Below are 144179 nucleotides of genomic sequence, written 5' to 3'. Positions count from 1 at the left end.
TTTTCCCCAAGAACACCAGAGGCAGGCGCATCATAAAAATATTCCTTAAACTAGGGAGATAAACTGTCACACGAAGAACCTGTATAAGAGAAAAATAAATTCTCTTTAGTCAGGATGTAAGAACATTGTTCCTGACATTATTAACATCAAAAGCCCATTCGTAACAAGACATACAAAAAAATTCTCCCCCTGAGTAGCAGATCCAGGGGCAAGAGCTACCCTAAAAGCTACCCCCACCCCCATACATGCCCCCCCTTAGTGGGAAATACTAATAATAAGATCAATAATCAGAACAATCAGAATAATCAATCATAACTATAATCACAACTATCTACTCCCCCTTTTTAGCCATAAAGTTGACAAGAAGAACCGAGCATCAGAGTTACCAGATCAGTCAAAAGAGAGTTTACAAACCAAACACAACCAAGAGTACTTTAAAGTGCAAAAAAATGCAGGGCATAACCCAAAAAAAACAGAAGAACAACCAACACATAGAAGAACCATAATGCTTCGGTCTTCATCACTGTTGGTAGTGTCTCCATCATCACTTGCATCAAAACCTTCTTCATTTTCCTCTTCTTCACTTGTTCCATCATCTTTCAACATTTCAATCTTGCTTTTCCTCTTAGTACAAATTCTGATAGTTTCATCCAAGGTCTTGCATGTATCTTTTTAGCTTAACAAGGATGCATGTTCTAGTAGTAGGCTTGGAAGATGTTTATCCAGATGTCATGAAAATGTCTAGAACATGTTTCCTAGTGAATAACCTATAATGTAATGAGAGAGGAGGGTCCCTTTAGCAGATGTTGTCAGAACTGACTAAGATACTTGGGTATTGACTCATAATAACACCACTGAACAATGAGGGAAAAGCTATTGGAATCTTCACAACATAAGAGGCAGCATGCTTCATAATTTGATCAAAGACATATGATCCAAAATCAAAACTTTACTTGGTCCCTATATATAAATAAACTTACCTAGTCCTATACCAATGTTGGAAGTGTGATTGGTTAGTATCCAATTAGCAACTCCAATTCTGTGAAGTACAACATACTTCACACTCAGGGCACTTGCAGACAACTTCCCTTTCCTTAGCCATTCCTTTACTTGTTTAGCTGTAATCACTTTGTAGATAACATTGTCAGACACTTCTACTTCAACTTGTTCTTCTTCATTTATGTCAAAAAACCTATTTATTGTTTCAGGAGAAAAATCCACACATCTTCCTCTGACATACACTTTTCTAAACTCCTTGCTTCTCTTGTTATCACATTCCCTAAAGATGTTCACAATAAATTCTTTAATAAGCATTTCATAAAACACTTGCCAAATCCAGTTATAGTTTTTATTAATCCAGCCTCTTGAATCAGACTCATCACCTCTTTGCATTCAAAACCATTTTTGCCCATTTCCCTTTCCAGTACTAATCTTCTTTGATAAACAAATTTCCATTTTTCAACATTCTCCACAGAGTGAAACAAAATGTTGTCTATTGGAACTTCAAGAATATTTGCTGGAATCTTCTTCCCAGATGATTGCTTTCTGGAAGTAGACACGATATGCTGAACATTGTGTTTGAGATCATGGTCAGAATCACTAGACTCAAAAGGAACTTCCTTCCTCTTAAGGGATTTTTTTCTTAGAAACATGAGTAACAACCTTGCTCCATATTTTTGTAGGGCCAACACTAGCTCTTTTTCTGAGAGATTTGGAGAGCATGCTAGAGGATTCAATAGCTTGACCTTTTCTAATTTTCAATCTTTTAGCCATTCCAAGAACAAGTATTTGACCTATGGGTACATCATCAGACTCCAAATCCTCTACATTTACTATGAAAGTGGATTGATCCTTTTTCTCAATAGAGTTTTCATCTTTTTCAGCTAGATCACCAGTCATCCCTTCAGATGCCTCTTTGTCTTTCAATTTTTCAGGAGACAGAGTAGATACATTCACATCAGATTTATTTAGGGGGGTTTTATCAGATTTATTTAGGGGGGTTTTAGTAGTGTTATCAGGTTGGGCCAAGGATGTGGAGACATCTGGCAAGACATTAGTCTTGGGTTCAATACATAACGCTTGAGAGATCAACACACATATATTCTTATCTACGTCGTCTTTGTCTGTAACAATCATATTGGATTTACTCAAAGTAGTAAAAAACCTAGGTCTATTACTGGTTTCAGAGGCTTCAACATCTTCCAAAACATTTGGCATAACAGGATCATCTTTAGAAACACAAACATTAGGTTCAACACTAATGGGATCAAGATACAAACTAGTCATAGAATGAGGTTTATTTATAGTAGTAGAGGGTTCAAGAGTTGTTACATTTTTAGCAGTCATGGATGAAGAGGAAAAGGTACTTACTTTAGAGGGCTTGCCTTTCCTCGAAGCAGATGTTCTGGCCTTCCTTATATGGGTTGCATGGGCAGGAACTATCGAAAGGGGAACAACATCAATAATGACATCAGAGAGATCTATCTAAGTACCTACGTTTCTAGGGTTCAATTGCTCCTTGGCGTGCTTGCTAGGAGTTGAGACAGAAGGTTGGGACATTTTGGAGATTTTAGGCATGGACTGCAAATAGAAGATAGAGAGATGAGAGTGACTGAGAGTAAGTTTGATAGAGAGAATAAAGAAGGTGGCATCAATGATGTTTATAGAATAGCTAGGATGACACGTTGGGAAAATAAGGAAAAGTTGTAATGATATTCCTTGAGTTTTATGCACCATTAAGTGGAGGGAAGAGAAAATTTTATTTCCATATCTTCATATAAGTAATTGCTATAATTCTTCAAGCATGCAAAAGCCCAATTCGCCCCTTAAATTTTCAAACTGATTTGCATCTAAGGCTTTAGTAAAAATATCTTCTAGTTACTTATCAGTTGTTACAGACCCAAGAGTAATAATTTTGTCTTCAACAAGATCCCTAAGAAAATGATGACGGATATCAATATGTTTAGTTCTGCTTTGTTGAATAGGATTCTGGGAAATGTTAATAACACTTAGGTTGTCACAATACAATGTCATGATATCTTGCTGGACATTGTATTCTTCTAACATTTTTTTCATCCAGATTAATTGAGGACAACTGCTTCCTGTTGCAATATATTTAGCCTTAGTCGTAGATAAATACACATTATTTTGCTTCTTGCTGAAGCAAGATATAAGATTATTTCACAAGAAGAAACATCCTCCAGAAGTGTTGTTTCTATCATCAGTATTGCCTGCCCAATCTACATCATAATACACTATAAGAAAGGGATTTGCATTATGAGAATACAACATTCCATAGTCAGGGTCCTTTTCACTTGAGTAATATGACTCATTTTAGGTTCAGACTGACACCTTGCACATACTCCTACAACAAATGTAATGTCAAATCTTCTAGTTGTAAGATACAACAAACTACCAATTATACTCATGTACATACTTTAATCCACATTTACACCTTTTTCATCTTTTGTCAATTTCAAATGGGTTGGTGCAGGTGTCCTTTTATGACTAGCATTTTCCATGCCAAACTTCTTTACTATACTCTTAACATACTTGCTTTGAGAGATAAAGATAATGTCATCCTTTTGTTTGACTTGGAGTCCAAGAAAGTAAGTAAATTCACCAACAAGACTCATTTCAAATTTAGATTGCATCTGTTTGACAAAATGTTGGACCATCTGATTCGACATCCCTCCAAATACAATGCCATCAACATATATTTAAGCTATCATGAGTTTACCATGCTCTTCTTTAACAAACAATGTTTTGTCTGTTCGTCCTTTCCTGTATCCATTATTGACAAGGAACTCAGTAAGACTTTCATACTATGCCCTAGGTGCCTGCTTTAATCCATAGAGAGCTTTCCTTAGTTTGTAAACATGGTCTAGAAAGTTAGATCTATGAACCCCTTAAGTTGTTCAACTAGACTTCTTCATTCAAGTACCCATTTAAGAAGGGACTTTTCACATCCATTTGGAATAGCTTAAATTTAAGAAAACAAGCCACCCCTAACATTAGTCTTATTGACTCAAGACGAGCAACATGGGAAAAAGTCTCATCAAAATCAACCGCTTCAATGTATCCTTGAGCAATAATTCTAGCTTTGTTTCTGTCACAATTCCTTTTTCGTCAGATTTGTTCTTGTAGATCCATTTTGTCCCAATAACATTCATTCCTTTAGGCCTAAGAACTAAGTCCCATACTTCATTTCTTATAATCTGTCCTAATTCTTCTTGCATATCATTGATCCAAAATTCATCAATCAAGGTTTCCTTCACACTTTTAGGTTCAAACTTAGAGACAAAACAAGCATCTCTAGATCTACTAGTGACTCCTTCATTGAGATTCCCAATAATGAGTTATGTTGGATGGTCTTTCTGAATTCTGATAGAGGGACCTTTATTAACTTGATGGTTGTTTGGTTCATTGCATCCTGGTTTACTATCTGTCTTAATAACTTCCTCATTTTCAGAAGTGTCAATCTGTTGAGATGATGTGCCAACATCTTCATCAACATCAATTTATTTTTCTACGATATTATCATCCACTACAACATTGATGGATTCCATCATGACTTTGGTTCTAGAATTAAAAACTCTGTAGTCTCTGTTGTTTGTAGAGTATCCCAAAAATATTCCTTCATCACTCTTGGGATCCATCTTTCTTCTTTATTCATGATCAGCCAAAATGCAGCATTTGCTTCCAACTACATGAAAGTATTTGACAGTAGGCTTCCTTCCTTTCCATAGTTCATAAAGAGTAGCTGAAGTACTAGTTCTTAGAGTGACTTGTACTTGGCATGAAGCAATCAATATTCTGAATAGGGTAATCAATATTCATTACTTCAGCCCAAAAATGGTAGTGTAGTTGCTTGGCATGAAGCATGACTCTAGCTGATTCTTGTAGAGTCTTGTTCTTGTGTTCAACAACACCATTTTGCTTATGGGTGATGGGAGAAGAGAACTCATGACCAATACCTTCAGAGGAGCATAATTTAGCAAATTTTCTATTTTCAAATTCCTTCATATGGTCACTTCGAATCCTAATAATTCCATATTCCTTCTCTCTTTGAAGCCTTTAACAAAAATCTTTGAACACCTCAAAGACATGTGATTTTTCTTTGATGAAGTTCACCCAAGTGAATCTTGAAAAATCATCAACAACTACATAAGCATATATTTTCCCACCAAGGCTCTCGACCTGCATAGGTCCCATCAAGTCCATATGCAGAAGTTCCATAACTTCTGAAGTGGTCTGATGTTGTAACTTAGGATGTGACATCTTGGGTTGCTTGCCAATTTGACACTTACCACCAAATTTACCTTCTTAAATTTTTAGCTTTAGAATACCTCTGATGGCTTCTTTTGATATTATCTTTTTCATGCCTTTCAGATGTAGATGTCCAAGTTTTTGGTGCCACGGGTTGACTTCGTCTTCTTTGGATATCAGGCATATGGGAGAAAAGGTAATTTTTTTAGATGTCCACAAGTAAAAATTGTCCTTATACCTGACTCCCTTCATCAGTACTTAATTTTTCTCATTGTTGACCAAACACTCGGATTTTGTGAAGTTAACTTTAAGACCATCATCACATAGCTGACTGATGCTAATCAAATTAGCAATTAGGCCTTTTATCAACAAGACATTATTTGGATTCGAGAGTCCTGTACAAGCTAGTCTTCCAACTCCTTTAATTTCACCTTTAGCCCTATCTCCAAACGTGATATAGAACATCCACTGCTAAAATACTAGTCTTCCCGAGCTGAAGCTCTAAGAGAGGTGTGGACTATGGGACTAGAGTTGACAGGCTTGGGTATCCACTCCTTCCTAGTGTTGGATACCATTTTATTGTCCCTGGGATATGTTGGATACCTGGGATAGCTATACAGTTTGAAGCATAAAGGTTTTATATGACCATATTTTTGATAATAATGATAGCTCCAGTGTAATAACTTGCCTTCACTTTGAGAGTTCTGATGTCTGACATGATGTTGAATTAGATATTTAAACATTACGGGCTTATGCTCCCGTTTAGGAAGAACAAAGTTGGTCATAGAGCTTTTTCCTTATTTGTATAGAGATTGATAATCAAAGCCAATGCCCCTCAGATCTCCGACCACTTTTCCAATTTGCAAAACTTCATCTAATAAATTAGACCCCTTGTTCAATATTCTTACATCCTTTGTCATGTTATCAAGTTTGGAAGTTAACAATATCATCTCATTTTGAAGATCGAAGATGGTAGATTGATATCTCTCATTTTCAGTTTGCAATTGAGATATAATTTTCTTATGTTTTTCTCCCAGCTGACACACTTCTTTACTTATGATGCACAGTTCTCTGTAGGAGGCATCCAGTTCCTCATAGGATAATTCTTCATCACATGAATCTTTATCAGATTCATACCTTCTAGTTAAAGCAATTACACGTTTAGCAGCTTCATCCTCAGGTTCACTTTCAGAGTTATCATCATCAAACCAAGAGACAGACAACCCTTTTTCTTTTCTCGAGATAGGTAAGACATTCTGCTCTAATGTTTCCAAATCCTTCACACCCATGACACTGAATGCCTTTATCTTGATTGGATCTCTCTTCAGTTCTTGTTCTTTTTTGAAAGTCATCATTATTCATGATGTCAGATGGAATAATCTTGACATGTGTTCTTGACTTCCTGTCAATTCTATTTAATACCTTTTTGAGTTGTCTTCCAAGTAGTACACTATCATTAGTCATTCCTTCATTAGTATCCAAGTCACATTGGTCTTCTTCATCTTCATTGTTGGATACAAAAGTTATGCTCTTGTTTTTCTTTTCAGTTCTGTCACTAATACCCAAATCAAAGGTTTGGAGAGACCCAATAAGTTCATCTACTCTCATAGTGCTGATGTTTTGAGCTTCTTCAATGGTTGTGACCTTCATGTCGAATTTCTTGGGTTGGGACCTGTGAATTTTTCTAATGAGTAGTTCTGAGAATCTACCAAGCATCTTTAGCTACAGTACATGTGTTTATCAACTTGATTATGTTTTTGTCAACACCATTAAATAGAGAATTCAAAGCTTTAGAGTTTCCAAGAGCCAATTCATCTTCTTCCTTAGACCAGTCCTCTACAGGCTTCATATCAATAGTAGCTTTTCCATCTTTGTCATTCATGACAGGATGTTCCCATCCTTTGATGACAACTTTCCATGTCTTGCTATCCATATATTTTAGGAATGCCACCATCCTTGCTTTCCTATAGTCATAGTTAGAGCCATCTAAGATGAGTGTCTGTTAATAAATCCTGCTTCCTTGTCCATGGTACCAGAAAGTATCTTCCTCGGATCTCACCCAGAAGCAGAGCAGGATGCCTTCTCTGATACCAATTAAAATTCTCGTATGCAGATCTTGGATGTCGTACACGATGTCACGACACCAGGGCCAGCACATTATTACACCACAAACAATGCTAAGATTTATATAACAACACAATAGGAAATAACACAAGTAGTTGTTAACCCAATTCGATGCAATGTCACCTACATTTGGGAGCTACCAAGCCAGGAAGGAAATCCACTATCACAAAATTAGTTTGAAGTTCTGAACAACCTCAGGTTTTACAAACTTCTCATGTAATCTCTACCCGTGGATGTTTCTATCTAAGACACTTATAGATATGAGACCTCTCTCAATTCCCTTCAACCATACAACAACTTATAACAAAAAAAATGCAATCAACCCTTGCTTAAAAGCTTCTGTGGGATTGACAGTTGCAACTCAATAAACCAGATCCAATTCAAGTATCGAGGAGATACTCCAATGGCTCATACAATACAAAGACATGAAACCCTATTTTAGACAATATTCTGCACTACTTCGATAAATTCTTATGTTTAGAAACGATCTATAAATAGCAGTGGTAAGACATGGGCTTCAGCTTGATTCACAGTAGATCTAAGGACTCTGAACAATCTTCTGTATATTTGATTTCAATCGGATCAGATGTTTCTTAAAATGTTTTGATATCTTTACTTCATAAACAAGTCATTACAAAATAGTCTTTGGCTTTTTAGAAAATTCTCTCCAAGATTCTTGAACTAAATCTTCAGAGTAATTTCATATAAATCATAAAAGGAAACAAATATCACAAGATACCAAAATAGGTTACACTTTAATGTTGAACCAACATGTCAAGACATCTTGTTCAACATCTGACAATAATACTTGTTTTTCCAAAATGTAGCCAATCATTACATATCGGATCTAACAAACCCTAATCAAGTTTTCTTGACCATTGTGAACAGTATGGCTTATATGTTGATCTTAAACCCTAGTTCATGGAATGAAGCATCTGATCATTATGTTTTATACATGTCATATACCATTATCATCAATCATCTTTGGACTATATTTTGGTACATGGTTATTGGTTTGATGAGTCTTTTCATTCATTGCCTTACCTTACTCATGTTCCTTTTGAGATTCATGGTATTTAGGTCTACATGACATTCAATAGAATAATTCAAGATTAGTTCAATTTTGGATGCAAAAGGCACAACTATTTGGAAATGGAACATTGTGCATAAAATCAAGAACCATTTTAATTAAAAGGTTTATTCATTCAAATTTTTACAATACCAAGATTACATGTTCATACGAACAATTACAAAATAGAGATTTTGGTAAGGTTGACTTTTTAGTCAACTATTGACTTTTTGGTCAACATTTGACCAAAGTTAACTCCAATCATTTCTAAAAAACCATTTCCATTTTTGGATCCCTCTTCATCCCATCTTTATCTTCATGGTTGTCATACCCTAATTTTTAACCCTAAGATCCCACATACAATTAACATCCTTGCATACAAACAAGATCACAACTTGGTCCTCTCCCTCTCATCTTTGGGGCTTGCCTTTTACAGGGATCACCAAGCACCTCTTTTTCAGTCAAGAGCATCAAGCATGACTCCTCAACTTGGTCCTCTCCCTCTCATCTTAGCAAAAATATGTTTTGTTTTCTTTAAGTTTATTGTGCAAGGTAGGACTTTTCAATCAAGAGCATCAAGCATGACTCCTCAGCTATGGTTTGTTTTAATTCCTCAATAAAGTGTGCTCAATAATTTGATTTCAAGGGGATTATCTCTCAAGCATGACCTCCAAGGTCCTCATGCACCTTTCAGTCTCATTTGGATCAAGAATATCTCAAAGTTTTATGGTTTATTTCTCCAGAAAAGTCAAAGGAGTGTTTATTTCCATGGCTTCTTCAATAAGTTACCTTAAACATTGAGCAATTTAATCAAGATTCATTCAAGTACATCTTGTTTTGATTTCATATGATCATCCATGTGCTTTGAAATATAAGAAAAGTCCAAGAGCACAAGTTTAATTCAAGAGGTTTGATCAAAAAGTTAACATTTTAAGTCAAAGTTCCAAGGATCACAACTCCTTCAATTCTCAACATTTTTGAATGATTATTTTTTCATATTACTCTCCTCATTATCCTCTACAACTTCTATTTGTATGACAAGGTCCAATTATGCTTGGAGGATCATCAAAAGTTTGTAGACATATTAGGTCATTTGTGGACTTAGTGAAATTTGACCCATTTTCATGTGACTTTTTCTCAACTTTCAAGGTTTATACCTTCTTCAATTTTCAACATTTTAAGCTTATTCTTTTTTCAAAATATAATTTTTGATTCACTCTACAAGTTTACTTCAAGGATTAAAGTCAAATTATGCTTGGAAGACCATGGAATTCTTTAGAACATTATAGGTAATTTTCAGCCATTTGGGAGTTAGAATTTTCTAAGTTACATGACCAGACTTCGTGCGAACTTTAACATGCCAAAACTTTGTGCTCAAGCATCAAAATAAAAGCTTTCTTGGAATATTGTAATATTTTTATGATGTCAACACATTGCAAGAAGAATGTGATAAAAATCCTCCTGAGCAAGATGCCCCATCAAGTTAAACATGGTGACTTGAAACTGAAGAAATCACCATGGTCCAAAATTTGAACTTCACTAATCTCAATTCCAAGCAAAATTAGCACGCGTTTTGGACCTAAACATGTTTAACTAAGTCTCCAGAAGTTAATTGACCCTTGAAACGCATGATTTGGTTGAGTTTTGAAGGATTGCAAGTCACACTTTTCTCACTTCATGATCAAATTCGTTTTGCACGAACTAAGCTTGATTCCACACATATTTGGATCGAAGCACATTCCCAATAAATAGAGGAAGCTACTACATTCATTTCCAAGCTTTTGAGATCCAATAAATCCCTACTTCACTCTGAATTTTTTCCAGAAAATTAAACTATCATGTTTTGAATTCCAGCTTGTTTCTATTAGCACCTTCGATCTTCTTTGAAGCTTTTGCTTTAATTGCCAAGCTCCAAGACCTTATGAAGTGCTCTAACTAGATCAAACTTCATCAACTTCTTATCACCATTTGGACAAGGTAGTTCTGAGCATCATTTGAACTCAAACAAGTTACCACAATGTAGTTCTTCACTCTCTGATGCTTTCCCCTAACTTATCTGGTGTTGATTGACCGTGTTTATCATTTAATTTATTTTTTCGTGGCTTGCTTATTTCTTAAACGTCTCTAAATTTCCCTTTGATCAGTTTATATAAATGAATTTGGAGCATGGGGTCGAATTCGGGATGAGAAGAGGATCACAATGGTGGTGGTCTCGTGTTCAGAATTTACCAAACAATGAAGCTCCGGTGAGATCTCATCGGAAAAAACGACCGGATTTTTCTTAGGTTGTATGAGTTTGGTAAAACACGTTGGGAGAACGATATGTTCTTATTGGTTGGATTTAAACTAATTGGAAGAACGAAATGTTTCTGAAACTTCTCTGAAATTCCCCATGCTTAGTTTTGATAAATGAATTTGGAGCATGCAGTTGAATTTGTGATGAGGAGGCGATCACATTGATGGTGGTCTCGTGTTCTGAATTTTCCAAATGATGAAACTCCGGTGAGAGACCATCGGGGAAGATAACTGAAGGTTATCTCAGGTCATCTGAGTTTGGAGACACATTGGACATTTGAAATGTTTTGATTGGTCCAATTTCAATTAGATCACGTGTTTTTTTTGGGTAATTTCCACTGTGTGTCCCAGCCTTGTGATTGTCGAATCTGCCACATCAATTTATGAAGTCAGATCCAACGCTCAATGTTTTTTCTGATTTTATTTCTTTTTCTTTTTTCATTTTTAATTGCTTTTTCTTTTAAAATTCATAGAAAATTCATTTTTCATTCTAAAATACCAAAATAATTTCTAAAATACTCTTTTATTTTTCTTTATCAGATTTTTATTTTTCAACATTTTATTTTCGTAATTTTCTATTTTTCTTGTATTTTCTCTTTTCTCCTTTGTTTTAATTGGTTTAAAAATACTTTTATGCATTTCAAAATTTTGAAAAATTTATTATCAGCTTGTTATTTTATTTCTAACCTTCCATAATTTTCTTGGCCATTTATTTGATGTTTGAAGGACTTTATGGATTTTCTCTTTTATTTTCCTTTTAAGATTCATTTTAAAAATGTTTTTGATGCATTTTTATTTTATTTTATTTTATTGCATTTTATATTTGTTTGATCTTTGTTGACTTCTATTGGCCTTAGATCATGGTTGTTTTGATCATAGGTCTCATCAAACTCAATGGATCTTGGGTGTTGATGGGGTGAAAACCCTAATCCACCAAAATGTATGATTGATTTTAATGATGACATGATCAAACCTTTGATCCAATTTGGATGGTTTCTGTCCGTCTTATTCATGATGCATGGATTGGTGCTTGATGAACTTTCATAATTTCAAATCTACCTCATAAGTGGTCATGGATCATTTAGGGTACTTTGGATTGATGCATAAGTTTGTCCTAAGTGTAAGACCCCAATTTTGACCTCTGAGATCCCTTACGCCATCTTATAAACATGGCATTAGCATTGAGATCACACCTTGGTATCCTACCCACCTATCATTCATTGGGTTTACATTGGGAAATATCACCAAGAATTTGTGATTGTATCATACTTTATTTTCTTGGTTTACTAACCAAAATCCAAAAATATGTCTAATGTAGTTTTGTTTGTTTTGTAGGTAGCGTGTGTATCCACCTGTGCTTCATCAAGCTCACAACTAGGGTTTGAGACCCTCAATGCAAGGGATCAAGCAAGCAAAGGTTCAAATTGGTTCTAAGCATCATATATGGCTCCCCATGTTATTTATTTGTCATTTTGATCAAGAATTCATCAAGAGTTTGAAGCTTGTTTTTCAAAGAAGCCCTAATTCATCTAGGTATCTTGTGTGCCTTCCTCAGCAAGTTTCTTCAATATTTGGTTAAAAATATCAAGGGATACTCCATTTTACTTCATCATAAGCATATACGATTCTCCATGAGCCCAAAAGAGCAAAGGAACTTCAAGTTTGCAAGTTGGTTCAAGGAGGTTGACTAGAAAAGTCAATTGGTCAAATCTAAGGTTCCCTAGACCCTATCTCCTACCATTTTTGTCATATGAAAATGATTTCAAGAGCCACGTTACTCTCTATGACATTATGAAAAACTTTCATGTTGTCATCAAGAGCTAGTTTTGCTTGGAAAGACATTTCTTTATTGTGAAAGATTATATGTCATTTTGTCTGTGCCCTAGATAGAAGGTCAACTTCCAAGAACCATAACTTCCTAAATTTTTATGATAGGAAGATCATACATGTTTCATGATTAAATTAAATATGTATTCTTCAAATTTTATTATTTGAGAAAGGTCAAATTCCACTTTCAAGGTCATGTTCCACGAGGAAACATTATAGGTCCATTTTGGTCTTCATCATTGAATAAGTAATTTTCCTCAACTTCTAAAATCCATAACTCCATCATGCTAGATCCAAATGATGTCAAATTTATAACAAAATTGAACATATTTTAAAGTTGTATAACTTTTAAGAAGGAACCAAAGTCATTTGAAGCTCATGGCAAAAGGTATTCAAGGTGGAAAAAGGGGTCATTTGACTTTTAACTTAGAAAATTCTCAAGTATCTTTGATTCCTCCAACTTCAAGGCCAAAATTCATCATGTTCCATGCTTCAAATGGAAAAATTCCCAACATTAATGTTGTTCCCCATGATGGTAGGTTTCGAAAGAGTCCAAGATCATTTCATTTGACAAGAATTGAGGGACTTGCACATAGCTTCTTTGCATGGCCCAATTTGGAAACATTGAACTCATTTGATACACAACTTTGCACGGATTCATAATATGATCTCAGTAGCATTTGTGCACTAATTGGATTAGATTGCAATGATTATTTGGGCCTAAACACATACCCATGCACCCATGCACATTGAATTACTATTTTTGGCTCAAAACTGAAATGGTGCCAAAATTCAATTCCATTGCCTATATAATGAAGCACATTACCTTAGAATTAAGGAGAACCCTTTCCCAAGCTCTGCCAATGGTCCTTTGACCTTTTTTGACCTACGATAAATCCCTTGGACATTTCTTTGGTGATTTGAAGGGATTTAAGGCTTTTGACCTTTTAAAATGTATTTTTCATCATTTAATATTTGATTTAAATTGTTTTAATCGCTTTTAATATTTTGTTGAGCCATTTTTTTGACTTTGTGTTGACTCAACTTCTGTTTGGTCTTAGTCTTAGTTGAATTGGACTTTAATTTAATCAATATCATTGGATTTAGAGGGTGGATAAAGTTTGAACTTCATCCCTCAAGATGAATGAATGTTATTGATCAAGTGAGGTTCATCCCTTTATCAATTTGGGATCTCTTTCAATTCATATCTTCATCTTCATCTCACTTCTTCCCTAATCCATTTCATGGCCAATTATTTCTCATAGGTCAAAATGCTAGTTGATTCATTAATGACCTTGTGTCAGATGAATCAACATGAGCTTGATTGAGATATGTTAATCCCTTCTTATTTTTGTGTGGGGTATGCTTTAGGAGCTTGGTCTTTATACCTTGTCTATAGCATGCATTAACACCAATATTATTATTGCTCAGCCTCAGATGATTGTGACTTCTATATAAGTCCAATTACGATTGCTTAACATAGTGCTAAATTTGTCCCGAAAGCAATAGCATTTTTGTAAGTGAGATTGTAAATCTCCCATTCCTCATGGTATTGTGTAAACATTATTCATTTTTTCCATTTGTGGGAGATAGTGGCATACTTGTTGATTTTATCCAAGTTAGAGCCCTTCTCATGAATGATGTCTAGGTTCATATCTTCATGCTTGTGAATGAATGGTTGAGTGTTCTCCAAAAAATAACTTAAACAAATTTTTCTTCCACTAACATTCACTAGCATCTCTTTGTATTGACTTTATTTTTAAGTGTCATTTACTTTAATGCAAAATTTAAATTCATGCACTTTATCATTCATTGTCATTTACATTCATGCAAATTGTTTATGTTTCAGTCATTTTCACTTTGCTCACTTGAGGCATTGTATTTGTGCTTGTGATAAATTTTCTGCTTGTGATTCTGTTTTGTTTGTGGTCTTAGGACCTTAAAATAATTAATAAAAAAATCCTAAAAGATATATTGGTGGACTGTTGGACCTCTGTCTGTGACTTGGGTTGGATCCTTGAACTTAGAGTAGGCAACATCCATGAGCTATGGAAATTTGGCCAATGCCATTAAAATGAAACCATTTCTTGCCCAATGCCATTCACATAATACAAGGATTGAGAGACTCCCTTTGGTTTATCTATTATACTCTCTCTCTCTCTCTCTCTCTCTCTCTCTCTCTCTCTTTGTCTGAATTTATTATTTTGACCTTATTGATATCATGTGATGCTTTCTCTTTGAGTATGTTTCAAGGGACTTTTCATCTGATACATTTAAAGGACATTGAAGACTGCTTGCTTTGGAGTGATTCCTTTGATGTTTGGTTATCTTTATTTGATAACATTTTTTATTTTTGTTAATTTCTTGGATGATTATGGCTTTGTTTCTTGTTCAATAGCCCAAAGGAAATGAGTTTCTATCTGAAACTTTTTTCTTGTGGATGCTTCCCATTGGTTAGATCTTTTCAACTCTAAACTTTTAAATCTTGTCTAGTATAGTCCCTTCATCTCCTCCTCCTTCTTTAATTTAAAAATATCTCCCTCATATTTCAAAACATCTTTGTTTGTCGTTTTCAACATAGACGTGTTATAATGAGTAGAAACCTTGGCCTTATGCCATTGATCATCAAACTATTTTCTTAACCAAATTTGTAAATAAACTTAATCATATTGACTTTATCTTCAAAAAGATAAAAAAGAACTAACACCATCATCTAATCATTTTGGCCACTTTGTGCCTTTTATTTTAAACTTTTCCAAAGAAAGCATTTAAATTCGAGTTATCTTTGGTTGAGATGTAATTCTCTCATTCCATGATATATTGATTGTAAGACTTTCCATTTATTAGGGGTTAGTGGTATACTTGTTGATTGAATCCAAGTCGGAGCCCTCCCTCTTAAATGTTCTAAAGCACTCACTATCGGTGGATGTTTGGTTGAGTATTCTCCCATTGATAACAAAAAATATTTAAGATTTTGTTAAAATCAATTCACCCATCTTTGAAATTCTTACCACGAACTACGAGGTTTTGATCCCACATTTTTATGTTGGTACATAGGCATAAGACCGAAGGTCTTGTCAAACACCAAAATATAATAAATGAATTCTTTTCTCATCCCTTCAATCTAATTTTTTAGAAAACATCTTTTTCAACTAAAACACTTGAACACAAAAAAGGGCTCCCTAGGTGTACCTAGGACACTTTGGATGCTTATACCTTACCTATGTTTGACCAACCCCCTAACCTGTAATCTCTGATATTTTATTAGTTTTGATTTGAAAACTTCTTATCTTTGAGTTTCGTTCGTACTTTTTCCCTCTTCCTTTGGAAACAATAAAAGCGCGGTGGTGACACTTGTTTTATTTTCGTTGAGCTAACCAATAGATCAGTTGTCATGAATTTACTGCTACAGAAAGAAAGTGGCGACTTTGCTGGGGAGCAGTCCTCAGTGGGTTTAGCCTACTTTATTGTGTGAATATATATTTGATGTTGTTTGATTGTATATATTGCATGTGTGATACTCTTTGTCTGTTATGGTTGGTGATCTCTCAGTGGTGAGATAAGTTCTAACCCAAATTTGAGTGTAATTAAGATATGAGGATGGTATATTCATGTTCGAATCGTGTAGAGTAGTCTTTAACGAGTTGGGTTGAGATTCATCCACTTAATGGCGACCCCTTTGGAGTTACTGGTGTCACATGAGTAAGTTGTGGATAGGAAGTACTTTCTCCAACATGGGAGTCCGAGAAGCTGAGGACCGTAGAACATTTAACCCAACTTGGCCTATTTAGGACGTAGTGAAGAGACTGTTCAAGTGTAGACATGATAATAGTTGTTACGCGATACTACACTCAGACGAGTTTCTCTTGAGAATACAATGGGTTGATGAGCCAGTCATCCTAACCTATAGTATTTGATAGATGGGATCAAGACTCTAGAAATTTTTAGAACATGATCTACAGGGTTTTTATCCTTAGTACACTCCTTTGGGATGGTTCTTAACCTGACTCCATGCTCGTGACTCACAACAAACCTTTTGATTCTCGGTTGATCCGATCAGTTATCCTCAATATCAATGGAACTTGGGTGTTGATAAGGTGAAAACCATAATCCACCAAAGTGGATGATTGATCTTAATGATTACTTGATCTATCCATTTACCTTTGTTTGTGTTTGCCTTGTGTGTGATCCTTTATGTGTGATTGTTGCATCCATGCATACATGCGCATCATAACATTCATCACAGAAAATAAATTTCAAGGAACTAAGGTCGTCTTTGTAAATATTTTTAGACCATGGATTATGGACGAAAGAACACTAAGAAGTACAATTTCAGATGTCCAGACTTGAAGGAGTTAAGGAAGCTAGCACCCTTTGTAGTTGATCCCTTGGACTTCAAGGAACGTCATGGGAAACTTATATTCGTGCTGTCAATTGAGGTTGTGGAAGGACTCTTGAGTGTCTTGGTCCAATTTTATGATCCTCTATATCGGTGCTTCACTTTTACCATTTATCAACTTTTGCCCACGTCAGAAGAGTTTGTCTATCTCTTGGGTATACCCATATCTAACAAGGTGCCTTTCAATGGATTAGAGGAGATTCCGAGATCTCAAGTTATAGCTGATTCACTTCATTTGAAGAAGTCTAAGAGTGATGCTAATATGACGAAGAAAAGAGGGATCTAAGAGCTAACTTCTGTGTTTCTCATTGGGAGAGCTACTGATTTTGCTCAAGTTGGTAGTATGGACGCTTTTGAAGCCATCTTTGTCTTGCTCATCTATGGTTTAGCATTGTTCCCTAACATTGACATCTTTGTTAATGTTAACGCCATTAGAATCTTCTTGATTGGGAATCTTATTCCGACATTGTTGGGTGACACGTATTTCTCTCTGCATTTAAGGAATTCTAATGGTGGGGAAACCATTGTATGTTGCATCCCTCTTCTATACAAGTGGTTTATTTCACAGTTTCCGCAGGCACCAGTCTTCTTGGAGAACAAGCAATGTCTATGGTGGTCTCAGAGACTTATGTCTCTCACTAATGATGATATTACTTGGTATGATTCTGCATTTGATGGCTTAGAGATTATTGACAATTGTGGTGAGTTCTCTAATGTGCCTCTTATTGGTACACAAGGAGGAATCAACTACAACCCTATTTTGGCTCATCGTTAGCTTGGGTTCCCCTTGAAGGATAAACCTAATATCATTCAGTTAGAAGGTCTATTATATCAAGAGGGTAAAAATCCCTAAAATTTGAAGAGTAGAATGGTGCATGCTTGGTATAATGTTCATAGAAAGGGAAGATCTGAGCTTGGTCTGTGCAATTGTGTAGCTTTGGAAGTTTACACTAGTTGGGTGAATAAGAGAGCTTTGGAGCTTAAGATGCCATACGCATGCAAAAGACCTATGTCTATGGTTGTGGATGAGCCATCAACTCTTCCTAACCAAGATGTAGAGGAGTTGGAAGATACACTAGCTAAGATGAAGCAAGAGAGGTACCTTTGGGAAGAACGGTTCCATGCTTTGAATCGAAAGCAGGTGGAGTTGCAGCTTGAGTTGAAAGATAAGGATGCACTCATCGAGATTCTTGAGGAGCGTGCAATAAAGAGACAGAGAAAGCTAGAAGATTTATTTTCCTCTAGTATTCCTCAACCTTCCGATGCTTAGAAGAAGATCGTCGATCAACTCGTCATTGAGAAAGCTCATATGAAGACTGCTTATGAGTCAGAGATCAGACGCATTCGAAGGAAGTACATGCCCTTGGGCAGCTCAGTTGATGCAGTTGCTAGGGATCCTTAGGATGATACTTTCCTTTCCTCTTATATTTGTATTTTTGGTTTCTGAAGTTGTACTCAGTGTAATCCTTCCAAAGTTATATGAATAAAAAGATAATTTATGGTTAATTCAAAATATTCTTATTGATTATTATTGAAATATTTCCAAGTAAGGCTTTATATGTTCCTTGAAAACAAAATAAAAACATTGCATTCATGCATCATTTGCATCACAGGTTTCTTGCATTCCATCCCTTCAGCCAGATGTCTCATTGTTTTTCATACTTGTATCAGACAAACTGACTCTTCAATATTATACTCGCGCTAATCATTAACGAAGAATGGATCATTTGGAACAAGAGAGTCGAGAGCTCAAGGAAGAAGTTTCTAGACTCACTGCTCTGATGAAGTCTCTTATTGCTGCTCAAAATCAAGTGGCTCCAACACCTGCAATTCCTCAGCAAAGGACTGTCATCTCTGAGATTGTCTCAACGCCAGTGCTTGTGATTCCTGCCAGCCAGTCTCCACCAGCTATGCCTGTCGGATTCCCGTGGGGAATGCCTCTGAATTTTGTGCTCCTACTGTTTCTCCTATGTCGACATCTTGCCCGATCATGTCAACACCTTCTCCTATTGTGCATGCTTTACCTCGTGTTTGAAGCGGTAAATTCATGACCATTAAGCTATGGATAAATTTAACGTCAATAAAATCAGAGTCGCCACCGTGCTTTTATTGTTTCTAAAGGAAAAGGGAAAAGTACGAACAAAACCCAAAGATAAGAAGTTTTCAAATCAAAACTAATAAAATGCCAGAGATTACAGGTAAGGGGGTTGGTTACACAGAGGGAAGGTGTTAGCACCCAAAGTGTCCTAGGTACTCCTAGGGAGCCCTTTTTTATTTGTGTATGTGTTTTGACATAAAAGATTTTTGCAATAAAATAGAGTGTGGGGATGAGAAAAGAATTCATTAATTATATTTTTGTGTTTGGCAAGACCTTTAGACTTGTGCTTACGTACCAACATAAAATCAGGGATCAAAACCTCGTAGTTTGTGGTATCAATTTCAAAGTGAGTGAATTGATTTTAACAAAAAAAATAATTTTAAAAGAGGCACAAAAGGCCTAAAAGAGTTTGAATGAGTGTTAGTTCTTTTTGTCTTTTGAAATTTTAAGTAAGTATGGTTAAGTTCATTTACAAGTTTGATTAAGAAAAAGAAGTTTAAAAAAATGCAATGGCATAAGGCCAAAGTTTCTAATTTGCAATAAAGACTAAATTTAAAAATCACAAGCAAAGAAGACTTTGAAAGAGGGGAGAGATTTGAAATTAAGAAGTGGGAGGAGATGAAGAGACTAATCCTAAGCAAAAATTTAAAGGTTAAGAGTTGAAAACATCTGACCAATGGGATGCAATCCAATAGACAAGAATGTCATATAGAAACCCATTTTCCTCTAGACTTTGAAATCAAGTAATATGAATACACAAGTAGCAAGATGAAGAGCAAAACATCAAATAAAGATAGCCACATCCAAGTTAGAAACTCCATAGTCTTCTTCATAATCTCCCATGCATCAGATCACATACTCCTTGAATGGCTCAGAAATAGGCATTAGACACAGGTTCAAAGTAACATTTGCATCAAGACTGTAGCACCTCAAATTTGCACCTACCTTTTGTACATACATTCTCATATTAGGTCATTAACATAACATGGTTCATTGCATAGCATTGCATTGTCCTTTGCCCAAGTGCAAGTCCTCTGACAAAATTAGGTCAAACTGGTCAGGAGATCAGTCAATCAAGCAAACAAGTGCGATTTCCATTGAGACAAGGCCCTAGGGTTGGTCCAACATGTTCACATGACCTAGGGGTCCTTTTGAAGTGGTTTGGTCAAGGATTGGGTGCTCAGAAGTCATCAGTCATTGCTCAGTCCACCAGAAACCCTAGAAAGTCAACTATGGTCAACTATGGTCAACTGTGCTTGATTTTATGGATTTCAAGGTGGGAGATGGTTTGAAAGGCTTCATTCATGTCCATACAAGTCTCATTTGACATTTCAAAGATCAAGATTGAAGAATTTGAGGTCAGACAAAAAGTTTCTAAAAATGGCAGATGACCTGTAATTTCAACTGCCCAAAATAGAAAGTTTTTCTCCTCAAATTTACATCATCATACAAGCTTCAAATGAAAATTTTGTCCAACATGAAAATTGAAGATCTTGCTCTCACCTTTCCAAAAATTCCAAGAACACACATTTCTCATTTGTGGTTGGCAGGTTATGATCAAATCACTTTCAGAAATTTTTGAACTTCAAAGTGGCATATCTTCCAAACCATTTGGCCAAATTGAGTGAGGTTTTTTGCTACAAGTCACATTTGATATGCTCTATCCAAATCCTTCATCAAAATTCATCAAAAGTCATCCAATCAAAATGGCATTTTTCAAGTGCATTGAATTAAAAAAGGGAGAGTTGAAAAATGGACTTTCAAATTAACCATTTCCTACACATTCTACCAATTGCAAGTGATCAAAAACTACATTTGGAGTGTGCCCAAGCCCATTTTCGTACAGTAGCATGCACCCCCATGCATATTGGTTGGATTTAGCAATTTGCACATAATGGTCATTTTCACTAATTGGCAAAGTTTGGCTTAAGTTGGATTAACACATTTCATTAACAGTGGACATATATGGTTAATCAAAACAGAAAATACACTTAACATACACAAAGACTCAGATCTAGAAAAAAGATCAAAATTCTCTCAACTTCCTTTTGCATTTTTTCTGCCAATTCTTCAAGAAACTTGCATTGTTTATCAAAGATTCTTCATCTCCAAGTGTGGTTAAAGCTTCTGCAAGCAAGGATTTGCCACTGTAAAGCCTATTCGTGGAACTGTTATGCTTAGCTTCTCCCATGGCAGCTTGTGATTAGAGGAAAATGGAGCACAACTGAACTGAGATACTTCATCCATTCATTAACCTAGACCTGGAGAAGCTTCTGTTTTCAGCTTTCATAGCTCAAGGATCGCGATTCCAGCTCTGCCATGAATTAGAGGTCAGATTTCCATAGTCTTGATTCGTGAAATTATTGTAGGATTCTTGTAGATCCTTGACTGTAGTTTGCAATGAACTTTGAACCATGGAATTTCATCGAGTATTGAAGGAGATATTAGGATTTGAAGTTTTATGTTCAAATGTGTTTTGGATCGATCCGAGTTAATTAGCACGAATTAAGTTTAATTGAGGTTGGATTAATGATGAGCACTATTAGATGAGTTGAATGGTATGCTCATTTCTAAAATCTGGGACAAAATGTTCATCATGATGATGAACACGTTGGAGATGTTCATAAACCCTAGCTGCTGTTTCCAGAATTCGTGTTTTGGCTTTCCTTTGCATGAAGATACTGTTACATTGGCCATGACCAATCGCCAGCTGACACGCCCTTAAGTGAAACGCGGCGTTTCACTTAAGTGGCCATGTATTTACCAAACTGCCACTGCCGGTTTTTATTTTAATTAATTCATTTTCTTTTTTCAATTATTATTTCACTTGGCATGGCAATCTTAGAAAATTCATAATTCACTCATTTTTAATCCAAATTTGATGGGATTTTTTGTGAAATGCTCCTCATGATCTCTAGTTTATTATGGTGATTTTCCCAGATTTTTTGCACGTGTGGATTCTTAAATGTGCTAGGGTTTGTTCATGTGTGTCCATTTTGTGTATGCTTTGCCAATTTGCTTGTGAAATGATGATACATAATCCAATGCCTCTCAAATTTTTTGTGCTTAAACTAGACATGTTCATGGTGATTTTGGTATAGAGTTTGTGATTTTATCATTGCTGGTTGTGGAGATATGATTTTTTAAATAGGGGTGTGACAATTTGTGTCACACCATGCATGTCCAAATTCATGATTTTAATTACCATGCTTATTGAACTCAAAATGGTCTGGGTTTTGGCATGAAGACACTTGTGCATGTTGCGAATGCTTGTGAATATTTCTGGAATTTTTGAATTCATTTCCTATTTGTTTGATAATTTCTCCCTTGTTTGACCAAATTGTTGACCTCTTGTGACGCATGATGTTATTTGATTTGTGAAATTCTAATGCTTAATTGGATGGACTTGAAATTTGACATCTGAATTGTAGACATCTTAAAGTTTGTCATGGTTTTAGTCCCATTCATTTATCATGTTTTATCATTGTTTTATGATTAATTGAAGTTGGTGCATGTTTTGATGCTTTGTATGAATTTGCTTAAGCTTGCCTTGACTTTCTGATTTTCATTGACCTACTTCCCTTGATCCAAATGAGCTGAAATTTGATATGCCTATCATGTTATGGATGATGATTGATCATGAATTATTTGAAGATTTTTTGAAATGTTTGTGATTGGATTTGAGTTGAATCATTCTGTTGACTTCTATGAGCTCTTATATGACATGCTTTGACCTATTTTGATCATGAAATGATATTGATGAATGATATGAATGTGGGACCAATTGGATTTGATTTCTAATTGTTTGATCTTGATTTTGGATAAGTTTCATGTTCTGTTTTGATGATTTGATCTCATTTTGACCCTAGCCTTGGACTAGTGGTTTGTGCTCTCAGTTTTGGGTTGTGTTTCAGGTTAATAGCACAAATGCTTATGCTTGATGGTGTGCCTCATTTGGAGTTGCTTTCTTGATTGTTTATGACTAATCATTACTTCTTTTTGTAGGTTTTAAAACTTGGTCTTGTGCCTTAAAGCTTGCACTTTTGTGCATTGACTTGTGTCTGACTGTGTATAATTAACTGTTAACCATTTGCTGTTTAATGTTGGTTTGTCTGAGTACTGATTGTATTTGATTGATTTCAGGTACATTAGTTGCTTTAGTTCTATTGAGAACTTTCTTTGCTTTGCTTAAGAGCATTTGCATTGAGGTATAACATCCTAACTCCATGTAGTCTGGAAGACCTGGCCTGTTACTTGGCCAGGCACCTGTCTGAAGTCCTCCTTAAGAGGCAATGTTTGTGTTTGTTTACATTTGTCCTTGTACATATTCAAAGACCTCCTAAGTGAAGAGGCATTGGCAGATACCAGGGATGTGCAATCCATCCCCTGCTATTCTGTGTGTCATCTGCTTTGCTCACACCACTGTGTTGATGCATTGCAGATACTAACCCAAGATCATTGTACATTGTGTCAGTCATATGTGTATTAGGGTTCCCACCTTCTGAACCCACACATTCTTGTCTTAAGCTCTCCCAGGCCAGGGATAAGAGCTGCGAAGTCTCATCTTCACTCACCTTTCATCAGCTTCACCCTAACTCTCAATGTTAGGGTTAAGAGCTAACACTACCCTGTTACAGTGGTTCGTCTGTTGAGGTTGATATGACCCCTCGACTAAAACCTAACCTTGATTGAGCCCATTGCTTGCATATAGTGTGTGCTACTTGTGCTTGTGTGTTTGCTTTAGCTTGCTTCCTGTGCAAGTCATGTTTAGGATAGGCTTGCTCCCTGTGCAAGTTAGCTAGAAACCTTAACTTAGGGATGAATTTGCATGATAACATCTAGGCTCGAGTCGTAGTCTCCCTAGTTGTGTCTCCCTCTGTTATCTGGTTAGGCTAGTCCTGTGTCCCTCCGTAGGGGAACTACGTCGCCCTGATCCTCATACCAGATGAGGTACGTAGGCAGGAGATGAGCTGATCTCTCCGGGCGCCCTTTTTGTTTTGTGTCTTTGCATGTGTTAGGAGATGGATGTAAGCCCAGCGATTGGCATTCCGTATCCTATTGTTTGTTGTGTGCTTGGAGTCTGGTATAAGTCCATCAAGTGGCATCTGGTTTCCAGTGTGGGTGCGTTTTGGTTCGGAATCTGATGTAAGTCCAACGATTGGCATTCGGATTCCACGTTTGCCTGTGTCTGTTTTGTTTGTGTGCGTGTTAGCCGAGCTACGAATGCTCTGATTCTCCTTCGTCCGAGGAGATACGTATGCATAGGATGCGATATCCTAGCGAGCATGTGTCGTTTTCCCAGTCCAAACTACTTTGACTCTGATGTCTTTGCCTGATAGACTAAGTAGGCCCAGGATGCGATGTCCTGCCGAGTCAGTCTTGTTTGTTTTCTTGTGTCTCTTTCAGCCTGTGTAGATGATTGTTTGAGCAGTGTTTTAGCAACCATTTTCCTTCCTTTTGTGCGTGGATCCCGTCGAGTACGACGGATGCGTAGGGGTGCTAATACCTTCCCTTCGCATAACCGACTCCCGATCCCATTCTCTTTGGTCGCGAGACCATGTTCTTTCCAGGTTTACTCTGAGCGTTTCCTTTCCCTCTTTTGGGATAAATAACGCACGGTGGCGGCTCTGTTGTTCTTGTTTTCCCGCCGGTTTTTCGCGTAATGCGACAACTGGCGACTCTGCTGGGGACACTGGAGAAGTTGACCTCTTGCTGGTCCATCTTCCCTGAGCGAGTCTCTCCTAGCGCTCTCTAGGTTAGGGCTTTGGTTGCTTTGTGCTGCTTTATTTATTGCATTCATTTGTATATATGTGCATTTATTGTTTGCATTTATTGTGTGCATTAATGTTTGCATTCATTCATATTCATCTGCTGGTTGTGCTGTGTCTCTCTGTTTGGGGTGGGAGTTACCCGAGGTAAAAGGCCCAATACCCAGGCTATGAGTGAAATCTAGGAACCCTAGGAATAGAGTGATTCATGGGAAGCGGGTGGTATGCGCCACTTAGCGGAACATTGATATCACGAGCAGTTCAGACCCTGGTGGGATATAATCGTTACATGCTTCGGGTGTGTATATGATGATATTCTACGAAAGGTTATTTATGCTGCGTTTCTCTCGACCTTACCCTGACCTAGATGACACCCGCGAGTGGGGAGGGAATGATCATTACAGGTACAGTTGCTGATTTGTTGGTGACTTGTTGGTGACTCTTGGTACTGATGGTGACTATGAATTGTGGACGTTTATTTCTGGGACGCCAGAGTTCTGTCCGTGGTTTATCAGCAGGTTCCGTTTATTTCGGAGCCCCGGGTTGAGTTGAGAGTACTTGTTCAGAGGATCCGTTTGTCATCCGTTCAGTGGATGTTCCTGTGAAGATAGTGATGTAATCTCCGGTTCCGTTTATTTAGGAACTCCCCAAGTTGGATTTATGGTGACATGGTCCCACAGATGTGACTGGTTCAGAGAAATATTGGGTCTTCAGATGACTTGGTGGCACAGTGGCCTGCATTCATGCATTTGCATCATATCATTTCGCATACATCTGCATTCGAATCATGTCTGTCCATACTCAGGGTCCAGTATTTTTTATTGAGACTCAGGTTGAGAGACATCCAGATGTCAGAATGTTATTGATGAAAAATTATCTGTCTCAGTGATGCTAGAATCAAAGGAAGGAATATTCCTGGTACGGATAGACATTGCATGTGTGAGTCATACTAACCCATTTGCTGTTTCGTAGGTGTCGACCGGTGCGCATAGCTCGTTTGCTCAGATATCCTGCTAGAAGCAACAAATCCAAGCTGATGGATCTTCCCAACGCCGACATCCTTGAACTGAAAGAGATGATGAGGGACTTGTTCAGTATTGTGCAAGGGCTTGCCTTGGGGCAGAAAGCCATGTCTGAGAGATTGGAAAAGATTGAGAAGTGGCTGATAGTGGAGAAAGTTCAGGGGAAGGCTCCGTCCTCCGAAGTGAACAAACCTTCTGGTACTGTAGCAAAGAAACCCTCCGACAGTGGTCCATTCAAGAAGGAGGTTAAGCCAGTTGGTGTGCCAGCAAAGAAAGAACGTAGTAAAGATCGTTATCACCCTTATGCTGCCACTGTAACCACTCCTGTCAGTAATCCACCTGCTCAACAGCAACAACTGCCACCTCAACAGAAGGCACCGAGAGCTAAGAGCCAAGTAAAGAAGAAGAAGGAGGATCGTCAGTTTGAGGAGCCACCCGTGACTTATACCCTTCTGTTCGAGAGGTTGAGGGATCTGGGATTAGTTCAGCCGAGGATTTTGATTCCTATAGAACAGCAGCGGAGGCCTGCAAACTATGATGAGAGTGCCAAGTGCGAGTTTCACTCTGGGGCACCCGGACACAACATTGAGGGTTGTAGAGCTTTCAAGCATATCGTCCAAGATATGGTGGACTCCAAGGCTATCAGCTTGGCCCAGATAATGAATGAGGATGTCAACCCCGTACCCAGGCAGGGTCCGGTAAAGGTAAAGATGGTGAAAAAGACCAAGAGAGGAATGGAAGTGGCTGAGGAGAATCAGTTAAAGGTTCCAATGTCTGTGGTCCCAAAATCTCTGATGCAGGATGGAGCTTTCCCTGTTGTTGATATTTGTTGTGCGACCGTCACCACAGAGGGGTGTGTATTGATGAAAGACACGACCCAGAAGATGAAGAAAGTAGAAATGGACGATGTAAGATGTAGAGCACCCAGTCTGGCAGTTGAAACCGTCCAGGTGGAGAATGCCCTTGTTGCTGATAAAGAGAAGAAGCTGTCCATTTCTTCTTATAAACAAGCTCTGGAAGTGGTGAAGAACAAAGAGGCCCAAGGCTGGGGAAGGATCATTGACATAGTGGTAAAAGCAGACATGTTTGGGGTCGGTTATCAGCCAGATCAAGAGTCGTCTAGACCAAACAGAGGATATCGCCCACCGTACGCCTTTGTCAATGCAGGAATGCTGGATCCTGGTCATGCTTGTTCAGTGGGTGAAGAGATCGACTGTGACCGCGAGCTCGGGTTATGGATAAAGTCGTGCGTACCAGGAAACTGGAAGGTCTCCAAAAGCATTACTGTCACTCATCCGGAAGTGTAGTATTTCTGGTTTTTAATTTTGTTTGCATGAAAGCCATACGTTTTGCCCAAAACGTAATGGTCCATTGTAAGGGCCACCTCATGTGTTTCATTTTGCAACATTTTGCATCAGTAATAAATGGATGTTTTTGTAGTAAAAAGCGGTGTTCCCTGTTTTTCATTTAATTTTGCAGTTTTAAAAACAAATAAATGGCAATGTTTTTCGTTCTATTTCCTTTTGAATTTGTCTCGGTCCAACCTCAAAAGTGATTACCCTCCTGATCTCATCGATAACAATTTGGTTACATCTCTGTATGACTTCGACAATCCGATCTATCATGCCAAAAAAGAAGGCGAAGAAGATTGTGATCTGCTGGAATTAGCCAGGTTGTTGAAACAAGAGGAGAAGGTGATTCAACCGCATGAGGCGTGTTCAGAATTGTTGCTCCAAGCACCGCCGAGGTCAGAAAGCGAATATTGAGGCCGCTTCATAGGCAAGTCAAGAACAGGATGGTAGCCCTGTTAAAAGAGCAGGTTGATATGTGTGCCTGGTTGTATCTAGATACACCAAGGTAGGATACCAATGTTGTGGGGGCACGAGCTACCATGGAGAGAAGACTGTCCTCCAGTGAAGCGGAAACCGGTGCTGAAGGATGAGAATGTGTACGGACCACCAAGATGCGAGCAGAGCTAATCTGAAAGATGAATTCCCGGTACGTCACAACGAGGTATCGGTTGATTATATAGCTCGGGTCTCAGTGTTTATCTTTATGGATGGCTTCTCGGCCAAGACCAGATTGAATTGCTGCCAGATGATATGAAGAAAACCATGTCCATCACACAAGGGGCACCTTCTGGTTATAAGGTGATGTCGTTCAGTATTGAGAAGGCCGGTGCCAAGTATCACAGGTCTAAGGCGACTTTGTTTCATGATATGATTCATCGTGAGAGCGAATGCCATGTTGATGACATGATAGCAAAGTCCCAAGCAAACCGGGGCATCTGGTAGACCGGGGCAAGTTGTTTGACCGGTTGAGATAACTCATACTGTTGAGTCTGAGTCAGTGCACTTATGGAGTGTTGTCCGGTAAGCTACCGAGGCTTGTTGTGAGCAAATCAAAGGAATCGAGGTTGGTCCCGCTAAAAAAAAAAAAAAAAAAAAGAACGAGAAATGCCTGAACCGGAAAAAAAAGAGGAAGAGATCAAACGGTCAGGTAGGATGATGATTGCCAAGGGGCATTGAAAAATAAAAAAGAGGATAAGTGGCAGGAACCTCTGATTCTGATATTTCAGTGGAAGAAACGACTGTTGACGTGGTACTTGACAGCCCTTGAGGAGTCTATGAGATGTGTATTGGGTCAGTATGACTAGTCTTGTCGAAAAGAGCATGCAATTTGCCTAAGCAAAAAGTTTATCGACTGTGAAACAATACACTCATTGTTCGAAAAAAAACTTGATGTACTTTGGCATAGGCTGCTCGCCGATTGAGACAGTGTATGCTGATTCATACCACTTTGTGGATGTCCAAAATGGATCTGGTCAAGTAGGTGTTTGAGAAGCTGGCAGTGACCGGATGGGTTGCGAGAGGGCAAATGCTGTTGATTGAACACGGTGTTCAAAGTACCTCCCGAGAAGCAGTAAGTGTAAGGCCTGATTATGTCGCCCAGCAACCCATGGAGGGTTATTGACTAAGAAAGTTTGAGATCCCTGATGAGGACATCTCGAGGTACTCAAATCGAAAGATTGAGAGTGACCGATCCCGGAGGAGGGGCCTGACCCTGAATCCGAACGGGTTCTGATGTCTGAGGGGGATAAGGTAAGGTGAATGAGGTAGTGCTTCCCGGATTTCATTGGTTGCACCAACAATGATGGCTGAACATAAAGTCTGTATCCTGGGTATTGAACTTCGGGATATGCATCTACTGAGGCAGTGTCTTCCTCACAGGTGTATGGGAAGGAATTAATGCCACCATCTATTGTCCTGATTAGAGAAGGCTGAGTGGATGAGGACTCGGTATGCCACGTTGAGCCTGATTGAGAAAAGAGGACTGGCATTTATTTGCCATGGGGCAGTTGTGCCCAGTGAATGGAGCGTGTTGTGGACAGAAAAGTGCGACCTCGTGTGTACCACCTGGGAGAGCTGGTGTTGAAAAGGATCCTTCCTCCTCAAGATGATCGTGGGGCAAAATGGAAAAGCGGTTATGAATGTCTATTCGTGGTCAAGAAGGTTTCCTCTGACAGAACCTTGTTGTTGACGATCACGGATGACGATGATTTTCCATCCCCTGTGAATGCGGACGTAGTTAGAAAATACTTCGTGAAAGGGACCCGCTGGACAAAAAGAATAAAGAGTCCAGGCAAAAAGGGGCATCCCGGCGAACCAAGAAAAGAGAGAAAGGTTCGGGCAAAAGTTAGGGATAAGAAAAGAACTGTACACCCGGCAAGTTGAAAACCCCACAAGGACGACTTGGGCAAAAAAGGGTATCCCGGTGGACTGAAACCCGAAAGGGCGGTCCAGGCAAAAGAGGGAATGAACGAACAACTGCGTCCGGCATGATCGTTTGAGCTTTGGATATAACTTGGATAATCTCCGACAGAGATCGATCGGAAGCGTCTTGTTCAGAAGACAGAGAGTGCGGAAAGTCTTGAGGACATATGAGGTGTAACCGAGTTGGAACCTGATGAGATCACGGTTTCACATTGCCATTAGGATAGATTTTTCCTTTTGTACGCAATCACCTCTTTCCAGGGTTCGCTTCCTGTGGGTTGCTCGGCTTCGAGCCCCTTTTTCTTTCAGTCAATAAAGTGTGTGTTCAGTCAAATAAATTTTGTTTTTGTGACATTACCGTTTTGATTACGAAAACATCCGTTTATTTTGATAAGAATATTTGCATTTTGAAACATAGAGGTCCCTTCCGAGGCATGCTTATGAGATTGAAATTTGGAAATCTTATTCGGAAGTTTGAGTGACCTAGGTGTTGAAATAGGGGGCACGCCTGGGACACGCTTTTATTTGACGATCTTTTGTGCAGGTACTGTTAGATATCTTCAATCACTTGCCAGTGGTAATGTGAACCCTTTTGACAAGAAATCCCTGTAGAACCTGATCAGGGGCAAGGGATAGATGAACGGTGAAAAGACGGTGAAGGATTACGACGACGATCCTGGAAAGTTAATCAAGAAAACTCTTCAAAGTCTGATGATTGGAAAGAATGTAGGAATTCCAGGAGTTCGATCTCCGTGAAGTACAGGCGAGTTGGGAATACAAGATGATGGAGCAGAAAAGTCCAGATGAGTCTGGGAGTTCTCAAAAGTGGAGAGTTGACACTGTGGCGAGATGATGAACGCCAGTGTTCGATGAGTTGATAGGTGTTCCAAGTCAAATAAGTTGTATCTCCTCAGTGGGTTTGAGGGTGTTGTCTCCTCGGCTTATGTCAAGATCAGGACTTCCTCAGCAGGGTTGAACGTGATTCCCCAGCAGATGTTTCCCCAAGCCGAGATGAGAGCTATCAGAGCTATGTTCCCCTACAGAGACGTCTATGGATAGTACTTTCTATTCCCGAGCAGACCAAGAAATGGGCTGAATCCCCAGCTAGTTGGAAAGCTGTCAATTCCCCAGCTGAGTGCCCAGTGGGTGTTTCCCCAGTTGAGTTCCCCACTGAGTTGGAAGGATGTTGTATCCCTAGCGGAGTAAGCCGGTTCCTCCAGTGGAGTGATTTTGTTCCCCAGCAGTCGGGTGTGAAGTACTGTTATCCCCAGCATGGCCGTGAGTGCCTTTCCCCAGCGAGGTTGCTTTATCATTCCCCAACAAGAGTCTCCCCGCAGAGCATTTCTTCAGGCAGAGTCTCCCCACAGAGTTGGAGTATCTGATCGTTTGGCTCCCCAGCCAATTTTGCATTATTGCATATAGTAACCATTGCATCCTCAAAATGCGTAGCATTTCCATTTTATATGGAGCATTACGCCATAGAAAAATTCAAACATATGCATTCATGTGTTCGAAACCCAATCAGACCGTATCCCCGGCAGGGGCGATTTTTTTTCTTCAACCTGTACGGCACGTTTGCTACAGTTGCTCCAGTCAACATTTGGTGGTGACAATCCCCACAGAGGTTTATTTCCTCATCCGTTGGTGACAGGAAAGCCTGTTTCCCCCCGGTGAGACCCCCTGCAAGTGTTCAGCCTTTCCCTGTCATCTTGCAGATGTCAGTATCCTGTCGACACCCGTGTGTGTTATTTTTCTTTGGTGTCGGTAAACACCATCTTTCGGTGATTTCCCAGTCATGCGTAAGTGTCTGGTTTTCTTTGGTGTCGGTAAACACCATCTTTCGGTGATTTCCCAGTCATGCGTAAGTGTCTGGTTTTCTTTGGTGTCGGTAAACACCATCTTTCGGTGCTTTCCCAGTCATGCGTAAGTGTCTGGTTTTCTTTGGTGTCGGCAAACACCATCTTTCGGTGCTTTCCCAGTCATGCGTAAGTGTCTGGTTTTCTTTGGTGTCGGTAAACACCATCTTTCGGTGCTTTCCCAGTCATGTGTAAGTGTCTGGTTTTCTTTGGTGTCGGTAAACACCATCTTTCGGTGCTTTCCCAGTCATGTGTAAGTGTCTAGTCTTCTTTTGATGTCTGTAAACATCATCTTTCGATGTTCGTAACGTCGTCCTCCTTCCCGAGTGACGTATCTTCCTCTCCGTTGGTGTCGATAAACGTCGAGTTTTTCCCAATCATTCGTTGATGATTTGGTTGTGTTCTCTCTCCCCAGAAGAGTCTCCTCTCCGTTGGTGTCGATAAACGTCGAGTTTTTGCCTATTCGTCCGTTGACGTATAGTTGTGCGTCTTCCCCAGCAGTTGTCCTCCTCTTCGTTGGTGTCGATAAACGTCGAGTTTTTCCTAGTTGTCCGTTGACATCTAGATGTTTTGCTTTCTTCCCAGTTCATCCGTCGTCCGTTGATGTCTGGTCTCCTTCTCCGTTGGTGTCGATAAACGTCGAGCTTCTCCCTTTCGTCCGTTGACGTCTGGTCGAGTCTTCCCATTCATCCGCTGATGTCTGGCTTACCTCTCTGTTGGTCTTGGTAAACGTCGAGTTTTTCCTGGTCGTCCCCAGTTGGTTACCGCTCCGTTGGTCTTGGTAAACATCGAGTTTTTCCTGGTCGTCCCCAGTTGATTTACCTCTCCATTGGTTTTGGTAAACGATGAGTTTTTCCCATGTCGTCCGTTGACGTATGGTTGTATCTCTTCCCGTCATTCATTAATGTCTGGTTACCTCTCCGTTGGTTCCGATAAACGTTGAGTTTTTCCTAGTTGTCCGTTGGCATCTAGTTGTGATTTCTATTCCCATTCATCGTCGTTGTGATGTCTGGATGTGGCCGTATCCTTGGAGAAGAAAAAACCAAAAATACCCAGTAATAAATATCAGATCCCAGTGGACGTTTCCATTGGTGAATCCCAGCAGTGTGCAAATTCTACGGTTCTTGGTATTCAATCCCTGTTTACCCTGAAAGTCTGACAGCCTTTGCTCTCATCCATTCGGGTTCCCAGTTGATTGAATAGGGGCAGCTGTAGCACCTCAAATTTGCACTTACCTTTTGTACATACATTCTCATATTAGGTCATTAACATAACATGGTTCATTGCATAGCATTGCATTGTCCTTTGCCCAAGTGCAAGTCCTCTGACAAAATTAGGTCAAACTGGTCAGGAGATCAGTCAATCAAGCAAACAAGTGCGATTTCCATTGAGACAAGGCCCTAGGGTTGGTCCAACATGTTCACATGACCTAGGGGTCCTTTTGAAGTGGTTTGGTCAAGGATTGGGTGCTCAGAAGTCATCAGTCATTGCTCAGTCCACCAGAAACCCTAGAAAGTCAACTATGGTCAACTATGGTCAACTGTGCTTGATTTTATGGATTTCAAGGTGGGAGATGGTTTGAAAGGCTTCATTCATGTCCATACAAGTCTCATTTGACATTTCAAAGATCAAGATTGAAGAATTTGAGGTCAGACAAAAAGTTTCTAAAAATGGCAGATGACCTGTAATTTCAACTGCCCAAAATAGAAAGTTTTTCTCCTCAAATTTACATCATCATACAAGCTTCAAATGAAATTTTGTCCAACATTAAAATTGAAGATCTTGCTCTCACCTTTCCAAAAAGTCCAAGAACACACATTTCTCATTTGTGGTTGGCAGGTTATGATCAAATCATTTTCAGAAATTTTTGAACTTCAAAGTGGCATATCTTCCAAACCATTTGGCCAAATTGAGTGAGGTTTTTTGCTACAAGTCACATTTGATATGCTCTATCCAAATCCTTCATCAAAATTCATCAAAAGTCATCCAATCAAAATGGCATTTTTCAAGTGCATTGAATTAAAAAAGGGAGAGTTGAAAAATGGACTTTCAAATTAACCATTTCCTACACATTCTACCAATTGCAAGTGATCAAAAACTACATTTGGAGTGTGCCCAAGCCCATTTTCGTACAGTAGCATGCACCCCCATGCATATTGGTTGGATTTAGCAATTTGCACATAATGGTCATTTTCACTAATTGGCAAAGTTTGGCTTAAGTTGGATTAACACGTTTCATTAACAGTGGACATATATGGTTAATCAAAACAGAAAATACACTTAACATACACAAAGACTCAGATCTAGAAAAAAGATCAAAATTCTCTCAACTTCCTTTTGCATTTTTTCTGCCAATTCTTCAAGAAACATGCATTGTTTATCAAAGATTCTTCATCTCCAAGTGTGGTTAAAGCTTCTGCAAGCAAGGATTTGCCACTGTAAAGCCTATTCGTGGAACTGTTATGCTTAGCTTCTCCCATGGAAGCTTGTGATTAGAGGAAAATGGAGCACAACTGAACTGAGATACTTCATCCATTCATTAACCTAGACCTGGAGAAGCTTCTGTTTTCAGCTTTCATAGCTCAAGGATCGCGATTCCAGCTCTGCCATGAATTAGAGGTCAGATTTCCATAGTCTTGATTCGTGAAATTATTGTAGGATTCTTGTAGATCCTTGACTGTAGTTTGCAATGAACTTTGAACCATGGAATTTCATCGAGTATTGAAGGAGATATTAGGATTTGAAGTTTTATGTTCAAATGTGTTTTGGATCGATCCGAGTTAATTAGCACGAATTAAGTTTAATTGAGGTTGGATTAATGATGAGCACTATTAGATGAGTTGAATGGTATGCTCATTTCTAAAATCTGGGACAAAATGTTCATCATGATGATGAACACGTTGGAGATGTTCATAAACCCTAGCTGCTGTTTCCAGAATTCGTGTTTTGGCTTTCCTTTGCATGAAGATACTGTTACATTAGCCATGACCAATCGCCAGCTGACACGCCCTTAAGTGAAACGCGGCGTTTCACTTAAGTGGCCATGTATTTACCAAACTGCCACTGCCGGTTTTTCTTTTAATTAATTCATTTTCTTTTTTCAATTATTATTTCACTTGGCATGGCAATCTTAGAAAATTCATAATTCACTCATTTTTAATCCAAATTTGATGGGATTTTTTGTGAAATGCTCCTCATGATCTCTAGTTTATTATGGTGATTTTCCCAGATTTTTTGCACGTGTGGATTCTTAAATGTGCTAGGGTTTGTTCATGTGTGTCCATTTTGTGTATGCTTTGCCAATTTGCTTGTGAAATGATGATACATAATCCAATGCCTCTCAAATTTTTTGTGCTTAAACTAGACATGTTCATGGTGATTTTGGTATAGAGTTTGTGATTTTATCATTGCTGGTTGTGGAGATATGATTTTTTAAATAGGGGTGTGACAATTTGTGTCACACCATGCATGTCCAAATTCATGATTTTAATTACCATGCTTATTGAACTCAAAATGGTCTGCATTTTTGAATGAAGACACTTGTGCATGTTGCGAATGCTTGTGAATATTTCTGGAATTTTTGAATTCATTTCCTATTTGTTTGATAATTGCTCCCTTGTTTGACCAAATTGTTGACCTCTTGTGACGCATGATGTTATTTGATTTGTGAAATTCTAATGCTTAATTGGATGGACTTGAAATTTGACATCTGAATTGTAGACATCTTAAAGTTTGTCATGGTTTTAGTCCCATTCATTTATCATGTTTTATCATTGTTTTATGATTAATTGAAGTTGGTGCATGTTTTGATGCTTTGTATGAATTTGCTTAAGCTTGCCTTGACTTTCTGATTTTCATTGACCTACTTCCCTTGATCCAAATGAGCTGAAATTTGATATGACTATCATGTTATGGATGATGATTGATCATGAATTATTTGAAGATTTTTTGAAATGTTTGTGATTGGATTTGAGTTGAATCATTCTGTTGACTTCTATGAGCTCTTATATGACATGCTTTGACCTATTTTGATCATGAAATGATATTGATGAATGATATGAATGTGGGACCAATTGGATTTGATTTCTAATTGTCTGATCTTGATTTTGGATAAGTTTCATGTTCTGTTTTGATGATTTGATCTCATTTTGACCCTAGCCTTGGACTAGTGGTTTGTGCTCTCAGTTTTGGGTTGTGTTTCAGGTTAATAGCACAAATGCTTATGCTTGATGGTGTGCCTCATTTGGAGTTGCTTTCTTGATTGTTTATGACTAATCATTACTTCGTTTTGTAGGTTTTAAAACTTGGTCTTGTGCCTTAAAGCTTGCACTTTTGTGCATTGACTTGTGTCTGACTGTGTATAATTAACTGTTAACCATTTGCTGTTTAATGTTGGTTTGTCTGAGTACTGATTGTATTTGATTGATTTCAGGTACATTAGTTGCTTTAGTTCTATTGAGAACTTTCTTTGCTTTGCTTAAGAGCATTTGCATTGAGGTATAACATCCTAACTCCATGTAGTCTGGAAGACCTGGCCTGTTACTTGGCCAGGCACCTGTCTGAAGTCCTCCTTAAGAGGCAATGTTTGTGTTTGTTTACATTTGTCCTTGTACATATTCAAAGACCTCCTAAGTGAAGAGGCATTGGCAGATACCAGGGATGTGCAATCCATCCCCTGCTATTCTGTGTGTCATCTGCTTTGCTCACACCACTGTGTTGATGCATTGCAGATACTAACCCAAGATCATTGTACATTGTGTCAGTCATATGTGTATTAGGGTTCCCACCTTCTGAACCCACACATTCTTGTCTTAAGCTCTCCCAGGCCAGGGATAAGAGCTGCGAAGTCTCATCTTCACTCACCTTTCATCAGCTTCACCCTAACTCTCAATGTTAGGGTTAAGAGCTAACACTACCCTGTTACAGTGGTTCGTCTGTTGAGGTTGATATGACCCCTCGACTAAAACCTAACCTTGATTGAGCCCATTGCTTGCATATAGTGTGTGCTACTTGTGCTTGTGTGTTTGCTTTAGCTTGCTTCCTGTGCAAGTCATGTTTAGGATAGGCTTGCTCCCTGTGCAAGTTAGCTAGAAACCTTAACTTAGGGATGAATTTGCATGATAACATCTAGGCTCGAGTCGTAGTCTCCCTAGTTGTGTCTCCCTCTGTTATCTGGTTAGGCTAGTCCTGTGTCCCTCCGTAGGGGAACTACGTCGCCCTGATCCTCATACCAGATGAGGTACGTAGGCAGGAGATGAGCTGATCTCTCCGGGCGCCCTTTTTGTTTTGTGTCTTTGCATGTGTTAGGAGATGGATGTAAGCCCAGCGATTGGCATTCCGTATTCTATTGTTTGTTGTGTGCTTGGAGTCTGGTATAAGTCCATCAAGTGGCATCTGGTTTCCAGTGTGGGTGCGTTTTGGTTCGGAATCTGATGTAAGTCCAGCGATTGGCATTCGGATTCCACGTTTGCCTGTGTCTGTTTTGTTTGTGTGCGTGTTAGCCGAGCTACGAATGCTCTGATTCTCCTTCGTCCGAGGAGATACGTATGCATAGGATGCGATATCCTAGCGAGCATGTGTCGTTTTCCCAGTCCAAACTACTTTGACTCTGATGTCTTTGCCTGATAGACTAAGTAGGCTCAGGATGCGATGTCCTGCCGAGTCAGTCTTGTTTGTTTTCTTGTGTCTCTTTCATCCTGTGTAGATGATTGTTTGAGCAGTGTTTTAGCAACCATTTTCCTTCCTTTTGTGCGTGGATCCCGTCGAGTACGACGGATGCGTAGGGGTGCTAATACCTTCCCTTCGCATAACCGACTCCCGATCCCATTCTCTTTGGTCGCGAGACCATGTTCTTTCCAGGTTTACTCTGAGCGTTTCCTTTCCCTCTTTTGGGATAAATAACGCACGGTGGCGGCTCTGTTGTTCTTGTTTTCCCGCCGGTTTTTCGCGTAATGCGACAACTGGCGACTCTGTTGGGGACACTGGAGAAGTTGACCTCTTGCTGGTCCATCTTCCCTGAGCGAGTCTCTCCTAGCGCTCTCTAGGTTAGGGCTTTGGGTGCTTTGTGCTGCTTTATTTATTGCATTCATTTGTATATATGTGCATTTATTGTTTGCATTTATTGTGTGCATTAATGTTTGCATTCATTCATATTCATCTGCTGGTTGTGCTGTGTCTCTCTGTTTGGGGTGGGAGTTACTCGAGGTAAAAGGCCCAATACCCAGGCTATGAGTGAAATCTAGGAACCCTAGGAATAGAGTGATTCATGGGAAGCGGGTGGTATGCGCCACTTAGCGGAACATTGATATCACGAGCAGTTCAGACCCTGGTGGGATATAATCGTTACATGCTTCGGGTGTGTATATGATGATATTCTACGAAAGGTTATTTATGCTGCGTTTCTCTCGACCTTACCCTGACCTAGATGACACCCACGAGTGGGGAGGGAATGATCATTACAGGTACAGTTGCTGATTTGTTGGTGACTTGTTGGTGACTCTTGGTACTGATGGTGACTATGAATTGTGGACGTTTATTTCTGGGATGCCAGAGTTCTGTCCGTGGTTTATCAGCAGGTTCCGTTTATTTCGGAGCCCCGGGTTGAGTTGAGAGTACTTGTTCAGAGGATCCGTTTGTCATCCGTTCAGTGGATGTTCCTGTGAAGATAGTGATGTAATCTCCGGTTCCGTTTATTTGGGAACTCCCCAAGTTGGATTTATGGTGACATGGTCCCACAGATGTGACTGGTTCAGAGAAATATTGGGTCTTCAGATGACTTGGTGGCACAGTGGCCTGCATTCATGCATTTGCATCATATCATTTTGCATACATCTGCATTCGAATCATGTCTGTCCATACTCAGGGTCCAGTATTTTTTATTGAGACTCAGGTTGAGAGACATCCAGATGTCAGAATATTATTGATGAAAAATTATCTGTCTCAGTGATGCTAGAATCAAAGGAAGGAATATTCCTGGTACGGATAGACATTGCATGTGTGAGTCATACTAACCCATTTGCTGTTTTGTAGGTGTCGACCGGTGCGCATAGCTCGTTTGCTCAGATATCCTGCTAGAAGCAACAAATCCAAGCTGATGGATCTTCCCAACGCCGACATCCTTGAACTGAAAGAGATGATGAGGGACTTGTTCAGTATTGTGCAAGGGCTTGCCTTGGGGCAGAAAGCCATGTCTGAGAGATTGGAAAAGATTGAGAAGTGGCTGATAGTGGAGAAAGTTCAGGGGAAGGCTCCGTCCTCCGAAGTGAACAAACCTTCTGGTACTGTAGCAAAGAAACCCTCCGACAGTGGTCCATTCAAGAAGGAGGTTAAGCCAGTTGGTGTGCCAGCAAAGAAAGAACGTAGTAAAGATCGTTATCACCCTTATGCTGCCACTGTAACCACTCCTGTCAGTAATCCACCTGCTCAACAGCAACAACTGCCACCTCAACAGAAGGCACCGAGAGCTAAGAGCCAAGTAAAGAAGAAGAAGGAGGATCGTCAGTTTGAGAGGCCACCCGTGACTTATACCCTTCTGTTCGAGAGGTTGAGGGATCTGGGATTAGTTCAGCCGAGGATTTTGATTCCTATAGAACAGCAGCGGAGGCCTGCAAACTATGATGAGAGTGCCAAGTGCGAGTTTCACTCTGGGGCACCCGGACACAACATTGAGGGTTGTAGAGCTTTCAAGCATATCGTCCAAGATATGGTGGACTCCAAGGCTATCAGCTTGGCCCAGATAATGAATGAGGATGTCAACCCCGTACCCAGGCAGGGTCCGGTAAAGGTAAAGATGGTGAAAAAGACCAAGAGAGGAATGGAAGTGGCTGAGGAGAATCAGTTAAAGGTTCCAATGTCTGTGGTCCCAAAATCTCTGATGCAGGATGGAGCTTTCCCTGTTGTTGATATTTGTTGTGCGACCGTCACCACAGAGGGGTGTGTATTGATGAAAGACACGACCCAGAAGATGAAGAAAGTAGAAATGGACGATGTAAGATGTAGAGCACCCAGTCTGGCAGTTGAAACCGTCCAGGTGGAGAATGCCCTTGTTGCTGATAAAGAGAAGAAGCTGTCCATTTCTTCTTATAAACAAGCTCTGGAAGTGGTGAAGAACAAAGAGGCCCAAGGCTGGGGAAGGATCATTGACATAGTGGTAAAAGCAGACATGTTTGGGGTCGGTTATCAGCCAGATCAAGAGTCGTCTAGACCAAACAGAGGATATCGCCCACCGTACGCCTTTGTCAATGCAGGAATGCTGGATCCTGGTCATGCTTGTTCAGTGGGTGAAGAGATCGACTGTGACCGCGAGCTCGGGTTATGGATAAAGTCGTGCGTACCAGGAAACTGGAAGGTCTCCAAAAGCATTACTGTCACTCATCCGGAAGTGTAGTATTTCTGGTTTTTAATTTTGTTTGCATGAAAGCCATACGTTTTGCCCAAAACGTAATGGTCCATTGTAAGGGCCACCTCATGTGTTTCATTTTGCAACATTTTGCATCAGTAATAAATGGATGTTTTTGTAGTAAAAAGCGGTGTTCCCTGTTTTTCATTTAATTTTGCAGTTTTAAAAACAAATAAATGGCAATGTTTTTCGTTCTATTTCCTTTTGAATTTGTCTCGGTCCAACCTCAAAAGTGATTACCCTCCTGATCTCATCGATAACAATTTGGTTACATCTCTGTATGACTTCGACAATCCGATCTATCATGCCAAAAAAGAAGGCGAAGAAGATTGTGATCTGCTGGAATTAGCCAGGTTGTTGAAACAAGAGGAGAAGGTGATTCAACCGCATGAGGCGTGTTCAGAATTGTTGCTCCAAGCACCGCCGAGGTCAGAAAGCGAATATTGAGGCCGCTTCATAGGCAAGTCAAGAACAGGATGGTAGCCCTGTTAAAAGAGCAGGTTGATATGTGTGCCTGGTTGTATCTAGATACACCAAGGTAGGATACCAATGTTGTGGGGGCACGAGCTACCATGGAGAGAAGACTGTCCTCCAGTGAAGCGGAAACCGGTGCTGAAGGATGAGAATGTGTACGGACCACCAAGATGCGAGCAGAGCTAATCTGAAAGATGAATTCCCGGTACGTCACAACGAGGTATCGGTTGATTATATAGCTCGGGTCTCGGTGTTTATCTTTATGGATGGCTTCTCGGCCAAGACCAGATTGAATTGCTGCCAGATGATATGAAGAAAACCATGTCCATCACACAAGGGGCACCTTCTGGTTATAAGGTGATGTCGTTCAGTATCGAGAAGGCCGGTGCCAAGTATCACAGGTCTAAGGCGACTTTGTTTCATGATATGATTCATCGTGAGAGCGAATGCCATGTTGATGACATGATAGCAAAGTCCCAAGCAAACCGGGGCATCTGGTAGACCGGGGCAAGTTGTTTGACCGGTTGAGATAACTCATACTGTTGAGTCTGAGTCAGTGCACTTATGGAGTGTTGTCCGGTAAGCTACCGAGGCTTGTTGTGAGCAAATCAAAGGAATCGAGGTTGGTCCCGCTAAAAAAAAAAAAAAAAAAAAAAGAACGAGAAATGCCTGAACCGGAAAAAAAAGAGGAAGAGATCAAACGGTCAGGTAGGATGATGATTGCCAAGGGGCATTGAAAAATAAAAAAGAGGATAAGTGGCAGGAACCTCTGATTCTGATATTTCAGTGGAAGAAACGACTGTTGACGTGGTACTTGACAGCCCTTGAGGAGTCTATGAGATGTGTATTGGGTCAGTATGACTAGTCTTGTCGAAAAGAGCATGCAATTTGCCTAAGCAAAAAGTTTATCGACTGTGAAACAATACACTCATTGTTCGAAAAAAAACTTGATGTACTTTGGCATAGGCTGCTCGCCGATTGAGACAGTGTATGCTGATTCATACCACTTTGTGGATGTCCAAAATGGATCTGGTCAAGTAGGTGTTTGAGAAGCTGGCAGTGACCGGATGGGTTGCGAGAGGGCAAATGCTGTTGATTGAACACGGTGTTCAAAGTACCTCCCGAGAAGCAGTAAGTGTAAGGCCTGATTATGTCGCCCAGCAACCCATGGAGGGTTATTGACTAAGAAAGTTTGAGATCCCTGATGAGGACATCTCGAGGTACTCAAATCGAAAGATTGAGAGTGACCGATCCCGGAGGAGGGGCCTGACCCTGAATCCGAACGGGTTCTGATGTCTGAGGGGGATAAGGTAAGGTGAATGAGGTAGTGCTTCCCGGATTTCATTGGTTGCACCAACAATGATGGCTGAACATAAAGTCTGTATCCTGGGTATTGAACTTCGGGATATGCATCTACTGAGGCAGTGTCTTCCTCACAGGTGTATGGGAAGGAATTAATGCCACCATCTGTTGTCCTGATTAGAGAAGGCTGAGTGGATGAGGACTCGGTATGACACGTTGAGCCTGATTGAGAAAAGAGGACTGGCATTTATTTGCCATGGGGCAGTTGTGCCCAGTGAATGGAGCGTGTTGTGGACAGAAAAGTGCGACCTCGTGTGTACCACCTGGGAGAGCTGGTGTTGAAAAGGATCCTTCCTCCTCAAGATGATCGTGGGGCAAAATGGAAAAGCGGTTATGAATGTCTATTCGTGGTCAAGAAGGTTTCCTCTGACAGAACCTTGTTGTTGACGATCACGGATGACGATGATTTTCCATCCCCTGTGAATGCGGACGTAGTTAGAAAATACTTCGTGAAAGGGACCCGCTGGACAAAAAGAATAAAGAGTCCAGGCAAAAAGGGGCATCCCGGCGAACCAAGAAAAGAGAGAAAGGTTCGGGCAAAAGTTAGGGATAAGAAAAGAACTGTACACCCGGCAAGTTGAAAACCCCACAAGGACGACTTGGGCAAAAAAGGGTATCCCGGTGGACTGAAACCCGAAAGGGCGGTCCAGGCAAAAGAGGGAATGAACGAACAACTGCGTCCGGCATGATCGTTTGAGCTTTGGATATGACTTGGATAATCTCCGACAGAGATCGATCAGAAGTGTCTTGTTCAGAAGACAGAGAGTGCGGAAAGTCTTGAGGACATATGAGGTGTAACCGAGTTGGAACCTGATGAGATCACGGTTTCACATTGCCATTAGGATAGATTTTTCCTTTTGTACGCAATCACCTCTTTCCAGGGTTCGCTTCCTGTGGGTTGCTCGGCTTCGAGCCCCTTTTTGTTTCAGTCAATAAAGTGTGTGTTCAGTCAAATAAATTTTGTTTTTGTGACATTACCGTTTTGATTACGAAAACATCCGTTTATTTTGATAAGAATATTTGCATTTTGAAACATAGAGGTCCCTTCCGAGGCATGCTTATGAGATTGAAATTTGGAAATCTTATTCAGAAGTTTGAGTGACCTAGGTGTTGAAATAGGGGGCACGCCTGGGACACGCTTTTATCTGACGATCTTTTGTGCAGGTACTGTTAGATATCTTCAATCACTTGCCAGTGGTAATGTGAACCCTTTTGACAAGAAATCCCTGTAGAACCTGATCAGGGGCAAGGGATAGATGAACGGTGAAAAGACGGTGAAGGATTACGACGACGATCCTGGAAAGTTAATCAAGAAAACTCTTCAAAGTCTGATGATTGGAAAGAATGTAGGAATTCCAGGAGTTCGATCTCCGTGAAGTACAGGCGAGTTGGGAATACAAGATGATGGAGCAGAAAAGTCCAGATGAGTCTGGGAGTTCTCAAGAGTGGAGAGTTGACACTGTGGCGAGATGATGAATGCCAGTGTTCGATGAGTTTATAGGTGTTCCAAGTCAAATAAGTTGTATCTCCTCAGTGGGTTTGAGGGTGTTGTCTCCTCGGCTTATGTCAAGATCAGGACTTCCTCAGCAGGGTTGAACGTGATTCCCCAGCAGATGTTTCCCCAAGCCGAGATGAGAGCTATCAGAGCTATGTTCCCCTACAGAGACGTCTATGGATAGTACTTTCTATTCCCGAGCAGACCAAGAAGTGGGCTGAATCCCCAGCTAGTTGGAAAGCTGTCAATTCCCCAGCTGAGTGCCCAGTGGGTGTTTCCCCAGTTGAGTTCCCCACTGAGTTGGAAGGATGTTGTATCCCTAACGGAGTAAGCCGGTTCCTCCAGTGGAGTGATTTTGTTCCCCAGCAGTCGGGCGTGAAGTACTGTTATCCCCAGCATGGCCGTGAGTGCCTTTCCCCAGTGAGGTCGCTTTATCATTCCCCAACAAGAGTCTCCCCGCAGAGCATTTCTTCAGGCAGAGTCTCCCCACAGAGTTGGAGTATCTGATCGTTTGGCTCCCCAGCCAATTTTGCATTATTGCATATAGTAACCATTGCATCCTCAAAATGCGTAGCATTTCCATTTTATATGGAGCATTACGCCATAGAAAAATTCAAACATATGCATTCATGTGTTCGAAACCCAATCAGACCGTATCCCCGGCAGGGGCGATTTTTTTTGTTCAACCTGTACGGCACGTTTGCTACAGTTGCTCCAGTCAACATTTGGTGGTGACAATCCCCACAGAGGTTTATTTCCTCATCCGTTGGTGAGAGGAAAGCCTGTTTCCCCCCGGTGAGACCCCCTGCAAGTGTTCAGCCTTTCCCTGTCATCTTGCAGATGTCAGTATCCTGTCGACACCCGTGTGTGTTATTTTTCTTTGGTGTCGGTAAACACCATCTTTCGGTGATTTCCCAGTCATGCGTAAGTGTCTGGTTTTCTTTGGTGTCGGTAAACACCATCTTTCGGTGATTTCCCAGTCATGCGTAAGTGTCTGGTTTTCTTTGGTGTCGGTAAACACTATCTTTCGGTGCTTTCCCAGTCATGCGTAAGTGTCTGGTTTTCTTTGGTGTCGGTAAACACCATCTTTCGGTGCTTTCCCAGTCATGCGTAAGTGTCTGGTTTTCTTTGGTGTCGGTAAACACCATCTTTCGGTGCTTTCCCAGTCATGTGTAAGTGTCTGGTTTTCTTTGGTGTCGGTAAACACTATCTTTCGGTGCTTTCCCAGTCATGCGTAAGTGTCTGGTTTTCTTTGGTGTCGGTAAACACCATCTTTCGGTGCTTTCCCAGTCATGCGTAAGTGTCTGGTTTTCTTTGGTGTCGGTAAACACCATCTTTCGGTGCTTTCCCAGTCATGTGTAAGTGTCTGGTTTTCTTTGGTGTCGGTAAACACCATCTTTCGGTGCTTTCCCAGTCATGCGTAAGTGTCTAGTCTTCTTTTGATGTCTGTAAACATCATCTTTCGATGTTCGTAACGTCGTCCTCCTTCCCGAGTGAAGTATCTTCCTCTCCGTTGGTGTCGATAAACGTCGAGTTTTTCCCAATCATTCGTTGATGATTTGGTTGTGTTCTCTCTCCCCAGAAGAGTCTCCTCTCCGTTGGTGTCGATAAACGTCGAGTTTTTGCCTATTCGTCCGTTGACGTATAGTTGTGCGTCTTCCCCAGCAGTAGTCCTCCTCTTCGTTGGTGTCGATAAACGTCGAGTTTTTCCTAGTTGTCCGTTGACATCTAGATGTTTTGCTTTCTTCCCAGTTCATCCGTCGTCCGTTGATGTCTGGTCTCCTTCTCCGTTGGTGTCGATAAACGTCGAGCTTCTCCCTTTCGTCCGTTGACGTCTGGTCGAGTCTTCCCATTCATCCGCTGATGTCTGGCTTACCTCTCCGTTGGTCTTGGTAAACGTCGAGTTTTTCCTGGTCGTCCCCAGTTGGTTACCTCTCCGTTGGTCTTGGTAAACATCGAGTTTTTCCTGGTCGTCCCCAGTTGATTTACCTCTCCGTTGGTTTTGGTAAACGATGAGTTTTTCCCATGTCGTCCGTTGACGTATGGTTGTATCTCTTCCCGTCATTCATTAATGTCTGGTTACCTCTCCGTTGGTTCCGATAAACGTTGAGTTTTTCCTAGTTGTCCGTTGGCATCTAGTTGTGATTTCTATTCCCATTCATCGTCGTTGTGATGTCTGGATGTGGCCGTATCCTTTGAGAAGAAAAAACCAAAAATACCCAGTAATAAATATCAGATCCCAGTGGACGTTTCCATTGGTGAATCCCAGCAGTGTGCAAATTCTACGGTTCTTGGTATTCAATCCCTGTTTACCCTGAAAGTCTGACAGCCTTTGCTCTCATCCATTCGGGTTCCCAGTTGATTGAATAGGGGCAGCTGTAGCATCTCAAATTTGCACTTACCTTTTGTACATACATTCTCATATTAGGTCATTAACATAACATGGTTCATTGCATAGCATTGCATTGTCCTTTGCCCAAGTGCAAGTCCTCTGACAAAATTAGGTCAAACTGGTCAGGAGATCAGTCAATCAAGCAAACAAGTGCGATTTCCATTGAGACAAGGCCCTAGGGTTGGTCCAACATGTTCACATGACCTAGGGGTCCTTTTGAAGTGGTTTGGTCAAGGATTGGGTGCTCAGAAGTCATCAGTCATTGCTCAGTCCACCAGAAACCCTAGAAAGTCAACTATGGTCAACTATGGTCAACTGTGCTTGATTTTATGGATTTCAAGGTGGGAGATGGTTTGAAAGGCTTCATTCATGTCCATACAAGTCTCATTTGACATTTCAAAGATCAAGATTGAAGAATTTGAGGTCAGACAAAAAGTTTCTAAAAATGGCAGATGACATGTAATTTCAACTGCCCAAAATAGAATGTTTTTCTCCTCAAATTTACATCATCATACAAGCTTCAAATGAAATTTTGTCCAACATGAAAATTGAAGATCTTGCTCTCACCTTTCCAAAAAGTCCAAGAACACACATTTCTCATTTGTGGTTGGCAGGTTATGATCAAATCATTTTCAGAAATTTTTGAACTTCAAAGTGGCATATCTTCCAAACCATTTGGCCAAATTGAGTGAGGTTTTTTGCTACAAGTCACATTTGATATGCTCTATCCAAATCCTTCATCAAAATTCATCAAAAGTCATCCAATCAAAATGGCATTTTTCAAGTGCATTGAATTAAAAAAGGGAGAGTTGAAAAATGGACTTTCAAATTAACCATTTCCTACACATTCTACCAATTGCAAGTGATCAAAAACTACATTTGGAGTGTGCCCAAGCCCATTTTCGTACAGTAGCATGCACCCCCATGCATATTGGTTGGATTTAGCAATTTGCACATAATGGTCATTTTCACTAATTGGCAAAGTTTGGCTTAAGTTGGATTAACACATTTCATTAACAGTGGACATATATGGTTAATCAAAACAGAAAATACACTTAACATACACAAAGACTCAGATCTAGAAAAAAGATCAAAATTCTCTCAACTTCCTTTTGCATTTTTTCTGCCAATTCTTCAAGAAACTTGCATTGTTTATCAAAGATTCTTCATCTCCAAGTGTGGTTAAAGCTTCTGCAAGCAAGGATTTGCCACTGTAAAGCCTATTCGTGGAACTGTTATGCTTAGCTTCTCCCATGGAAGCTTGTGATTAGAGGAAAATGGAGCACAACTGAACTGAGATACTTCATCCATTCATTAACCTAGACCTGGAGAAGCTTCTGTTTTCAGCTTTCATAGCTCAAGGATCGCGATTCCAGCTCTGCCATGAATTAGAGGTCAGATTTCCATAGTCTTGATTCGTGAAATTATTGTAGGATTCTTGTAGATCCTTGACTGTAGTTTGCAATGAACTTTGAACCATGGAATTTCATCGAGTATTGAAGGAGATATTAGGATTTGAAGTTTTATGTTCAAATGTGTTTTGGATCGATCCGAGTTAATTAGCACGAATTAAGTTTAATTGAGGTTGGATTAATGATGAGCACTATTAGATGAGTTGAATGGTATGCTCATTTCCAAAATCTGGGACAAAATGTTCATCATGATGATGAACACGTTGGAGATGTTCATAAACCCTAGCTGCTGTTTCCAGAACTCGTGTTTTGGCTTTCCTTTGCATGAAGATACTGTTACATTGGCCATGACCAATCGCCAGCTGACACGCCCTTAAGTGAAACGCGGCGTTTCACTTAAGTGGTCGTGTATTTACCAAACTGCCACTGCCGGTTTTTATTTTAATTAATTCATTTTCTTTTTTCAATTATTATTTCACTTGGCATGGCAATCTTAGAAAATTCATAATTCACTCATTTTTAATCCAAATTTGATGGGATTTTTTGTGAAATGTTCCTCATGATCTCTAGTTTATTATGGTGATTTTCCCAGATTTTTTGCACGTGTGGATTTTTAAATGTGCTAGGGTTTGTTCATGTGTGTCCATTTTGTGTATGCTTTGCCAATTTGCTTGTGAAATGATGATACATAATCCAATGCCTCTCAAATTTTTTGTGCTTAAACTAGACATGTTCATGGTGATTTTGGTATTGAGTTTGTGATTTTAACATTGCTGGTTGTGGAGATATGATTTTTTGAATAGGGGTGTGACAATTTGTGTCACACCATGCATGTCCAAATTCATGATTTTAATTACCATGCTTATTGAACTGAAAATGGTCTGGATTTTTGCATGAAGACACTTGTGCATGTTGAGAATGCTTGTGAATTTTTCTGGAACGTTTGAATTAATTTCCGATTTGTTTGATAATTTCTCCCCTGTTTGACCAAATTGTTGACCTCTTGTGACGCATGATGTTATTTGATTTGTGAAATTCTAATGCTTAATTGGATGGACTTGAAATTTGACATGTGAATTGTAGACATCTTAAAGTTTGTCATGGTTTTAGTCCCATTCATTTATCATGTTTTATCATTGTTTTATGATTAATTGAAGTTGGTGCATGTTTTGATGCTTTGTATGAATTTGCTTAAGCTTGCCTTGACTTTCTGATTTTCATTGACCTACTTCCCTTGATCCAAATGAGCTGAAATTTGATATGCCTATCATGTTATGGATGATGATTGATCATGAATTATTTGAAGATTTTTTGAAATGTTTGTGATTGGATTTGAGTTGAATCATTCTGTTGACTTCTATGAGCTCTTATATGACATGCTTTGACCTATTTTGATCATGAAATGATATTGATGAATGATATGAATGTGGGACCAATTGGATTTGATTTCTAATTGTTTGATCTTGATTTTGGATAAGTTTCATGTTCTGTTTTGATGATTTGATCTCATTTTGACCCTAGCCTTGGACTAGTGGTTTGTGCTCTCACTTTTGGGTTGTGTTTCAGGTTAATAGCACAAATGCTTATGCTTGATGGTGTGCCTCATTTGGAGTTGCTTTCTTGATTGTTTATGACTAATCATTACTTCGTTTTGTAGGTTTTAAAACTTGGTCTTGTGCCTTAAAGCTTGCACTTTTGTGCATTGACTTGTGTCTGACTGTGTATAATTAACTGTTAACCATTTGCTGTTTAATGTTGGTTTGTCTGAGTACTGATTGTATTTGATTGATTTCAGGTACATTAGTTGCTTTAGTTCTATTGAGAACTTGCTTTGCTTTGCTTAAGAGCATTTGCATTGAGGTATAACATCCTAACTCCATGTAGTCTGGAAGACCTGGCCTGTTACTTGGCCAGGCACCTGTCTGAAGTCCTCCTTAAGAGGCAATGTTTGTGTTTGTTTACATTTGTCCTTGTACATATTCAAAGACCTCCTAAGTGAAGAGGCATTGGCAGATACCAGGGATGTGCAATCCATCCCCTGCTATTCTGTGTGTCATCTGCTTTGCTCACACCACTATGTTGATGCATTGCAGATACTAACCCAAGATCATTGTACATTGTGTCAGTCATATGTGTAGAAGGGTTCCCACCTTCTGAACCCACACATTCTTGTCTTAAGCTCTCCCAGGCCAGGGATAAGAGCTGTGAAGTCTCATCTTCACTCACCTTTCATCAGCTTCACCCTAACTCTCAATGTTAGGGTTAAGAGCTAACACTACCCTGTTATAGTGGTTCGTCTGTTGAGGTTGATATGACCCCTCGACTAAAACCTAACCTTGATTGAGCCCATTGCTTGCATATAGTGTGTGCTACTTGTTCTTGTGTGTTTGCTTTAGCTTGCTTCCTGTGCAAGTCATGTTTAGGATAGGCTTGCTCCCTGTGCAAGTTAGCTAGAAACCTTAACTTAGGGATGACTTTGCATGATAACATCTAGGCTCGAGTCGTAGTCTCCCTAGTTGTGTCTCCCTCTGTTATCTGGTTAGGCTAGTCCTGTGTCCCTCCGTAGGGGAACTACGTCGCCCTGATCCTCATACCAGATGAGGTACGTAGGCAGGAGATGAGCTGATCTCTCCGGGCGCCCTTTTTGTTTTGTGTCTTTGCATGTGTTAGGAGATGGATGTAAGCCCAGCGATTGGCATTCCGTATCCTATTGTTTGTTGTGTGCTTGGAGTCCGGTATAAGTCCATCAAGTGGAATCTGGTTTCCAGTGTGGGTGCGTTTTGGTTCGGAATCTGATGTAAGTCCAGCGATTGGCATTCGGATTCCACGTTTGCCTGTGTCTGTTTTGTTTGTGTGCGTGTTAGCCGAGCTACGAATGCTCTGATTCTCCTTCGTCCGAGGAGATACGTATGCATAGGATGCGATATCCTAGCGAGCATGTGTCGTTTTCCCAGTCCAAACTACTTTGACTCTGATGTCTTTGCCTGATAGACTAAGTAGGCCCAGGATGCGATGTCCTGCCGAGTCAGTCTTGTTTGTTTTCTTGTGTCTCTTTCAGCCTGTGTAGATGATTGTTTGAGCAGTGTTTTAGCAACCATTTTCCTTCCTTTTGTGCGTGGATCCCGTCGAGTACGACGGATGCGTAGGGGTGCTAATACCTTCCCTTCGCATAACCGACTCCCGATCCCATTCTCTTTGGTCGCGAGACCATGTTCTTTCCAGGTTTACTCTGAGCGTTTCCTTTCCCTCTTTTGGGATAAATAACGCACGGTGGCGGCTCTGTTGTTCTTGTTTTCCCGCCGGTTTTTCGCGTAATGCGACAAAGACCATGGAGCAGTTGAACTCAAAAGGGATCTCAATACTTGCATCATATGAAAGTTCAATTCACAATGACTTGGCTTCAGAAAAGTTGGCATTGGCCAAGTCCTTTTGCATAGGGAGTGTTTCCTAATTCTAAGTCTAATTCTCAGATCAAATCCAACAGTCCACACAAATAGTTTTTTAAGAGTTTTTGTTGTTATTATGTACATTAAGGTCGTAAGACCACAAACACAAACACAATACACAAACAAGTATATACAATCACAATATATTCATAATACATGGCTCAAGTGAGCAAAGTAAAAATGGCATTAAAATAAACAAGTTAACTGACATGAATAATGGCAAATGATAAAAGGGCTTGAATTTAAAATGCATAAGGTAAATGACTTGAAATTAAAATTTAGTCAAATGTTAGTTGATTAGATGTTAGTATTGTTTTTTTTGCTATTCAATTGTTTAACTCATTCTTTGGAGAACACTCAACCCTCTATTCACAAGCATGCATCCCTGAACCAAGACATCTTCCAAAGGAAGGAAAAAAGCCAAGTTTCCACACAATACCATGAAAGGGGGGAGACTTACAATCTAACTTACTAGAATGCTATGCTTTTGGGTCAAAATTTAGCGTTATGTTTAGCAATCGTAATTGGACTTATGTAGAAGTCACAACTATCTGAGGTTGGACAATAGAAATTTTAGTGTTAATGCATGTTAGAGATATGGTATAATGAACTAAACTCCTAAAACATACCACACTAAAAAATTGGCAAAAGGATGTACCTAATTTCATCCATACTTGTGTTGGTTTATGAACCAACTAGCCTTAGGATATAGAGATATCATTGGTCAATGGAATGGATGGGATAGAATGAGATTGAAGATAAAGAGGGAGGGGAATGAGACAAACACAAATTGGTCATGGGAGAAATTTTATCAAATTAAAATCATTCATTCACTTTGGGAGATGAAATTTACATTTCATCAATCCCCTAAATCCAATGATTTTAATCCAACAAAGTCAAATCAACCTTGACCAAGGCCCAAACACAATAGTCAAACTTCACAAGTCAATAAAAATAGCTCAATACAATTTATTCACAATTAAACAATTAAAAATCAATTAAAAATGCATTAAATTAAATTATGTTTGATCAAAATCCTAAAACCTCTTCAAAACACCAAATAAATGGCCAAGAGATTTATCATAGGTCAAACAAGGTCAAAGGACCTTGGAGAAAAAATTTCATTATTTTTGGAAAGTCAAAAGTATTTTTAAACAATTAAAAATATACACAAAAACAATTAAATCATGAAAAATATTAATGTTGATCCAAAAAATAATTTTAATTCATAAAATGAAAGAGAAAGATGTTTGAATTTTTTTGGTGAAAGTCCCATATTTTTAAATCAATATTAAAATTAATATGAATTAATGAAAATAAAGAAATTAAAATGAATATTCAGAAAATAAAAAATAAGTGGACCATCTGATCTCCCTCATTAATTGAGGTGGCAGATCAAATGGTCCAAAGCGCGCGCTCCATGTGATCTCTAGTCAACTGCGCAACATACGTGGTAATCACAACCAACGCTCAAGATTAAAACATTTGGAATGGATCATGTGGTTCAAAGACTTGCCAACATATCGCCGGAGCCAAAGCTCCGGTCTTCTTCTCCGATGGACCTCACCGGACTGGTCCACCTTCTACCATCACCAAAATGAAAAATCAAGACATGGATTTAAAGAAAAAATGCTCAAAGGCTCGAATCTGGCTAGAATTTTGAAGATCATGATCTGAGTTGCTTCGATTTGACCTCTAAGTAACTCAATCTTGTTGCCTACATTGGTAGGACTTCAAACAACCAAAAATCAACAAGAATAGTGGAGAAATAAGAGAGAATCGAAGAGTGGAAAAATATGGAAAATCACCTTCAATGGAGCTTCAAATTGGCACGATCTTGCTCTCAATTATGCTTGGCCTTGCTTCAGATGCTTGATGGAATAGAAATGGATCAAGGAAAGGGATGGACTCTTGGAGTTTCAATCTCAAAAAAGTTGTAGATTTGAAACTTGATTTTCAAAGAAATTCTTTAAGCTTGTCCTTTAATGGTGAGGGTTTAGGGTTGTTGAATCAAAGCTTGCGGATGAGGTCCCTGTTTCTAAGCAAGAGAGCTTATATTTATAGGCCAATGGGACTGATATTTGCACACTTCCATTTTTGGAAACACTTTAAAATCTCTTTTGCATACTTGTATGGGCGTGTGATAGGCCCATCAAGTGATGCACTTAGGTCCAAAATTGAGTGTAAGTCGTGCTGAAATAATGTTGTCAAGCCATGCATTCGTGTATGAAAAGTGGAACTTGATATTATCCAAATGGTCCTTCAACTTTAACCCATGTACAAGTCATTCATCCTTTGTCCAAATGAGATAATTTTTTACTTTTCGGAAAGGTTAGATCAAGAGGAACAACTTTAATGTTGAACACTTTTTCATTTGAAGCTTGGATCATGATGAATTTTGAGGTGGAAGTTTGGAAAATCGAACATATAAAAAAAAATCTAAGTACCAAGCCATATGTTCACTTCGTCCACCTTGAATAACTTTTTCTATGGCCTTCAAATGATAAAATTCATCAAAGTTGTATCTCTTCCAGATTCCTTCAAATTGGTCACAAATTTGACCTCATTTGGATTTAGGATGAAGGGGTTATGCATTTTAGAAGTTGAGGAAAATCACTTGTTCAATGGTATTGGCCCAAAATGACCTATAATGTTTCCTCTTGGCACATGCATTTTCAAGTTGAGTTTTCACTTCCTCTAAACATCAAAGTTGAAGTAGACATCTTGAATTTTATCATACAATTTTAATGGCTTTCATCGCATACAAAATGAGCAAGTTATGATCTTGGGATGTTGGCCTACAAGTTAGGGTTTAGACAAAATGACCTATAATATTTCACCATAAAAAATGACTTTCCAAGAAAAAATAGCTCTTGACCTAAACATGAAAGTTGTTTGTAATGTAATTTAGATTAACGTTTCTCTTGGAATCATTTTCATATGATAAAAATTGTAGGAGATAGGGTCTAGGGAACCCTAGTTTTGACTAGTTAAGTTCCTCTTGTCAAACACCATGAACCAACTTGCTAGCTTGATATTCTCTTGACTTTTGGGACTCATGGAGGATCATATATGCATAAGATTATGAAATGTGAAGTATCCCTTGAAATATTTGACCAATTGGTGAAGAAACTTATTGAAGAAGTCACACAAGTTACCCAGATGAATTAAGGCTTATAAGGCAAACAAGCTTCAAACTCTTGATGATTTCTTGATCAAAATAACATGTGAAGATAATGGGGATCCATATATGATACTTAGATCAATAGTAAACCATTTTTTGATTGAGCTCCTTGCATTGGGGGTCTTGAACCCTAAATATGAGCTTGATAGATCAAAGGTGAGCATACACACTACCTACAAAAGCAGTTAAACTATACAATGACATATTTTTGGTATTTTGGTTAGTAAATAAAGAAAAATGAAGTATGATACAATCAAATGTGCTTGGTGATCTCTCCCAACAAAAAACCCAATGAATAAGGGGTAAGGAGGATGCCAAGGTGTGATTCCAATGTAGATGATGAGAATAGCATGCGAGATCTTAGGGTGAAAATTGGGGTCTTACAGCTGCCCCTATTTAAGGACGTTCTAGATGAGGAGATGAAGGTTAAAATCTTCACATCGACTCAGTAGAATGGACTTAAATAACAACATATAAAAACAAATTTTGGTCCCTAAGAGACCTCATGATGCATATGATATGAATGTTAAAATAATATTTGTGGGGAAAATGTTGCCACAAAGGAAAAGAATCCGGAGAGACCGAAAGTCCGCAGAAGTATAATGCATTCCATAAGGAAAACTCACTAGGGAGATAGAGACTCTGGGGGATAAAAAGGTCGTGTGTAGGTCAGGCTACGACTTTAAAACTGTTGGGGGACTCGAGGTATTCCATGAAAATAAATCAATGGACAGACTCAGCCGGGGAATAAAAGGAACATCTGCAGGGGAAATGGGTAGATTAGATCAAAGCTGAAATACTCGAACCAAACAGGAAATGGCGATCTCACTGAGGAAATACGAACTTAGACTCAACTGGAGAAGAAATGATTTTTAACACAGGAGTAACCGAAGTATATTATCCACTTCCAGTTATTGGGTAAAGGGATAACATAATTTGTCAGAGAGGACATCCGCTACCGGTTCGGGTAAACATATCAAGGATGACCTATTGAGGAAAGAACCAAATCAAATAGTATTTACAACTACCGGTACTGGACAGAGGACAACAAAGAAAGAGAATATTTGTCACCGACTAAGGTGAACATATACAGGTTAGACTCAAAGGGAAGAATATTCTTCATTAGTTAAGATGAACATATCAAGGATAGACTCACCTGGGGACATTAGGAAGAATATCCGTTACCAGTTAGGGTAAACATATCAAGGATAAACTGCCTAAAAAAGTAGGAATTATATCTATCGGCTACTGGATAGAATACCGGAAAGAGAATATCCGTCATCGGTTAAGATGAACATATCAAGGATAGAATCTGAGGGGAGAAATAGGAATTACATCTATTAGTTACTGGATAGAATACCGAAAAGAATATTCGTCATCGGTTAAGATGAACATATCAAGGATAAACTCCACAAAAGGGGAAGCAAGATTTACAACTACCGATTACTGGGCAGAAGACCGCAAAGAAAAGGAAATCCATCATCGGTTAGGATGAACATATCAAGGATTAACCTTATGGGGAATAAAATAGGGGTTACAACCACCCTTTTACTGGGTAGAATACCAAAGCGAGAATATTCGTCATCGGTTAAGATGAACATATCAAGGATAAACTCAGAAGGGAAAGAGTATCCGTCATCGGTTAAGATGAACATATCAAGGATAAACTTCCTGGGAGACGTGAAAACGAATCCGTTGGGGACAAAAAGGTTACTTTTTCCGGGTATTGGGGCATAAGTGAAATACTTGCAAATTGAGAAGAATATTACCAGTTACTGGGTAATAGACTCTTAGGGGACCAAAAGAATCTATCTAGGTAAGATCTAGAAAGAAGCGGTCAATCAAAGACTCAACCCAATGAGGATATAACTCAGGGGGAGTGATTCCATATAGATGATCAACTGGGGAGGAAATTGAAATAATGATCATCCACGAGGAAGTAACTCAGTGGGGAATGATAAACGTTAAATTCTTTCTGATTAAGGATATGACACTCTATAATTGAAAGAGGACAAACACACCAAATTTGTGTGAGGTGTGGGTGTGTGTGTGTGGGGGGGGGGGGGGGGGGGGGGGTAGGATACACCGTAATAGAGAATCAGAGAAATAGTGAATCACAAAGTGCATTATTAATGCCATGATGAAATCTATGAATGTATATGTATATGTTTATGTATATATGATGATTATCCTGACAAAACGATCACAAAGGATACAAATGTCACTGGTCTGCATCAACAATACAATACTCATCCAATCCTAAGGAGGGAAGCATCTGCTGGAAAGAAAGGGTTGCAAAGGATGAACGGGAATCATCTATCTCAAAGGCTCAACCCAGGCTGGGGAAAAGGAAAAGGTTTGTTGAAAATCTGCACCATCAACTCTGCGGGGAATTTTAGGTCAACACCATATCAAATGGGAGACAACCTTGTAGAGGATCGAAAATACTGCTCAAGAATCAGGGCTAACCAGAGTCAGGGACAACTCCGCTGGAGACTTGAGGGGAAACAAAATTGGTTGAATCTATGCAACCTGCTATGATACTGCACCTACAACTTGAGGGAGGCAATTACGAACTCAGTTGGGGAAACCATCAAAACTAAGCTGGAGATTGAAAAGCTGACTGGGAAGAAACAGAGATCATACTGAAATTCTAGTTATCAGACTTTGGATGTCACACTGGTTGTTATGACATCCAATTCTGCACAGACAGGGATTATGCAGAACTTAATAGTAAGTGCAGTAAATAACACAAGTAATTGTTCACCCAGTTCAGTCCAACATGACCTACATCTGGGGGCTACCAAGCCAGGGAGGAAATCCACTATTAGTAGTATCAATTCAAAGCTAAACTCACCCGTTTACAACTTATCACTTAATCCCTACCCAATGCAATTTCAATCTTAACCTAAGATCAGAGTTCCTACTCACTCCCCCTCAATCACCTCAGTGATATTAAAAACACTTTGAAGTCACACTTCAAAAACAACTCTTGATTATGCTTCACAGCTTAAATCAAGATACACAGCACTCACGCTTAAAAGCATTGAGTGACACAACACTTACAACTCAATGAACACCCTATGCCAAAGCAATCATCTACTTGATAATGGCTTGGCTTACAAGATACGTCTAATACAAGACTCACAAAATACAGCAGTGAAGTATGATGGACACACTAACTCTTCACGCTTCAAAATCCCCGAGACTGAATGAAGGAATGCCTTCCTTTTTATATTGCAGCACCTGGGCTTTTGCACTTGTATTTTCCTAAATTTTAGGTCACACAAGTTCCCTCAAATTCAACATTTAGGTTGCTAACAAATAGGCTATTTGTTAGGTTCATTGAATGTAGCTTGGTTGTTGATTTCCTGGATTTTCTCTCAGCTGTTGAATCCCTAAAGAATAGCCTGAGAAAAAGCTGAAACAGAAAACTGAACAACCTACAAATTAGCATATGCTGTCAGGCACGAATGTCACGACATTCAGCTTGACATCAAGGTCCATATGCTGAGTCTGTTTTTCCAGAAAACAGACTGTACAAATTTGTTGACCTGTACATGATCAAAATGACCATACTACAGTAACAGCTTACATTAATAAATGTCAAAGTGTCCAACTTAACATTTACACACTTGGCCTTAAGTTAGTTCTGTTATTCTCTTGAAGAACAAACTAAGTAATATGCTGAAGTATAGTAGAACACCACTCTGCCTAATCTTCAGTAGCTGCTGTCAATGATGAATGTCACAACATCCAGTTTGACATTCAGTCAGTAGGCCTTATGCCATGTCTGGTTCTTCCTTGATAACCAGACAGCAAATGAATACTAAGTTCTAACAGAACTTCTGTTCCTTAGTATCTGTTGACAGGTATGAATGTCACAGCATTCAATAATCCTGTGTTAGCTAGTCCTGCAGTAACTACAATGTAGTCACACATACATGTCAAGACATCAGTCAAGACATTAGTGTTTTACCATATAATGCAGCCAATTAAACACCTACAAACTCCCCCTTTGGCAAATTTTTGTCTAAAACACTTTGATCCCCATAACAGAGTTCATGGCAGCGGAATAATACTAGCTAATACAATCAGAGTGGCAGCACACTCACACACAAGGAAGTTAAATAAAAACTTCACATAACAGCACACACATATTAGAAGTTGCACCTAAACTTCAACATCAGCTGCAGGGGGGGAATCTTCAGATCTGTCATGAGAGTCTGTTGTAGAGACCCACTCTGTTTGTCAGGGGTATTGGTGGTTATTACTCCCCCTTTTGTCACAAATGTTGCCAAAGCCAACAACATAGTCAGAGCACAATGACAGAGTTCCAGACTTGGTTTTACTTCACAGTTTCAACCAAGTTAACATCCACTTGATCTTGCTTCACAGCTTCGATCAAGTGATCACCCACTTTTGCTTTACAGTAGGTACCACCATATCAGATGCCATGATTTTGTTTCTGACATCCAGAACCACTCCTGCATGAACAGCATCCTTGAACTCCTGCAGGTACAGTGGCCTTCTCTCTGTAGGGTGTCTCCTTACCCTCTTGTATCCACCCTTGTTGCAAGCAGCATAGCTATGATCTGTTGACCAATCATAGCCTAGTACAAATTGTTTAATAGGCAGAGATATTAAACAATTTATCCCAAACATCAGTGGTTGCTATAAGGTCTCAGAGAGACATATTCCCAGTTTGCTCCTTAAGTTTTCAAACTGAGTAGCATCCAGAGCCTTTGTAAATATGTCAGCCAGTTGAAGATCCGTGGCTACATGTTCTAAAGTGATCACCTTGTCTTCCACCAGATCTCTGATGAAGTGGTGCCTAATGTCAATATGTTTGGTCCTGCTGTGTTGGATGGGATTCTTGGAGATGTTGATGGCACTGAGATTATCACAGAACAATGTCATGACATTTTGAGTGACATTGTACTCAGTGAGCATTTGTTTCATCCAAACCAGTTGGGAGCAACTGCTTCCAGCAGCTATGTATTCAGCCTCTGCAGTGGACAAAGAGACACAGTTCTGCTTCTTGCTGAACCACGATATGAGGTTTTCTCCTAAGAAGAAACATCCACCTGATGTGCTTTTTCTGTCATCAGCACTTCCAGCCCAATCAGCATCACAGTACCCAGATAGGACAGGCTCAGACCCATGTGAGTACAGCATCCCATAGTCACACGTCCCATTGATGTACTTGAGAATCCTTTTGACTTGATTCAAGTGGCTCACCTTGGGCTCTGCTTGGTATCTGGCACACACTCCAACTGCATAAGAAATGTCAGGTCTACTTGCAGTTAGATACAACAGACTACCTATCATGCTCCTGTACAGGCATTGATCAACACTAGGCCCTCCATCATCTTTGGTTAACTTCAGATGAGTAGGAGCTGGAGTCCTCTTGTGCCTGGCATGATCCATACCAAACTTCTTAACTATGTTCTTGGCATACTTGCTTTGGGAGAGAAACATAGAGTCCTCCATTTGGTTTACTTGCATTCCAAGGAAATAGGTCAGTTCTCCCACTAGACTCATTTCAAACTCAGACTGCATCTGGTGAACAAATTTTTTAACCATTTGTTCTGACATTCCACCAAAGACTATATCATCAACATAGATTTGAGCTATCATGATTTTGCCTTCTTCATCCTTCACAAACAAGGTTTTATCTATGCCACCCTTTCTGTATCCATTTGAGGTCAGAAATTCAGTTAACCTTTCATACCAAGCTCTGGGTGCTTGCTTCAACCCATACAAGGCTTTCTTCAACTTGTATACATGCTCAGGTTGGTTAGGATCACAGAACCCTTTGGGTTGTTCCACATAGACTTCTTCATTCAGGTAGCCATTCAAGAATGCACTCTTCACATCCATTTGGAATAGCTTAAACTTCAGGATGCATGCTACCCCCAACAGCAATCTGATGGACTCAAGTCTAGCCACAGGAGCAAATGTCTCATCAAAGTCTACTCCTTCAACTTGAGTGTATCCTTGAGCTACTAGTCTTGCTTTATTTCTAGTAATTACTCCTTTCTCATCAGATTTGTTTTTGTAGATCCACTTGGTACCAATGATGTTGGACCCTTCAGGTCTTGGAACCAGCTCCCATACTTCATGCCTTGTGAACTGCTCGAGTTCCTCTTGCATGGCAATGATCCAGTATTCATCAGTCAGGGCTTCTTTCACATTCTTTGGTTCAACCTTGGAAACAAAGCAGGAATTTGAGTTTATTCCTCTTGACCTGGTAGTTACACCACTGGTGGGATCCCCTATGATAAGATCCTTAGGGTGGTCTTTCTGAATTCTGATAGATGGCACTTTGGTGGGTGCTTCTACTTCACATTCAGGAGGAGGTTCCTGTACTTCTTCAGGCTTGACTGGACTGTCAGTTGGACTATCAAGGAATGTTTCAACATCCTCCATGACATCGGTTCCTTCCTCTTTATCATCCACAATGACATTTATGGACTCCATCAGGACATTGGTCCTGTAGTTGAACACTCTATAGGTTCTGCTGTTAGTGGAGTATCCCAGAAATACGCCTTCATCACTTTTGGGATCTAGCTTCCTTCTCTGTTCACGATCTGTGAGAATGTAGCATTTACTTCCAAAAATATGAAAGTACTTCATAGTGGGTTTTCTACCCTTCCATATTTCATACAGAGTGGAGGAGGTTCCTTTTCTCAAGGTGACTCTGTTGTGAACATAGCACGCGGTATTCATTGCTTCAGCCCAAAAGTGCATAGGGAGCTTCTTTGCATGAATCATTGCTCTGGCAGATTCTTGAATAGTTCTATTTTTTCTTTCAACTATTCCATTCTGCTGAGGAGTTATAGGGGAGGAGAACTCATGGCTTATTCCTTCAGATGAGCAAAACTCATCAAACTTGGAATTCTTGAATTCAGTACCATGATCACTTCTAATCCGGACCACACAACTGTCCTTTTCCCTTTGAAGTCTTATGCACAGATCTTTGAAGACATCAAATGTATCTGACTTCTCTCTGATGAAGCTTATCCACGTGTATCTGGAATGGTCATCAACCACCACGTAGGCATACTTCTTCCCACCAAGACTTTCAACCTGCATAGGTCCCATTAGGTCCATGTGCAGCAGTTCCAGAACTCTGGAGGTTGTGGAATGTCCCAGCTTTGGGTGTGACATCTTGGTTTGCTTGCCCACTTGGCATTCTCCACAGACTCTTCCTTCATCAATCAGAAGCTTTGGCATTCCTCTGACTGCTTCCTTGGATATGATCTTCTTCATTCCCCGTAAGTGGAGATGTCCAAGTCTTCTATGCCACAGCTTCACCTCCTGTTCTTCCTTGGCTGAGGAGCATGTTGTGGAAAAGTTAGAGAGATCAGGTTCCCACAGGTAGCAGTTGTCTTTGGACCTGGTTCCTCTCATGACTTCCTGATTGTCACCATTTGTCACAATGCATAGCTCCTTAGTAAACTGAACATGAAAACCTTGATCACACAGCTGACTTATGCTGATGAGGTTTGCAGTTAGTCCTCTTACTAACAGCACATTGTTCAGTTTTGGCACTCCAGAACAGTCCAGTTTGCCCACACCTCTGATTTTTCCTTTGGCACCATCACCAAAAGTCACATAGCTGGTGGTGTGAGGTTGAATGTCTACCAGTAGATTTTCCATACCAGTCATATGTCTTGAGCATCCACTGTCAAAGTACCAGTCTTCTCTGGAAGAGGCCCTTAGGGCAGTGTGTGCTATCCTAGCATACCATTGTTGCTTCTTAATGGGAACACATCGCTTACGTGTTTTATGCTTAGGTCTGACATGTGAGGCTCTGTTAGGGAAGCCATGAATCCAGTAGCATAAGGCTTGTATATGTCCAAGCCTGCCACAGTGGTGACACCTCCAATTCTGGTATATTCTCTTCTGATGATCATTCATCCTAGCTCCTCGATGTTGAGACATTGGCTTTGACATCTGCTTGAACTTCTGAACTCTAGCCTTTGGGCGTTTGTGTTCAGCTCTTTTTCCAAATCCTAGCCCAGATTTGGTTCCAGACTGCTGTCCCACCTTTAGAATTTCTTCCAAGGTGTCAGTTCCCTTATTCATCATTCTGATGGATTTGGTCATCTGGTTCAGCTTGGAGGTCAGCAGGGCTATCTCATCATTTAGCCCCTCTATGGCAGACAGTTGCTTCTGTCTCTCATCTTCCAGTTCCTTGATGAGTTTGTTCTGCTTTTCTCCTTGTGCACGCACTTCTGCACTGGTGGTACACAACTTCTTATATGCTGCAGCAAGTTCATCAAATGTCAGCTCATCTGCACTTGTGTCATCTTTAGAGACACACACACTGGTTAGTGCAGTGACATGTTTGGCAGATGCTCCTTCAGATTCACTTTCAGAATCTCCTTCAGACCATGTGATAGCTAGCCCCTTATTTTGCAATTTGAGGTAAGTAGGGCATTCAGCTCTGACGTGTCCATACCCTTCACAGCCATGACACTGGATTCCCTTCCCATGGTTGAACTTCTCCTCAGAAGTTGATCTTTTCTTAATGTCAGTCGGGATGTTCTTGACATTAGGTCTACCTCTTTGATCAATCTTCTTCATGAACTTGTTGAATTGCCTCCCAAGCATGGCTAAGGCTTCTGATATACTTTCATCACCTCCTGTATATCCTTCTTCTGACTCCTCTTCAGCATTTGATATAAAGGCGATGCTTTTCTTCTTCTCAGCATACTCACCTAAGCCCATTTCAAAGGTTTGGAGAGAACCAATGAGCTCATCTACCTTCATATTGCTGATGTCCTGAGCCTCCTCTATGGCAGTGACCTTCATAGCAAACCTCTTAGGCAAGGACCTGAGAATCTTTCTTACAAGTTTCTCTTCAGTCATTTTCTCACCTAGTCCACCAGAGGTGTTTGCAATTTCAAGAATATTCATGTGAAAGTCATGAATAGTCTCCTCCTCTTTCATCCTCAGATTTTCAAACTTGGTTGTCAACATCTGAAGTTTGGACATCTTCACCTTGGAAGTACCTTCATGAGTTACCTTGAGGGTATCCCAAACTTCCTTAGCTAGTTCACAATGGTGCACTAGCCTGAAGATGTTCTTAGTGATTCCATTGAACAGTGCATTCAAGGCTTTGAAGTTTCCAAGAGCTAATGCCTCTTGTTCCTTGTCCCAATCTTCTTCGGGAATCTGCACACTGACTCCATCTTCATCAGTCCTCGTTGGATGTTCCCATCCCTTGTTGACAGCTCTCCAGACTTTGCTGTCTAGGGACCTTAAGAAGGCTATCATGCGAGGCTTCCAGTCATCATAATTAGATCCATCCAACATGGGTGGTCTGTTTGAATGTCCTAAATCCTTGTCCATGGTACTAGAAAGTAACTTCCCTAGATCTCACCCAGAACTTCACAGGCAGGGTGCCTGCTCTGATGCCAATTGAAATTCTAGTTATCAGACTTTGGATGTCACACTGGTTGTTATGACATCCAATTCTGCACAGACAGGGATTATGTAGAACTTAATAGTAAGTGCAGTAAATAACACAAGTAATTGTTCACCCAGTTCAGTCCAACATGACCTACATCTGGGGGCTACAAAGCTAGGGAGGAAATCCACTATTAGTAGTATCAATTCAAAGCTAAACTCACCCGTTTACAACTTATCACTTAATCCCTACCCAATGCAATTTCAATCTTAACCTAAGATCAGAGTTCCTACTCACTCCCCCTCAATCACCTCAGTGATATTAAAAACACTTTGAAGTCACACTTCAAAAACAACTCTTGATTATGCTTCACAGCTTAAATCAAGATACACAGCACTCACGCTTAAAAGCTTTGAGTGACACAACACTTACAACTCAATGAACACCCTATGCCAAAGCAATCATCTACTTGATAATGGCTTGGCTTACAAGATACGTCTAATACAAGACTCACAAAATACAGCAGTGAAGTATGATGGACACACTAACTCTTCACGCTTCAAAATCCCCGAGACTGAATGAAGGAATGCCTTCCTTTTTATATTGCAGCACCTCGGCTTTTGCACTTGTATTTTCCTGAATTTTAGGTCACACAAGTTCCCTCAAATTCAACATTTAGGTTGCTAACAAATAGGCTATTTGTTAGGTTCATTGAATGTAGCTTGGTTGTTGACTTCCTGGATTTTCTCTCAGCTGTTGAATCCCTAAAGAATAGCCTGAGAAAAAGCTGAAACAGAAAACTGAACAACCTACAAATTAGCATATGCTGTCAGGCACGAATGTCACGACATTCAGCTTGACATCAAGGTCCATATGCTGAGTCTGTTTTTCCAGAAAACAGACTGTACAAATTTGCTGACCTGTACATGATCAAAATGACCATACTACAGTAACAGCTTACATTAATAAATGTCAAAGTGTCCAACTTAACATTTACACACTTGGCCTTAAGTTAGTTCTGTTATTCTCTTGAAGAACAAACTAAGTAATATGCTGAAGTATAGCAGAACACCACTCTGCCTAATCTTCAGTAGCTGCTGTCAATGATGAATGTCACAACATCCAGTTTGACATTCAGTCAGTAGGCCTTATGCCAGGTCTGGTTCTTCCTTGATAACCAGACAGCAAATGAATACTAAGTTCTAACAGAACTTCTGTTCCTTAGTATCTGTTGACAGGTATGAATGTCACAGCATTCAATAATCCTGTGTTAGCTAGTCCTGCAGTAACTACAATGTAGTCACACATACATGTCAAGACATCAGTCAAGACATTAGTGTTTTACCATATAATGCAGCCAATTAAACACCTACACATACCAACTGCTTGGGGATAAAACCAACAATGCTTCGCTTTTTAGGGCTTACCTGTCCTCACACCGCTGTGGATATTCCTTAAATGAAATTGATTGCTCTTTAAAAAGTAATTGCTTTTATTATATAAGAAAACATGATTTTTTATTTTAAAACTTTAATTTCAAAATGATCACAATGAAATTTAATTCCATTTAGCTGAATAAATAAGAGTAGAAACAATTGGATAAAAAGCTCAACTTTATTTAATAGGATGGTAGTCTGTAAATGACAAGACTCCATAGATCTTTACAAAAGTTGAAAAATGGTAATTTACATGGAAAAGGGCTACATTGAATACAATGATCACTAATCCTTCTACCTCTTTCAATATCCATTGTGCTCTTAGCTTTGGCTAAAGATGAATCAGAACAAAACATTGTGCTCAAGAAAATCTTCAAGATTGGAGATCGGCAGCTTGCAGTTACTTGCCATAATCCCTAATTTTTGCATAAATTTCCCCAAGGTGGGGTACTCAATTTATCGGGATAATTTTTCTGTTTTATGTCTCTAACATTTTCCTGGATCGCCCTTTCGGGTTTTCAATCCACCGAGACACTCATTTTTTGCCTAAGCCGCCCTTTCGGGTTTTCAACTTAGCGAGCTATTCTTTTCTTTTTAGGCGAAGTATTTCTTGACTGCACCGACATTCACAAGACGCGTGACCTCTTCACCATCCATATTTGTAAGAATCAAAGCACTGCCTAAAAAGGATCTCTTAACAACATATGGGCCTTCATAATTAGGAGTCCATTTGCCCCTAGAATCTGGTTTGAAAGATAAAATCTTCTTGAGCACAGGGTCACCTTCTATGAATACACAAGGCCTGACCTTCTTATCGAAATCTTCTTTATTCTCTACTGATATAATTGACCATGACACATGGGAGTTAGCCTCTTCTCTTCAATTAAATTCAGCTAGTAATACCTGGTCTGACACCATTCAGCATCTGTCAACTTGGCTTCTATCAACACACGCAATGATGGGATCTCAACCTCTACCAGGAGCACAACTTCCATGCCATAAATAAGTGAGAAAGGGGTTGCCCCAGTTGAAGTACATATGGATGTACGATACCCATGCAAAGCAAATGTGAGCATCTCATGCCAATATCTGTACGTCACAACCATCTTCTGGATGATCTTCTTGATGTTCTTGTTTGCAGCTTCAACATCCCCATTCATCTTAGGTCTGTAGGGAGAAGAATTATGGTGTGCAATGTTTGAAGTCTTTGCAAAGAGCTTCCACCATATTATTATTCAAGTTAGATCCATTATCAGTAATGATCTTACTTGGCACACCATACCGGCATATAATCTATTTCTTGATAAACCTTACAATAACTTGCTTGGTTACATTCACAAATGATGCCGCTTCAACCCACTTTGTGAAGTAGTAAATAGCCAGCAAAATGAAACGATGTCCGTTCGAAACTTTGGGCTCAATCATGCCAATCATATCAATTCCCCACATGGAGTAGGGCCATGGAGAGGAAATGACGTTTAATAGTGTCGGAGGAACATGAATCTTATCCGCATAGATTTGACACTTGTGGAATTTCTTCACAAACTTGCAACAGTCAGATTCCATTGTCAGCCAATAGTAACCTGCTCTCAACATCTTCTTAGCCATAGCGTGTCCATTGGAATGAGTATCAAAGGAACCTTCATGGACATCTGTCATTAATAAGTCTGTTCCGTGTCTATCCATGCATCTAAGCAGAACCATATAGAAGTTTCTCTTATAAAGCACATCACCATTCAGGTAGAAGTTGTTAGCTAATCTCCTCAAAGTCTTCTTATCTTTCAAAGATGCCCCGGACAGGTAAATCTGACTTTAGAGAAAACACTTGATATCAAAATACCACAGCTTTTCATCCTTAATATTTTCAACAGCAAACACATGAGATGGCCTATCAAGACGCATCACAATCAAATTCGGAACTTCATTCCAATACTTCACCACATTCATTAAAGCCAACGTTGCCAGAGCATCTGCCATCCGGTTTTCATCTCGAGGGTGTAGCACCTCAAATTTGCACCTCCCATTTTGTACATACATTTTCATGATTAGGTCATTAACATTGCATTAGTGTTGCATAGCTCATTGCATTATCATTTGCATAGTCAACAGTCATCAGGCAAGATCAATCAATACTGGTCAGGAGATCCAGTTGTGCAAGCAAGCAAGTGCATTTCCTATGGAAGCAAAGCCCTGGGGTTGGTTCATTTAGTTAATGTGACCTAGGGATCATTTTGAAGTGGTTTGGCCAAAGATTGGATGCTCAGAGATCATCAGTCAAGATGCAATGCATCTGAAACCCTAGAAGGTCAACCAAAGTCAACTGTGCATGAAATCATGGATTTGAAGGTAGGAGTTGGTTAGAGAGGCCTCATTCATGTCCATACAAGTCTCATTTGACATTTCAAACATCAACAATGAAGAATTTAAGGTCAAATGAAAAGTTTCCAAAAATAGTAAGTGACCTGTAATTTCAAACTGCCAAAAATGGAAAGGTTTTCTCCTCAAGTTTACATCATCAAGAAAGCTTCAAATGAAATTTTGTCCAACATGAGAGTTCAAGATCTTGCTCTCATCTTTCCAAAAAGTCCAAGAACATGAATTTCTCATGTATGGTTGGCAAGTTATGGATCAATCATGGTCAAGATAATTTGAAGTTCAAAAGGGGATAACTTTCACACCAAAAGGCCAAATGAGATGGTTCTTTTTGGAACATTTCTCTCTTGATCTCTACTATCCAATTCATGCATTACATATCATGCATTTCCATTACAAAAATTTTAGATTTTCCATTTGAATTTTGGAGGGAAATTCCAAATTCAAAAATTAAGCATTGTCCATGCATTCAAACATTGGCATTTGGCTCCAAATTGATTTTGCAAGTGAATTAGCACAGGTCACGTGTACTGTAGCATCCATTTCATGCACATGAGGTGAATTGACCAAATTTGCATAAACACTCATTTTCACTAATCCTTGGCATTTTGGTTAATTATGATTAACAAACCTCATTAGCACATCATATAAAGGGCAAATCATAACAGAAATTGGATTAACTTGGCATAATTTTCAGATCTGAAACTTTTTCTTCATTGCGCTCTCAAACTTTTTCTCACTTTTTCATCAAAATCTTGGACGAACCTTGCCTTGTCTTTGATTGTTCCATCATCCACAAGCATATTTGGATATTTTTGGAAGCAAGAATCCATCATTTTCGAGCAGCTTTTGGAACTGTTGGAGCATGTGTTCATCAATGGCAATTGAAGATTCCAACTAGATCGTGCATGTTCAACACTCAAATCTTCATCCATTCACTCATCCAAGAGCAAAGAAGCATCTGTTTGGACCTTGCAAGGCTTGAAAGTCACGATTCCACTTCTGCACTTGCTTGAAGGTAAGATTTCGAGTTTCTCAATTCATGAAATTAGGATATGCATGTGGTAGATCTTTGAATGTAGAGTAATTTGAGCTTTGTAGCATTGAATTCCATTAAGAAATGAGTGAGTTATTGTGAATCTAAGTTTGATGATTAAATGTTCTTGCATGCGAATCTCTTGATATAATTTGAATTAGCAAAATCTAAGCCTGGCATGATGATGTACACTGAAAGATGAAGCTATTGATATAGGTTTTGTGCATTTCTGTGACAATTTGTTCTTGAGCTTGGGATTTGTGATGAACACGTATGAACGCGTTAGGTTTTCATCTCCAGATGCATGTTTGATCCTCCCGCGCCTGGCTTGCATGTTATTTTGTGTTTAAGCGCATGTATTGGCTGCATGGAGCCAGCGTGGCTATTTGATTGGCCAGGATTCACTTGCCGCGCCACATAAGCTTAAGTGAAACGCAGAGTTTCACTTAAGCGCGCTTCAGTTCAAAAAGCTGGCCAGTTCGATACTTGGCTGAGGCATCTTCAAATAGGCCTTTTGCATTATTCCATGTTCTACCATTCATTCACACATGCCTTGTTCACATGCTTTTTATTTTTTTTCATCCATTCAAAAATTCATAACTCAATGATGGATTGTCCAAATGAGATGAGGTTTTTTGCATGATGTTCCTCATGATCTCTACTATTTTTTGATGATTTTTCCAGAAATTGTGCACGCATGGATTTTAATGTTGCTTAGGGATTGTGTATACATGTGCTTTCTTGTACCTCCTTTGCCATACCCTTGATGAAATGATGAGATTTTATCCAATGACTTTGAAACTTTGCATGCTTAAAATATACATCCTAATGGTCATTTAGGTATAGAGTTTGCATTTTTCTCATTTCTGGTTGTTGAGATATGATCTGTTTAATGTAGGTGTGACAATGTGTGTCACACCATTGCTTGCTCAACTTGATGATTTTATTTGCCATGCCAATTAAATGCCAATTGATGAGATTTTTTGTGTGATGCTACTTCTGGATGTTAGGATTGCTCATGAAATTTGGTAGAATTTTTGAATGAATTTCCAATTTGTTTGAGATTTTCTTTGCTGATTGGTCATGTTTGGACTTTTGAAGAGTCATGAATTTAGATGATTTGTGAAATGGTGGATGTTTATCATATAAACCTGAAATTTTGCACATGTTTTCTAGACGCTTTGAAGTTTGTCTTGGCTTTAGTTTGATGTCCATCTCATGTTTGGGTTCTGTTTTAGGCTTGTGCTAAGATGATGCATCCAATTGTGCTTTGTTTGAGCTTGTTTGTGTATACCTTGCCTTGATGAATTTAATTGCCTTTCTTAAACTTGTCCAAATTCCTTGAAATTTGGTATGATGATCATGTTATGAGTGCTGTTTAGCCATGATTTTTATTGGGATTTATTGAGTCATTCTTGAGTTGATGTGGATTGGTTCATTCTGTTTGCTTCTATGAGCTTTCAAATTGCATGCCTTGCCATGTTTGCTTTATGAAATGAAATTGGTGTATGATATAAATGTGAGACTTTTTGGATGATGTTCCTAATTGATTGAGCTTGCTTCTTGTCAATTTTCATGTTCTGTTTTGGATTATTTCTCCCCCTTTGACCCTAGGCCTTGTCCTAGTGGTTAGTGCTTATGTTTGAGTTTTGTTTTCAGGACAAGAAGCATATGGCCTTGAAGAATTGGTTCATTGGCTTGAGCTACCTATTTGATTGATGTTGATTAACATTGAATTGTCTTGTAGGTGGATTAGCTCCTTTGAGTTGAGCTTGTGCTTTGCTTCCTGTGCATTGATGCTTGTTTGTTTAATTGTGTACTGTTGACTGTTGACCACTAGTCTGTCTGTTTGACTTTTGTTGACTTGTATACTGATTGTGGTATATTGTTTTCAGGTACCTTAGTTGCTATAGTTCCTTTGTGAACTTGCTTTTGCTTTGCTTGATAGCTTGAGCATTGAGGTATAATTTCTTTTCTTCATGTAGTCTGGAAGACCTGGCCTGTTATGTGGTCAGGCATCTGTCTGAAGTCCTCCTTAAGAGGCAATGTTTGTGATTGTTTATCTTTGTCCCCTGTACATATCAAAAGACCTCCTAAGTGAAGAGGCATTGGCAGATACAAGAGATGTGTAGTCCATCTCCTGCTACTCAGTGTGTCATCCACTTTGCTCACACACCTTGTGTTGATGCATTGTGGATAATAGCCCAAGATCTTTGTTGTGTCAGTCATGTGGATAGAAGAGTTCCAACTTTCTGAACTCCCACACCTTCATTTGTCTGAAGCTCTCCCAGGCCAGGGATAAGAGCTATGAGGCACACCCCTCACTTCCTATTTCATCTGCTTCACCCTAACTCTCAATGTTAGGGTTAAGAGCTAACATCACCCTGTTACAGTGGTTTGTTTGCCGAGGTTGATATGACCCCTCGACTAAAACCTAACCTTGATTGAGCCAACTGATTGCATATAGTGTGTGCTACTTGTGCTTGTATGTTTGTGTTTTTTAGTTTAGCTTGCTTCCTGTGCAAGTTAGGTTTAGTTTGGCTTGCTTCCTGTGCAAGTTAGGTTTAGTTTGGCTTGCTTCCTGTGCAAGTCATGTTTAGGATAGCTTGCTCCCTGTGCAAGTTAGGTAGAAACATCAACCTAGGACCATGGTGAATTCACATGATAACTATTAGGCTCGAGTTAGTCTCCCTTCTAGTTTGTCATTTCCCAGTCTCTGGTTAGGTTAGAAGTTCTTTCCCTGCGTAGGGGAACTACGTCGCCCTGATCCTCATACCAGATGAGGTACGTAGGCAGGAGATGAGCAGATCTCTCCGGGCGCCCTTTTGTTTTGTTGGTGTGAGTTGTTTCTCCTTTTCTGGTTGGAGTCCGATGTAAGTCCAGCGATTGGCATTCGGTTTCCAGTTTCTTTGTTGGAGTCTGACGTAAGTCCAGCGATTGGCAGTCGGTTTCCTGTGTGGGTGTGTTTGGTTCGGAGTCTGATGTAAGTCTAGCGATTGGCATTCGGTTTCCATGTTTTCCTGTTTGTGTGGAGTCTGACGTAAGTCCAGCGATTGGCAGTCGGTTTCCTGTGTGGTTTTGTTTGGCGTGCGTTAGCCGAGCTACGAGTGCTCTGATTCTTTCTCTGGTTAGAGAAGATACGTATGCATAGGATGCGACATCCTAGCGAGCACGTTTCCCCTGTCCCGAACTACGTCGACTCTGATGTCTGTGTCTGACAGACTACGTAGGCCCATGATGCGATATCCTGCCGAGTCCTTTTCTTCCGTCTTTCATTTGTGTTTCCTTCCAGCGTGTGTGCAGTGTTTGAGCAGTTTTTAGCAACCTTTCTTCTATTCTTCCGAGCGTGGATCCCGTCGAGTACGACGGATGTGTAGGGGTGCTAATACCTTCCCTTCGCATAACCGACTCCCGATCCCATCTTTCTCTGGTCGCGAGACCATGTCTTTTCCAGGTTTACTTCGAGCGTTTCCTTTCCCTCTTTTGGGATAAATGACGCACGGTGGCGGCTCTGTTGTTTCGTTTTCCCGCCGGTTTTTTTGCGTAATGCGACAGCTGGCGACTCTGCTGGGGATATAGAGAGGTTGACCTCTTGCTGGTCCATCTTCCCTAAGAGAGTCTCTCCTAGCGCTCTCTAGGATAGGGTTTGGTTGCTTTTGGCTGTTTCATTTATTGCATTCATGTATTTATTGTTTGCATTTATGTTTGCAGTTATGTTTGCATTTATGTTTGCATTCATTCATATTCATTTGTGCTGGCTGTGCTGTGTTTCTCTGTTTGGGGTGGGAGTTCCATGAGGGAAAAGGCCCAATACCCAGGCTATGAGTGAAATCTAGGAAACCTAGGAATAGAGTGATTCATGGGAAGCGGGTGGTATGCGCCACTTAGCGGAACATTGATATCACGAGCAGTTCAGACTCTGATGGGGTATTATCGGTGCATACATCGGGTGTGCACAAGATGATGTTCTTGAAAGGGTTGTTTATCCTGCGCTTCTCTTGCCCTTACCCTGGCCTAGATGACACCCGTGAGTGGGGAGGGAATGATCATTATTACAGGTATAGTTGGTGACTTGTCGGTGACTTGTTGGTGACTTGTGATCCTGTTGGTGACTTGGTTCCTCGGATTGGGTTCAGATGACAGTTTATCAGATGACTTTGGGTTTCAGATGAATTATGGTTCCGAGTTCAAGCCGAAGCTCTGATCCTGTGCCTTGAGACGCACAACCCGACCAGTCATAATTGCATCATCTGCATCATAGCATGTTTATTTTTCCAAAATAAATAATGCAAGAAAAAAAAACAGAAAAAAAATTAACTCGCATACGCATATCCTTTTCCAGGATCATTCATGATAAAATAGCATTCGCCTCATGCGCATATCATGCACATATCATCCTTGCATTACAGACATGTTTGGGAGAGACTTCTCACTATGGTTCCTGACTGGGACAGGATAGCTGATCAGAGACCGCATCGCTACTCAACCAGACTGAATCATCAGAGGGGTATGGACCAGGTTCAGGCAGAATTAGTTGAGATGAGGGCGAACATGGCCCAGTTTATGACAATGATGCAAGGGGTTGCGCAAGGTCAAGAGGAACTTCGAGCCCTGGTTCAGAGACAGGAGACCGTGATTCCGCAGTCCAACCGAGCGTCACCAGTGGGTGTGCCCGTTCATGAGAATGTTACTGCTGCTCCCGTCAATGACTACACTGTAGGGAATGAATTGAGGGGTATAAGAATCAATGGACAGCATCTTGCTGCAGAGACTGTCAATGCCAGAGCTACCCGGGCTCCAGTTCGTCATCCTGCTCCGATTGTTGATAGACAAGAGGACATGTTCACACTGCTGAGTGAAGATGATGAAGTTGTTGGGAGAGTTGAGGATAGGGATCGTAAGGTGGATGCCCTTGCTGAGAAAATAAGAGCTATGGAATGTCAGAATTCCCTGGGTTTTGATGTGACCAACATGGGTCTGGTGGATGGGCTGAGGATCCCCTACAAATTCAAGGCGCCGTCCTTTGACAAATATAATGGCACTTCCTGTCCTCGCACCCATGTGCAGGCTTATTACAGGAAGATCTCAGCATACACTGACAATGAGAAGATGTGGATGTACTTTTTCCAAGACAGTTTGTCTGGAGCGTCTTTGGACTGGTACATGGATCTGAAGAAAGAATCAGTCAGAAGCTGGAAAGATCTAGGTGAAGCCTTTATGAGGCAATACAAGCATAACATGGACATAGCGCCGAGCCAAACCCAAATGCAGAGCTTGTGTCAGAAATCTGGTGAGAGCTTCAAAGAGTACGCCCAGAGATGGCGTGAGCTAGCCGCAAGGGTGCAACCTCCGATGTTGGAAAGAGAGCTGACTGACATGTTCATTGGGACCCTACAGGGTGTGTTCATGGACCGCATGGGGAGTTGCCTGTTCAGTAGCTTTTCTGATGTTGTTGTTTGTGGGGAGAGGACTGAGAGTCTTATCAAAGCAGGAAAGATACAAGATCCTGGCTCTTCAAGTTCTTCGAGTTCTAAGAAGCCATTCTCTGGGGCACCCAAAAGGGGAGAAAGTGAAACAAATGTTGTGCATCGTCAGAGGAATGTGAACAAAGGACAATATCGTCAGGCTGCTGCTGTGACTATTCCAGCAACTCAACCCCAACAGCAGAGAAGGCCAGCTCAGCAATATCAACATCAACAATCTCGTCCTCAGCAGCAGGCTCACCAGCCTCACAATGGTAATCAAGCCAATACAAGTAATGAGAGGAAGAAGATCAATTTTTATTCGATCCCTATGTCGTATACAGAGTTGTATCCCTCATTGATAGAGCGGAACTTGATTACTCCCAGAGACCCGCTGGCTATACCCATCAACCCTCGGTGGTGGTATAGGCCTGATCAGCATTGTGTGTATCATTCGGGTGCTCCTGGTCATGATGTGGAAAGCTGCTTTCAGTTGAAGAATAAGGTGCAAGACCTTGTCAGATCAGGGATTCTAAGCTTCAAGGACTTAGGTCCCAGTGGTAATCAAGCTTGAAGATAACAAGCCCCGGGCTGGCGGTGGCTTTTCTTCTGAGGTCTTCAACGAAGAGGGTTGTCCAAAAGCAGAAGCTGCTGATGCAAAGGATACTGACATCTGTCATCCCTGGAGGGATCTATCGCAATTGGGTCACTGTGGGCGTTCCTACAGTTTTTCATAAGTCAGAGTAATAATCACTTTGTTTAAAAACCCTTCTCCCATGCCAAAAGGAGAAGTGATGACATTGTTGGCAACATTTTGTGCAATGATATTTTCATTCAAATAAAAGCATGTTAAAACATTTGTTTTTCCATTTGTTTTCCCTTTTTGCTTTTTTGCATGAAATTGGTGATCACAAAAACCCTAAAAACAAGAATAAAAGCAATCTTTTCATCTGCATAACGATTGTCTTGTTTGATTTCCAAAAAGCTTTTCATACTCAAATCATTATGCAGGTTGATTCTTAAACCCATTGAACATAGTGATCCGACGTCATCTCCCAATTTTGAATTCCCTGTATTTGAAGCGGAAGAAGATGATGTTGAAGGGATTCCTGACGAGATTTCCCGACTCCTTGAGCAAGAAAAGAAGATCACTCAGCTGCATCTCGAGAATCAGCAGAACAGCCAACTGGGGCATTTAAAAAAAAAGAAAAAAAAGAAAGAGGAGGGTGCAAAATCAAAAAATCAAAAGAAATCAAAAGAAATTAAAAGAAAGAAAAAAGAAAGAAAAAAGAAAGAAAAAAGAAAGAAAGAAACAAAAGAAATAGCACCCTCAAAGTCCCAAGTTGACTGATGCTAAATGGATTCAGAGTCGTTACAACCAAGTGAATCCGATCGAAAAGAAGAGATTAACTGCCATGTGTCATGGTCAGTTACATCAGCAGAGAGTGAAGAAAGCATTAAATAAGAAGGTCAAGCCTCGTGTGTTCCGAGAAGGTGACCTTGTGCTCAAGAAAGTCTTGTCTTTCGCGCCCGATTCCAGGGGCAAGTGAACCCCAAGCTATGAATGTCCATATGTTGTCAAGAGAGCCTGTTCAGGCGGTGCTTTGACACTTACAACAATGGATGGAGAAGTTCACTCGTCTTGTGAATTCCAGATGCAGTCAAGAAATACTTCGCCTAAAAAAAGCAGAATAGCTCGCTAAGTCGAACACCCCAAAGGGCGACTTAGGCAAAAAGGAGCGTCTCGGTGGATTGAAAACCCGAAAGGGCGATCCAAGCAAAAGTTAGAGACATTGAAAAAAAGAATTTGCATCCCGCTAGATTTATCACCTCACACTGGGGCAATCTAGGCAAAAATTAGGGATTTGGCAAGTAACTGCATCATGACAAGACTGTGCTCTACATCTGTCATCCGTCAGGAATTCTTGATTCGTCGTCGACTGAAGCTCCGGATACATCGAAATTCAGAATGGTAGAGAAAAGGTCATTATGTTCAATGTAGCCCTCTTCCAATATACATCACTAAATTTAAGCTATGGAGTCCTGCAATTTGCAGACTACCATTCCTTCACATCAATTTGAGCTTTTATCCAATTATTTGCACTCTTATTTGTTTCAACTCAATAAATGTTTTGCATGTTTTAATTGATAAAGTATCATTGTTTTCAAAATAAACAAATTTTTCACAAATTGTTCTTAAACAAAGTGAACATTCACAATGATGGAAGGATACTTAGGAGATTCGCAGTGCTCTCCCAAGGGTGGTATGATTACCAACAGGTAAGACATTTGTTCGTATCTCGAGCATGACTGAATCTTTTTCCTGTAGAACCTCTCATGGTTTCTCCTCAGCGAGGTTGCTCAGTGCAGTGTTGGATGAAGTTTTTCATCTTCATGTCCCCGCCAGTGTAGCATTCTTCCTCCAAGTTCCTGTTATCCCTATTGTGGTGCATCCCCAGTAGAGTGCTGTTTGAGCCCTATTGTGGGGCATCCCCAACAAGTTTGCTGTTGGAATACATTTCTGTGGGCCAGTTCCCAAGCAGAGTGTTTATTAAAGACTTCAACTTTCGTCTCGCCAACAGAGCAGTCTTCTCCTCTCCCCGGCATGGGTGCTTGTCTTTGGAAGATTCGGTATTTGGTAGATTCGGTACTTAGTGGATTGACATCCCGGTAATCCGGCATTCCCTCGGATAGATCCCTCAGCGGATCTGTTGGCATGATGAGCCGTATCAATGCCTATCTATCCTCATCAGAGATCTGGTTGCTTCTTGGTATCTCTGATCATCAGAGTTGTTGTTGTGGTGTGTCTGCCTGTACATTGAACTCTTTCATCCGGTTGTGATTGATGATTCCTCCGGAAGCCTTTTGTGGCCTTCCTCCCTGTAACACCTCAAAATTTGCCCTCCTCTCTTGGGACTAGCTAACATATTGCAATGCATTTTTTTTAGGTCATTAGGCATTGCATATTTCATATAATATGGTTACATTGTGCAAATCATCCTCCTAGGTCTTGGTCAGAAGATAAAAGGTTGATGTATGCAAGCTAGGGTTTCATTGAATGGACTGATCAGTAACTATCTAAGGATTGGGTTACAAATTAGGGTTTCATGTTCTTCAAGAAGATTGAGCTTGATCTTGGTTGCTATGGTACATCATCATCATCATGGTCTTGATATCATCCAAGAGATTCAAGAGATTCATCAGATACCTTGAGATTAGGGTTTTGACCACTGGTCAACCCTAATTAGTTGCATTGGGCCAATCAGGGCATGACAAGGAGATGGGGTCTACAATGGATATGGGGATCATTTCATGATTATTTTGAGCTTATGGAAGCTAGGGGTTCATCCTTGAGCCATTTCATCAGGAGTTTGAGGCTCAACTTGATCAGTGCATTGCCAAATTCATCTATCAGTTGAAAAAGTCAACCGTGGTCAACTGTGCCAGAATTGATGGATTTGGAGGTGGGAGAGGGTTGGATACACTTCATTCATGTTGAAACAAGTTTCATCTGGCATTTCAAACATCAAGAATGAAGAATATAAAGTCAGGAGAAAAGTTTCCAAAAATGGAAAGTGACTTGTAATGGAAGTTTCCAAAAATGGAAAGTTTTTCACCACAAAATTACATGTCCAAAAAAGCTTCAAATGAAATTTTGTTCAACATGAAAGTTGTAGATCTTGCTCTCACCTTTCCAAAAAGTCCAAGAACTTGAATTTCTCATATATGGTTGACAAGGTATGGTCCAATCATTTTCCAAAAATGCCTAAATTCAAAGTGGCATAACTTTCACATGGAATGGCCAATTTGGTTGATTTTTCTTTGAGCAAACCACATTTCATATGATCTTTCATGATGCATGGTCAAAATTCATCAAAAATAAGCATGGCAAAAAGTCATTTTTTCAAGTGAATTCATTTGTATTTTTGGTGTGGAATGGTGAAATTGAGAAATACAAGGCCTATGCACATGGAACCAATTCTAACACACTCCAAATGCCAAATAGAAGTTGTGTGAACTGTCATTTGCTGTCACATTGCCCAATTTGGAAAGGACCATTTTGCCATTTCACTTAAAAATGCAATTATGCTAATCACTCTCATTTTGCTAATGGTGATTAAGAGGTGGATTAAGGAGTGAGTATAAGTTGTTAATCATAACAGAATCATAACCACTTTTCACATTTCTCAAGATCATAACTGTTTTTCCCTCCAAAACCTCTCAAATTCTCAAAATTGCTACACACTTTTTTTCATCAATTTCATCACAATTCTTCATCAAACTTGTTGATTCTTCTTGGATCCATGCTCTACAAGTGTTGTTGATGAACTGTTTTGCAAAACTCGTGGCCAAAGCTTGATGAATGTGGACTATCATAGGCTTACACTTTCATGGAAAATTGATGGATCTTGCAATTGAAGCATCATAGAGCTGAGGAACCTGTTGTAATCATCTTCCTGAACATCAAGCTTCATCTGTTTTTGGCTTTTGCACGTGGAAACTCAAAGATTCGCATCTGCCATCTCCAAGAGGTAAATCCTCGAATTATTTAATTGCATGAACTATGATATGGATTTTGTAGATCTCTCCATGTAGAACATCATGCTGCTTGTAGTTTGTGATATGGTTAAGTGTAGAGAGAGTAATCGTGATTTGAACATTTGATGTGCAAACTTTTTTTGTTTGATTCGCTCAGCATAGGAAGAATTAGGTCAAACAAATTGCATATTCATGATCCTTGTTGAAGGACGGTTCTAATGGTGTATCATTTGTAAATTTTGGTTGAGTTTCGTTCTTGGCAAATTTTCTGGAATTCTGCTTTTGTTCTTGCTGAAGAACACATCCAAAAGCGTGTTAGATCTTCAATTCGCCTGGCCTTGTTTTGAAAGTTGTTTACCGCGCTGCCCTGGCCAATAGGAACGTGACAACGAATAAATGGAAGCGGTGTCGTTTTGGCCGCGTTCCTCAATATTACCATCCGTGCCATTATTCCATTTATTTAAATTCATTTCATTTTGTTTTTTTATTTCATTTCAATTTGATCACATGACTTAGAAAATTCATAAATAATTCATCCTTTGTCCAAAATTTGTGAGGTTTTTTTCACCATGCTCCTTATGATGTGTAGATTTTAATGATGATTTTTAATATTTTTGTGCACATGTGGAAATTAAAAATGCTTAAGGATTGTTTGGATGTATGCAATTTGTACATGTTTTGCCATATCACTCATGAAATGATGATGCCTCCAAATAAATTCATGAAATTTTTTGTGCTTATTCTGGATTCTTTGATGGTCATTTTTATGTGTAGCTTGTAGTTTTTGGATACCTGGTTGAGGAGATATGAATTTCTGAATAGAGGTGTGACAATTTGTGTCACACCAAGCTTGATGAACTTCATGATTTTATTTGCCTTGCTTAGGGATGTTGAATTGAGCCAAATTTTTGCATGATTGAGCATATGTATATTGAGATGACATGTGAATTTTTCTGGATTTATTGATGGCATTTCCTATTTGATTGGAATTTTTCCTTCTGTTTGGTCATTTTGCGATTTTCTGTGACACATGTTACCATTTGATTTGTGAAATTCGGATCATTGATTGTATGAGTGTGAAATTTGGTATGAGCATTGTAGACATATTATAGGTCATTGTAGTTTTGATCCCATTCATTTATCATATATTGTCACTGATTTATGATTTTTGGAAGTTAATGATTGTTTTGATGCCTTGTGTTGGCTTGCTTGAACTTGTCTGAACTTAGTGAATTTAATTTTCATACTTCCATTGATCAAAATGAGCTGAAAATTGATATGCTACTCATTGAATGTGTTCAGTTTAGGTGGGAATTTTTGTGGAATTTATTGGGCTGTTTTGATATTGATTTGATTGTGATCATTCTATTTGGTCTTTTGATGTTGCAAATAGCATGCTTTGTGATATTTTGTGCATAAAATGATAATGGTGATTGATATGAGCATGGGACAAATTGGTTTTGCTTTTCAATTGTTTGATTGTGATTTTGATTAATTTTCACTTGCTGTTTTGAATTTTTCACCTCCTTTGGACCCTAGGCTTGGCCTAGTGGTCTTGTTTCTCACTTTTGAATTGTGTTTCAGGTTGAGATGCAAATGCCTTAAGGAGAAAAATGCAAGTTGATTGAATTAGATTTGGCTAATTGTTGTAAACTAACTTGGTTTATTTTGTAGGATGCTTGGCTCACTTGAGTTGATTGTGCTTTGCACATTGCATTGTCTGATTGTACATTGTCTGTTGATTCTTAACTTGTCTGTTTTGACTTTGTGACTTGAATACTGACTGTGCTTGATTGATTCCAGGTACCGTAGTCGCTTTAGTTCTTTAAGAACATGCTGTGCTGCTGCTTGGTTGTATAAACCAGTTGAGGTAGACTCTCTTGTCTCCATGTAGTCTGGAAGACCTGGCTTGTTATTTAGCCAGGCAACTGTCTGAAGTCCTCCTTAAGAGGCGATGTTGTGATTGTTTACTTTTGTCCCAAGCAGGTAAAGACCTCTATGAGGCAATTGGCGGAACCCAAGGGATGTGCAATCCATCCCCCGCTATTCTGTTGAGTCGTCCCTCTGCTCAAACCACTGTGTTGATGCATTGGGACATTAACCCAAGATCTTGTACATTTGTACAATCGAGTCAGAGTCTTGAGCGTAGAAGGGTTCTTCCTTTCTGGACCCACGCTCCTTTGTCTGAAGCTCTCCCTGGCCAGGGATAAGAGCTGTGAAGTCTCATCTTCACTCACCTTTCATCTGCTTCACCCTGACTCTCAATGTCAGGGTTAAGAGCGAACACTACCTTGTACAGTTGACTTGCCTTGGCAGTCTCACCTTTGTTTGAGCCTCACTTGACTGGATATAGTGTGTGCTATGTGAATGTTTGCTTTATTTTGATTGAGCATGTGTGTTTGCTTTTCCTGGTTAGGATTAGCTTGCTGTTGAGCAAGTTAGGATAGAAACCATAACATAGGGCAATGATGCATGATAACACTAGGCTCGAGTACAGCTCCCTAGTAGTGTGTCTCCCCTTGGTTTCTGGCTAGAATTTCTTTCCCGTTCAGGGGAACTACGTCGCCCTGATCCTCATACCAGATGAGGTACGTAGGCAGGAGACCGTGAGAGGTCTCTCCGGGCACTTTTTTTTTCTTTTTGTGTGTGTTTGTTTGTTATGTTTCTGGTGTGTCAGGATATGGACGTAAGCCCAGCGATTGGCTGTCCGTATCCTGAGTGTGTTGTTTGGTTCGGAAGCCGATGTAAGCCCAGCGATTGGCATTCGGGTTCCAGGTTTGCCCGTGTTTGTGTGTGTCTTGTTTGGCGTGCGTGAGCCGAACTACGGCAGCTCTGATTCTCGTTCTAGACGAGATACGTAGGCATAGGATGCGATGTCCTAGCGAGCCCTCTTCCTCTTAACCCCACCTGTGTTGTTTTTCGGTGTGTGTGTGTGGTGTTTGTTTAGCAACCTTTTCTTTCTTTAGAGCGTGGATCCCGTCGAGTACGACGGACGTGAGGGGTGCTAATACCTTCCCCTTGCGTAACCGACTCCCGTACCCTTTCTCTTTGGTCGCGAGACCATGCTTTTTCCAGGATTACTCTGAGCGTTTCCTTTCCCTCTTTTGGGATAAATAACGCACGGTGGCGGCTCTGTGTTGTTTTTGTTTCAGCCTGCCGGTTGTTTTTCGCGGATGCGACAGCTGGCGACTCTGCTGGGGACATTAGATGTTGACCTGCGCTGGTCCATCTTCCCTAAGCGAGTCTCTCCTAGCGTTCTAGGATAGTTTAGGTTGCTTGTGTTGTTTATTTATTGCATTTATTATTCTGATTGTGTATATATTTGCATAAATACTTGCATGCATCATACTATCATTCTGCTATCCTCTGTGCAGGTGGTTCCTCTGTTTTGGGGTGGGTGTTCTGAGTGGGGCTAAAACCCAGGCCCGAGTATACACCTAGGATTAGTGTGGTCTCATGTTGCCTCCTTCGTGTTAGGTTAACATGTGCTTGGCAATGTGATGTACCACAAGCCGGACGAGGTTCATTTGATAGTGCTCTTCCTTTGTGGGGTACTCCACTCTGGTTGAGTCACTTCATCTGAACTATTGACTTTGGTGACCGATCATTTCCCGGATCTTTGGTTTAGACGATCTTAAGGGAGCTACAATGGCACACCCGAAAGGGCAAACCCATTGAGTATCTCTGCCCGATTGTCGAGACTATTATCCGCCTTAGGATGACCTGTTTAGAATTTACCTGTGAGGGGAGGGTGATTCTTACAGATGCATGTTCGGATGGTGACTTCTGGTTCCGTTGATCAGAGTCCTATTTATAAGTCGGATTTATGGCCATTTATTTCTGAGACGCCGAAGTGCTGTCCGTGTTATTTATCAGTGGGGATCCGTTTATTTCAGGGTTCCCCGGGCCGATTCAGAGGATTATGGTTATCTTCTCAGAGATTGTTTGGTGATGATGATGATGATGGTGATGTATCTTCCGTTTATTTCGGAACCTTTGAGTCGGATTTGCGGTTACATATTCCTTCAGATGGTTGTGATCGGTTCAGAGATCAGGGCTGTGATTCAGAGCAACAGTTGACCAGATGACTTGGAGGATGGCACTATGCATTGCATTCATTCATCAGCATCATTACATCTTGCATTTACCTGCATCTAACACATGTTTATCCATATGCAGGGACATTTCTATCGAGATCCTGGTGGAGAGACTTTCTGCTCAGATATGAGGACCGGTTTGAAGCATGATGTTGCCTACAGTTTCTTCGACCCAGAGATTGGTGTGCTGAGAGATATGATAGCATTGATTACACCCGACCATGTGGGGATGTTCCGTGAGGCATACGGTGGTATCCTGAAGATGGTTTTCAGACTCACTGACAGTGACAGAAGCGCCATTCATACACTTCTCCAGTTCTACGATCCGGGTTTGAGATGTTTTGTGTTCCCGGACTACTTGTTGGGGCCTCTGATGGAGGATTATGCTAGCATCTTGGGTATGCAGATCCGTGATCAGATTCCTTTCCATGCTCCTAGGGTGGAGCCTGACATCCTTGGGATTTCCCGTGCTCTTTATTTGAGTCCGGAGATGGTCAAGGAGGGTTTGAAGGAAAAGGGCAAATTACCAGGTTTTCATTTGAGTTTCTTGGAGGCTAAGGCCAAGGAGTATGCTGCAGTGGGTAACTGGAAGACGGTTTGTGCTTTGATTGCTGTGAGCGTTTATGGGATCATTCTGTTTCCTAATCAGAAGAGCTTTGTCGACCATAATGCTATCAGGTTGTTCATACAGAGGAACCCTATTCCTACTCTGATCGGAGACGTCTATTACTCGATTCATAACAGGAATGAGAAGCGACGTGGGGGTTTGATCCGGTGCTGTGCCCAGTTACTATTCAGGTGGTTTATGGGGTATTTGCCTTCCCGAGGTGCTTTTGCTCATCTTGATCCTACTGTCAAGTGGTCCTTCAGATTGATGGGGTTGCGGGCTGCTGACATTGCTTGGACTCATAATGGTATGGCTGGATGGGATTTCATATGCAGTTGTGGGAGTCTTCCCAATGTGCCTCTTGTAGGAGTTCAGGGTTGCGTCAATTACAACCCGGTGCTTCTCAGGAGACAGATGGGGTTTGCTGTGGAGGGTCCTCCTCTCGAGCGAGAGATTCAAGAGTCTTTTTACTTCCCGATTGAGGGCAATCAGGCCAAGCTGAGGCAAGTATTGGATGAGTGGCGTGACATTCAAAGAAAGGGCAAGGTTCCGTTTGGCAAGGTCAACAGCCGGTATTTTCCTCTATTCGATGATTGGCTTCGGAAGAGGATCCAGATCACACATCTACCATTTCCGGGAGGTGATCCTGTGTGTCCTATGATTGAGGGTCCGCGTTCTTCTGTCAGTATGGAAGAATTCCTTGAGATGAAGAGAGCCAGAGATCAGTTGCTTGCGGAGAAAGCTGAATTGGAGATGAGTGTTGCTCGGATTCAGACGGCTAATCAGGAGATTAAAGTGAAGATGGAAGATCAAGACAAGCGACATGCCCTGGAAGCAAAGCGCTTTGAGATGGATACCGCCTACTATGGGAATATCAGCCAAGCCTTAGCGTCATCTACCAGAGAGCACGATGTCACCAAGGAGAAGCTAGCCAGAGCTACAAAGGTTATTGAAGATCAGAGGAGGAGGCAAATTCTCGTAAGGGATCAGAGGGATGATAGAGCCAGAGTCCTCGCTGCAGAGTGGGAAGCGGAGAAAGCAAAGATCATCGCTGAGAGGGATCATTACATGACTGAGAGAGATCATTACTTAAGGCAGATGAAGATTCACCAGAAAGAGGTGGGGAGATTACAGCAGGAGAACACCGAGCTCAGGTTCGCCGCAGAGTTTGCGAAGATGATTGATGATGTAAGGCCTTCTGTGGGACCCTCATCAGGCTAGCCTTTCTTATTTGTGGATTACCGTCAGGCCTGTTGACGGAATTCATTTGCTTGTATTTCCTTATTGATTTTGGAGAATTGGTATCTGATTTGATGTATGACTATGGCACTTATTGTGCATTTTGTTATGTGATGGTGATTTTCATTCAGTGATTGATCTTCAAGCTTTATTTGCTTTACCGTATGCACTCACACAAGCATACACATGGTTGGGGGTATTTTGCTAAATCATATATCTCTGATCTGTATGAGGGAATCAAATGTTGAATGTCAGAATATTGTTGCCGGATTATTATCTGTCTCGATGAAGCCAGGATCAAGAGACAAGGTGTCCCTCATGTGGATGGACACTGCATTCATGCATGATCATAATAACTTGTCTTCTTGTTTTACAGGTGTCAGTTTCTAACCTGTTTGATTGACACAGGAATGATGAATCCGCCCAACGTCGACATCCTCGAGCTGAAAGAGATGGTGAGGGATTTGTTCAGTGTTGTGCAAGGGCTCGCCCTGGGGCAGAAGGCCATGGCCGAGAGATTGGAAAAGATCGAGAAGTGGCTAATGGTGGAGAAAGTTCTGAGAAGGACTCCGTCATCCGAAGTAACAAATCCCTTAGTCACTATAACAAAGAAACCCCCTAGCAGTGGTCAGCTTAAGAAGGAGGTTGAGTCAAATGGTGTGCCAGCAAAGAAAGAACGCGGTAAGGATCGCTATCACCCTTATGCTGTCACTGCAACCATTCCTGTTGGTAGTTCACCTGCACCACAGAGACATCCGTCAACTCAACAGGGAGCACAGAGAGCTGGGAACCAGGTAAGAGGAAAGGGGGTGGATCGTCAATTTGATAGGCCACCCATGCCGTATGCTCTTCTGTTGAAGAAGTTGAAAGATCTCGGAATGGTACAATTGAGGACATTAGCTCCATTGAGACCGGATCAGAGGCCACCTAATTATGATGAGAATGCCAAGTGTGAATTCCATTCTGGTGCGTCTGGGCATAACATTGAGGGTTGTAGAGCTTTTAAGCATACTGTGCAAGACCTGGTGGATTCCAAGGCCATTAATTTTGCACAATTTCCAAATGTTAAGGCTAATCACATGCCCGCGTATGGTCAGATGGGGATGAATGCAAGTTCTGAGGATAAGAAGACGATTGGGTTGACGAATGGGGATCAGTTAAAAGCTCCAGGGCCTGTGGTCTCAAAATCTCTGAGGAAGGAGGGAGCTTTCTCTAGTGTTGATACTTGTTGTGCGGCCGTTGCCACAGAGGGGTGTGTACTGATGGAGGATATGACCCAGAAGATGAAGGAGGTGGAAATGGATGGTGAACAATTTGAAACACCATGTCAGGCAGTTGAAGCTGTCATGATGGAGAAGGCCATTATTGCTGAGAAAGAGAAAAAACCGTTCATTACTTCTTACAAACAGGCCCTGGAGGTGGTGAGAAATGGAGGGATCCCAGGCTGGGGAAAAATCATAGGCATTGTGGTAAAGGCAGACATGTTTGGGATTGGCTATCAGCCAGATCAAAGGTCGTCTAGACAGAATAGAGGACGTCGTCCGTCGGTCACCTTTGTTAGTGCCGGAATGCTAGATTCGGATCACACCTATACAGTGGGTGAAGAGATTGATAGTGACCGCGAACTGGAATCGTGGATAAAATCGTGCGTACCAGGAGACTGGAAGGCCTAAAAAAGATCATCACTGTCGCTCGTCTGGAAGAGTAATATTTCTTGTTTTCAGTTTTATCTGCATGAAAGCCATGCGTGTTGCCCGACACGTAATGGTTCATTGTAAGGGCCACCTCATGTTTCATGTTGCAACATTTCTGCATCATTAATAAATGGATGTTTTTCAATTAAAAGCGGTGTTCCCTGTTTTTCATTTATTTTTGCAGTTTAAAAACAAATAAAAATGGCAATGTTTATTTTCATTTTTCCCCTTTTGATTTGTCTCGTTCCGGCATCGAAAAAAATAATTCTCCGGATCTCATTGATAACGATTTGGTTACACCTCTGTATGACTTCGACAATCCGATCTATCATGCCGAAGAAGAAGGCGAAGAAGATTGTGATTTGCTGGAATTAGCCAGGTTGTTAAAACAAAAGGAGAAGGTGATTCAGCCGCATGAGGAGCGGATTAAGATTGTTATTCCAAGCACCGCCGAGGTCAGAAGGGAAGTGAAATTGGGGCCGCTTCAGGGGCAAGTCGAAAGCAGAATGGTAGCCCTGTTGGAAGAGCATCTGGATACCTTCACCTGGTCGTGTCAGGATATGCCAGGTTCGGATACCAATGTCATTGTGCACAAGCTACCATGGAGAGAAGACCGTCCTCTAAAGAAGCAGAACGCCGGTGCCGCGTATCAGAGGGCCATGGTGACTTTGTTTCATGATATGATTCATCATGAAATCGAATGCTATGTTGATGACATGATAGTAGAGTCCCAAACCAGAAGAGGGGCATCTGGCAGACCGGGGCAAGCTGTTGGACCGGTTGAGATAATTCAGACTAAGGTTGAATTCAGATAAGTGCACTATCAGAGTGCGGTCCGGTAAGATGTTGGGGTTCATTGTAAGAGAGGAATCGAGGTTGGTCCTGTTTTATAAAAAAAAAAAAAAAAAAAAAAAAAAAAAAAAGAAGGAGAAAGAAAGAGAAAAAAGGAGAAATGCCTGAACCGAGAATAAAGAAAGAGGTTCGTGGTTTCTTAGGTAGATTGAACTACATGTCATGGTTCACATCTCCTCTAACAGCCACGTGTGAACCTATACTCAAGCTGTTGGAAAAAGATCAAACGGTCAGGTGAAATAATGATTGCCAAGGGACATTGAAAGAATAAAAGAAAAGGTTGCAGGAACCTCTGATTCTGATGTTTCCCATAGAAGGAACAATTGTTAATCTGGTACTTGACGGCCCTCGAGGGGTCTATGAGGTGTATTGGGTCAGCATGACGAGTCTGGTCGAAAAGAGCATGCAATTTACCTTAGCAAAAAGTTTACCGACTGTGAAACAATACATTCACTGTTCGAGAAAACTTGATGTACTTTGGCATAGGCTGCTCGCCGACTGAGACAGTATATGCTGGTTCATACCACTTTGTGGATTTCGAGATGGATCTGATCAAGTACATATCTGAGAAGCCAGCAATGACCGGACGGGTTGCGAAAGGGCCAATGATTTTGACTGATACGATTTGTGATACTCTCAGAAGGCAATCAAGGGGAGTGTATTGTCTGATTACCTCGCCCAACAACCCATTGAGAATTATCAACCGAGGAAGTTTGAGTTCCCTGATGAAGACATCTCGAGGTGCTCAAATCGAAAGGTTGAGAGTAACCGATCCCGGAGGAGGGGCTTGACCCTGAATCCGAACGGATTCTGATGTCTGATGGGGTTAATGTGAAGAAGTTAGTGTCGTTTTGGTTGCACCAAAAGGATCCCACGTTCCTTTTTGCTACCCGACTAGCATTTGAATGCACCGGCAGTGTGATTGGGTATGAAGCTGGTATCCTGAGTATCGATGCGTGCATCGCCTGGGGCAACGCTTTCTCTTTGGTATATGGAATGGAAGCGGTGCTACCGGTTGAGGTTCAGATTCCCTCTTTGAGAGTCCTGATGGACGTGAAGTTGCAAGAGGCTGAATGGGTAAGGACTCGGTATGAAGAGTTGAGCCTGATAGAGGAAAAGAGGATGGCAGCCATTTGTCCTGGGCAGTTATATCAGCAACGGATGAAGCGTGCTTTTGACAGAAAGGTGCGACCTCGGGTATATCACGTAGGTGATATGGTGCTGAAAAGGATCCTTCCTCCTCAAAACGATCGTAGGGGCAAATGGACACCCAATTATGAAGGTCCATTCGTGGTCAAGAAGGTTTTCTCTGGCGGAGCCTTGTTGCTAACGACCATAGATGGTGAGGATTTTCCATCCCCTGTGAATGCGCACGCAGTTAAAAAATACTTCGTATAAAGAGACCCGCTGGACGGAAAGAATAAAATAGTCCAGGCAAAAATGGGCATCCCGGCGAACCAAAAAACAGAAAGAAAAGGTTCGGGCAAAAATTAGGGATAAAATGAAAAATTGTACACCCGGCAAGTCGAAAACCTGAAAAGGCGACTTGGGCAAAAAAGGGTATCCCGGTGGACTGAAAACCCAAAAGGGCGGTCCAGGCAAAAGAGGGATTGAAACGAACAACTGCGTCTAGCATGATCGTTTGCGCTTTGGCTAAAGCATCATGGATAATACCCGGTAGGGATCAGTTGGAATCGTTTTGTTTAGAAGGCAGAAAGCACGGAGAGTCTGAGGACATATGGGGTGTAACCGAGTTGGAACTCGATGAGATCACGGGTTTCACATTGCCATTAGGATAGATTTTTCCTTTTGTGCGCAATTACCACTTTTCAGGAATTGCTTCCTTTGTATTGCTCAATTTGAGCCACACATTTTTCAATTAATAAAATGCAAATTCAGTCAAATAATTTTGTTTTTGTTTTTCATTACCGCTTTGATTGCGAAAACATCCAATTATTTTGATAAAGAATCTTGCATTTTAAGACATACAGGTCCCTTCCAATGCATGTTTATAAGATTGAAAGCTGGAAATCTTATTTGGAAGGTTGAGTGACCCAAGTGTTGAAATCTTGACACGCCTGGGGCACGGTTTTATCTAACGATCTCTTTTGCAGGTGCTGTTAGGTATTTTCACTCACCTGCAGGTTGTGATGTGGAAGCTTTGACAAAAGAAATCCCCATGGAGTCCAATCAGGGACGAATGAATGGAGAAATGGTGAAAAGGCGAGGGCGTACGATGATCCTTGGAATTAATCAAGAAGACTCTTCAAAGTCGGAAAATTAAAAAGTTTGTGTAAGTCCCAGGAGTTCGCTTTCTGTCGAGAATGAAGCGGTTTGGAATACAAGATGATGGAGCAGAAAAGTCCAGAGGAGTCTGGGAGTTCTCAAAATGGGAAAGATGACAATGGATTTGAATGATGGATGCCATGGTTCGACGAGTCGACGGGTGTTCAGTATCCATATTTCCTTATCTCTCCAAGTAGAGTCAGAATGACTAATCCCCCGGCAGATTCAAGGTCTCCCTAGCAGGGTCAGGATGGTTATCCCCAGCAGGTGCGAGATTGATGCTTCCCCAGTCGCCAGGCCTGAAGGTTGTAGTCTCCCCAGCGGAAGTATCTGTGTGTGGTGGTTTCCCAAGCGGAGTCGGGATTGATATCCCCAGCAAGTCAAAGACAGTTGAATCCCCACAGAGTGTTGGTGGTTCTTATCCCCAGCAATATCCCCAAGCGGATCGGGTGCAAAGGAGGTTTTTCCCTAGCAAGGGTTGCCTTTTCCCAGCAGCAGTGCTATTCCCCAACAGGGTAGAGATCGGAGTGTTGGCGAGTTCCTCAGCAGAGTGTCTCGAGGGGGATACTTTTTATGCATTCATCATGTAGAATAGAATAGCATATTGCATAATAAATCGCGTAGCATTTCCATAATTATGGAGCATTACGCAGAAAAATCAATCATGCATCATTATTGCAAGCATACGCTAGTCTCAAGCCGTGGTATTTGTTTGAGAGGTGGTTTTGCCAAAAGGGGAAGATGTTACTCTGAGGAGTGTGGCATCGTGATTTTGAATCAAAATTTCTGTCGAGCGAAGATGGGAATGGTAATCAAAGAGGTTTCGGGGTCCAAAAAAAGAAAAACAAGAAAGAATAATCCCCAGCTAGACGCAAAGTGTTCGTTGGCTAGGGTTGAGCAGAGAGTAGCCGGCACGGGGCTTGTTATCCCCGACATGTGTCACTATTCCTTTTTGCTGATGTTGACAGACATGGAAGTTTTCCGGTGTTCAGACCGAGGCGGTATCCAGACCGAAGTGGCGTTCAGGCCAGTTTCCGATTTTCAGATCGAAGAAGTTTCCGACGATCAGGTCGAAGTACTTATGGCATTCAGGCCAGTTTTCCGGTGTTCAGACCGAGGCGGTATCCAGACCGAGGTGGCGTTCAGGCCAGTTTCCGATTTTCAGATCGAAGAAGTTTCCGATGATCAGGTCGAAGAACTTGTGGCATCCAGGCCAATTTTCCGGTGTTCAGACCGAGGCGGTATCCAGACCGATGTGGCGTTCAGGCCAAGTTTCCGATTTTCAGATCGAAGAAGTTTCCGATGATCAGGTCGAAGAACTTGTGGCATCCAGGCCGATTTTCCGGTGTTCAGACCGAGGCGGTATCCAGACCGAAGTGGCGTTCAGGCCAGTTTCCGATTTTCAGATCGAAGAAGTTTCCGACGATCAGGTCGAAGTACTTATGGCATTCAGGCCAGTTTTCCGGTGTTCAGACCGAGGCGGTATCCAGACCGAAGTGGCGTTCAGGCCAGTTTCCGATTTTCAGATCGAAGAAGTTTCCGACAATTAGATCGATGCAGCTTGTGGCATTCAGGCCAATCTCCTGGTATTCAGACCAAAGTGGTGCTCAGACCAAAGTGGTGTTCAGACCAAAGTGGCGTTCAGGCTAATTTTCGGGTATTCAGACCGACATCAATATTCTCATGTTCCGGTGTTCAGTATTCAGACTGACAGGCGGCCCTCAGGCCGTGGCTATCTTGGTGTCACCAGTTACCCATATATTTTTGTTCGGTATTCAGGCCGACTTCCTCCGTTCCAGGCGGATTTCGGTTTCGAGATTGTGTTTCTTTGCCGATTCTGACAGGCATTGTTAATTATTTTCCCATCAGAGTGCAAATTGTGCGTCTGTTCTTGGTATTCAATCACTCTTCATCCTGATCATCTAAAAGCCGAGGCTATTCATATCGACAGGTTCACAGTGGATTGAATAGGGGCAGTTGTAACACCTCAAAATTTGCCCTCCTCTCTTGGGACTAGCTAACATATTGCATTGCATTTTTTTTAGGTCATTAGGCATTGCATATTGCATATCATGTGGTTACATTGTGCAAATCATCCTCCTAGGTCTTGGTCAGAAGATAAAAGGTTGATGTATGCAAGCTAGGGTTTCATTGAATGGACTGATCAGTAACTATCTGAGGATTGGGTTACAAATTAGGGTTTCATGTTCTTCAAGAAGATTGAGCTTGATCTTGGTTGCTATGATACATCATCATCATCATGGTCTTGATATCATCCAAGAGATTCAAGAGATTCATCAGATACCTTGAGATTAGGGTTTTGACCACTGGTCAACCCTAATCAGTTGCATTGGGCCAATCAGGGCATGACAAGGAGATGGGGTCTACAATGGATATGGGGATCATTTCATGATTATTTTTAGCTTATGGAAGCTAGGGGTTCATCCTTGAGCCATTTCATCAGGAGTTTGAGGCTTAACTTGATCAGTGCATTGCCAAATTCATCTATCAGTTGAAAAAGTCAACTGTGGTCAACTGTGCCAGAATTGATGGATTTGGAGGTGGGAGAGGGTTGGATACACTTCATTCATGTTGAAACAAGTTTCATCTGGCATGTCAAACATCAAGAATGAAGAAAATAAAGTCAGGAGAAAAGTTTCCAAAAATGGAAAGTGACTTGTAATGGAAGTTTCCAAAAATGGAAAGTTTTTCACCACAAAATTACATGTCCAAAAAAGCTTCAAATGAAATTTTGTTCAACATGAAAGTTGTAGATCTTGCTCTCACCTTTCCAAAAAGTCCAAGAACTTGAATTTCTCATATATGGTTGACAAGTTATGGTCCAATCATTTTCCAAAAATGCCTAAATTCAAAGTGGCATAACTTTCACATGGAATGGCCAATTTGGTTGATTTTTCTTGGAGCAAACCACATTTCATATGATCTTTCATGATGCATGGTCAAAATTCATCAAAAATAAGCATGGCAAAAAGTCATTTTTCAAGTGAATTCATTTGTATTTTTGGTGTGGAATGGTGAAATTGAGAAATACAAGGCCTATGCACATGGAACCAATTCTAACACACTCCAAATGCCAAATAGAAGTTGTGTGAACTGTCATTTGCTGTCACATTGCCCAATTTGGAAAGGACCATTTTGCCATTTCACTTAAAAATGCAATTATGCTAATCACTCTCATTTTGCTAATGGTGATTAAGAGGTGGATTAAGGAGTGAGTATAAGTTGTTAATCATAACATAATCATAACCACTTTTCACATTTCTCAAGATCATAACTGTTTTTCCCTCCAAAACCTCTCAAATTCTCAAAATTGCTACACACTTTTTTTCATCAATTTCATCACAATTCTTCATCAAACTTGTTGATTCTTCTTGGATCCATGCTCTACAAGTGTTGTTGATGAACTGTTTTGCAAAACTCGTGGCCAAAGCTTGATGAATATGGACTGTCATAGGCTTGCACTTTCATGGCAAATTGATGGATCTTGCAGTTGAAGCATCATTGAGCTGAGGAACCTGTTGTAATCATCTTCGTGAACATCAAGCTTCATCTGTTTTTGGCTTTTGCACGTGGAAACTCAAAGATTCGCATCTGCCATCTCCAAGAGGTAAATCCTCGAATTATTTAATTGCATGAACTATGATATGGCTTTTGTAGATCTCTCCATGTAGAACATCATGCTGCTTGTAGTTTGTGATTTGGTTAAGTGTAGAGAGAGTAATCGTGATTTGAACATTTGATGTGCAAACTTTTTTTGTTCGATTCGCTCAGCATAGGAAGAATTAGGTCAAACAAATTGCATATTCATGATCCTTGTTGAAGGACGGTTCTAATGGTGTATCATTTGTAAATTTTGGTTGAGTTTCGTTCTTGGCAAATTTTCTGGAATTCTGCTTTTGTTCTTGCTGAAGAACACATCCAAAAGCGTGTTAGATCTTCAATTCGCCTGGCCTTGTTTTGAAAGTTGTTTACCGCGCTGCCCTAGCCAATAGGAACGTGACAACGAATAAATGGAAGTGGTGTCGTTTTGGCCGCGTTCCTCAATATTACCATCCGTGCCATTATTCCATTTATTTAAATTCATTTCATTTTCTTTTTTTATTTCATTTCAATTTGATCACATGACTTAGAAAATTCATAAGTAATTCATCCTTTGTCCAAAATTTGTGAGGTTTTTTTCACCATGCTCCTTATGATGTGTAGATTTTAATGATGATTTTTAATATTTTAGTGCACATGTGGAAATTAAAAATGCTTAAGGATTGTTTGGATGTATGCAATTTGTATATGTTTTGCCATATCACTCATGAAATGATGATGCGTCCAAATAAATTCATGAAATTTTTTGTGCTTATTCTGGACTATTTGATGGTGATTTTGATGTATAGTTTGTAGTTTTTGGATACCTGGTTGAGGAGATATCAATTTTTGAATAGAGGTGTGACAATTTGTGTCACACCAAGCTTGATGAACTTCATGATTTTATTTGCCTTTCTTAGGGACGTTGAATTGAGCCAAATTTTTGCATGATTGAGCATATGTATGTTGAGATGCCATGTGAATTTTTCTGGATTTATTGATGGCATTTCCTATTTGATTGGAATTTTTCCTTCTGTTTGGTCATTTTGTGATTTTTTGTGACACATGTTACCATTTGATTTGTGAAATTCTGATCATTGATTGTATGAGTGTGAAATTTGGTATGAGCATTGTAGACGCATTATAGGTCATTGTGGTTTTGATCCCATTCATTTATCATGTATTGTCACTGAATTATGATTTTTGGAAGTTAATGATTGTTTTGATGCCTTGTGTTGGCTTGCTTGAACTTGTCTGAACTTAGTGAATTTAATTTCCATACTTCCATTGATCCAAATGAGCTGAAAATTGATATGCTACTCATTGAGTGTGTTCTGTTTAGGTGGGAATTTTTGTGGAATTTATTGGGATGTTTTGATATTGATTTGATTGTGATCATTCTGTTTGGTCTTTTGATGTTGCAAATAGCATGCTTTGTGATATTTTGTGCATAAAATGATAATGGTGATTGATATGAGCATGGGACCATTTGGTTTTGCTCTTCAATTGTTTGATTGTGATTTTGATTAATTTTCACTTGCTGTTTTGAATTTTTCACCTCCTTTGGACCCTAGGCTTGGCCTAGTGGTCTTGTTTCTCACTTTTGAATTGTGTTTCAGGTTGAGATGCAAATGCCTTAAGGAGAAAAATGCAAGTTGATTGAATTAGATTTGGCTAATTGTTGTAAACTAACTTGGTTTATTTTGTAGGATGCTTGGCTCACTTGAGTTGATTGTGCTTTGCACATTGCATTGTCTGATTGTACATTGTCTGTTGATTCTTAACTTGTCTGTTTTGACTTTGTGACTTGAATACTGACTGTGCTTGATTGATTCCAGGTACCGTAGTCGCTTTAGTTCTTTAAGAACTTGCTGTGCTGCTGCTTGGTTGTATAAACCAGTTGAGGTAGACTCTCTTGTCTCCATGTAGTCTGGAAGACCTGGCTTGTTATTTAGCCAGGCAACTGTCTGAAGTCCTCCTTAAGAGGCGATGTTTGTGATTGTTTACTTTTGTCCCAAGCAGGTAAAGACCTCTATGAGGCAATTGGCAGAACCCAAGGGATGTGAAATCCATCCCCCGCTATTCTGTTGAGTCGTCCCTCTGCTCACACCATTGTGTTGATGCATTGGGACATTAACCCAAGATCTTGTACATTTGTACAGTCGAGTCAGAGTCTTGAGCGTAGAAGGGTTCCTCCTTTCTGGACCCACGCTCCTTTGTCTGAAGCTCTCCCTGGCCAGGGATAAGAGCTGTGAAGTCTCATCTTCACTCACCTTTCATCTGCTTCACCCTGACTCTCAATGTCAGGGTTAAGAGCGAACACTACCTTGTACAGTTGACTTGCCTTGGCAGTCTCACCTTTGTTTGAGCCTCACTTGACTGGATATAGTGTGTGCTATGTGAATGTTTGCTTTATTTTGATTGAGCATGTGTGTTTGCTTTTCCTGGTTAGGATTAGCTTGCTGTTGAGCAAGTTAGGATAGAAACCATAACATAGGGCAATGATGCATGATAACACTAGGCTCGAGTACAGCTCCCTAGTAGTGTGTCTCCCCTTGGTTTCTGGCTAGAATTTCTTTCCCGTTCAGGGGAACTACGTCGCCCTGATCCTCATACCAGATGAGGTACGTAGGCAGGAGACCGTGAGAGGTCTCTCCGGGCACTTTTTTTTCTTTTTGTGTGTGTTTGTTTGTTATGTTTCTGGTGTGTCAGGATATGGACGTAAGCCCAGCGATTGGCTGTCCGTATCCTGAGTGTGTTGTTTGGTTCGGAAGCCGATGTAAGCCCAGCGATTGGCATTCGGGTTCCAGGATTTCCCGTGTTTGTGTGTGTCTTGTTTGGCGTGCGTGAGCCGAACTACGGCAGCTCTGATTCTCGTTCCAGACGAGATACGTAGGCATAGGATGCGATGTCCTAGCGAGCCCTCTTCCTCTTAACCCCACCTGTGTTGTTTTTCGGTGTGTGTGTGTGTGGTGTTTGTTTAGCGACCTTTTCTTTCTTTAGAGCGTGGATCCCGTCGAGTACGACGGACGTGAGGGGTGCTAATACCTTCCCCTTGCGTAACCGACTCCCGTACCCTTTCTCTTTGGTCGCGAGACCATGCTTTTTCCAGGTTTACTCTGAGCGTTTCCTTTCCCTCTTTTGGGATAAATAACGCACGGTGGCGGCTCTGTGTTGTTTTTGTTTTAGCCCGCCGGTTGTTTTTCGCGGATGCGACACTCCCCTGCAGGATGATGTTGTTCCCTGACGTCCCAGTCTCCAACAGACTTTCTTTTGCTCTCTGGTGATTTTAGCCTTCCCTCTGGAAGAGTAGCACCGGATGGTTGATTCCCAGACCTATGTGTGTTGAGCATGTCTGTTGGTCAGCATTCATCATACATTCCTCATGCATAATGCATACATGCATAATCATAACATTCAGGTACTCATGGGGCATCTTGGCCGTGTATCTGTTGATGGTTGTCTCCTGCAAATTGGTGATGCAGATCTCCCCAGTGGATTCTCTCCTAGCAGATGTGGGTGTGTCTGATCTCTCCATATAGAGTCGACCCCTTAAGCAGAAAGTGTATGTCAGTTCATTCTGCGTTCCCCACTGAGTTATATCCTCGTGGATGACGGTTGTTTTTGTTCCCTCCCTACACACATAACGGGATGGGTTTTCCCTATTGAGTTCTTTCCTCATTAGGATGAGTCTTGACTCAGTCAGCCTTTTTGGATCGATCCTAAACTGGCTTTCTTGTGGCTGTCTCTTGTGCTTCCCTGTGGTATAAATGAATAGTTGCTCACTAACCTGCACTCATTCATCTTATCCTCAGTGGAATTTGTTGGCTTCTACCTACGAACCAGCAGTTGTAAGTCCTACCTTTGCGGTCTTCTACCTACTACCCGGTAGTTGTAAATCCTTTTTCTCACTCTGTCTCTCAGCAGACTGTTTGTTGGCTTCTACCTACGAACCGGTAGTTGTAAGTCCTATCTTTATGGTCTTATACCTACTAACCGGTAGATGTAAACCCCATGTTTTCCCCTTTGTGGAGTCAACCTTTGTGCTCATCCTAGTCGATGACGGTTGCTTTTCTGTGGTTTTCTGCCTACGAACCGGTAGATGTAATCCCCTCTTTGTGGTTATCATTATCCAGTTTCGGTATTGATATTCCGTTCACCTTTCGGATATTTGCTTTGATTAAGCAACTTTATCCCCAGCGGGTCTTCCCCTTCCTTGTGGGTATTTGCTCCAAGTAAGCCATTTTATCTTCAGTGGGTCCTCTTTCATTCACCGTTTGCTGGTAATGTTTGTGGTTTCCCCTTTTGATTGGTCATCTTTACGTACCTAGTCTCGGTATCCCGATGCCTTTCTTTTCGGTCGATTTATCCATTTAACAACCTATCAACCGGTTATGGATAATCTTCCATGCGAGTGTATTATCTACGTTTTGACGGCTATAGATAATATATCTCATGCACTCTTTGGTTGAACCCTTTGTTTGTTCCCCAATCGAGTAAGATTCGTATTCCTTGTGGAATCGAATATCCATCCTTTAACAAGTTTGCTTTCGCTCTCTTCAGGATGATGTCGGTCGATTTATCCATTTAACAACCTACAACCCGGTTATGGATAATCTTCCATGCGAGTGTATTATCTACGTTTTGACGGCTATAGATAGTATATCTCATGCGCTCTTTGGTCGAAGTCTTGTCCTTCCCAGTCGAGTAAGATTCGTATTCCTTGTGGAATCCAATGTCCATCCTTTAACAAGTTTGCTTTCGCTCTCTTCAGGATGATGTCGGTCAATTTATCCATTTAACAACCTACAACCCGGTTATGGATAATCTTCCATGCGAGTGTATTATCTACGTTTTGACGGTGTAGCGGTGTATTCGTCGCTATATGATTTATTGATTAAACCATAAGCAAAGCATACAATGAATTTTCGAGTCGCCACCGCACTTTTATTTATCCAAAGGACTGGCTAAAAAGCGAACAAAAGCCTAAGAAGTTTTACACGTAGAAAACTAATAAAAAGATCAGAGAGTCTGGGTAAGGGGTAAATTATGTAATGGGAAGGTGTTAGGCACCCATCACGTCCTAGGTACTCCTAGGGAGCCCTTTTCACACTTGTTGTATAAAATTGTTATTTGTTATGACATAAGTATTGTGCAAACATGATTGGGATGATGAGAGAAGAATGTACAAGTTAGTTATTTTTGTGTTCGAACGGATGAACCCGTTGCCTACGTACCTTCCATCAAAGGTAAGGATCAAAACGCCGTAGTTCGGCTAAAAGATTTCCAAAAATTAGTGGATTCAATTTTAAACACAAGCCCTAAGGTCTTACGTTATCCACGGGAGAAAACTCAACCTTATACAAACAACAAGTCCACCATGTGAGAACAGCTTCAATTTGCTAGTGAGGGGTTAACCCTATAATAAGCAAGGAAGACTTACAATTCAAACAACTAAGGACAAATAGGTGAGGTTGACATTAACCAACTAGGATAAATCAAACCTGTAGCTCATGTATGAAAAGATTAAGAATGGACAAAGCCAAAACAATTGAATGGGTGAAGTTAATTGATTATGATTATGAAAGTAGAGTCAAAGTATGATTAAGATTGATTTGAAAGAAGTGTTATGAAATGGAGTTTGAAAAAGTCAAGGATTTGGGTCCAGGTTTTTAGTTTGAAAGCATGAAGATGTTTGCACAATATCTATGTCAAGTTTGAAAGTAATGTGTGAAAAGGTTTAGGACACAATGGGGATGAATGGATTAAGATGGATTGTAAAACTTCTTAGAAGGTTCACCTCTTGAAATCATATAGAAGATGATTCAAGTGTGTCCTTTGGAATAAGCAATGGATAATAACAAACAAACAAAGAAGAAAGTCAACAAAAGCGGATATCGGATGCCAATCACTGGGCTAATACCAATCTCCTAAAACAGAACGGGGTATCAGAGGCCACTCTATGGACTTACACTAATCTCCTCAAACAAAGAAAATGAAAGTGGATACCGGATGCCAATCACTGGGCTTATACCAATCTCCAACAACAAAAACAACATTTGGATGTCAGATGCCAATTTATCTGGGCTTATACCAACCTCCAACATATGATCATAGGAAAACAAATGCCAAATTACACGGACTTACAATTGTATCCTCACATACAAACAAACAAAGCAACATGTGATCATAGGAAAGCAAATGCCAACTTACAGGGACTTATAATTGCATCCTCACATACAAACAAATGCATCAAGCAAAGAGAAGATGAGTGGCCAATGAGATGGTCTTATACTCACTTCCATATCATAGGAACAATGGCCAATGAATGGTCTTACAATCGTCCTCAATGGGAAAACAACAAAGATATGTCACAGAGACAAATGAAATGATCATGCATTGATGAGCAATTAATGATGATAAATGCACAAAGCATGCAAGCAAACATGTGTATATGAAGTAAGTGATCAATCAATGAAGTCAATCAGCACACACTATAACCACACAATGGGGCTCATACAAAAGGGTTAGGCATTGAAGCCAACTGGAATAAGGTCAATGGTGCTCTTAACCTTGCCATTGAGGGGCTAAGGTGAAGCAAATGAAAAGATATGAGGGGTGTGCCTCATTGCTCTTATCCCTGGCCAGGGAGAGCATTTGAATATCAGAAGGTGTGGGAGTTCAGAAAGTAGGAACTCTCTCCACATATTAGACTCTATAGATCTTGGGTTTGGATCTCAATGCTACAACCATGTAATGGGAGCATGGAGAAGACTCACAGAATAGTAGGAGATAGGCTACATATCTCTTTGATCTACCAATTGCCTTATTTGAAGGACTTTTCCTGCTTGGGACAAATGTAAACACACACAAGCATTGCCTCTTAAGGAGGACTTCAGACAGTTGCCTGGCCAAGTAACAGGCCAGGTCTTCCAGACTACATGAAGAAAAGGAATTATACCTCAATGCAAATTGCTATAAAGCAAAGCAAAGCAAGTTCTTAAAGAACTAAGCAACTAAAGGTACCTGAAATAGTCAAACAGAATCAGTACACAATTCAAAAGTTAAAGCAAAAGAAGGTAAGGATTAACAGTCAAACACAAACAGATAAATGTGCAAAGCACAAGGCTCAAAGCTTGTGAGCCAAGCAACCTACAAAACAAACATGTTAGACATGATAAACAATCAAGCTCAAACAATTTGTATTAGCCTTTTTGAAGCATTTGTTGCTTAACCTGAAAACATGAACTCAAACATGAGCAACAGGACCACTAGGACAAGCCTAGGGTCAAAAGGGGATGAGAAAGTCAAAATAGCAAGTGATATCCAATCAAAATCAAGTTTAAACAATCAAGAAGCAAACTCAATTGGTCCCATGTTCATATCATTCATCATCATCATTTCATAAGAAAAAGAAGTCAAAGCATGGCAAATGAAAGCTCATAGAAGTCAACAACAAGACTCAATTCAAAACCAATCATAAACAATTCAAAAAATTATCAACTAATTCATGATCATTCAGAATCCATAACATGACATGCATATAAAATTTCAGCTCATTTGGATCAAGGGAAGTTGGTCAATGAAAATCAGAAAGTCAAGGCAAGTTTAAGCATGCTCAAAGAAGTCAACCAAACATGTATCAACTTCAAAAAATCATAAATCCGTGATAACATATGAGAAATGAATGGGATCAACACCATGACAAAGCTTAAGATGTCTACTAATCACATAACAAATTTCATGTTCATCCAATAAAGTATGAGAATTTCACAAATGAAATGGGAACATGTACCACAAAAATACAACATAAGACCAAACAGGGGACAAAAATCTCAAACAATTAGAAAATGCCACAAACAATTCCACAAAAAAACACATGTAAACTAGACATCCAAGAGTACATTCATGCAAAAATTCAAGCCAATTTGAGCTCAAGAAGCATGGTAGTGAAAATCATGAAATTGCACATCAATGGTGTGACACAAATTGTCACACCCTAATTCAAAAATTCATAACTCACAAACCAGGGATGATAAATTCATAAACTCTAAATCAAAATCACCATGAATGTGTCTAGTTTAAGCACAAAAAAATTGGAAGCCATTGGATAATGCATCATCATTTCACAAATGTTTTGGCAAAGTGTACAAAATATGAGCACATGAACAAAACCCTAGCATCATTTAAAATCCAATCATCCAAAAAATCAGGAAAAATCATGATTAAATACTAGAGATCCAGATAAACACAATGCAAAAATCCTCATGAATTTTGGATTAACAATGAAGGAGCTATGATTTTTGTAAGTTAATGATCAAAATGAAATAAATATTGAGACATAATATGAATTAAACCATTAAATAAAACGAGGCGTGGCATTGTGGTAATTTCGGTGAATTTCAAGTGAAACGCAGTGCTTTGGTAAGAGGAAGGAAATGTTTTGATTGGTGCATATGAATAAAACAGTGCCAGGCTCATGCAACGCACGTGAACAGGAAATTCTGGGAAATGGAAATTAGGGTTTATGCGCACAGTGTATCTTCATCATCCTCATCAAATCGTGCAAAATATTTTGGCCCAGAAAATTAAATTAAGCATACCAATCGAAACAGCAGGCATCACACAACACGAATCCAACAATATTTTCCATGGAATCGAGCTAACAACCAAGAATCATGCAAAAACAAAAGTGAACATCAAACTTAAAAACTAGATTTCTTTCAGCACAGGCAACCATTTTCACTAATTCAAAGTTCACTATAATCATGGCAAGGAGACCTATCATAAGCATATTATAGTTTTGAAAATGGTGAGAGTCGAAAAACTTACCAGATTGAAGTGCAGTTGTGTAACAGTGGTTATTTGGCTTGATTTGCTCGAAACAGGTGCTCAACAAACTTCCACAAGGTGAATGGTGAAGGAAGCTTGGCTCAGGAAAGCTTGAAATGGTCCAGAACTTGAACTGCCATTGATGAGTGCTTGGTGAAACAGAACTGGAGGATGATGCTACAGCTGGGAAACAAAGCTCGAAATAGCTTCCAAAAGGATGTTGAATGATGAAGCAACCAAACAAGAACCTTGCTCCTTTGAGTTTTTGGTCGAAAATTCAAAAGGAAGGAAATGGTGATTTTTGAGAGAGATGAATTTCTGTTTGTGTAGAATGGCTGCTAGGGTTCTGCTCAGAGAGAAAATGATCCTTTTATGTGCTGTTTATGATTGGTAAGCAAGATTAAGTTGGTGGTAATCCAAATTTTGGTTAAATGACAAGTTTACCAATTTTGCTAAAAATCCAAACATTTTGCATGGGGTGTAAGTGGCTGCTCGAAAATGGGCTTCAAACATGTTTCAAATATCATATCTGAACTATTCCAATTGGTAGAAATGGTTAGAAATGTTTAATTCAAAAGTTCATTTTTCAACCTCACTTGAAATTAAATCATGCCATTCCAAAAATGCCATTTTGATCTATGATGTTTTGGTGAATGATGATGACATATTTGGAAAGAGGGGATCAAATGTGACTTGTTTCAAAAAAACCCCACCCAATTTGGCCAAATGGTTTGAGAGATATGGCCTTTTGAAGTTCAAAAATTTTGGAGAATGAATTGATCATAACTTGCCAACCATACATGGGAATTGAGTGTTCTTGGACTTTTTGGAAATGGGAGATCAAGATATTCAACTTTCATGTTGGGCAAAAATTCATTTGAAGCTTGTATCATGATGTAAGTTTAAGATCAAGAAGTTTCCATTTTTGGCAAATTCCAATTACAGGTCAACTTTCTATTTTTGGAAATTTCTTGTCTGACTTTATTTTCTTCACTGTGGATGCTTGACATGATGTATGAGGCTTATATAGACATGAATGAGACCTCTCAGACCAAATCCCACCATCAAATCACTGATTAAATGGACAGTTGACTAAGTTTGACTTCAGTTGACTTTCTAGGGTTTTGGATGACTGGGCCATGTTCTGATGAATTCCAAACCCTAATCCCTTGAAATCTTGGTTCCAAATGATGTCACAACATATAAGAACTCTTTATGATTGATCATGGTGCCCAAATTCTGCAAGAATGGCCACCATCCACTGCAATGACTGACTTTGACTGATTTTGACTGTAGATTGCTTCAGCTGCAAGTAACATGGTTAGATGACAATATTTTTGTACTTTTTGGTTAGTAAACATATGAAAAGCAATGATATACAAATGCAAGACATGCTTGGTGATCAAGAACCAACTCACAAGGCAACCTACCCACTAGGAGGGAAGCTAGGGCATGCAATGATCCTTGAGGCCATGGTATGATATGATATGGGCCATGAGGGATCTTAGGGCCAAAATTGGGGTCTTACAGATGCCCCTATTTAAGGTCATTCTAGCCGGAGAAGTGAAGTTTAGAAATCTTCATCTCGACGCGGTAGAATGGGCTTAAATAACAGTAATGAGACGAATTTTGGTCCCTAAGAGACCTCATGATGCAAATGCATGCATGCAAAAGACACAAAATCTGTGGGGATTACAGTTCACACAGAAGAAAAGACGATCCATCGGAGTGATACACTCACCAGGAACAGAGACTCTAACAAAATTCTTGTCGGGGATAGTAAAAACTGACACAGCGTGAACAAAACACGACTCTGATTAGGGAATAACAGAAATCAGACTGGAGGCCTCACTGGGGAGTGAAGGACTCACACTGGGGAAAAGAATTCCAAAGGAAAATAAATCCATTGGAGAGACACAAGCTGACGCCTGGGGAGAAGCAAAAGAAAACTTCACTGAGGAAGCACCAAAGAAAATGAGATGTTACCGGTATAAGGGCAACAAACTCAGGAAGAATGAATATCTAAGACCGGTATAAGGGTGAGAGATATCAATCAACCAAACATCTGAGAAAGACCTGAAAAAGGTACATAAACTCAGGAAAATCTGACTCCACAAGGGGACCGAGGTCATAATAGGGAGCAGAAAGGGAGGGACACCAGGGATACCGAGGTATATAATAGGTGACCGACCAAAGCGTGAATTGGTATATATGCCAAAACACTCATCATCCTGAAGAGAGCGAAAGCAAACTTGTTTATAGGATGGATATTCAATTCCACAAGGAATATGAATCTTACTCTGCGGAGAAAACAATCAAAAGATTAATCCAAGAGTGCATGAGACATATTATTCATTACCGGCAGACCGTGAATAATATACTCGAAAGGAAAAGACACCAGAGATACCGAAGTATATAATAGGTGACTAACCAAAGACGTGAATTGGTATATATGCCAAAACACTCATCATCCGAAAGGAGGGCTTGAAAAAGCAAATCGACTTACAGGATGGACATTCGAATCCACAACGGGAAAACGAATCTTACTCAACTGGGGACACAAACCCAAAGAGTGCATGAGATACAATATCCATTACCGGCAGACCGTGGATAAGAATACTCGCATGAGATTTATTATCTATTACCGTCAGAACGTAGATAATAAACTCGCATGGTAAGAAACACCAGAGATACCGGTTACTGGGTATATAATAGGTGATCTACCGAAAACGTGAGTTGGTATATATGCCAAAACACACATCATCCAAAACACAAACTGGTTAAAGGATGGATATTCGATTCTACAGAGAATACGAATCTTGCTCAGCTGAGGAAAATCAACAAAGGATTCCAACTAAAGAGTGCATGAGATATACTATTCATTACCGGCAAACCGTGAATAATATCCTCGAAAGGAAAAGACACCAGAGATACCGAAGTATATAAAAGGTGACTAACCAAAAAAGAGAGAGACAATCGATACCAAGCATCTGGGTAAACGAAAGACAACTCAAAGGGATAAATTGCAAGCATCCGGCAATTATCCGACAACAAAGAAATATTCGATTCCGCAAAAGGGAAATAACGAATCTTACTCAACAAAGAAAACACAAAAGGCTTCGACTGAAGAGTGCATGAGATATATTATTCATTACCGGCAGACCGTGAATAATATACTCGCATGGAAGATTATCCACAATCGGTTACTGGGTTAATAAAGGATAAATCAACCGAAAAGAAAGGCATCGGGATACCAAACTAGGTATATAATGATAACCAATCAAAGGGAGCAACAGACATTACCAACAAGAGGGTAAATGAAAGTAGACTCGCTGGGATGCATTGATGAAAATCAATGATCCGGGGAACACAATCACTGACAAAAGGTGAAAGGACCCGCTGGGGATAAAATTGCTAGCATACGGCAATTATCCTTAAAAGACTTGCTGGGGATATAAGTGCTGATCTGAGCAACTTATCCAAGCAAAGGAAAATCAACATCAAGAACTAGATGAAGATAACCACAAGGGGAAAATCGTCATCGGTTGGGATGAACAACAAAGTTAACTCTGCAAGTGGAGAAAACAGGGTTTATAACTACCGGTTTGTAGGTAGAAAAACCGCAAAGATAGGACTTACGACTGCTGGTTTGTAGGCAGAGGGCCAAAAGGGTGGAGGTGACCACAAAATTAGGGTTTACATCTACCGAATACGGGGTAGAAGACCAACAACTCTGCGTGGGGATAGAACAAATCACAAATCCGCACGGGAAACCAAGATAGGGTTTAATAAACCACAAACTGCTGGAGAGCAGGAAAATAGGGTTTACAACTACCGGTATGAGGGTAGAAAACCAAAACTCTGGCTGAGGAATAAAAGGTGTATAACCACAAATTCTGTCAAGAAAGCCAGGGAAAATAGGACTTATAACTACCGGTATGAGGGTCGAGGCCCAAAACTACTCCGCTGGGGAACAACCCACTGGGAAGCACAAGACATTTGACAAATAGCCAATTCGGGAATAAAACGAAAAGACGGACTGAATCAAGACATGTCCTAATGAGGATGTAACTCAAATAGGAAAATCCATCCCAATATATGTGTTGGGAGGAAACGGAAGAAACCGTCATCCACGAGGATATATCTCAGTGGGGAACTGTAGAAGGAAAGACAACAGACATTTTCTGCTTATGGGGCTCACTCTATATGGAGAGATTTATAACACCCGACATCTGCTTGGGGAGATTTGTAAAGAGATCTACATCACCCCAAAAGCAGGGAACAACAAACGAAGGATACATGGCAAGAAATGCGACATGAATATCTGAATGTTTATGAATATGCATGAATATGCGTGATTTATGTTTGATGAATGCTGACAAAACAGACAATTCTAACACGATAGGTCTAGGAATCAAACGCCCGGTATTATACTTCCAGGGAAAAACCAGCTGGAGAGCCAATCTGCGGAGATCTACATGCTGTAAAGCAAAGATCTGCGGGTACTGCTGAAGAAGCAGAGGGTCAGAGATATCAGGAAACAACCCAATCAGGGGACAGAAAGTCACAACAGGCAAAACAGCCACCAAGACAAATCTGTTGGGGAACAAGAGAAAACCCAAGATATCTGCAGAGGGTCCCAGTGTTAACTGAGAAACAAAGAGTGCATTTGCACAAGCACGAACTGCTGTAGAGCAACTCCACACAACTCCGCTGGGGAACAACCCACTGAGGGAGAATGATATCATCCAAATAGAATCTGACTGCGTAAGCAACTCTACTGGGGAAAACTATCGGCTACCCTCTTGGGGAACAAACCACTGAGGGAGGACAGATCAAACAAGTAGATTCTGCAACAAACCACTCTACTTGGGGAGAATATACATAGCAAACTGATCACAACAAGTAGATTCTGCAATACCACTCTACTGGGGATCACAAACAGTCAGGAAATCAATCCGTTCTCTGGATGCTAGAGCCATCATCCGACCATACTGGGGATTGAAGGAGTATTCAACAGGCAAAACTGCCACAACAAACATTCTGCAGACTACACTGAGGAAAGGATGGATGCAATATACTGGGATATCAACCCAAACAACCACTGAATAGGAAAATAAATCCTGCTCTACTGTAGAGAAAAACTCTGATGGAGAGATAGCAACAATTCCGCAGACGACTTCGCCGGGGAAAGGTAAAGTACCGGGTATCAAACCGCTGACTTACCGAGTCTTTCAAAAAGAAAGCGATCGTGCTGAGGAAACAGACAAATCCGCTGGCTACTGCACTGGGAAGAGTGACAACAACTCTGCTCGCGACTCCGATGGGGATATCAATAACAGCTCTACCCATGACTGTGCTGAGGAGACAAATAAAGTCTGGGGCAGGAGACCCACTGGAGAAAGTGACGGGGCACCAGGATGACAAACCGATCAACCGCCGAAACTCACAAGGAAACACCCATGCTGGGGAAAACTGCTGCTGGAGAAGACGAAGTCTACAACAACACTCTGCTTGCGGCTATACTGGGGAACTACCCCAACAACAACTTTGTTTGAGGAACAACCCCAACAAAGATCTGAAGAAAGAAGATACAACCAAACCAGGAATATGAACAAATGTCTTACCTGTTGGAAATCATGCCACCCTCGGGAGAGCGCTGAGATATTCTTGAGTATCCTTTCAATCTTGTGAATGTTCACTTTGTTCAACACAATATTTTTTTGAAAAATTTGATTTGTTTAAAACAATGACATTTTATCAATTTAAAACATGCAAAACATTTGTTGAATTGAAACAAATAAGAGTGCAAATAATTGGATAAAAAGCTCAAATTGATTTGATGGAATGGTAGCCTGCAAATGGCAAGACTCCATAGATTTGTACAAGTTTGAAATCAGTGATATACATTGGAAGAGGGCTACATTGAACATAATGATCCTTTCTCTACCAATTCGAATCTCGATGTATCCGAAGCTTCGGTTGACGACGAATCGAGAATCTTTTGACGAAATGACGACTGTGAAACAGAAAGTCTTGTCAGGATGCAGTCACTTGCCAAATCCCTAATTTTTGCCTAGATTGCCTCAGGGTGAGGTACTCAATCTAGCGGGATGCAAATATTCTCTTTTTTTTCAAGTCTCTAATTTTTGCCTGGATTACCCTTGCGGGTTCTCCACCGAGACGCTCATTTTTGCCTAAGCCGCCCTTTCGGGTTTTCAACTTAGCGAGCTATTCTGTTTTTTCATTTGCATATACTTTTTTTTAGGCAAAGTATCTCTTGACTGCATCTGAATTCACAGGACGAGTGAAATCCTCCCCATCCATTGTTGTAAGCATCAAAGCACCGCCTGAAAAGGCTCTCTTAACAACATATGGACCCTCGTAGTTTGGAGTCCACTTGCCCCTGGAATCGGGCGCGAAAGACAAAACTTTCTTGAGCACGAGGTCACCTTCTCGGAACACACGAGGCTTGACCTTCTTATCGAATGCTTTCTTCATTCTCTGCTGATATAACTGACCATGACACATGGCAGTTAATCGCTTCTCTTCGATCAAATTCAGTTGGTCATAACGACTCTGAATCCATTCAGCATCAGTCAACTTGGCTTCCATCAAGACTCGCATTGATGGGATCTCCACCTCTACTGGGAGAACGGCTTCCATGCCATAAACAAGAGAGAAAGGGGTTGTCCCTGTTGAAGTGCGTACAGACGTACGATATCCATGCAAAGCAAATGGCAGCATCTCATGCCAGTCTTTGTACGTGACAGTCATCTTCTGGATAATCCTCTTGATATTTTTGTTAGCAGCTTCAACAGCCCCATTCATCTTAGGTCTGTAGGGAGAGGAATTATGGTGTGCAATCTTGAATTCAGCGCACAACTCATCCATCATCTTATTATTCAAATTGGATCCATTATCAGTAATGATCCTCTCTGGCACACCATAACGGCAAATCAGCTGGTTCTTGATAAACTTCACAACCACCTGTCTGGTTACATTTGCGTACGAAGCGGCTTCAACCCATTTGGTGAAGTAATCAATTGCTACGAGAATAAACCGATGTCCATTGGACGCTTTTGGCTCAATCATGCCTATCATGTCGATTCCCCACATAGAGAAAGGCCATGGTGATGAAATCACATTCAGAAGTGTCGGAGGAATATGAATCTTATCCGCATAGATTTGACACTTGTGACATTTTTTCACATACTTGCAACAGTCAGACTCCATTGTCAGCCAATAGTAGCCTGCTCTCAACATCTTCTTAGCCATGGCATGTCCATTGGAATGAGTACCAAATGAACCCTCATGGACCTCAGTCATCAACAGGTTTGCTTCGTGTCTATCCACGCATCTGAGCAAAACCATATCAAAATTTCTTTTATATAGCACTTCACCACTGAGGTAGAAGCTGCCTGACAACCTTCTTAAAGTTTTCCTATCTTTCACAGATGCCCCAGGCGGGTAGACCTGGTTCTGGAGGAAATTCTTGATATCAAAATACCAAGGCTTGTCATCTTTCACTTCTTCGATTGCAAATATGTGAGCGGGTCTGTCCAAACGCATCACAGTAATATTGGGGACATCATTCCACCATCTGATAACAATCATTGAAGCCAGCGTAGTAAGAGCATCTGCCATCCGATTATCCTCTCGAGGAATATGATAAAATTCAACTTCTGTGAAGAAAGTTGAAATTCTCCTTGCATAATCTCTGTATGGGATGAGACCAGGTTGATTCGTCTCCCATTCTCCCTTGATCTGATTAACAACCAGGGCCGAATCACCATAGACATCAAGGTACTTGATTCTCAAATCAATGCATTCTTCAAGTCCCATAATACAGGCTTCGTACTCCGCCATATTATTCGTGCATTTGAAAGTTAGCCTTGCTGTAAACGGAATGTGTGAACCTTGAGGAGTAATAATCATTGCCCCAATTCCATTCCCATATTGATTAACAGCGCCATCAAACACCATCGTCCATCTGGAACCAGGTTCTGGACCTTCATCAAGTGTAGGCTCATCGCAATCTTTCATCTTCAAATACAGAATTTCCTCGTCCGGGAAGTCATACTGAACAGACTGATGATCTTCAATTGGCTGGTGCGCTAGGTGGTCAGCCAAGATACTACCTTTGATAGCTTTTTGAGCACGATACTCGATATCATACTCAGACAACAACATCTGCCAACGGGCAATCCTCCCAGTTAAAGCAGGCTTCTCGAAGATATACTTAATTGGATCCATTCTGGATATCAACCAAGTTGTATGATTTATCATGTACTGGCGCAAACGCTTAACAGCCCAAGCCAAAGCACATCACGTCTTCTCAAGCGTAGAGTACCGAGACTCACAATCAGTAAACTTCTTACTGAGGTAGTATATAGCAAACTCCTTCTTCCCTGATTCATCTTGTTGACCGAGTACACAACCCATCGAGTCTTCAAGAACTGTTAAGTACATAATCAGAGGTCTTCCTTCCACAGGCAGAGACAATATCGGAGGTTCGGACAGATAATCTTTAATACTGTCGAAAGCTTTCTGGCAATCCTCGGTCCAATCATGAGACTGATCTTTCCGGAGGAGCTTGAATATCGGCGCACATGTGGCAGTCATGTGGGATATAAATCTGGAAATGTAGTTCAAGCGGCCAAGAAAACCTCGGACTTGCTTCTCAGTTTTGGGTGCAGGCATCTCTTGTATTGCTTTGACCTTTGCAGGATCAACCTCAATACCTCTTTCGCTTACCACAAAACCCAACAACTTGCCGGAACGGACTCCAAAAGTACATTTGTTCGGATTCAGGTGAAGTTTGAACTTCCTCAAACGCTGGAAAAGCTTCAACAAATGCTCAATATGCTCATCTTCCGTTCGGGACTTAGCAATCATATCATTAACATAGACTTCTATCTCCTTGTGCATCATATCATGAAACAAGGTAGTCATAGCTCGTTGATACGTGGCTCCAGCGTTCTTCAAACCGAAGGGCATCACTCGATAACAGAATGTTCCCCAAGGTGTGATGAATGTTGTCTTCTCCATATCCTCTGGTGCCATCTTGATTTGATTATAACTAGAAAATTCGTCCATAAAGGAAAAGACTTTGAATTTGGCTGTATTGTCTACCAACATGTCAATGTGTGGTAGAGGAAAATCATCTTTCGGGCTAGCCTTATTCAAATCTCTGTAATCAACGCACATACGGACTTTTCCATCCTTCTTAGGAACAGGCACAATGTTGGCCACCCATTGAGGATATGTAGAAGTCACCAGAAACCCCGCGTCAATTTGCTTCTAAACTTCCTCTTTGATCTTCACTGCCATATCTGGATGAGTTCTTTTGAGCTTCTGCTTCACTGGCACGCACTCAGGCTTCAAAGGCAGGAAATGTTGCACAATATCTGTATCTAAACCCGGCATGTCTTCATAGGACCAAGCAAAGATGTCTGAATACTCTCGTAGCAAGTTAATCAAATCTTCCTTGACAGACCCTTCAAGAAGTGCCCCAATCTTCACCAGGCGAACACACTCTTCAGTCCCCAAGTTGACTGTTTCCAAGTCTTCGAGATGCGGATGAATGATCTTCTCTTCGTGCTCAAGGAGACGGGTAATCTCATCAGGAATCCCTTCAATATCATCTTCTTCTGCCTCAAATACAGGGAATTCAAAATTGGGAGATGGCGTTGGATCATTATGTTCAATGGGTTTTAGGATCAACCTGCATAATGATTTTGGTTAAGAAAAAACTTCAGAATTTATACAAGCAAATCATTATGCAGATGAAAAATGTTTGCTTTTATTTTTGTTTTTGTTTTTATGGGTTTTTTGTGATCACTGATTTCATGCAAAAAAGCAAAAAGTGAAAACAAAGGAAAAACAAATGTTTAACAATGCAATTAATTGAATGAAAACATCATTGTATATATGCTTTGCCAACAATGTCATCACTTCTCCTTTTGGCATGGGAGAAGGGTTTTAAACAAAATGAACAATTACTCTGATCTATGGATGACTGTAGGAACATCTACAGCGACCCAATTGTGGCAGACACCACCAGGAATAACAAAATTGTTCACATCTTCTGTATCTTCTTCCAAGATAGCAGCAGCTTCCTCTTCTTCAGGTTGATCGGCATGGATGAATCCTCCACTCGTGAACAAACCTTGCTCATTACATGCCCCAGAACAGTAGCCAATGCCAGCCCGGGATCTGTTGTCTTCGAGTTCAAGCACTTTCCCTAATCCAGCAACTGCACCACATTCAATGGCCAGCTTCGCATCACGGTAGGAAGTGAATGAAGGAGACTTCTTCTCGATTGGTTCGTCAATAGATAAAGCTTGGAACTGAGTTCCAACTTCATCCTCAGCGTCAATGTACGAGAAAGAAGACAGATGGCTAACCAGGAGAGCCTTTTCTCCCCCTACTACAACCAATTTCTTGTTTTTGACAAACTTCAGCTTCTGGTGTAGGGTGGATGTCACGGCACCAGCCTCGTGAATCCATGGTCTGCCTAAGAGACAGCTATAAGATGGGTGGATATCCATTACTTGGAAGGTAACTTGGAAATCACTTGGTCCAATCTTGATTGGGAGATCAACTTCCCCAATCACGGTCTTGCGCGACCCATCAAATGCTTTCACAACAACACCACTCTGCCTCATAGGAGGACCTTGATATGACAATCTGGAGAGTGTGGATTTTGGCAATACATTAAGAGAAGATCCAGTGTCCACCAGCACATTGGACATTGCATCAGATTTGCAATTCATGGAGATGTGTAAAGCCATGTTGTGGTCTCTTCCCTCCTCAGGGAGATCAGCGTCACAAAAGCTCAAAGTGTTGCAAGCGGTAATGTTTGCAACGATGCTATCAAACTGCTCAAGGGTGACGTCGTGATCAACATACGCCAGATCCAAGACTTTTTGCAGAGACTCCCTATGGGGTTCTGAATTCAGCAACAAAGAAAGAATGGAAATCTTGGATGGTGTGTGTAGAAGCTGGTCTACAATATTGTACTCACTCTTTCTGATGAGCCTCAGCATCTCATAAGATTCTTCATCAACAATGCCACTTGGGCCAACCGAAGAAACATGAGTCTTTTGTACGGATGAGGAGGGTTTGGCAACATCAAGTGCCGGATTCTGAACATTCACAGCGGTCCCCACAGGGCGCTCAACAGTATCAGAAGCAACAGGGGCTTTAGCAGGTGCGGAGAAAACACGACCACTTCGGGTCAACCCACTGACATCAGCAATAGTGGTCACGGAAGTTGAAGGCAAAGGCACTTCGACCCCATCTTGCACAGCAACAGGATTATACCGGAATGGCACAGCTTTATCAGATGAGTAGGGCACAGGGCCAGCAGGTTTAATGATCAAAGAAGGGGAAGCCTTCGGCTTGTTGCTATTGTAGCGAATAACAACGGGCTCAGGCAGCTTGAACATTGGTGAAATGACATTCACTTCAGGTTCAACTTTATCAACATTGCGATTCTGCAGAATCTCAATGGTACCCTCATTCAACAACTTCCGAAGTTCTCGGCGGACCTGGTCGCAACCCAAGCGATTAACTGAGCAGACGCGGCACTTGTCGTGGTTATGCTCCAAGTAGCTGTACTGACACAGCATACGGTGTAAATCAACCAACGACTGCCTGATGTGGCTCACATATCTGACCTTGTACTTCCCAAGGCATTCTTGAATCATATTCACAGATTTCCCATGCGCAGGCAATGGGTTCTTGGTGACATTTGGGCTCGAGTCCTCAAAACTCAGAATTCCACTTCTCATAAGGTCTTGCACCTTAGTCTTCAGTGGGTAGCAATTTTCCACATTGTGGCCCGGAGCACCGGAATGGTAAACACAATGCTGGTCTGGTTTGTACCACCATTGTGGGTTTGCAGGAATGGCAGGAGGATCCCTGGGAGAAACCAATTTCCTTTCCAACAAGGAAGGATAAAGCTCTGCATATGTCATAGGAATTGGATCGAAGCTGATCTTCTTCCTATCATAATTCACGTTAGTTTGATTGGTTATACTTCCACGAGGCTGGTAAGCCTGTTGCTGTGGACGTTGCTGTTGTTGTTGGTACTGCGGTTGTTGATATTGCTGCTGATGCTGATACTGTTGATGTTGATATTGCTGAGCATTATCTTTGAATACAGGTGCTATATGAGCCACCTGGTGCTGATGACCGGCACGACGTGCAGGCTTCCTCTGAACAGAGGGTCTTCTATGTTTTGGCTGAGATTGCACGGCATGTGCTTCCCCTTCTTTCCTCTTAAACGCCCCATACCGTTTAGAGGAAGAACCATCATCTTTTGCCAACCGTCCTTCTCGGACACCTTCTTCGAGACACATCCCCATGTTCACCATCTCGGTGAAATCAGAGGGAGCGCTTGCTACCATCCGCTCATAATAAAATGAGCCAAGAGTCTTCAGAAAGATCTTGGTCATTTCCTTCTCTTCCAGCGGTGGAGTGATCTGAGCTGCCAGCTCTCGCCATCTCTGGGCGTACTCCTTGAACGATTCCTTGTCTTTCTGGGACATGGACCTGAGTTGATCTCGGTCAGGCGCCATATCGACGTTGTACTTATATTGCTTGACGAAAGCTTCGCCAAGGTCGTTGAAAGATCGGATGTTGGCACTGTCCAGGCTCATGTACCATCTAAGCGCAGCACCGGATAGACTGTCTTGAAAATAATGAATCAGGAGTTGATCATTATCTGTCTGAGTCGACATCTTCCTGGCGTACATGACCAGGTGAGCAAGTGGACAGGTGTTCCCCTTGTATTTTTCAAAGTCCGGGACCTTGAATTTGATCGGTATCTTGACATCGGGAACTAAGCAGAGTTCGGCTGCAGACTTGCCGAATAAATCTTTGCCTCGAAGAGTCCTCAATTCCTTTCTCAGCTCAAGGAATTGATCGTTCATGGCATCCATCTTTTCATGAACGTCTGAGCCCTCAGATGGCTCAGAATGATAGATGGTGTCGTCTACCCTGGGCATGGTATGCACGACAGGAGGAGCGGGAACAGGGACCGGGCTAGATGCCGGCATATGAGCAAAGGTTGGAGCTGGCAGATCAGGCATAAAACCTGGAGGCATCCCCCAAGGAAAACCGGGAGGCATAGCATTGGGCACATGGGCGCTGACTGGCACCGTTGAAGTAGCTACTTCGGAGATGACCGTCCTTTGAACAGGAGTTGCTGGCTGTTGAGCAGGCTGATTCTGAGCAGCGAGGAGTTGCTCCATCAAAGCGCCAAGTCTGGCGACCTCTTCCTTTAATTCTCTGTTCTTTTGTTCCAATTGCTCCATGACTCTTGCAGAGTTGACTCGCGTATAATACCGGTGAGTCAGCTTGTCTTCAAAATAAATGAAGAACACAAGGTTAGGACAAGAAGACCAGAAAAGGAGTACCTGCTTATGCAAAAATGATGCATGAAATGCTTGTGCAGATGCTTTGTTTTCAAGGAACCCTTAGGGTATTATTTGCAATATTTTGAATATTTAAACATTTTAATTGCTCATGGAAGATATTTCATTCAATATATTAAGACAAAGAAGTACATCATTCTTTTTTAATTATTACAAAGAGAAAAGGTAAATGACATCCTATGGATCCCTAGAAGCTCGGGATGCTGGAAGATGAGAAGTACATAACTTCTTGATCTCTCTCTCATAGGCCGCTTCCATGTCAGCTTTCTCTTTTGCAAGTCGATCATACCTCCTCTTCCAGAATTTGGATGACTGAGGAAGCAGAGAAGTCCAAGTGTCGTTTGGATCGTCGATCACTTGGTGCTCGAGAAACTCAATCATAGCGTCTTTCTCCTTGAGCTGCTACAGCAATTCCTCTCTTTCACGGATCCAAGCACGCGAAAGGTCTTCTTCTCTCAACTCCTCTACACGTTGGGTAGGGAGGGTTGAAGGCCCAGCCACATCCAACGGTGTAGGTCTCGGATGATCATACGGCATCAAGTAGGTGGCAGCTCTCTGTCTGACCCAAGAGGTATAGGGCTCCAAAGCAATGCAGCTCTTTGGACCCAACTCGTTCCTACTCTTCTTGTGAATACTGCGCCATGCATGGACAAATCTGGCTTTCAGGCCTTGGGGATCTTTACCCTCCTGGAAGAACACACCTTCTAACAGAATGTTATTAGGTTTATCCTTCAGGGGGAACCCAAGCTGACGACGTGCGAGAATAGGATTGTAGGTAATCCCACCACATGTGCCAAGAAGAGGCACATTAGGGAATTCACCACAATAATCGATGATCTGGACGGTATCATACACGCGATCATACCAGGTGATATCATCATTGGTGAGAGACACGAGTCTCTGAGACCACCGTAGACATCCCTTGTCCTCCTTGAAAGCAACTGTCTGCGGCAAGTGCGAAATAAACCACTTGTACAGCAGGGGTAAACAGCAGACAATGACTCCTCCATTCTTCATATTCCTCAGGTGCAAGGAGACATAAGCATCGCCCAACAAAGTCGGAACTGGATTAAGAACTGAGAAGATCCTAATGGCGTTCATGTCCACGAACTTGTCGAAGTTGGGAAATAGCACTAATCCATAGATGAGCAGCACAAATAGAGCCTCAAAGGCATCCTCACTCATGGCCTTCCCATAAAAGGTAGCTTGGGCAATGAGGAACTCGGAAGGAAAACCCTGAATTCCGCCTTTGGTAGTCAGATTAGCTCTAATCAGATCTTCATCTATATGCAACAAACTAGCAATCTCTCGAGCAGATGGAATACTCTCTAGGCCACTGAACGGCACTTGATCCAGAATCGGAATCCCAATGAGATGAGAATACTCCTCCAAAGTCGGCAACAGTTGGAAATCCGGAAATAAGAAGCAGTGATGCAACAGATCGTAGAACTGAGCTAAGGTACTCATCAACCCTTCGTCAACCTGAGTGGTGAGCAGAGGTAGGAGCTTCCCATAGCGAGCTTTGAAACCCAAGGGATCTAATACATACGATGTCAGATTCCTTAACTCTTTTACATCGGGCTGTTTAAAGCTGTACTTCTTTGTATGCCTTTTTGGTCTTTCCATGTCTGAAAATTTTGCAAATAAACCCTTTTAAGTTCCTTGAAAACTTTCTTGTTTCTGATGACATGAATGCGGATGAATGCGTGAATGCATGAATGCAACAATCACACTCAAGGATCAAGCAAGGCACACCAAACAAAGGTCGTGGGAAAGCTCATTGTATCCCTAATATCAATCATCCATTTTGGTGGATTTAGGTCTTCACCTTATCGACACCCAAGTTCCGTTGATATTAACGGTATATGAACCGGTTCTAACATCCTTAATATCAACCAGCCGCTTTGGTGGATTTTAGGTTTTACACCTGATCCGGGATCCATTGATATTAACAATGTTTGAACGACTCAACCACGAATCACGGGTTTGTTGAGAGTCACGAGCATGGAGTCTCGGTTAAGGACCACCCAAAGGGAGTGTACTAGGGTTTAAACCTGCCAGACATGTTCTATCAGAGGTTCCCATAATCATCGTTCCATCTTTCGAATATTATCGGAGGAACGAATACTCGTATTCCAAGAATATTCTCAAGAGAAACTCTTATGAGTGTAGTATCGCGTAACAATCGCATCAGAACTGACATCTGAACGACCTCCGCACTACGGTCCTAAAAAATAGGCCAAGATGGGTTTGGTAAGCTAAGGTCCTTGGCTTCTGCGGCACATGATTGAAAGAATAATGCCTAACCACAAATAACTTGTGTGACATTATTAATCCAACATGACCTCCACCAAGTGAATGGACTCGCAAGTCAACTGGCTAAGGAATACTCCACACCAGTCAACAAGACTATGCCATTCTCCTATCCTAGAGTGCACTCGAGTTCGGGTATAGAACTCATCTCACAGATCACCAAAGCAAACAGCAATTGTATATCAAGCAATTCACACATTACAATCAATACAGTGATCCCAAATTGTACAAAAATATGTCATATAACAGATAACAATATATCACAACACGGGTGAAAAGTAGGCAATACCACCAAGGACCGATCTATCCCCAGCAGAGTCGCCACTTTTCTGTAGCGGTGTATTCGTCGCTATATGATTTATTGATTAAACCATAAGCAAAGCATACAATGAATTTTCGAGTCGCCACCGCACTTTTATTTATCCAAAGGACTGGCTAAAAAGCGAACAAAAGCCTAAGAAGTTTTACACGTAGAAAACTAATAAAAAGATCAGAGAGTCTGGGTAAGGGGTAAATTACGCAATGGGAAGGTGTTAGGCACCCATCACGTCCTAGGTACTCCTAGGGAGCCCTTTTCACACTTGTTGTATAAAATTGTTATTTGTTATGACATAAGTATTGTGCAAACATGATTGGGATGATGAGAGAAGAATGTACAAGTTAGTTATTTTTGTGTTTGAACGGATGAACCCGTTGCCTACGTACCTTCCATCAAAGGTAAGGATCAAAACACCGTAGTTCGGCTAAAAGATTTCCAAAAATTAGTGGATTCAATTTTAAACACAAGCCCTAAGGTCTTACGTTATCCACGGGAGAAAACTCAACCTTATACAAACAACAAGTCCACCATGTGAGAACAGCTTCAACTTGCTAGTGAGGGGTTAACCCTATAATAAGCAAGGAAGACTTACAATTCAATCAACTAAGGACAAATAGGTGAGATTGACATCAACCAACTAGGATAAATCAAACCTGTAGCTCATGTATGAAAAGATTAAGAATGGACAAAGCCAAAACAATTGAATGGGTGAAGTTAATTGATTATGATTATGAAAGTAGAGTCAAAGTATGATTAAGATTGATTTGAAAGAAGTGTTATGAAATGGAGTTTGAAAAAGTCAAGGACTTGGGTCCAGGTTTTTAGTTTGAAAGCATGAAGATGTTTGCACAATATTTATGTCAAGTTTGAAAGTAATGTGTGAAAAGGTTTAGGACACAATGGGGATGAATGGATGAAGATGGATTGTAAAACTTCTTAGAAGGTTCACCTCTTGAAATCATATAGAAGATGATTCAAGTGTGTCCTTTGGAATAAGCAATGGATAATAACAAACAAACAAAGAAGAAAGTCAACAAAAGCGAATACCGGATGCCAATCACTGGGCTAATACCAATCTCCTAAAATAAAACGGGATATCAGAGGCCACTCTATGGACTTACACTAATCTCCTCAAACAAAGAAAATGAAAGTGGATACTGGATGCCAATCACTGGGCTTATACCAATCTCCAACAACAAAAACAACATTTGGATGTCAGATGCCAATTTATCTGGGCTTATACCAACCTCCAACATATGATCATAGGAAAACAAATGCCAAATTACACGGACTTACAATTGTATCCTCACATACAAACAAACAAAGCAACATGTGATCATAGGAAAGCAAATGCCAACTTACAGGGACTTATAATTGCATCCTCACATACAAACAAATGCATCAAGCAAAGAGAAGATGAGTGGCCAATGAGATGGTCTTATACTCACTTCCATATCATAGGAACAATGGCCAATGAATGGTCTTACAATCGTCCTCAATGGGAAAACAACAAAGATATGTCACAGAGACAAATGAAATGATCATGCATTGATGAGAAATTAATGATGATAAATGCACAAAGCATGCAAGCAAACATGTGTATATGAAGTAAGTGATCAATCAATGAAGTCAATCAGCACACACTATAACCACACAATGGGGCTCATACAAAAGGGTTAGGCATTGAAGCCAACTGGAATAAGGTCAATGGTGCTCTTAACCTTGCCATTGAGGGGCTAAGGTGAAGCAGATGAAAAGATATGAGGGGTGTGCCTCATTGCTCTTATCCCTGGCCAGGGAGAGCATTTGAATATCAGAAGGTGTGGGAGTTCAGAAAGTAGGAACTCTCTCCACATATTAGACTCTATAGATCTTGGGTTTGGATCTCAATGCTACAACCATGTAATGGGAGCATGGAGAAGACTCACAGAATAGTAGGAGATAGGCTACATATCTCTTTGATCTACCAATTGCCTTATTTGAAGGACTTTTCCTGCTTGGGACAAATGTAAACACACACAAGCATTGCCTCTTAAGGAGGACTTCAGACAGTTGCCTGGCCAAGTAACAGGCCAGGTCTTCCAGACTACATGAAGAAAAGGAATTATACCTCAATGCAAATTGCTATAAAGCAAAGCAAAGCAAGTTCTTAAAGAACTAAGCAACTAAAGGTACCTGAAATAGTCAAACAGAATCAGTACACAATTCAAAAGTTAAAGCAAAAAAAGGTAAGGATTAACAGTCAAACACAAATAGATAAATGTGCAAAGCACAAGGCTCAAAGCTTGTGAGCCAAGCAACCTACAAAACAAACATGTTAGTCATGATAAACAATCAAGCTCAAACAATTTGTATTAGCCTTTTTGAAGCATTTGTTGCTTAACCTGAAAACATGAACTCAAACATGAGCAACAGGACCACTAGGACAAGCCTAGGGTCAAAAGGGGATGAGAAAGTCAAAACAGCAAGTGATATCCAATCAAAATCAAGTTTAAACAATCAAGAAGCAAAATCAATTGGTCCCATGTTCATATCATTCATCATCATCATTTCATAAGCAAAAGAATTCAAAGCATGGCAAATGAAAGCTCATAGAAGTCAACAGCAAGACTCAATTCAAAACCAATCATAAACAATTCAAAAAATTATCAAATAATTCATGATCAATCAGAATCCATAACATGACATGCATATAAAATTTCAGCTCATTTGGATCAAGGGAAGTTGGTCAATGAAAATCATAAAGTCAAGGCAAGTTTAAGCATGCTCAAAGAAGTCAACCAAACATGTATCAACTTCGAAAAATCATAAATCAGTGATAACATATTAGAAATGAATGGGATCAACACCATGACAAAGCTTAAGATGTCTACTAATCACATATCAAATTTCATGTTCATCCAATAAAGTATGAGAATTTCACAAATGAAATGGGAACATGTACCACAAAAAGTCAACATAAGACCAAACAGGGGACAAAAATCTCAAACAATTAGAAAATGCCACAAACAATTCCACAAAAAATCACATGTAAACTAGACATCCAAGAGAAGACTCATGCAAAAATTCAAGCCAATTTGAGTTCAAGAAGCATGGTAGTGAAAATCATGAAGTTGCACATCAATGGTGTGACACAAATTGTCACACCCTAATTCAAAAATTCATAACTCACAAACCAGGGATGATAAATTCATAAACTCTAAATCAAAATCACCATGAATGTGTCTAGTTTAAGCACAAAAAAATTGGAAGCCATTGGATAATGCATCATCATTTCACAAATGTTTTGGCAAAGTGTACAAAATATGAGCACATGAACAAAACCCTAGCATCATTTAAAATCCAATCATCCAAAAAATCAGGAAAAATCATGATTAAATACTAGAGATCCAGATAAACACAATGCAAAAATCCTCATGAATTTTGGATTAACAATGAAGGAGCTATGATTTTTGTAAGTTAATGATCAAAATGAAATAAATATTGAGACATAATATGAATTAAACCATTAAATAAAACGAGGCGTGGCATTGTGGTAATTTCGGTGAAATTCAAGTGAAACGCAACGCTTTGGTAAGAGGAAGGAAATGTTTTGATTGGTGCATGTGAATAAAACAGTGCCAGGCTCATGCAACGCACGTGAACAGAAAATTCTGGGAAATGGAAATTAGGGTTTATGCGCACAGTGTATCTTCATCATTCTCATCAAATCGTGTAAAATATTTTGGCCCAGGAAATGAAATTAAGCATACCAATCGAAACAGCAGGCATCACACAACACGAATCCAACAATATTTTCCATGGAATCGAGCTAACAACCAAGAATCATGCAAAAACAAAAGTGAACATCAAACTTAAAAACTAGATTTCTTTCAGCACAGGCAACCATTTTCACTAATTCAAAGTTCACTATAATCATGGCAAGGAGACCTATCATAAGCATATTATAGTTTTGAAAATGGTGAGAGTCGAAAAACTTACCAGATTGAAGTGCAGTTGTGTAACAGTGGTTATTTGGCTTGATTTGCTCGAAACAGGTGCTCAACAAACTTCCACAAGGTGAATGGTGAAGGAAGCTTGGCTCAGGAAAGCTTGAAATGGTCCAGAACTTGAACTGCCATTGATGAGTGCTTGGTGAAACAGAACTGGAGGATGATGCTACAGCTGGGAAACAAAGCTCGAAATAGCTTCCAAAAGGATGTTGAATGATGAAGCAACCAAACAAGAACCTTGCTCCTTTGAGTTTTTGGTCGAAAATTCAAAAGGAAGGAAATGGTGATTTTTGAGAGAGATGAATTTCTGTTTGTGTAGAATGGCTGCTAGGGTTCTGCTCAGAGAGAAAATGATCCTTTTATGTGCTGTTTATGATTGGTAAGCAAGATTAAGTTGGTGGTAATCCAAATTTTGGTTAAATGACAAGTTTACCAATTTTGCTAAAAATCCAAACATTTTGCATGGGGTGTAAGTGGCTGCTCGAAAATGGGCTTCAAACATGTTTCAAATATCATATCTGAACTATTCCAATTGGTAGAAATGGTTAGAAATGTTTAATTCAAAAGTTCATTTTTCAACCTCACTTGAAATTAAATCATGCCATTCCAAAAATGCCATTTTGATCTATGATGTTTTGGTGAATGATGATGACATATTTGGAAAGAGGGGATCAAATGTGACTTGTTGCAAAAAACCCCACCCAATTTGGCCAAATGGTTTGAGAGATATGGCCTTTTGAAGTTCAAAAATTTTGGAGAATGAATTGATCATAACTTGCCAACCATACATGGGAATTGAGTGTTCTTGGACTTTTTGGAAATGGGAGAACAAGATCTTCAACTTTCATGTTGGGAAAAAATTCATTTGAAGCTTGTATCATGATGTAAGTTTAAGATCAAGAAGTTTCCATTTTTGGCAAATTCCAATTACAGGTCAACTTTCTATTTTTGGAAATTTCTTGTCTGACTTTATTTTCTTCACTGTGGATGCTTGACATGATGTATGAGGCTTATATAGACATGAATGAGACCTCTCAGACCAAATCCCACCATCAAATCACTGATTAAATGGACAGTTGACCAAGTTTGACTTCAGTTGACTTTCTAGGGTTTTGGATGACTGGGCCATGTTCTGATGAATTCCAAACCCTAATCCCTTGAAATCTTGGTTCCAAATGATTGATCATGGTGCCCAAATTCTGCAAGAATGGCCACCATCCACTGCAATGACTGACTTTGACTGATTTTGACTGTAGATTGCTTCAGCTGCAAGTAACATGGTTAGATGACAATATTTTTGTACTTTTTGGTTAGTAAACATATGAAAAGCAATGATATACAAATGCAAGACATGCTTGGTGATCAAGAACCAACTCACAAGGCAACCTACCCACTAGGAGGAAAGCTAGGGCATGCAAAGATCCTTGAGGCCATGGTATGATATGATATGGGCCATGAGGGATCTTAGGGCCAAAATTGGGGTCTTACAGACGGCTATAGATAATATATCTCATGCGCTCCTTGGTCGAAGTCTCGTCCTTCCCCAGCTGAGTAAGATTCGTATTCCTTGTGGAATCGAATGTCCATCCTCTAACAAGTTTGCTTTCGCTCTCTTCAGGATGCTGAGTGTTTTGGAACACCCACCAATTCACGTTTTCGGTCGATCTATCCTTTAACAACCTACAACCCGGTTAGGATAATCTTCCATGCGAGTGTATTATCTATGTTTTGACGGCCATAGATAATATATCTCATGCGCTCTTTGGCTGAACCCTTTGTTTGTTCCTTTATGAACTTGCTTTTGCTTTGCTTGATAGCTTGAGCATTGAGGTATAATTTCTTTTCTTCATGTATTCTGGAAGACCTGGCCTGTTATATGGTCAAGCACCTGTCTGAAGTCCTCCTTAAGAGGCAATGTTTGTGATTGTTTATCTTTGTCCCTTGTACATATCAAAAGACCTCCTAAGTGAAGAGGCATTGGCAGATACAAGAGATGTGTAGTCCATCTCCTGCAACTCAGTGTGTCATCCACTTTGCTCACACACCTTGTGTTGATGCATTGTGGATAATAGCTCAAGATCTTTGTTGTGTCAGTCATGTGGATAGAAGAGTTCCAACTTTCTGAACTCCCACACCTTCATTTGTCTGAAGCTCTCCCAGGCCAGGGATAAGAGCTGTGAGGCACACCCCTCACTTCCTATTTCATCTGCTTCACCCTAACTCTCAATGTTAGGGTTAAGAGCTAACATCACCCTGTTACAGTGGTTTGTTTGTCGAGGTTGATATGACCCCTCGACTAAAACCTAACCTTGATTGAGCCAACTGATTGCATATAGTGTGTGCTACTTGTGCTTGTATGTTTGTGTTTTTTAGTTTAGCTTGCTTCCTGTGTAAGTTAGGTTTAGTTTGGCTTGCTTCCTGTGCAAGTCATGTTTAGGATAGCTAGCTCCCTGTGCAAGTTAGGTAGAAACTTCAACCTAGGACCATGGTGAATTCACATGATAACTATTAGGCTCGAGTTAGTCTCCCTTCTAGTTTGTCATTTCCCAGTCTCTGGTTAGGTTAGAAGTTCTTTCCCTGCGTAGGGGAACTACGTCGCCCTGATCCTCATACCAGATGAGGTACGTAGGCAGGAGATGAGCATATCTCTCCGGGCGCCCTTTTGTTTTGTTTGTGTGAGTTGTTTCTCCTTTTCTGGTTGGAGTCCGATGTAAGTCTAGCGATTGGCATTCGGTTTCCAGTTTCTTTGTTGGAGTCTGACGTAAGTCCAGCGATTGGCAGTCGGTTTCCTGTGTGGGTGTGTTTGGTTCGGAGTCTGATGTAAGTCCAGCGATTGGCATTCAGTTTCCATGTTTGCCTGTTTGTGTGGAGTCTGACGTAAGTCCAGCGATTGGCAGTCGGTTTCCTGTGTGGTTTTGTTTGGCGTGCGTTAGCCGAGCTACGAGTGCTCTGATTCTTTCTCTGGTTAGAGAAGATACGTATGCATAGGATGCGACATCCTAGCGAGCACGTTTCCCCTGTCCCGAACTACGTCGACTCTAATGTCTGTGTCTGACAGACTACGTAGGCCCAGGATGCGATATCCTGCCGAGTCCTTTTCTTCCGTCTTTCATCTGTGTTTCCTTCCAGCGTGTGTGCAGTGTTTGAGCAGTTTTTAGCAACCTTTCTTCTATTCTTCCGAGCGTGGATCCCGTCGAGTACGACGGATGCGTAGGGGTGCTAATACCTTCCCTTCGCATAACCGACTCCCGATCCCATCTTTCTCTGGTCGCGAGACCATGTCTTTTCCAGTTTTACTTCGAGCGTTTCCTTTCCCTCTTTTGGGATAAATAACACACGGTGGCGGCTCTGTTGTTTCGTTTTCCCGCCGGTCTTTTCGCGTAATGCGACAGAGGGATATGATGAAATTCAACCTTTGTAAGGAAAGTTGAAATCCTCCTCGCATAGTCTCTATATGGTATCAAACCGGGTTGATTCATCTCCCATTCACCTTTGATCTGACTCACAACCAAAGGTGAACCTTTATAGATGTCTAAATACTTGATTATGAGATCAAACGCCTCTTCAAGCCCCATAATGCAAGCTTCATACTCAACCATATTGTTTGTACACTTGAAAGTAAATCTAGCTGTAAACGGAAAATGAGTGCCTTGAGGAGTAATAATCACTTCCCTAATTCCATTACCATACTGATTAACAGCTCCATTAAATACCATGCCCCAATGGGAACCAGGCTCTGGCCCTTCTTCAAGCAATGGTTCATCACAATCCTTCATTTTCAAGTATAAGATCTCTTCATCAGGAAAATCATACTGCACTGACTGGTAATCTTCAATTGGTTGGTGAGCCAAATGGCCAACCAAGACACTACCTTTGATCGCTTTCTTAGATCGGTATTCAATATCATACTCTGATAACAACATCTGCCAACAGGCAATCCTCCTAGTTAAAGCAGGTTTCTCAAAAATATACTTGATTGGATCCATTTATGATATCAACCAAGTGGTATGATTCAACATATATTGACGCAGATGCTTAGCAGCCCAAGCCAACGTGCAACAAGTCTTTTCAAGCATAGAATACCGAGTCTCACAGTCGGAGAAATTCTTACTCAGGTAGTAAATAACATATTCTTTCTTTCCAGTTTCGTCTTGCTGACCAAGAACACAACCCATACTTTCCTCAAGCACAGTAAGATACATGATCAACGGTCTTCCTTCCACAAGTGGATACAAAATCGGAGGCTCAAGCAGATACTCTTTGATACTGTCAAAATATTTATGGCAGTCTTCGGTCCAATCACAAGACCGATCTTTCCGAAAAAACTTGAATATAGGCGCACATGTGGTAGTCATGTGCGAAATGAATCTTGAGATATAATTCAAAAGGTCGAGACAACCTCTGACTTGCTTCTCAGTTTTGGGCGCAGGCATCTCTTGTTTTTCTTTGACCTTGGCAGGAGCAACTTTAATACCCTTCTTGCTGACAATAAAGCCCAACAACTTACCAGAACGAACACCAAAAGTACACTTATTGGGATTCAAGCGGAGTTTATACTTCCTCAAACGCTGGAATAACTTCAACAAATGCTCGACATGCTCTTCCTCATCACTGGATTTAACAATCATATCATCAACATAGACTTTGATCTCTTTATGCATCATATCATGAAAAAGAGTGGTCATTGCTCTCTGGTAAGTTGCACCATCATTCTTTAGACCGAAAGGCATCACTCTATAACAAAATGTTCCCCAGGGTTTAATGAATATGGTATTCTCCATATCCTCGGGTGCCATTTTAATCTGATTATAATCGGAAAATCCGTCCATAAATGAAAAGACTTTGAATTTAGCTGTATTGTCTACCAACATATCAATGTGTGGCAGCGGAAAATCATCTTTTGAACTAGCTTTATTCAAACCTCTATAATTAACACACATATAGACTTTTCCATCTTTTTTCGGAATGGGCACAATGTTGGGCACCCATTGAGGATACTCAGTAGTAACAAGGAAACCAACATCAATCTGCTTCTGCACTTTTTCTTTGATCTTCACTGTCATATCAGGATGAGTTCTCCTCAATTTCTACTTGACTGGCGGGCATTATGGCTTTAACAGCAATCTATGCTGCACAATCTCAGAATCTAAACCGGGCATGTCTTGGTAGGACCAAGCAAACACATTTGAATACTCTCGAAGAAGATCAGTCAACCCCTTCTTAACCTCTAGACACAGTTGCGACCCAATCTTGACATCCTTCACATCATCTTCGGAACCCAAGTTGACTAACTCAATCTGCTCTTTGAACGACTGAATGGCTTTTTCCTCGTGCTCAAGTAGACGAGACAATTCATCAGACATTTCTTCTTCACTTTCTTCCTCAGCCTCAAACACAGGGAATTCAAAGTTTGCAGAAGGAGTAGGATCATTGTATTCAATGGGTTTAGAAACGAACCTGCATAATGATTTAATATTTTCATTTTAGAGAAGTGAATTGTGACCAAATATTATGCAGATGGATAATTATTATTTATTTATTTATGTTTTTTTGTGATTACCATTTTCAGAAAAGAAAAAACTAAAAATAAAACATCATAGATATGGATGAATAGAATTGTATTTTATTAATGATCAAATTGAAAGATGCCTAGCAATGTTCACTTCTCCCTTAGGCATAGGAGAAGGATTTTCAAAAATAATAAAACAATTACTTAGAGTGATGAACAATAACAGGAACATCGACAACGATCTAATTGTTGCAACCTTTTCATTGCGTCACAAAATTAGTGCAGTCTTCATCTTCATCATCTTCAATCACTGCAGCTGAGTGTTGTTCATTACCATGGATGAACCCTCCGCTACGGAAACTAGGTTGCTGTTAGATGCCCAAAAGTGCTTATTTGAGCTATCATATGTGGGCATCTTTCACTCTTTTGCCTTGCTAAAATTGTCAAAATAACATTTGTTTTACATGGAATGCGTTACATTGATAAACAAGCTTGGTGCCTTTGATGTGTGTGTTATTGTGCAGGAAAGGCATGAATTAATTGATAATAAAGACACAAGATAATTGGCAAAGGAACCAAAGAAAAGGAGCATTTCATCTGCCTGCTCGCTAGGCGAGGATGTGGCGAAGAATGGGTTCGCTAGGCGAGCTCCTGGCGAACAACTCCAGTAAATTAGCAAATTAATTCGCTAGGCGAGCTCTAGGCGAAGTTTGCAGCGAATTCATTCTGTTTTGGTGAAAAGTGCAGCCAACACTCACTCGCTAGGCGAGGCTCTAGCGAGTCCCCAACGAGCATTCCAGTAGCAAATCCTCTCAACCTCGGTGGGGCGAGCTTGAAGCGTTTCCTTCGCTAGGCGAAGGTATGTTCGCTAGGCGAAGGTATGTTCGCTAGGCGAACATGACAGTTCACCAACGCCCTGTTTTCTCTGGGCGCAGGGGCCTTTTGTGCTCATATTTGACCTTCGCTAGGCGAGCCATTCTGCTCGCCTAGCGAACATGACAGTTCTGCACTTGTCTATAAGTAGCAGGTGCCACTTTTGGGCACCATACCTCATTTTTACCAACTTTTCCATTTTTTGTACTTTCTTCTAGATATTTTACAGCATTGTTTTGTGGGAGCTTTTATGCCCTAATTTCATTTCTCTTCATCTAGCAACCATCTTCCACAAAAAGAAGGTGGATTCCCATCCAACTTCGATTATCCGACTTGGATGTTGATCAACCTTCTTTCCTTACTTGCCGACCAAGCTACCATGAAAATGAGTAGCTAAGTCTTCCAATTGGCAAGGTTAGATGTAGATGATTACTAGCTTTGTGTGTAAATGTAAGGATCCTCATATGTAAACTCTTTAACGGTAAATATATGATGAAAACTTTGTTTCTATTTAAAACTCTTTGTGTTGGTATTTGATCGAGAGATGTTTACCGATTCTTGACCTAGGTTTTCATCCAAACTTATTTGTTAGCTAGAGATAGTAACGAATGATTTTGTTCACCATAAGGTTGAACTAAAAAGTTGTCATTTTGATAGATTGTGTTCGAGAGAAACAATGGATCAAAATGGCAAAACTCACAATGGGTGTTCGAGAGAAACGCATTGAGAGGACCTTGTGAAATGATTTATCATCTAAAGGAGTTTATAAGATTGTTGACCGAGCAAATACATGCAAAGCAAATGTAATCATTGAAACCTAACTTTGACAATATTTCTCCTATTAATCAAAACATAACTTTTTCCGCAATTAATTACTTTGTATGCAAGATAATTTGATTAAAACCAAAACCCTAGTGTTACATTAAGTTAAGATTAATTCAACCATTGAACGGCAGTGATATCTTACAATCTCTGTGGATACGATAACAAAAACCTGACACGAAATATACTTTTCAACAAAATGGCGCCGTTGCCGGGGATTGTAAATTGATATTGCGAGCATCGCAATGGTTGTTTAAGTTTTAGCTTGTGAATTTTTAACTTGTGCTTGTAATTTGTTTGGTTTAGTGTGCAGCTTACGTTTTATGCGAGGGCAAATCCCTGTGGACGAACTTCTTTTTGATCCTGAGATCGAGAGAACCGCAAGGAGGCTCAATAGCAAAACGAGACGTAGGAGGCAACAGGCTAGGCAACGCCAAGAGCAAGGAGAAAGTTCTTCGACCACAAATCCACACCATTTCATACCAAACATGGAGCCACAACCACCACCACCTATTTCTACTCCATGTATCAACAGTCCAAGGAACACCGCTCAGTTTGCCAACCACACAGGAAGGCAAGCTGAGATGAAGACGGGAACTCTGAATTTATTATATGGGAGTCCATTCACCGGAATGGACCATGAAGACCCATTTGCTTTTCTCACACAATTTTATGAGATAGCATTGGCTGCCGGAGTGGATCAGGCTCAGGAGCTTCCGTTGTTCAGACGTTTATTTCCCCACGCTTTGCTCGGTAAAGCCAAGGATTGGTATCTCGATCAAACACCAGCCGTAATGACCGACTGGAACGTGTTAGAAGAGAAATTCATTGAAAGATTTTTCTCTCATAACCGATTCATGGAATCAAAGACGGCCATCTCGGTGTTTTCTCAAGGAACCAGTGAATCTTTGAATGAAGCGTGGGAGAGATTCAAGTCCATGCTTAGGAAATGCAAAGGGCATGGATTTGATGAATTGACTCAAATCCATATCTTCAGAAATGGACTTCAACCAAACTGTAAGACGTTGTTGGATGCCACCTCAGGTGGCTCGTTGATGTCAAAGAGTGCCGAAGAAGCCACAAACATTATCAATCGCATGGCTTTGAATGATCTTCAAAGTCAAAGTCGTGGAAATTCTTTGAAGAAGGCGGGAGTGCTTGAGTTAGGGACGAATGATGCCATCCTTGCCCAAAACAAGCTCATCTCACAACAAGTGGAACTCTTAACGCAACAAATCAAAGAGTTACGAGAACCGTCAAAAGCTAAACAAATAGCTTGTTGTGAACTTTGTAAAGGTGAACATGACACCGGATTTTGTCCACCTCCCGGTTTTGACGAAGTAAACTACATGGCCAATCAACGGGACTATCAACCAAGACAACAACAACCTTATCAACCGCACCCTCAACAACAACAACAACAACAACAATTTCAAGGGAACCAAGGGTTCCAACCTAGAAGCAACTATTATCATAACCAAGGTTATGGAGGTGGTTCTTCTAGCCGTCAAAATCCTCCCCAAAATCCGTATCAATCTCAACAACCGCCGGTAGTCAATTCTAAATTGGAAGAGACATTGACGCAATTCATGCAAATGTTAATGGCCAATCAAAAGAGTAATGACGCGGCCATAAAAAATCTTGAAACTCAAGTTGGGCAACTTGCCAAGCAACTCGCTGAACAACAAACCGGTCCTTCTTTTTCGGCTAATACGCAAACAAATCCTAAGGAGCATTGTAAGGCGATTATGACGAGAAGTGGGAGGGAGTTGGGTAGTGAGAATGAAAAAAGAGTTGAGAGTGAACGAAGAGAGAAAGAGAAAGAAATTGAGGAGGAAATAGTGGAGGAAAATGTTGATGGTGAAGTAGGAGTGTGGAGTGATGAGGAAGTAGTTGAAAAGAATAAAAATAATGGTGAAGTTGAAAAAGAAAAAGGTGTGGAGATTGAGGAAAATAAAAGTGATGAGGTGATAAGGGAGGTAGTGAAGAAGCCTAGATGGAAAAGTGCTAGAGTTGCAAAGGGAAAGGAAGTAGTGAGCGCTACTCCGGTCCAAAATCTTCCTTACCCTCATGCCCCTTCCAAAAGGGAAAATGAACGGCATTACGCCCGGTTCATGGATATTTTTAAACAATTACAAATTAACATTCCGTTTGCTGAAGCTTTGGAACAAATGCCAAAGTATGCCAAATTCATGAAGGACATACTAACCAAAAAGCGGAGGTATACGGAACCGGAGACCATCGTCCTTGATGCGAGCTGTAGTGCCATTATTCAAAGGACGCTTCCTAAGAAAGAGGTTGATCCGGGAAGAGTTACATTGCCGGTTAAAATTGGTGATGTGTATGTCGGAAAGGGACTTATTGACTTGGGGTCGAGCATAAATCTTATACCTTTGTCAATTATCAAGAGGCTTGGCAACATCGAGATTAAGTCCATCCGAATGACATTACAATTGGCGGATAAGTCGACGACCCATCCTCATGGCGTAGCCCAATATGTGTTGGTGAAGGTCGACAAATTCTTTTTCCCGGTGGATTTTATTGTGATTGATATGGAGGAAGATGATGATGCTCCGCTCATATTGGAACGACCATTCATGAAGACCGCAAGAATGATGATTGATGTTGATGACGGTTTAATGAAGGTGCGTGTTCAAAATGAGGAGGTCACCTTTGATCTATTTGAGGCGATGAAGCATTCCAAGGACAGAAATGATAGCTTTCGCATCGATGTGATTGAAGACGCTATTATGGAAGTTTCAAAGCATATTCATGAGATATCTCCTATGGAGTTAGCTCTTGACGACTCATTGGAGGTTTTCACTGTTGAAGAGGAGCTAGCTCTTGAGGAATGCTTAAAGGAACTTGATAGCTTGGAAGACCTACAACCGTGGGAAGTAGAGGAAGAAAATTTGAAGAAGGAGGTAATTGACGAGAAAGCGCCAATTGAATTAAAAGAGTTACCTTCGACTTTGAAATATGTGTTTCTAGATGAGACCGAGACAAAGCCGGTCATCATAAGCAACCTTTTGACAAAAGAAGAAGAAGCCCGTCTAATCATTGTGCTAAAAACCAATCAAGAAGCTATGGGTTGGACTCTTTCCGATCTAAAAGGAATAAGTCCATCCTATTGTATGCACAAGATTTTGATGGAGGAGGATTTCAAGCCGGTAGCTCAACCACAACGCCGCTTAAATCCTACGATGAAAGAGGTTGTAAGAAAGGAAGTGGTGAAGCTTTTGGATGCGGGAATGATTTACCCAATCTCGGATAGTCCGTGGGTTAGTCCCGTGCACGTGGTTCCGAAGAAGGGTGGAATGACCGTAATCCGTAATGACAAAGACGAATTGATCCCGACTAAAGTTGCCACGGGGTGGAGAATGTGTATAGATTATAGACGGTTGAATACCGCAACACGAAAGGACCATTTTCCACTCCCATTTATGGATCAAATGCTTGAAAGACTATCGGGCCAACAATACTACTATTTTTTGGACGGCTACTCCGGGTACAACCAAATTGCGGTTGACCCGGTTGATCATGAGAAGACGGCTTTCACGTGTCCGTTTGGAGTGTTCGCATACAGAAAAATGCCCTTTGGGCTTTGCAATGCGCCGGCGATCTTCCAACGATGTGTCCAAGCTATTTTTGCCGATCTAATAGAGAAAACGATGGAAGTCTTCATGGATGACTTCTCGGTATTTGGTGGGACGTTTAGTGTATGCTTGGCAAATTTGAAGACGGTGTTGGAAAGGTGTGTGAAGACTAATTTGGTGCTAAATTGGGAAAAGTGTCACTTCATGGTGACCGAGGGGATCGTGCTAGGCCACAAAGTCTCTAAAAGGGGGCTTGAAGTGGATAGAGCTAAGGTTGATGTAATTGAAAAATTACCCCCTCCGGTCAATGTGAAGGGCATCCGTAGTTTTTTGGGGCACGCGGGGTTCTACCGACGCTTCATCAAGGACTTCTCAAAGGTGGCTAAGCCTTTGAGCAATTTGCTCGCCAAAGATCAGGTATTTCTCTTCACCGAAGATTGTTTGCAAGCTTTCGAGGTTTTAAAAGAAAAATTGGTTACCGCTCCAATAATAGTCGCTCCCGATTGGAATGAAAATTTTGAACTAATGTGTGACGCGAGTGACTATGCCGTTGGAGCGGTACTTGGCCAAAGAAAGGACAAAACTTTTCATGCTATACACTATGCGAGTAAGGTTCTTAACGAGGCTCAAATAAATTATGCCACAACGGAAAAAGAACTACTCGCAATAGTGTATGCGCTAGAAAAGTTTAGGTCCTATCTTATAGGGTCTAAAGTCGTTGTGTACACCGACCACGCGGCGATTAAATATCTGCTAACCAAGCCGGATTCGAAGCAAAGGCTCATCCGTTGGATCCTCTTGTTACAAGAATTCGATGTCGAAATTAAAGACAAGAAGGGGTCGGAAAACTTGGTAGCGGATCATTTATCCCGCTTGGTGAATGTCGAGGTTACCGCATCTGAAAAGGAAATCCGGGAAGAATTTCCTGATGAAAAATTGTTTAAGGTTCAAGTTAGGCCGTGGTTTGCAGACTTTGCAAACCACAAGGCTAGTGGTTTTGTGCCGGCCGACCTAACTTCGAACCAAAAGAGGAAGTTCCTTTCGGATGCGAAGTATTATGTTTGGGATGACCCATACTTGTTTAAGTTGGGTAGCGATAACCTGTTAAGGAGATGCGTAACTGGTGATGAAGCCCAGAGCATCCTTTGGCGTTGTCACAACTCGCCTTATGGCGGACATTATAATGGGGTTAGAACGACCACAAAAATTCTTCAATCGGGATTTTATTGGCCAACTATTTTCAAAGACGCACATACCCATGCGCAAAGTTGTGACAGTTGCCAAAGAAGTGGTGGGATAGGTAAGAGAGATGAGATGCCTCTCCAAAATATCCAAGAAGTGGAAGTGTTTGATTGTTGGGGCATGGATTTTGTTGGACCTTTCCCACCCTCTTACGGGAATGAGTACATGCTTGTAGCTGTTGATTATGTCTCTAAGTGGGTTGAGGCGATTGCCTCACCTCGGGCGGATGCCAAAACGGTGATAAATTTTTTAAAGAAAAACATCTTTTCCCGTTTTGGAACCCCCCGAGTGTTGATAAGTGACGGAGGGTCACACTTTTGCAACGCACCTTTGGAAACAATTCTAAAACATTATGGTGTATCGCATAGGGTGACAACTCCGTACCACCCTCAGGCTAACGGGCAAGCGGAGGTCTCTAATCGAGAGATTAAGAGAATCCTAGAAAAAACCGTGTCTAATTCTAAAAAAGAGTGGTCCCAAAAATTGGACGAAGCATTATGGGCCTACCGTACGGCCTTTAAAGCTCCAATTGGCCTAACTCCGTTTCAATTGGTGTTTGGTAAAACTTGCCATTTGCCGGTTGAATTGGAGCACAAGGCCTTGTGGGCCCTAAAGTTTCTAAATTTTGAACATGAGTTGGCCGGTAACAAAAGGAAAGTACAACTACTTGAGTTGGAGGAGATGCGCAATGCCGCATACCACTCAAGTTGGTTGTACAAGGAAAAAGCAAAGAAGTATCATGACAAGAAGATCCGTACCAAAGAATTTGTGCCCGGACAATTGGTCCTATTGTTCAACTCCCGGTTGAAGTTGTTTCCTGGGAAGTTGAAATCAAAATGGTCCGGGCCATTTCGGGTGAAAGAAGTAAAAGAGTACGGGGCCATTATCATTGAAGACATGGACGAGAAAGATAGTTGGACCGTGAATGGCCAACGATTGAAAGTGTACCTCGGCGGTCATGTGGATCGCGAGAGTTGTGCTCAGCCGCTCGATGCTCCTCTGTGAGCATCGCACCGTCGAGCTTAGCCGACGTTAAACAAGCGCTAGTTGGGAGGCACCCCAACATTGTAAGTATTTCCTGTTTTATGTTTTCTGTTGTCGTGAGTACCCTGTGCTGAAATCAAGCTGGATGACTTGCAAGTGCTGCATTTGCAAATGCACTTGCTGTCATGCTCGCTTGCAGCTCGCTAGGCGAGTCTGCAGCGAGCGCGCTCGCTGGCTGCTCGCTAGGCGAGGCAGTAGCGAGCGCACCAGTACTGTTTCTATAAATTTCTCAGCAGGGCATTTTGCCCCAAACCCTCAAAAATATTCAGAGCTGTTCTGCTGAGAAAATTTTGCGAAACTTCTCTAACTCCCGCATTCGCATCGCTATCACCAACCCTCGCTCCTTCCTCTCGATTGCAAACTCTCTCCATTTTACATTTCCAAATCCGTGTACCAAAGGTTTGCCCTACTTCATTTTCTTTTTGTTTACTCTTAAATTCCAAATATGCATAGCAAATAGGATAAGTGTAGTATGGGAAACATTGAGGTTGCATGTGATATTGTGGAGTTTGCAATGTTTGGATTTAGGTTTTCAAATTGGGGATTTAGGATTACTTTAGGTTTTGCATGCAATTAGCCAATCCCCAATAGCATAGAACGATTATTTGTTTATGAAATCATTAGGTTCTGATGTGGGAACCATGTGTGTATGGAAATTGGAGGAAAATTCTTTGAATATGCAGAAAACTCCAAAACCCGTAAGGTTCGCTAGCAACTCGCTAGGCGACCTGGGGCGAGCGTTCGCTGCAACTTCGCTAGGCGAAGCAGCAGCGAACATGACAGTATTTTGATTTATGTTTTAATGGCTAATCTGTGTGTTGGTGTGTGTTGTTTCTTTGTATCCTTTGCAGATGGAGTCTAGATCTGGAGCTGGTAAGAAAAGAAAGGGAGCTGCAACTACTTCCAGGACCGTGCCGATTCAATTCGATACCGACAAGTTTGTCGGTCCAAAACAGGCTGCACGGTACATAGCATTGGAGAAGCGAAAAATACTTCCTGAGAGGCGTTTTCTGATCAACCCACAGGGCACTTACAGAACTTTCGCCGGGTTGATAGACGCCAAGAAGTGGGATAGGTTGATAAGTCCCTTGGAGCATTACGACATTGCTACAGTGCGGGAGTTTTATGCTAACGCACTGCCCGACGACGACGAGCCCTTCACTTGGGTTTCTAGAGTTGCCGGGCGTGAAATTCCTTTTGGTAGGGATGCTATCAACCGAATCCTAGGGGAACCGCTCCAGCTGGGAGCTGATCAGAGAGACCAGTACCACACCGACCTCAGACTTCATAAAGATGTCCCTGCCATTACCGCCGACCTGCTTTTACCTGGGAAATCGGTTGAGCCGAACCCATCTGGGGTTCCTGTGAGATATCATCGGGAGGACATGACTCCCATGGCTCAGCTGATACTACTCTTGGTTTTGACCAACATCCAACCCAAATCACACACCTCTACTGTGCCGATCCCAGTGGCACATTTAGTCCATTCCATCCTCACAAATGTCGAGATAGATGTCGCGAGGATAATCGTCAATGAGCTGAAGACCGTGGTTGAGAGCGGGCTTAAGTCAGGGGCTCGTGTTAATTGTCCCTTGGCCTTCCCGTGTTTGATTATGAGCTTATGTGTTCAGGCTAGGGTGAGACTTCCGTCTCGTGGGCAGGTTCGAATCCCGGCACCTATAGATGATAGGTATGTGGCTAAGTATTGTAGAGCTAAGACTACTGGTGGCAGTGCAGCCTCAGGAAGTACTCGGGATGCTGATGGTCCTAGTGCTTCTTCTCCCGGACTTGATCCGTACCTGAGGGCTGTTTGTGACTACAGTTTTAAGTGGATGGCAGCATCCCAACGAGCTATGATTGATATACACAACAGTATGCAGAGGTTGGAGCTGCAAGGTAATGACCCCTCCGGTGCTCGAGCATTGTTAGCGCGTGAGCAGTTTATGCTTAACGCTAATTGGCCTGTGGACAGGCCAGTCTATGGTGAGGGGGTGGACGCTGAAGCTGAGAATGATGATGATGTTGATGATGAGGCTACCGGTTCTGAGGCTGGTAGCGAAGAGGAGTCCTGAGCCCTTTGTGGGTTAAGTTTTTGTTTTTGTATTTCAGTTTTTATGTCATTTTTATTTGTATCTTTGAATTTTGTATTTTGACCATGGGTTGTACTATTGGGGTGTTTTGTCCCCCACGAACAAATTTTTATTTTCAGTTAATGTTATTTAATTATGTTTTTAATTTTGTGTGTTTAATAAATTTTTGGTTGAATGAGTGGCAAACCCTTCTAGATTGGTTGCTCCTCAAGAAGTACCCAATGAAGGTGCATCCGAGCTTGGATGGCAATGATAAGAATTAACAAGTGAATGAAGCTAAGGTACATGGTTACCGTCGGCTAGAATTTTAGAATGCATTAGGAACTTTACTCTTTTTGGTAAATTGAATATTGTCTTTGTGCAACATAATTGAATGAGTGTTTCATCTAGAACTTAAAACCACAAATTGTGAGGAAACCTCCATTGTTCACTTAAATCCTGGATTCTAATAAGTTTTGTTGATTCATGTGATTCATTATTTGTCTGTTATTATTGTGAAATTGTGGAAGCAATTAGAAATGATCAAGGCACTTGTTTTCTTTCGAGCACAACTACATCCAAAAACAACTTACCTGTGAGCAGAGAGAGTATTTGTTAACCCCTTTGAGCCTGAACAGTTGAATCTCGGCTTGAAATAAAGCGAGATCTCAAAAATCTTTTTTTTACACAACCCGGAAAATCTTGATTATTGTTCTTTTGCCGTAAAAAGTTAAGAGCATTCACTTAGGGTGTGGAAGAAATAAGTTGGGGAGAACGAAAAAGAATTGGTAAGTACCACAACTCTTGAAAAAGAAAAGAAAAACCGAGCAAGCATAGAAAAATATATGTATAGAAAACAAAGAAAAGAAACATCTGTTTTGTATATATGATGTGAAAGAAAAGAACAAAAATATAAAGAATGAAAATGAATGCTTGCTTGGAAGAAAAATAGTGAAAAATAAAAAAATTGAGTTGTGGAATTTGTGTTGTGAAGGTTTCAAATAAGAAACAAATGAAACAAAGTCGAGTAGTGTGAATAATACTGTGAATGTCTCTTTTGCATCGGCACTTTCGTTTCAATGGCCTTAGAAATGACCCTTGTTTGTTAACCTAACCAAGCTTCAACCGAAAAGCCCTTAGTGATCTTTTTGCTTCCACAATAGCATTTTTAATTGATTAGACATTGTATGAATCTGTTGATTTCTTCATTATTTGTTAGAGAGTGAGATTAGTCCCGCGGTTGCAAACGCGCAAAATCTTCATTCCTTATTCGAAGAGGAGAGATAGGATGATTCATTCAGAATAGTATTGTTGTAGATAGATAAATATTTTGCATTGCTATTTAAGTTTAAGTTCCTAGGTATTATTTTATTCAACCGTTGGGAACTTGTATATGCGAATTTCGCTTGTGTTTGAGCCGTTTATCCAACTTCGGAGAAACCGTTTCTTAAGCAAATCCTCTTGTCTTTCAAGAGGCATACTTTGCTTGAGGACAAGCAAGAATCTAGTTGGGGAGAGTTGTTAGATGCCCAAAAGTGCTTATTTGAGCTATCATATGTGGGCATCTTTCACTCTTTTGCCTTGCTAAAATTGTCAAAATCACATTTGTTTTACATGGAATGCGTTACATTGATAAACAAGCTTGGTGCCTTTGATGTGTGTGTTATTGTGCAGGAAAGGCATGAATTAATTGATAATAAAGACACAAGATAATTGGCAAAGGAACCAAAGAAAAGGAGCATTTCATCTGCCTGCTCGCTAGGCGAGGCTGTGGCGAAGAATGGGTTCGCTAGGCGAGCTCCTGGCGAACAGCTCCAGTAAATTAGCAAATTAATTCGCTAGGCGAGCTCTAGGCGAAGTTTGCAGCGAATTCATTCTGTTTTGGTGAAAAGTGTAGCCAACACTCACTCGCTAGGCGAGGCTCTAGCGAGTCCCCAGCGAGCATTCCAGTAGCAAATCCTCTCAACCTCGCTGGGGCGAGCTTGAAGCGTTTCCTTCGCTAGGCGAAGGTATGTTCGCTAGGCGAACATGACAGTTCACCAACGCCCTGTTTTCTCTGGGCGCAGGGGCCTTTTGTGCTCATATTTGACCTTCGCTAGGCGAGCCATTCTGCTCGCCTAGCGAACATGACAGTTCTGCACTTGTCTATAAGTAGCAGGTGCCACTTTTGGGCACCATACCTCATTTTTACCAACTTTTCCATTTTTTGTACTTTCTTCTAGATATTTTACAGCATTGTTTTGTGGGAGCTTTAATGCCCTAATTTCATTTCTCTTCATCTAGCAACCATCTTCCACAAAAAGAAGGTGGATTCCCATCCAACTTCGATTATCCGACTTGGATGTTGATCAACCTTCTTTCCTTACTTGCCGACCAAGCTACCATGAAAATGAGTAGCTAAGTCTTCCAATTGGCAAGGTTAGATGTAGATGATTACTAGCTTTGTGTGTAAATGTAAGGATCCTCATATGTAAACTCTTTAACGGTAAATATATGATGAAAACTTTGTTTCTATTTAAAACTCTTTGTGTTGGTATTTGATCGAGAGATGTTTACCGATTCTTGACCTAGGTTTTCATCCAAACTTGTTTGTTAGCTAGAGATAGTAACGAATGATTTTGTTCACCATAAGGTTGAACTAAAAAGTTGTCATTTTGATAGATTGTGTTCGAGAGAAACAATGGATCAAAATGGCAAAACTCACAATGGGTGTTCGAGAGAAACGCATTGAGAGGACCTTGTGAAATGATTTATCATCTAAAGGAGTTTATAAGATTGTTGACCGAGCAAATACATGCAAAGCAAATGTAATCATTGAAACCTAACTTTGACAATATTTCTCCTATTAATCAAAACATAACTTTTTCCGCAATTAATTACTTTGTATGCAAGATAATTTGATTAAAACCAAAACCCTAGTGTTACATTAAGTTAAGATTAATTCAACCATTGAACGGCAGTGATATCTTACAATCTTTGTGGATACGATAACAAAAACCTGACACGAAATATACTTTTCAACAGTTGCACATCTTCAACTTTGATCACAACCGACCCTTGCTGAAATCCCAAACCAACACGATTCTTGTTCTCGGCGACCTCTACCATTCGGCCCCACTGATCATAACTACCATCTTCAACAATCTTCTGAGCATCTTCAAAAGAGGACATAGGTACCTCAACTCTCTTTTCTTCAGAAATAGATAGAGCTTGGAACGGAGTTCCAATCTCATCCTCAGCCTCAACATATGAGAAAGACGACATATGACTTACCAGCAGAGCTTTCTCCCCGCCCATAATGTCGAGCTTTCCATTCTTCACAAATTTCAATTTCTGATGCAGAGTGGATGTCACAGCTCCTGTCTCATGTATCCATGGCCTTCCTAACAAGCAACTATAGGCCGGGTGGATATCCATTACCTGAAAAGTAATTTGGAAATCACTCAGACCTATCTTCATTGGAAGGTCCACCTCACCAATAACAGTCTTGCGAGAACCATCAAAAGCTTTGACGATCACGCCACTGTATCTCATTGGAGCTCCTTGGTAGGATAATCTTGACAGAGTTGACTTGGGGAGTACATTCAAAGAAGAGCTGGTATCAACCAATACATTTGAAAGTGGATCCTCCTTACAATTCATTGATATGTGCAATGCTAGGTTGTGATTCCTACCCTCCTCGGGGAGTTCTTCATCACAGGAGCTCAGATTATTGCAGAAAGTAATGTTAGCCACAAAGTGAAGCAACAGTACAGAGGATCATAGAATTGCACCAACACACTCATCAGACCTTCATCCACCCGAGTAGCAAGAATAGACAGAAGCTTCCCATGGCGAGCTTTGAACTCCAAGGGAACTAATACATAAGATGTCAAATTCCTTAACTCTTTCAAGTCGGGTTGTCTGAAACTGTACTTCTTCGTATTCCTTCTTTGCTTATCCATGTATGAAAATTTGAAAATAAACCTCTTAAGTTCCTTGAAAATTTTCTCATTGTTGATGATATGGATGCAAATGGATGCATGAATGCATGAATGCAACAATCACCCTCAAGGATCAAGAAAATCACGCCACACAAAGGTCACAGGATGGATCAAGTCATCCTCAATATCAATCATCCATTTTGGTGGAATATAGTTTACACCTTATCAACACCCAAGTTCCATTGATATTAAGGATATACGAGAACAGATCGACCACGAATCAAGGGTTTGTTGCAAGTCACGAGCGTGGAGTCTCGGTTAAGAACCACCTAAAGGGAGTGTACTATGGTTAAACTTGACAATCATGTTCTAAAAGAGGTTCCCATAGTCATCATCTCATCTTTTGGATATTATCGGATAAACGACTACTCATATTCCAAAAATATTCTCAAGAGAGACTCTTATGAGTGTAGTATCGCGTAACAATCGTATCAAATCTTACATTTGAACGACCTTCGCGCTACATCCTAAAATAGGCCAAGATGGGCTAGGTAATCTAAGGTCCTTGGCTTCTAAGGTCTATATTGGAAAGAGTAATGCCTAACCACGACTACTCGTGTGACATTATTGATCCCAACAAAACCTCCACCAAGTGAATGGGCTTGCAAGTCAACTTGCTAAGGAATAACTCCACACAAGTCAACAAGACTATGCCATTCTCCTATCATAAGTGCACTCGAGTTCGGGTATAGAACTCATCTCACAAGAGACCACCAAGCACACAAGCAATTGAATATATCAAGCAATTCATATATTACAAACAATACAGTCATCCCAAATTTGCACAAAAATATGTCACAAATAATATAAACATACAATACAACAAAGGCAAAAAGTAGGCTAAACCCACTAGGAAGCAACTATCCCCAGCAGAGTTGCCAATTTTCTGTAGCGGGGTATTCGTTACCTTTAGATTTATTGACTAAATCAAAAGTAAATCATACAATTCGAGTCGCCACCGCACTTCTATTTTTCCAAAGGAAAGGTTAGAAAGCGAACAAAAACCGAGAAGTTTTATCAAATCAAAAACTAATAAAAATGTCAGAGATCTGGGTAAGGGGGTTGGTTATGCAATGGGAAGGTTTTAAGCACCCAAAACATCCTTAGTACTCTAAGGGAGCCCTTTTTGCAAAGTTTTATGGTAGGTTGGTATTTGTGAAAATATTTGTGCAAACATGATTAGGGAGATGAGAAAAGAATATACAAATTATTTACAATTTTGTGTTTGAATGGATAAACCCGTTGCCTACGTACCATCACAAAGGTAGGATCAAAACCTCGTAGTTCGGGGTAAAAATCTCAAAATAAGTTGGTGAATTGATTTGTCAAAAGCCTTAAGGTCTTTTGTTATCAAAGGGAGAAAACTCAACCTAAACCACAATCCACCATGTGAGGAGAGCTTCAACATTCTAGTGAGGGATCCACCTTATAATAAGTATGGAAAACTTATAGTCCAATCACTAAGGATAAGGTGAGGTTTACATCAACCACTATGATAACTCAAACCTATGGCTAATGTTCATGAAAAGTTTTAACAAAGGTGGCCATTGGAACCACAAAAAACAATTTGAGTGAGTTGTATTTACAAATCATAAGTATTCACAAAATATAGTCAAAGTTGACTTAAGGTTCAATTCAAAATAAATATTATGGAAAAAAGCTTGGAAAATCAAAGGCATAATGCCTAGGTTTCTAGTTTTGAAAATAATGTCAATGTTTGCACAAAATGAGTTTGGCTTGGGTTAGAGTGGAGAGAAGAAGATAAGGGCTAGTCCTAAACATGCAGAGATGAAAGAAGAGAATAAAACCCCTGGAGTTCCTTTCTTGAGATCATAAAGATGATTCAAGTTGCTCCTTTCCTTTGGACTTAGCAATTAACTCAAGCAATCAAACAAATATTCAATCAAGCTCCTAGGATCTTCCAATTGGCTTATTTCTCTTAACTTGGATACTCATGACAATGGTCCTTCTAACTATCTCAAGTTTGGGATCCCTATCACACAAGAACAAACAATCAAAAAGTTCACAATGCAATAAGTGGAATAGACAAAGAAAGAGTTTAGATTAGGGGTCCTTTTAATTCAACTTTCAAGATTAAGCATTCTAAAGGCATGAGGCCTAGTTGCTCTTCAATCAATTTTAGCATTCTAAAGGCATGAGGCCTAGTTGCTCTTGAACTCCATTAACCATAGGTGAGGTCCTAATTCTAAGTCCTTTCTCCTTTTTCATTGGATTCACACAAACAATCACAAAACAAACAGAAAGCAACAATATATTTACACAATAATGTGCTTAAGTGAGCAAAAGGGCAAATAGCATAAACATAAACATGAGCTCAAATGAGCAAAAGAAAAAGGCAATATGAATAAATGAGCAAGAAATTAAATTGCATTAAAGTAAATTACAAGAATTAAATGCTTGAATTAAAAGTTAGTCATTAGTAGTTAGTGTTAGTGTGCCATAAGGCAATTCAGCGCTATGTTAAGCAATCGTAAGTGGACTAATGTAGTAGTCACACCTATCTGAGGCCGGTCAATAAAACTATAGGCAAATAAACACAAGTTAGAGATCATGACTAGTAAGTCAAGCTCCTACAACTTGCCATGCCAAAAGAAAAGAAGAATGACCTTGTACGGATTTCAGGTTCTTTGCTTGACCAAGAAGAAACCTATCTTGGACACAAAGCAATTCACTTGATCTTTGATCAAGTTAAATTTGATTTGAATCAAAGAAGGTTAAGCCTCTCACATGTCAAGGTTAACCACAAATCATTAACTCATTGGTCAAAAGAGAAAGAAGAAGAAAAAAGATGAAGATGACATGTACAAAATGGAAATCCAAATGACATAACCAAAACACAATGCTCAAATGTGAATGGAATCAACATCAATTAATGGTAAACAGAAGTGAAATGAAGATTAGAAGTCAAGAAAGGTCAAACATATTTTTGGTATTTTTTGGAATTAAGATAATACATAAAATAAAATGAACAAAGTGAGGTCAAACTTCAAATCCAATTTAAATCAACTTGGATAAGTCCAATTGGATCATCATAAGTCTAACATGGTCAAACTAGGTTTGACAAAATTTATCAACATTTATTGAAAACATAAACTATTTTAAAATCAATTAAAAGCATTAAAATATAACACAAATGAATTAAAATCTCAAATAAATCTCAAATAAATTAAAAAATTAATGAGAATATTTTCATAGACTTATCATGATCCAAATGTGTTAAGAAAATATTTTTGGCATTTTTGAATATCAAAAAGTACTTTAAATGAATTAAAACTATTAAAAAAAAATAATTCACAAAAAATATTAAATGGAATCACAAAAATAATTAAAAATCAGATTATGAAACTAGATTTTAAAATAAAATTTTTGCAATTGGTCTCATATTTTTGTGAATCCAAATAAAAGAGTTATGAACTTTTGAAAATAAAACAGAAATTAATAAAAGAGAAAAAATCTAGAGCGCATGATCCAGCCTCATTAATTGACATGGACCGTCATGTGGCTTAGATACACGCGATCATTGTGTTCCCTAGTCAAATGCAAAACACGCTGGATTAAAAATAGTCAAACATAACAAAGGCTCAGATTAGATATGGAGAGTTGGATCCAAAGGCCAGGCGAGTTCCACGTGGGGACGGTGGTGGAAACCACCGTCTTCTTCGGCGAGCAAGCAAAAACCGCCCACCAGTTGCAGGTTTTGCAACCTCAACCAAAACACACGATCCTTATACCAAATTGAAGCTGGGGTGATGTACATCACCCCTGTAACCTTAGATTTCACTCAAGATCCCTATGGAAGGAGAAATCTGAGCTGG

The 144179-nt window shown here is 40.6% G+C and overlaps 1 protein-coding gene across 1 annotated transcript; it reads right to left on the bottom strand.

The window, feature by feature from the left end:
* Positions 1-390: 390 nt before the first annotated feature.
* Positions 391-2346, bottom strand: LOC127122768 (uncharacterized). The gene is made up of 4 exons (XM_051053055.1): positions 1663-2346; positions 1327-1565; positions 981-1279; positions 391-668 (listed from the first exon to the last, which is right to left on the bottom strand). The coding sequence occupies exons 1-4, from the start codon at positions 2344-2346 to the stop codon at positions 391-393; spliced, it is 1500 nt and encodes a 499-aa protein (XP_050909012.1).
* Positions 2347-144179: the final 141833 nt, after the last annotated feature.

This window comes from Lathyrus oleraceus, chromosome 2, assembly GCF_024323335.1.
Source record: "Lathyrus oleraceus cultivar Zhongwan6 chromosome 2, CAAS_Psat_ZW6_1.0, whole genome shotgun sequence".
NCBI classification, from domain to species: domain Eukaryota; kingdom Viridiplantae; phylum Streptophyta; class Magnoliopsida; order Fabales; family Fabaceae; genus Lathyrus; species Lathyrus oleraceus.
This window is presented reverse-complemented; position numbering and strand designations above follow the sequence as displayed.

Excerpts from the sequence above, each read along its gene's own strand:
- LOC127122768 (XM_051053055.1), bottom strand. The coding sequence starts at position 2,346 with ATGACTGCTAAAAATGTAACAACTCTTGAACCCTCTACTACTATAAAT. Across the intron at positions 1,566-1,662 it reads CTACAAAAATATGGAGCAAG|CATATCGTGTCTACTTCCAG; the intron begins GTTGTTACTCAT and ends CACAATGTTCAG. Across the intron at positions 1,280-1,326 it reads ACTATAACTGGATTTGGCAA|GGAATGTGATAACAAGAGAA; the intron begins GTGTTTTATGAA and ends GAACATCTTTAG.